The sequence below is a fragment of the Myotis yumanensis genome, unplaced genomic scaffold (assembly GCF_028538775.1).
Source record: "Myotis yumanensis isolate MYYU_CA2020_CCGP unplaced genomic scaffold, mMyoYum1.0.hap1 SCAF_5, whole genome shotgun sequence".
NCBI classification, from domain to species: domain Eukaryota; kingdom Metazoa; phylum Chordata; class Mammalia; order Chiroptera; family Vespertilionidae; genus Myotis; species Myotis yumanensis.
In genome coordinates this window covers 33,883,726-34,026,231 of record NW_027223756.1, presented here as the reverse complement: position 1 = coordinate 34,026,231, position 142,506 = coordinate 33,883,726, and the positions used below count along the sequence as shown (strand labels likewise).

Below are 142,506 nucleotides of genomic sequence, written 5' to 3'. Positions count from 1 at the left end.
ACATCAATATTTCTTTCTCTCTCTCCTGTTTCCCTTTCTCTCTCTCCCCTTCTCCTCCGCCCCCTTGCGCTCTCTCTCTTCTTCTCTAAAATCAATAACAAAATTAAAACTATGAGCCCTTTAAAAAAAACACACACACACAAGACAATACGACATGCTGGCAAGGATGCAACTCACATATTGCTGGTGGTAATGTAAAATAGGACAGCTATGCCAGAAAACAGTTTGGCAATTTCTTAAAAAATAAATGTGCAACTATCGTATAACCCAACAATTGCACTCCTGGGCATTTATCCCAGAGAAATCAAAACCTATGTTCACACAAAAATCTGAATGTTTATAACAGCTTTATTCATAATAGCCAAAAACTGGAAACACCACAGATGTCCCTCAACCGATGAATGGTTAAGCAAAGTGTAGTACACATCCATACCATAGAATATTATTCAGCAATAAAAAGGAACAAAATATTGACATGAGAAACAACTTGGATGGATCTTCAAAGAATTATACTAGGTGAAAAAGCCAATCCCAAAAAATTATATACCATCTGATTCCATTTGTATCACAGTCTCAAAATGACAAAATTATAAAACTAAAAAACAGATTGCCAGGATTTCAGGAGGGAGTGTGGATAGAAGGAAAGTGGGGGGACAGTAAAGGGCAACACAAGAGGTCCTTATGGGGATGAAAACACTCTGTATCTTGACGGTATCAATGTCAGTGTGCTGACTGTGATATTATCCTACAGTTTTGCAAGATATTACCAATGGGGAAAACTGGGTAAATGGTTACACAGGAAATCTGTATTATTTCTTGCAACTGCAAGTGAATCTACAATTATTTCAAAATTAAAAGTTTAATTTAAAAATGCGTTTTTATTTCCTACTCCAAAAAGAAAAAACAGAAACTTATTCTACCTACAGTTTCCCTCTTGCTTAATGGCAACTCCATTTTTATAGTTACTCAAGCCAAAAACCTTGGATTCATCTTCTTAATACCTACATCCAATCTGTTACTCTACCTTCAAAATATATGCAGAATTTGAAGACTTTTCACCCCTCCACTGCTACTGCCTAGTCCAAGCCACCATCATCTCATCTGGATTACTGGAGTGGCCTTCTAAATGATCTGCCTGCTTCTACCCTAACCCCTACTGTCCACTCCCGTGTACAAACTTAAGTAGGATGGTGTTACTCCTCTGCTTAAAGCCTTCTGGGAGCTCTCCTAGCACAGCATAGAGTATAGTCAATAATCCTATAAAATAAAAGCCTAATATGCTAAGTGTCCAATCGTCCGTTCAACCAACCAAAGTGTAATATGCTAATGAATGCTAAGGCTGCTCAACCACTCGCTATGATGTGCACTGACCACCAGGGGTCAGACACTCCGACCAGTAAGTTAGATTGGCTGGGGTCCGGCCAATCAGGACTGAGCGAGATGGGCCGGACACTCCCTGGAGCCCTCCCTCATCCCTTCCCGGCCCCAATCGTATACCAGTGGGGTCCCTCAGCCTAGTCTGCACCCTCTCACACTCTGGGACCCCTTGGGGGATGTCAGAGAGCCAATTTCAGCCCGATCCTACAGATCAGGCCAAGAGACCCTACTGGTGCACAAATTCATGCACTGGGCCTCCAGAAGTATAATAACTATGTATGGTGCCAGATGAGTCCTGGAAATAGCAGGGGCATCACTTTGTAAAGTATATGATTGTCTAACCACTATGCTGTACACCTGTAACTAATACAAAATAATACTGATTGTAAACTGTGTTTGGAAAAAAATTTTAAACCCTCTGGGAGCTCTTCATTTCCCTCAAAAATAAAATTCCAACTCTTTATAATAGCCCACAAGATCCTATATTATCTGGTTCCATTATTTCAATCTCATTATCTACTATCTCCCTAACTACTCTGTCCCCACTGCCTACTTAACAGATAGTAGGCATTGAATATTTAGTGGCCACCTTCTTGACCCAACTCTCATCACACCACTCCCCAAGGTGCATCTTTGTACTGATTGTACCCTCTGAAAAACCTTTCCCACAGTTCTCAGCCAGGCAAAAACTCACTCATTCTTCTAAGGATATCTCCATTGTCTCTCTATTTGTTGTTGCGACACCAAGTAGGAGGATAATTAATAGGTATTGTTCAAGGACTAAAAACTTGTAATACACAAAACGACAAACTAAGAACTCATCTAAAACATTTTATGCAAATTAGATCAACCTCCTAGACTTCCACTCCTTCAAAATAGAGTTAATCCAATCAAATAAGAGAATTCATAATAAAGTGATAATTCTGACTTTATGGGTTTAATTGTTGAGCTTCTACAAACATATATATTACTTTAGAGTTCTAAATGTTCCATTTCTACCCTTTCCTATTTGATATTACCTCTCTAGTTAAAATTTAACATTTTAAAAATAAAGCTTCCTAAATTTAATTCTCTTCTACTAATCCCTTTTAAAAACTGATTAAAATAAACTATATCATCCTGCCGGTAATTCAGTTGGTTAGAGTGTTGTCCCAATATGTCAAAGATATGGGCCCAATCCCTGGTCAGGGCATATGCAAGAAGCAACCAATGAATGAATAAATAAGTGGAACAATAAATCTCTCTCTCTCTCTTTCTCTCTCTCTTAAAATAAATAAGACTACCGCTAAAAATAATAATTTAAAAAAACAGAAAAATAAACTATATCAACATTTTTCAAATAAGAATGCAGAGGACCTTGAGAATTCATTCATACACTTTACCTTAAAAATTTAAATACATTACACATTAAAGTTAGGTGATCATTTGGGGGCAATGAGGGCAAATGTAAAAAGCAGACACTTTTGAAATGGCATGGCAAGACTTGGTCATAAAGTGATCATCCATCCAGTGATCCAAAACAATGCTTATATTAATATTTTAGACCTTATCAAAACATAAAACTTAAAAAATCTTACCAATTGCCAAGAATATATCCAAGCATTGAAATTTTAAGAAACTTAATATGGAATAAGTTCAAATAAATCTGATGTGGTAACTTTCTAACTTCCTATGCTTACTTGAAGTTTGGAACTCAATACATTCTATCTAGACTTTAATTCTCTTATTACAAGAGTAATACTTTGAAATAACTCTACCATTAGGCATGTTTATAAAAACACTAATATTTAGCTAAAGCTTTATAAATGCTACACTATACTGCAATCGAGCTGTTTCCCTATTAAAAGCATATGTTAGTTTCATTTATTTTCAGTAGGGAACAATTTAAATTTAAAGTGTGTGTGTGTGTGTGGAGAGAGAAAGAGAGAGAGAGAGAGAGAGAGAGAGAGAGAGAGAGAGAGAATGAATATGAATTAAAAAAAAGTAGAAAAAGAATCCCTGAGATGTCCCAATATAGTTGGAGCAATAGTGTTGGGGTTCTAATAAATAAAAACCTACACAAAGGACACCTTACTTCTCGATACTCCCCCTCACAAGATTTCCAACTATCTCTTGGGGGGAAAGTTGTTTCTGAAACTAGTTACTAGCCATATATCTTAAGCATTCCAGCAAGAAATGTACATGTTTAGATGTCAGTTTTTTCTTAGATGACTAACTGATCAAAACCATCACAGCACTTAAGTGATTTCGGAGCACAACTATCTGCATCTGCCAAGGAAATCCTCGTTATATTCTACTAACGATGAAAGGGCCTTGAGAAATGGGGCATCCTTCCCTACAGACTTACAAACACTTCAGGGGTTGCGGGTGTCCAATGGCCCTACCCTCAGTGCTGCTGGGAACCCTAGGTAACCACAGCACTTTAGTAGGAGAATGAATGACTAGACAGCCCTCCTTGGCAAATAATAGAACACTATCCCTTTCACAGTTTTTCACCTGAAAACTCAAAAAGATTTAGGGAGAAAAGCAGGATTGTTTCTTGGCCTGAAAGAAAAAGGGAACTACTACCAAAAAAACTGCTTAATCATTGTAAGTTCTTATTAGTGGATTTGTTCGCCCCAGGCCTCAGGCCCTGGTTTACAGGTTTCCTCATTTCTCAATGACGCCTTCAGTAGCTTGATTCACGATGTAACATTTCTAAGAAAATCAATACTTAATCATGCAGCATTACTTACAACAGCCAAAATATGGAAATGATGGAAGTACCCATCAATGGATGAATGAATAAGGATGCTAGATATATAAACATGGAATGATATTCAGCCATAAAAAAGAATGGAATCTTGCATTTGGGACAGCATGTATGGACCTTGAGGGCTCTATGCAGAGAACGACAAATAACATGTGATTTCACTTATATGTGGAATCTTAAAATACAAACAAACAAAAAATCAAAACAAGACAAAGAAAAAAGGCCAAACTCATAGATACAAGGAGCAGATGGATGGTTTGTGGCGGGGGCGGTGCGAAGGATCGGTAAAGGGAGTCAAAAGGTACAAATTTCCAGTCACAAAATAAGCCACAGGGATGTGATGTACAGCATGGTGACTCTAGCTAGTAATACTGGATTGCATACTTGAAAGTTGTTAAGAGTACATTTTAAAAGTTCCCATTACAAGATAAAAAAAATTTTTTAACTATGTATGAGACCATATGGTAACTAGACTTCTTGTGATCGGTCTGCAGTGTATACAAATATCGAATCACTATGCTGTACGCCTGGAACTAATACAATATTATGTGTCAATTTTCCCTCCATAAAAATAATAAACATTTTTAAATGAAGTCCTTAAATCCTATGGATCCATGAAAATAAAGCAGGACTGTCCTGTTAACCCAGGACACAGGGAAGGGGGCCATGCTTACAAAGACTCTCCTTGTCCCGGACTCCTCTCCTCTTCCCAGGCCCCTGTAAGCTGGTTCTTCACCAAACACGGAACCGGACCCCCCGGACCTCCCAGACCCCAGCGCCGACGGCCGCTCTTTCCCCTTCACCTTCGCTCTCGGAAACACCCCGCAGCTCAGTGCGGTCACGGCTCCCGCCCGCCTTGGTCCTCTAGACCCTGGGTGCCCCCACCACCCCCGGGGACCCTGGGTAGACACCACAGCTCCTAGCCGCGGCCGTCGCCTCGGCACCGGTCTCCTCCGCCTCCTTAATCTAGAGTCTAGATTCTATCTAGACCCTCCTGAGACCCTCGCCTCCACCTCCATTCCCGTGGCCACCCGTTCACGCCGACTCCGACCACACCACCGCTCCCCTCCCCGCCCCTCCGCACACCCCGCCCCCTGCTCCCGGGTCGGTGCCTCTCAGGCCTCGCAGGGACCCCACTTCCTAGACCCCTTAAGACAGCCACTCTCTCTCGGACCAGCAGAGCCCCTGCCCCGTCTAGACCTCGGCTTCTCGGAAGCGCCCTTTCCCTGGCTCCGCCGGTCTCCCTCCCGGCCCGCGCCCGGGTCCTCGGGTCGCCCGCAACCGCCCCGCCGCCGCGCCCCTTTACCACTGGACACTGTGGCGCACGCAAGCAGGAGCGTCAGGACCAGCGGCCGCTCCAAACCCGCGGGGGCCTGGGGGCCCGGTCTGGGCGGCAGCTTCGCGCGCACAGCCCCACTCATCTTCCTCAGGGCGACAGCGGCCATAACGGACTCTGCCCGGAACCTGCGCGGTAGCTAGGCTCTGCGTCATGACGTCAGACCCTGCGTCAGGCGTCAGGGCCGGAGCCCCTGCGTCCCAGCGTGGTGACGTTGCAGCCGGCAGCCGGGCCCAGGCTCTGGAAAGGGAAGTGAGGAGGAAGGGTGGTGGGAGCTGGGCAAAGGGGAGCCCCTTCCCCCGACTGGGCTGCGGGCCAAGGAGGTGATGGGTCCGGTGTGGGGAGGGTCAGGAGCGAGCCTCTGCCTGCCTCCCGATGATGGGAAACGCGCAGCTAATAAAAGTGTTTTAAAACGTCTGTGAATATATAATAACTTAATCAATCAATAAATAAATAAATAAAACTTAAAAAATAAAAATAAGTCTGTGAATGGAGGAGCCAACTGTGTCATAGGCTGATCCCCAAAGGAAGGAAACGGATGTTCACAGGGCAATGGCTGGGTGGAATTACAGGTAAATGCTTTTACCTCTTATCTGTACCCATAGTCACTCACCACTTCCACAAACATTTAGGCCTCTCCATACTTCAGTATACAGCGGGGAACAGAACAAAACCCGACTTTTGTGGTGGGTATTTTCTTGTGAGGGAGACCATGGCGTAAAATATACACTGAATGCGATGGGAAAGGTATTATGGAGGAAAGCCGGGAAGCGGGCTAAGAAAGAGGGGCAAAGAGCTTCCACATTTCCTGCAATAAGCTGCTGTTACTTTTTAAATCTTGAAACTTCAAATTCCCAGCATCTGAAAATGCAAACTTAGAAGCATCCACACAGGTCCCTTAAGGCAGCGGTTCTCAACCTGTGGGTCGCGACCCCTTTGGGTGTCGAACGACCCTTTCACAGGGGTCGCCTAAGACCATCAGAAAACACATATATAATTACATACTGTTTTTGTGATTAATCACTATGCTTTAATTATGTTCAATTTGTAACAATGAAAATATATCCTGCATATCAGATATTTACATTACGATTCATAACAGTAGCAAAATTACCGTTATGAAGTAGCAACGAAAATAATTTTGCGGTTGGGGGTCACCACAACATGAGGAACTGTATTAAAGGGTCACGGCATTAGGAAGGTTGAGAACCACTGCCTTAAGGCCTTAGGCACAACGGTTTGATCTGTATGTTCTGTGAATGTTTCCTTAGTAAACATCTATAGGCTTCAGATAAAAGTCCTATTGGGTCAGTTTGCAGGAAAATCAGCATGTCAGGAAGGAAGATGTTTATTGTACCCACCACTTCCCCACTCTGGGCTCCGAGATTCCCTCGGAAGATTGCTGCCACCGCCACCCCCCCATCCCCACCCCCCCACACACACACAGCTGAGTTGCCTCTGAGAGAGAAGGGCCTGTGTTCTCCTGAAACTGGTTTCCCTTAACATTTATCTGGCCCTGTTGACAGCTCTGAGGCACACACACTATGCGGTTAAGAAAACTGAGAAGTCATTCATCGGCTCATTTCCCTAAGCCCACCACAAGCCTACACAGACTGAATGGTGCCCTCATCGCAAAGCTTCCAGGGCAGCCAGGGCACAAGTCTTCCCAAGTTCCCCTGGAGCTCCCCTCTGAATGCAGAAACTGCCGCTCAGTTTCATGAATAAGCTTCATTCTAGCTTCTGCTTGCTGGGAGTGATTTAAACAGGCCTTTTTCTGTAATAAATACACTTCAACCCTCTCCTTTGTCTTTGTCCCGATTGTTTTTTTGTTTTTTTTTTAATCTTTATTGTTCAGATTATTACATTTGTTCCTCTTTTTTCCCCCCATAACTCCCCTCCTTCCAGCTCCCACCCCACCCTCCACCCTCACTCCCCACCCACTGTGTTCATCCATAGGTGCATGATTTTTGTCCAGTCACTTCCCGCATCTCCCACACCCCTTTTCCCCCCAAAAATAGTCAGTCCATTCCCTTTCTATGTCCCTGATTCTATTATAATCACCAGTTCATTCTGTACATCAGGTTATTTATTCACTTGATTCTTAGATTCATTTGTTGATAGATGCATATTTGTTGTTCATAATTTGTATCTTTACCTTTTTCTTCTTCTTCCTCTTCTTAAAGGATACCTTTCAGCATTTCATATAATACTGGTTTGGCGTTGGTGAACTCCTTTAGCTTTTCCTTGTCTGTGAAGCTCTTTATCTGACCTTCAATTCTGAATGATAGCTGTGCTGGATAAAGTAATCTTGGTTGTAGGTTCTTGGTATTCAGCACTTTGAATATTTCTTGCCATTCCCTTCTGGCCTGCAAAGTTTCTGTTGAGAAATCAGCTGACAGTCGTATGGGTATTCCCTTGTAGGTAATTGAGCCTCTTTCTCTTGCTGCTTTTAAGATTTTCTCTTTGTCTTTTGCTCTTGGCATTTTAATGATGATGTGTCTTGGTGTGGTCCTCTTTGGATTCCTTTTGTTTGGGGTTCTCTGCGCTTCTTGAACCTGTAAGTCCATTTCTTTCTCCAGGTGGGGGAAGTTTTCTGCCATTATTTCTTGAAATAGGTTTTCAATATCTTGCTGTCTCTCATCTTCTGGCACTCCAATAATTCTGATATTAGTCCGCTTAAAGCTGTCCCAGAGGCTCCTTACACTATCTTCACACTTTAGGATTCTTTTTTCATTTTGCTTTTCCAATTGGGTGTTTTTTGTCGAATCTTTGGTTTGATTCTTGAGCTCCTCTGGTCTGCTATTGGGTATAATATTCTTTATTTCAGTCCGTGTATGCTTACTTTCTAATTTCTTTATCGTAGCATCGAGGGTCTCATTAGTTTTCGTGAGGCTCTGCACAAATTTATGGCAAGCCCTCAAAATTGCGATTCTTAGCTCCATATCCTCCATTTCTGTCATGTTTTTTTGTCTCCGCATCTTTTATGCTTTCTTGGTGCACCCCCTTGTGGTCTCTGTGCGCAGTCTTGTTCTAGCCAAGCCTTAATTGTTGTAGTTAACACTAGAGGGATTTGACCACCAGGCCGACTGGCTGTAGGAATCAGCTGAGCGGAAAACGTCTGTCTTCTGGGGAGGCGCTAATCCAGCCTTTGCCTGAGGCAATTGGCAAATGGCTGTGCGCAGGGCCTGGGCGGGGCGGGCTCAACAGGGCGGGGTGGGGGGGGGAGCCGCTATGGCCGCTCTCAGTCTGTCCCCAGGGGCTCTGCCTCTCTGTCCCCACAACCGCTGCAAACCTCGGAGGGGCCGTAGCCAGACAGTCCCGCTTCTCCCGTTTGAGTCTGGGTCCCTAGAGACTCGCCCGGATCTGTAGCCCAGAGTCTGAGACTCACTCCTGATTGAAAACGACAACCACGCCCTCAGCCGCCAGCCCGCTTTGCTCGCGCACCACCTCACCACCGCACCACCGTACCTTTAAATTTTCCACACTACGCCTCCTCTGAGCGTCGGAATGCTGTTGTTTTTGCTTCTAGTTGAAGAGTCTCTCCTCAGCCAGCCTTCCTGTGGTTCTGGTTGATGTCCGTTCCGACTTTTAGTTGTATTTTTGAAGTGGTTGTTTACGGCGGCAATCTCCGGTGTTTACCTATGCCGCCATCTTCGATTCTCCTGTCTTTGTCCCGATTGTTTATTCTCTTACTGGTGGGCTGTTATGAACTCAAAGCACTTTACACAATCTTCTTTACACAATCTTACATGCTGCATACAATAGGCACGTATTTAATTTAAAATGGGGAGGAAAATAGTCCCTCATACTCCAAGGGCTCTTTGTACATTTCAAAATGCCAGTACTGTACCTGGCATCTGATTGGTTGTACCCAGTATCCATTCTATGCCAAAACCTCTAGACCAGTGGTCGGCAAACTCATTAGTCAACAGAGCCAAATATCAACAGTACTTCTTCAAAATAGACTCGCCGAGGCCGAAAACCGACTTCTGCGCATGGACCACAAAGTTTCAACCGCACTGTACGTGAGCCTGCACGTGGTATTTTGTGGAAGAGCCACACTCAAGGGGCCAAAGAGCTGCATGTGGCTCGAGAGCCACAGTTTGCCGACCACGGCCCTAGACAAATCCAACAAAGTTCACTTTGAAATGGCTGCACATAATTATAAACCTGATGAAGACAGTATGGCAAATACTGAGGCCAGGAGGTATGGGGTGATCAGTTACACAAAACGCTAGAAATAAACCTAATACTTTGGAATTGTCACTTCCAGATATCCATAAAAAGAAATTTTGCCTAAAAATGTTATCACTGAGTGGGAAAAAATGTTCATGTTTGTTGATAGTGGGTAATGTACATGTAGTTTGTTACTATTCTACTTTGAGAGTGTTGGAAGTTTTCATCATTATTTTTTTTTAAAAATTATAAACTTATGGCAGAATTCTAAACAGCCCCAATGACCCATGCCTTTTTATGATTCCCTGCCCTTGAGTGTGGGAGAAATCAGTGAATATATCACTTCTGTGATTAGACTGTTACATGGCACAACTGACTTTGAAAATGGGAGATTACCCTCAGTGGGCCTGGCCTAATCAGGTGAGCCCTTGAAAGGGGGGGAGCAGTTATAAATAAGTTATGGGGATGTAATATACAACATGGTGGCTACTATGCTGTATATTTGAAAGTCGCTGCCAGAATAGATCTTAAAAGTTCTTATCAGAAGAAAAAGTTGTAACTATGTGTGGTGATAGATGTTAACTACACTTATTGTGGAAATAATTTTGCAAATATTGAATCATTATGTTGTACACCTGAAACTATAAATATAATGTCAATTTTATCTCAAAAATAAAAATAATTTTAAAGCGAGGGTGGGGCTATTCCTGGAGATTTAAAGTGTGAGAAGGATTTGGCAGTGAATGTTCTGTCCCAGCTTTGAAGATGAAGGGGACCACGTGGCGATGCATGCAGGTGGCCTCCATTAGCTGAGAGTGGCCCCTCGCTGGTGGCCAGCAAGGAAATAGAGACAACTATCCTACAACCAAAAGGAACTGAATGCTGCCATGTGAGCCCGGAAAAGGACCCCAAACTCCAGCTGAGAACACAGTGTGGCTGACATCCTAACTTCAGCATTGTGAGAACTTTCAGGGAGACCCCAGCCACAGCATCCTTGGATTTCTGAACTATAGACATGTGAAATAAATAAATGAGTGTTGTTTTAGTCACCAAATTTGTGGTAATTTGTTATGCAGCAACAGAAAACTAAAAATATCACACACACACACACACACACACACACACACACACAGAACAGGGGCCAAAGAACAAGACCAAATGCCCTGTTTATTTACACTCTTTTATTAATAAAAACAACAGAAGGAAGACGAGGTTTCAATATTTTATTCAAGTTTTATTTTAAGTGATGTTAATTACAGCATTTGAAAGGGATGTTCTAATTCCACACAATGGAAGACTCTAAAATGTACCCATTAAACTGCTAAAAAACCGAGTGGCGAGAATACAACAGAAGTCTAATTTAGGTTCCGAGTGTTGTCACCTTGTGATTACAGTCACAGACTCTTCCCAGCTTGCAGCTGGAGCTCTTGGAAGCTATTTCATACTCTGGTGCAAGGGCAAAAAACCACAACATGAAAGGGAATTAAGTCCTGAATTTGTTGGCTTCGTCACATCCACCTTCTCCACCCCAAAATGGCACAAAAGAAACTACCACACCCTGCAGACTACTTTTGGTGCAAAAGAGGTGATGGACCGGGGTGGAAACAGGTCTAAAAAAGTCCCATCAGATGAGTTTGTACACACCATCAAATAGTGAGCCTCTCTCAGTGAGGGTAGGAAATCAAGATTCAATTCTCAGGAAGTCATAATTTCATACATTTAAGCAATACAAATTTACAAAGTGCTTACAAATCATCATCAGCTTCCACTTGCAGCCATTTCTCGATAAAAAAGAAACCTGACATCTTAAGAGGGGCTGCCAAGTTCCCCCAAGTCTACAGCTGTGAGGACCTGCTTTGGAATCGGGTTTCTTCTGTACCTCTGAAAGGGTAACACCTTAAAGCTGAATCATCTTTAACCTGGAGGTCTAACATGATATTTAGCAATACTTGCATCCCAGACATACAACATTAAAAGGTACACTAAATTCTGAAGGTAGCTATGCTGCAAAATAGTTTAAAATTAACAACTGAACAGTCTTCGTTTATGCTTGAAATTCCAGTCCTAGACCAAGCTTGTGGCCACCAGCATTGACATTCTTGCCATCCAGCAGAGCTGACAGCGTCAGTTTGATACCTGTGGGGAAAAATCCGGGAGATGAAAGGGGAGGGATGAAGAAAAGAAGAGAGAAGAAAAGTTAACACACGGAGGAATGTTGGAGTGCCCTGGCAAAACCACACCAAATTCAAAACCTGTTCCAGCTGCGTGATCAGGGGCAAAACCACATGGCCCTTCAGTTAGTCAATGCCATCTGCCTAATTAACAGATAGCCTAGAATGAGCTTATTCAACAATCACTATGATTCCACGGCCTACCTAATCCACTCTAGGGCCTCCACTTTCCTTTTTCCTTTCATCGTCTCCTGCTACCACTCATTCTCTACCATTGGCACCATGTAGTAAGCTTCTTCAGCAATAGCCCCTTGAAATGAAACCCCTTTCATGAACCGGACACCAAGGTCTTACACTCGTACACACACACACACACAATACTGATATTTTCCCTAGAACAGCTTGATTCTGACATCATGTTATCTTAGATTTCCAGGGTTCAAAGGCCCAATGTATTAAAAATAACCCCAAGGGGCTGGCCTAGCCAACTGTGCAGAGGAAACCTGTAAACCAGTTTTACCATGAGGATAACTTAGGGGCTAGTTTTAAGAACCTGCTGGAAATTAGTATCAAGCATGTACACTGAAAGAAAAAAGGATGGAAAAAAACAACCAAAATTGTAACATGTTAGCTTTGCTCTTCTCTCCTACTTACTACTTCTCCTATTCTCCAAATCTATATTAATAAAAGGGTAATATGCTAATTAGACCGGACATCTTCTGGACAAAGCCATGGTGGCGGGGGCCAAGGCAGAGGCGGTTAGGGGCAATCAGGTCAGCAGGGGAGAGCAGTTAAGGACAATCAAGCCAGCAGGGGAGGGCAGTTAGGGGTGATCAGGCCGGCAAGGGAGCAGTTAGGGGGCGATCAGGTTGGCAGGCAGAGATGGTTAGGGGCGATCAGGCCGGCAGGGGAGCAGTTAGGGGCATCAGGCTGGCAGGCAGAGGCAGTTAGGGGCAATCAGGCAGGCAGGCAGGGGAGTCGTTAGGAGCCAGCAGTCCCGGATTGGAGAGGGTGCAGGCTGGACTGAGGACCCGCTCCCCCCCCCATGCACAAATTTCGTGCACCAGGCCTCTAGTGTTTTATAATGACTGCACACCTCTATAAACATTTCATTATAAAACTTTATAGAAACTCATTTGCAATGTACTATGCAGGCATTTTGTAAGCAATAACATAAAGCAGCAAACAAGAACCACAATATTTTTTAAGACAAAGAACTAATTTCACATACAACACATACCTGGCTTTAGTGTCTGGGTGTATCCTAACCCTATCAGGCTGGAGTTGTTCACTTTAGCCTAGTCAAGGAAAACAGAAGACACAATAAGAGCTTTTTAATCAACCAACTCTAAACTTCAGAATCATATTCTCTTTTTTTGTGACTACTTTGTTTATGGGATTCATTAAATTCACTAGGAAATGTATCAAATTTAGGGAAACTGGGTCTCGGAAGGGAAACTCAAAGAGTCAACATGATTTTCAATGAAAAGGACGCTATTATTTACATTTAATTCCTGAAGGTATGAATGCCCAATTTCACTTATACAAGTAGGTCTGTAGCCAAGTTATAACAGGTGAGGACACTTTCATTTATGGGCCCTGAGATAACAGGCTCTCTTAAAATGGGAGACTCTTCAAGATTTATTTGTTGGAATGAGGAAAAACATCAAATGTGAGATGGGGTTTTTTGAGGCTTTTTTTTTTAGGCAGAAAACACCATTAGAATTTTTCTCAAAAAAGAGAAGCAAAAATCTACTGACAATGAAGAAAGTTCAGCACTGACAAGCCCGAGTGTAAAATGGATATTGGAGTAAAAGAATGACCTAGCCAATCACCTCAATGTCAGCAATTAGTGAATGTTCATTAATAATTAAGTTCGGGAAAGCAGTGAGTCCACAATAATTTTGCCCTCATTCCTCTGCCTGAGTTGTGGGGAAATCCGGGCCGCTCCCTGACCCCTTTCTCTAAAAGAAGGAGGGGTCAGGAGCAGAGCTCAAGCCATGAGAACACCGAGTCCTGGTAAAAGCGGGTGCATGTTTCCCTGTTCGAAGGCTATTTTCAGACCTGACATCTCCCGTCAGAAAGAGCAGAGCAGGGACAGGAAGGCCGCCTGGCAGTCCGTGCCCCGTCTAGCTGCTCCTTTTTGCTCATGTCATCCAAAGAACAGGCTCCTTCCTTTGTTTTTATCTTTTTTCTTCTTCTCCTCCCCGCCACCCCCCCCCTTGTTTTTACATGCCTAACACAAAAAGAGCCAAATTCAGTTCCTATTTCAAGAGACTTGAAATGGGCTGTCTGTAATTTATACAAACCAGCCCAGAAACCATCCTGCAACATCCTGAAACCACTCAAAACGGGGTGCCGCCAGCAGTGCCCTGTGACAACAGAGATGGAGCTCGACAGGATTTAATGTGAAAACTCTGCAGCAACCAAGAGCCCCTGAGCAATGCTACAGGGTCTGCAAGGTAAGAGGCCCACTGCCCAGCACCAGGGCCTGTCTGCATAATGTGCAATATGGGAGCTGGGCAAGAGAATGACAAACGCGGAGGGAAATGAGCACTTAGAGCCTTAGTGTTCAAGGGAACCCCTTTCTAGTCTGCAGCATGGAACCGGAACTGGTTAGAGGAGGAGGCACCTTAGCCAGCCAGCCTGGGTCAAACCCAGGCCCCCACTTACCCAACATCTGCCCTTGGGCAACTTACTCAACTTCTCACTTGATCTTGGCCAAAAGTCCCAGAAACCATTACTTACTCGACTTCTCTAAGCTCCCAGTTCCTCATTTGTGACAACAGGGATGGCATGATTTCTAAAAAAGGCACCTACTTCAAGTGGGTTGTGTAAGAATTAAACACAGTAATCCACCTATAAGGGGCTCCACACAGCGTCTGGCATCCACAATAAGTACTATTATGGTTAGCAGTTTCCTTATTTCGAACTCTTTTCACAGTGAGAAAATCTCTAGCCAGTGCATCGAACCCCAACAGTCGGGAATGATCCCAACCGAAGGTCAGGCGGGGCCTAGGTGACGCATGATTTCACAGGGACCCACCGAGAAGCAGGCTTCGGGGTCGATCTGATACTTGGCTGCTATTCCAAAGCGAGTGTTACTGTTTCCTGCTGTCCAGGCGAGGTTAACGGCGGTCTCCAACTTCTTATTCACCTTCTGATAAATGGAGCCACCAAACTCCGTCCCGTCGTTCCTGCAAACAAGCACAGCACGGATGCCGAGACGCCCGGGAAGGCAGGCTGGCGCGGGGCCGAGCTGCCCACGTCACACCGAGGGCAGGGAGGCTGTAAAAGGACTCGCCTGCTCACAAAACAAGTACCAAATTACAGGAAGCCCGATAGGAATGGAACGGACACCGGCGTCGGGAGGTTCGGAGCAAGGGCGGCTATTTCAACCATCACTGGGAACACCCAACGGCGGCTCAGTCAAGCACCCAGGCCCCACTGAACTTGAAGTTTGCTTCTAAAATACTCTTTTAGATGCAGCAACTAGGGCATTGGGATTCGGGATTCTGAGTGACTTCTCTTCTGCTGCTAAAGTTATTACTTTTTTAAAGGCTTCTATCATAAAAATGGTAAGGGAGGGGGAGCAAATGAGACGAGAGCACAGCCAGAGTGGCAAGCAAGGCTGGGCCAGGGTTCCTCAGAAGTCAGGTTACATAGCCTTTAGCACCACCAGCGACAGCCACTGCTCGGGGACACAGCCAGAACTGAGCCAGCCCCTTGGAAGAGAAGGGACTGCGAGAGCTCAACCTCTGGTTCAGGCTGGTCCACCTGTGCATAGTGCTGGTCCATGCAGCAACATCGATCCCGGTGGGATCTGAAAAAGAGCTATTTGCTACTGACAGAATGTTTCTGGTCTTTCAAGATGGAATGAAGCCCAGCTGGCTAGACTCCTTCCTCTCTTCCAAACACTCCATATTCACTCCGGCCTCTGGCAATATAGACCCCTCCCCTCCCTGACATTTTCAACATAAATAAACACTGTCAAATTTCTGCCTCATCATCTTGGATGTTTCCAGTGGAAATGACATTGGAAACTGTTAAGGCAGAGCCCGTGTGCTTTAGAAACCAGAGCTTAGAACTCACTAACCCAAGAATAAATTGTTACTCTTCCATTGCGAACTCTGCTTTTCACCAATACACTCTCCCTAAAGTAGGTGCTCATTAAATACATCCTAAATTCTTGCGTTTTCCCCTGAAATTCAGAATTGTTACTTCCAGAAACAACAGGAACCACCTGACTTGAAACCCTGACTTCTTCAGGAAGTCCGAGCATGCTGCAAAACAGCAGCTTGTCAAAGTAACAGATGTGAGTGGCTTTGGTATAACTCAAAAGGGGATATTTTCTTGGTCTTAAATGTTTTCCAAAAAGTGTCATGTTTTTCTATATATTCTAAAAACCAGTAACAGCCTTCCCTTACTGAGTTCTCAAAACCATAAAGAAAGGGAACTCATTCAAATGCATCTCTATGAAGCACAAACAGTGTCTGTTACACGTCTGGGGCTCTGTAAGCACAGGGTACCCAGACCGGCTGTGTCAGCTGATCCCATGCCAGGTCCCAAAATAAACCATGTCCACTTCTTAAAAATCGTGAAGTTCAGGTACATGGGGAAAACAGCAAACAACCATTGTCCTTCCTAACCTGGTGCCAATTCCCAATTCCAAACCAAAGGACCACTTTCCATTTCAGTCAAAACGGTAAATTAAAAAACACTTCTATGCTTGTGGTATTTTCCTATTTTTGTATGCTACCTTTTTAAATGTATGTAACCTTTTTGCCCCTTCGTTGGTGTACATTCTATGAGTTTTATCACATGTACAGACTCACGTGACCACCATCACAATCAGGATAAAAAACAGTCCCATCAACCCAAACTCCCTTGTGGCACCCCATCGTCGTCACAACCTTCCCCAGCCTCTGAACCCCCTGACTGAACATCTCTATAGTTTTCCTGTGACTTTTTAGTTTTAAAAGACTCAAAATTTATGAATAATATTCATTTATTATATTACATTAGTTAATTATAAGAAATTCCCTCAAAAAATGACACTAATACCATTTACTTGTGTTTAAGTTTCAGAAGTCTCTTCTTGAGTGACCTCTAGTGGAGAGAAAGAAATTTAGTAAAGTTGCACCCCACTGGTGCCGCAGGTTAGCTCCTCATGTCCCACCGGGATGTTATGGATGAAATATTTGTTTCCCTTCACCTAAATCAGCACTGCAACTCTCAAGTTTGATGACAAGGGGCTCTCTCTAACCCAACCCGTAATTTCCTCTTCCCTTCACTCTACTGTCCAGAAGTTAATAAACTTTCCAATGCTCCACCATGCAGAGGACACTCTGTACTTAACTGAGAAAACCATCTCCTCATTTGTCTCCCATCCTGATCCTCACAGGCAACATGCGGAGAAAGAGAGAGCTGCACCTTTTCCCCCCACTTTAACTAAAAACGAAAGGCCCTCCAATGCCCGTAAAGCTGCAGGGAAGGGACAGGCCTCTGGACTGACATCACACCCTGATCCGTCCTTCTGTGTGTACCAGCGACAGCATTTACTGTTCACTGAATACAAAGACCCTAAGTCCGGTCAGGAAATGGGTAGCCGGGAAACAGTCCATTCGGTTCATCTGATTACAACAAACTCACTGTACGGTGACTAAAAATTGAGCTTAGGAGTCATCATGAAGAGCAATCCCCCTGCTGCACACACTCGCACGCCCACTCACAGCACTTACACATTAGTGTGAAGCTGGAATTCATCGGTCTTGTAGCCAACCGCAAAGTTGCTCTGGGTCACTCGAGACTTCGCCGTCTCAAAATTCATCTGGTAGCCAGCCAGCCAGCCCTCATAGCCCAGCACCAGGGCACCCCGGATCGAAGGCCCGGCCATGTCGAAGTCCACGTCGCAGCCCAGGTTGATGTGCTCCCGCTTGTACCCTGTCTTGATTTTAGCATTTTTTTTCCTGAAGGAAAAGAGATTGTATTAAAATCAGGCGCTAACTCTCCTTGTGACAACCATGCCGAAAAATGCAAAATTAAAAAAAAAAAATCCCAGTTTAAATGGGGGGGGGAGGGGGGCCGCACAGAAATAGTCCCAAATCTCCCTTAAGCATAAGCAGCTGCTGTGCCACAATAGGCCGATGTCATCCATCAAATCCGGGCTGCAGAAATAATGAAGTGAGCACACAAGCTTGAAAATCGCACAAGTCATTTTCTTTTACTTCCTCTCCCTGTGTCTCCTGTGGTGGCCTACACAGGCATTTATTAGGTAGAGCGCCATCATGTAATTATGAAACAGGTGTGTCTGCTGTTTTCCAAGACTGGTAAAGAAGGCACTATCTAAACAGCAGATCTCTTTTGTTGTTGTTAATCCTCACCCGAGGATATTTTCCCATTGATTTTTAGAGGGAGTGGAAGAGAGAGGCAAAGACAGAAAGAAACATTGATGTGAGAGAAACACATCGATTGGTTGCCTCCTGCACGAGCCCTGACCAGGGCCCGGGCCTGGGAGGAGCCTGCAACCAAGGTACATGACCTGGACCAGAATCGAACCCCAGACCCTTCAATCCACAGGCCGACGCTCTATCCACTAAGCCAAACCGGCTACGCCTAAACAGCAGCTCTTTAAGGAGATGGTCTGGTCATCTTCTTACTTGGTGGCTCACTTAAGTAAAAAAGAACTAGATCTTGTCTAAGTAAATACAACAGCTTTTAATTAGTATTCATGAGACCACAAGCAGAACTCGGCACAGATACAGAACCTAGGGCCTGCAGTCACAGGGCCAGGAAGACCCCAGGTCTAGTCTGCTGATCCCAGGCTTGTGTAGGACCAGGTCAGTGCCGCCCCTGCCTATGATTCAAGACCCAGCACCCCTCAGGACGGGCAGGTGAGTCGTGTCACCTGCAAATATATTGTCACCAGGCCTTTTACCAAAAGTCAAAACTGGAGACAAGGTCACATCTATCAAACAATATTTATACTCTTTACACCTGATTGTTTCTGTCATTGAGCTACAAAACGGACATCTCTCACGGACAGCAAGCTGCATTCTCAGCAGAGATCAGGGGAGAAACCAGATCTGTCAGAGGCCCCAGGACTTCACAGCCCTGTCCACCCCAGAGTCTTTCACACGGAGATTGAAGCCTCTCCAGCACCTGGCCTATGGGTGCTAATTATCATTCCCTCCTAAAAGGAATCAGTGCTCCTCAGAGAAATAGTCGATTATAGGTCGCAGGAAATGTGCAAGGTGAGCTTGAGGCATCTATCAAAGCCTCAAGGACACTGAGGCTGGGGCAAAAGGACTTGAGAGACTCCCAAGGGCTTAAACATGGGGCAATGGGAGCATCGTAAAAAGTAATATCGGCAGCCCTGGCCAGCGTTGTTACGTGGTTAGAGATCTGGCCCGTGCACAGAAGGATCAGAGGTTCGATTTCCGGTCAAGGGCATACCTGGGTTGCAGGTTCTTGATCCCTGGCCCAGGCAACCAATTAATGTGTCTCTCTCACATCTCTCTCTCTCTTCCTTCCCCTTCCCTCGTTCCCTTCCACTCTCTCTTAAAAAAAAAAAAAGTAATCTCAGCAATAAATTGAAATATATCAAATATGTTTAAATCTATTAATTCATAACAACAAAACACACACATTAGTCAGCCTTAGAGGCTAGAGAACCAATTTGTAATTTTGAAAAGATTAAATAAAAAAAGGAATTAAACATTTATTCTACCTTTCATATAGTAACTATATCTCATATAGTAACTATCACTAAATAGTTGATGAGAAGTCTCTCTTCAATAAAATATTCTAGCTAACAAATGAAGAAGGAATTATCACCAATTTGCAACCCTTAGTGAGTGGGTTGGCAAAAAATGAAATTCATAATGCCACTGAATTGTACACTTAAAGATGGTTGAGATGAATGGCGCTAACATGCACGGAGAAAAACAGGCCTTCTTTGCGCATCCCAATGGAATCTCGTAGAGTACTGTGTATTTTAGTATCACCCCCCATGGAATGTAAACATGATGAAGCCTCTAGACCAGTGGTTCTCAACCTTCCTAATGCTGAGACCCTTTAATACAGTTCCTCATGTTGTGGTGACCCCCAACCATAACATTATTTTCGTTGCTACTTCATAACTGTAATTTTGCTACTGTTATGAATCGGAATGTAAATATCTGATATGCAGGATGTATTTTCATTGTTACAAATTGAACATAATTAAAGCATAGTGATTCATCACAAAAACAATATGCAATTATATATGTGTTTTCCGATGGTCTTAGGCAACCCCTGTGAAAGGGTCGTCCGACCCCCAAAGGGGTCACGACCCACAGGTTGAGAACCGCTGCTCTAGACTTACAGGAAATATGGGGGATATCTAGTTTCAACAAATAAATTGCAAGGGGAAAAAACAGAGAGGAGAATCCAAAATTAGGAGCCATATAAACCAATTTTTGCAATTTTGCACGGACAATTTTTGATTCTATAAAAATCATGCAATTTGAACAGACTGGAGATTTGCCCATATTAAGGAATTGTGATTTTTTCCCCCAATGTAATGATATTATAGTTATGCTTTTGTAAAAAGGAATCTTAATAAAAGTGTAATATGTTAATTAGACCGGATGTCCTCTCAGACAACCTTCTGGACAAAGCTGGGGCTGCGAGGGAAGCCCAGGTCTCGGGTGCCAAAGGGAAGCCAGTGCCAGCAGCCGGGGGAAGGAAGGCCTACTCTTGCATGAATTTCGTGCATCGGGCCTCTAGTATTAAAATATTTACAAATGAAATTGTGTGATATATTATTTGCTTCAAAATAATCTGCAGGTGGGAGGGATTAATTATGGATGCATAAAGAAAACATGGGTTGATGATTCTTAAAGCTGGATGATAGGAACATGATAAGGGTTTAATATATTTTTCTGCATTCTTTTGTGTGTTAAAATTTTTTCATAATAAAAAACTGTGAAGGTTAAACGTCCCAAGTCCTCAATGAGACAAGAATTCCAGAGGGACACTGACACCTGCAACTTTCGTTCAAGTGGCTTCTGCACATTTTCACAAGCTTTGAAGGAAAGGCATAACCACCAAACCAATTATCTCTTGATAAGAAAAGCTCAAACCTATTTTGGTGTGTCTGCTCTTTGGGGGAAGAAACCTGAATTTGGGCCAGGCATCTATCTGGCACCAGGCTAGGTAGGATGATGGATGAAAAGACAGCTGCTCAGGGGCTGACATTTAGATAGAGAGGGAGACCAAGAAATGTAAAAAGTGGGCATCTCGTAACAACTAGGTGAAAAGCTGCTGCTGACCACAAAGTGTGAGGCCTGGGGCAGGGCCTCTGCCCACTGGTGTGCTCCAGCTGCCCTGACCGTGTGCACAGCACCTCCAGTGTCTCCCTGGGCTCTGGCCAAGGACACAAGGTCCCCGGAGAATGGGCAGTGCTGGGGCAGTGACTCAGGTTTCTCTCCAGGCTTCTGATCTAATGAAGCATTCCACTGCTCGCTGTTTAAACAGTGGTGCTAATTTGACAAGCACCTGAGAGAGGCATGACTCTGATTTGTGGTTAACAAGCTGGCTGTACCTATGTTAGGTACTCAGTGTGGGTGCTGGTCCCTAGATGAAGGCTGTAGCTCATCCAGATGTGGTCTACACTCCGCTCCTCATGGAAGCCAGGACGCTTTCCCAGACTATAACCCTCAGGCACTTTGGAAAGCCAGCTTCCTTTCCAATCTCCATCCAGTCATCAAAACTTTCCTCAGATGCCTAGTAGAATGTGTACACCTTGCGCCCACAATCTTGGTTTCAAAACACCCTTCTTCAATTAAAGAAACCAAGGGTTTTTGGAGAAATGGTTGACAGCAAGACTAGGGAAGAGCAAGAAGCAGCTGAGTCTGGAATACCTTCTGAAGAAGTACTCAAAAAAAAAAAAATGATAGAGGTTTGTCCAAAATACATAGGATATCAACTTGAAGGTGCTCCCAATGGCCATATCTGGGGGCAATATGGGTAGTAAAATAATAGTAATGGATTATAACCCATAGAATAAAATTTCACGAACCCATACTGAAATAAATAAATAATTGGCAAAGTAAATAAATGGAAAAGAAAGAAAAGCTCTTCCTCACAGTAGAATCCCAATTAATCAATGCAGAAGGGATGATGGGAACAGGAAATCACCATTTGCCAACCATAATTGTTGCAGGCAAGCATCACCAATGGATACTAACATTTGTGAGTCAAAGTATAAGAAACAGAATGTCAGCATAGTCTCAAAGTATCTCCCCACAAGGTACTTCCTATTTACCAAGAGAAAAATAGTAGCTTTATAGAGAAACCAGGCAAACACCACTTTAACCAAGTGATGCAAGTCCGTGTCGTGTCACCAGGAGTGAGTCATACTGACATACGTATACCTCCCGATATCACACAACACAGCAGCACTTCCATGGTTGTCAAAACTGCAGAACCTGAGGTTAACTACGAGGAAACATCAGACAAATCCAAGTTGAAGAATTCTACAAAACAACTGGCCAGTCCTCTTTAAAAGTGTCAAGGTCACGAAAGACAAAGAAAGACTGTTCCAGATTAGAAGAGACAAGGGAGACTTGACAATTAGATGCAATGCAGTTCCCTAAACTGGATCATGGACCTCAAATAAGACACCAGGTAGTTAGCAGCAACATAATTTCCTGGTTCTGATCATTATGGTTCGGTAAGATGCTAACATTAGGAGAAGCTGGGTGAAGAGTATAAGAATATACATTTTTGTATATGTTAACTATAAAATATTTTGAAATAAAAAGTTAAATAAAAACTTTCCCCGTTATGTGTATTACTGTACGACCCAGAAACTTCTCTGCAAAACTCCCAAAGGTAGTAGGAAATCCCTTATAAATTCCAAAGTGTGCCACCTAGGGCAGGGGGCAAAGTCCTAGGCAGCAGAGTCAAGCCTGTGGGCAGGTCCAGCAGCCCCTTATTCTATCAGAGGCTTCCTCTGGGCACTTTCTCCCATCAGGGCAGGGTGCGGGGACAGGAACTGGACCGGCAGGAAGCCAATACTCCTGCAGGAGAAACTCCAGCAAAGATAAGAACAAGAGTCAACTCAGCTCCTAGCCGATGGTCTTCAGATCATCCATAACCAACTTATAAGAAGACTATGACCTCCAGAGGCAGGAGCCCTGTCCACCCGGCCCCTTGTAGTCATCCTACACCAGGTTTGCCAGGTTTCTCTAAAAAGCTACTATTTTTCTCTTGGTAAATAGTAAGTATCTTGTGGGGAGATACTTTGAGACTATGCTAACATTCTGTTTCTTACACTTTGACTCACAAATATTAGTATCCATTGGTGATGCTTCCCTGCAACAATTATGGTTGGCAAATGGTGATTCCTGTTCCCATCATCCCTTCTACATTTATCAATTGGGATTCTACTGTGAGGAAGAGCTTTTCTTTCTTTTCCATTTATTTATTTTACCAATTATTTATTTATATCAGTATGGGTTTGTGAAATTTTATTTTAAACTCAGCAGATTCTCCCTCTAATAAACACCTGTCAAGGGACTGTGGGTAGTAAAGGGTAAAGGGGGCCAAATATAAAGAGACAGAAAATGACTTGACTTGGGGTGTGGGCACACAATGCAATATATAGATCATGTATCATAGAAGTGTACACCTGAAACCTAAATAACCTTACTAACCAATGTCACCCCAATAAATTTAATATAAAAAAAAAAAACACCACTTGAAGAGAAGGGGAAAATAAGATGGAATGGCAAGCCCTGGCTAGTGCAGCTCAGTTGGTCGGGCATCATCCCATGTACTGAAAGGTTGCTAGTTCGATTCCTGGTCAGGACACAAGCCCAGGTTGCAGGCTTGATCCCCAGTAGGGGGCATGGAGGAGACAGCCAATTGATGTTTTGCTCTCACATGGATGTTTCTCTCTTTCCCTCTCCCTTCACCTCTCTCTAAAAATCAATTTTTTAAATAAATTATAAATTAAAATTTAAAAAAAAGATGGAATGACAAAAAAATGAAATTCATAATGCCACTGAATTGTACACGTAAAGATGGTTGAGATGGTAAATTTTGTAGGCATATTTTACCACAATTTTTTTAAATTTTTTTTTTAATTGAGTCAGAGAGGAAGGGAGAGGGAGAGAGAAATAGAAACACCAACGATGAGAATCATCGATCAGCTGCCTCTTGCACTCCCCACACTGGGGATCGAACCTGCAACCCAGGCATGTGCCCTTGACCGGAATTGAACCTGGGACCTTTCAGTCCACCGGCCGACACTCTATCCACTGACCCAAACCGGCTAGAGCAGTGGTCGGCAAACCGCGGCTCGCAAGCCACATGTGGCTCTTTGGCCCTGTGGCATGGGCCACAAAGTTTCAATCGCACAGCACGTGTGCGCCCGTATGTGGTATTTTGTGGAAGAGCTACACTCAAGGGGCCAGTTTGCCGACCACTAGGCTAGAGCATCCACAATTTTTTAAAACTAAAATATGAAATTCAGTACATGCCCTTGAGCCTGCTATCAGCATGCAAAATACCCTTCCCCAGGTTTGGGAGACCTGCTGCTCTGTGCAGAAACAAACAAGAGTGTGTTCTAGAAGAGAACGATTCCAGCCACTGTAAAAAGTGCCCAGCGGAGGAGGCCGACCAACACACCATCTTGCCTCCTGATGTGCCCAGTGACCTAATATGTTTGTGGCTGGAGAGCCTGGGGCAAAAAGTGTAGCCGCAGGAGCCACCTTGCGGTTAAGCCCACACACTGTGTGTCCCTAGGACGCGGGGAGAGGGCCCAGGCCTGAAAAACGGGGCTGGCACCAGAGATCAGTCAGCCCTGCTTCCAGACGTCACCCACTGCCCTGAGCCTCGGCCACTTGCATTACCAGCAGCCCCACTGGCATGAACCGGAGCAAAACTGGACCAGAAATCCTGCAGCCTCCGCGGCTGAGGCCAGAACAATTACAGCGCAGAATCTTACTATAAAACACAGCCAACTGTCCTTGCAGAGAAAACAGATGAGATTCTTACCCAGTGTTTGGGGAGAAGGATGAATCAAAGGTCAGCTTCAGTCCACGTGCAAGCTGAACGGAAAAGAAATTCGCCAGTAGGTTTAGTCACGAGGCAGGCTAGCAGATGCCAATTAACAACACTGTCTTTCCGCGGGTTACCTGGTCTTCCACAGTAATCTCCGTGCCTAGTGTGTTGTCCGTGTTCCACTTCTCCGTAAATGTCAGACCATACTCAGTCCACCTGTACTTGGTTTCCAGACTGCCTGCCACTTTGGTGGTCTCGGTGTTGGCTGAACCTGAGCTTGTAAATTCCTTTGAAGGAGAGAGTCACAACCTGCGTATCAGCACTTCACTTTACATCCTTCCAACCCTAAACAGACTGTGCTCCCTTTATGCAAGAGGGGACACCCTGCATGTGTGGGGCAAAAGGTAATGCTATAACTCGTTCAGATATGCAAGGAACAGAGGGGGCTAAAGAAACCTGCTAAGGAAGAGAACCTATGGGTGATTCCTTATCAGCAGACAGCATCCTTCCCCCCCAGTAACCAGCAAGCATGTCAAACTCAAAGGCTAACATGGGCCAAATACACGAGGCATGCGGCCTGCGTGCCGCGAGTCTGACACGCTTTCTGTACAGGAATGCACTGCTCCCTCCATTCTGCCTGCAGCCTCGTAAAGCAAGAAAGCACTGAGCTAACGCTGACAGTGCAGTAATTCAACCCCAAAACGTCTTCCTCCCAGCAACTACCCCAAGCACAATCTAAAACAGGCTACTAAGATTTTTTGAAATAATTATGTGGCATTAAATACAGATCAATTTTAAAATAAAACTGACACCTGCCCCATATACCTGGGAGTGTTAACAGCTGCCAAACTAAGGACCTATTAGTACGGTTCCCCTGGGCCACCCATTCCACAGAGGATGCAGTAAGTGTGACAACTACAAACTGCCACAGACGAAAAGGTCCCTTCACTGGACTCTGCACCCAGAACACAGCAGTTACTTATTGATCTACAATAAACACCCATGCTCCATGAGGGTCAGACAACTTACCAGTCCACTCTCAGATTTTGTTTTCAACTCAAGCTTTATTAAGCCAAATCCTAAAGAAAGAAGATGGTAACTGTTAATAGGTTAGCTCAGTAACCGAGAGCAGCAACTCTGCCTCCCTTATGCTATTTCAAAGTGGCATGAGTGCCAAGGACGCCTGTCTGCACGGCCGCCTGCCTGGGTGCAGAGCTCAGCTGCCATGGCGCAGCGGCAGGCAGACAGGCACACACCTGGCCCCCACCTGCGCTGCCAGCGGAGTCGGAGAAGAAGGTGCATGACCGCGTGGGCACATGCCTAAGGATGGGCTAAATTTAGAACTCGCTCTCCACTGCGGCAGCATCCACAGCTGCTGCACACCTGGGAAAGAGAACAAGAATGTCCACCTGTCTGCAGCAGCTCATGAGGCTGCCCCTACTGGGTGCACCACCAAGAATGCTTTCCTAGCCACAGGGAGCTGATCCTTTTTCCTGGAGCTGATCCTTGTTCCCTCCAAGGACAAGGGAGTTGGATGAGAGTTCTGAGAGCTGACTGACCCAGGTCTCTCTATGATGGGCAAAACCCAAACATGCCCATCCAGTCTGTGAGCTGGGAGGCCGCCCCACGCAATACTCACCATAGCCCTTGGTGAAGACGTCCCTGGCGGACTTGCCAAGATCAATATACGTGGGAGGCACAGCCATCTTCTGCTACAATAAAAGAACCACCAGAATAAATACATTGATAATTATGGAAATTAGTTTTCCATTAATAAAATTATTAGATATAATGAACCACCAATAAAAAGCACCAGCACCGAATTCCAGGTGCCTTGTTCTCTCAGGTGGACAGAAGCCTGTGCTGTCTCATGCTCCTTTTTGTGGCCAGAGTGTGAGACACCCAGTAAGCATTTGTTGACAGCAGACAGCCTGACTTCAGACCCCTTCTCCTCGCCAGCCCAGCCGAGCACAGGCCCAGCGTACAGTAGGAGTCAGTAAATATTTGCTGAATGAATTAATTGTCAAAGACACATTGCCATGAGCCAGCTACTTTACTGAATTGCAGAACTCTTGCCAATAAAAGATATCATCTTACAAAATTTCAACTGCTAGAGCATTAAATCCCCAGAATAGAAATCAGAGCTTTTCATGGCAATCTATTTTCCATATGGGTCTTGATTTCCTTAATTCAACAAATATTTTTTAAAATATATTTTCACTGATTTCAGAGAGAAAGGGAGAGGGAGAGATAGAAACATCAATGATGAGAGAGAATCACTGATCAGCTGCCTCCTGCACGCTCCCCACTGGGGATCGAGCCCACAACCCAGGCATGTGCCCTCAACCGGAATCAAACCGGGGACTCCTCAGTCTATTGGCCAACGCTCTATCCATTGAGCCAAACTGGCTAGGGTTCAACAAATATTTATAGTGCATCTAATATGTGCCAGAACGAACCCAACTTTTCACGAAACTTTTGCATTTTAGAGGAACCCACTTTTAGAGTATCATACTCCTCACAGGGAATAGAGTGAACCTGAGGCAACTCTTCACATGAAAGGCCATGCGAGCCCATCTCCCCCCAAAATTTTAATTCAAACATTTAGTGAGCACCAACATGACTTTATTTTTTAAAACCAACTATCGCCCTAACCGGTTTGGCTCAGTGGGTAGAGCGTCAGCCTGTGGACTCAGGGGTCCCAGGTTCGATTCCGCTCAGGGGCATGTACCTTGGTTGTGGGCACATGCCCAGTGGGGAGTGTGCAGGAGGCAGCTGATCGATGTTTCTCTCTCATCGATGTTTCTAACTCTCTATCCCTCTCCCTTCCTCTCTGTAAAAAATCAATAAAATATATTTTAAAAATAAATAAATAAATAAATAAAATAAAACCAACTATCAAAGTACTAGTTGGGATTGTTGCTTATCACTAAGTCAGTCAACAAGCATTTATTTATTCAGCACCATGGTATTTAAGGAAGGCAAGTCATTCAAACAGTCCTTGCCTCCCAGACCACACCACATCCCTAAAAGGACACATTGTGTACACAGAATTAAACGCCTAGCGGCAAACAGCATCATCTCCTGCATCTTCTCCCTCCCCGAAGTCTTTAGCCAGAAACTTAATTAACCAGAGGATGGTTCCATTAATTTGTGAAATGCAGAGTACCTAAATAACCAGCTGCTGCATGCGCCCCATCTGAACTCACATTCACTCACACAAATGAACACCGACATGGCACGTTCCTGGTAAGGGGGACCCCCTGAAAAGTGGCCCAAGGGACCCCCGGGGAACAATATCACAATCAAAGTCCCATTCCTGACCAAAGCCACTGCAAACACATTGCAGGGAGCCCACAAAACCACTGAGCACTTTGCAAAAGAAACAACTATATAAACTTACAATGTAAAATTGTGGTCCAGGTCCTATATTACTCTCTTCAGAGGTTCTGCTCATTCTGTCAGAACCCAGCTTCCTGTCAGAGCAGAGAGCAGCCCAGTGAGCTGCTTACACTATCCCATTCTTGTTGCTGTTATTTCTTACACATGATCAGTCCGGAACCATGGGCAGCTCAGTCCACATTAGGGTCAGGGCACAAAGAACCCAGAAGAAGAGCCATTCTAGGCTGTCCCCACAGGCTCTTTCAAGTCAGGAGACTCCCCTTCCACCCCAAACAAACCCCATAGGCACGCCCACACCAGGGACAGACCAGGAAACTATGCCCCAGGTCCTCCAAAATACCCCAGCCTAAGGCATATGGCCCAGCATGGCCCTCCCAGGAGCAATGAGACAACCCTGGACACATCTCAGCGAGCTCTCCACCAGAGCATTCTCCACCCCCACCAGCACTACCAAGTACCAGTGAACTGAGCACCCCTCTTCAGTGCTGCCTCCTCCCCAACTGGGCCCCAAACTCAGCTCCGGGATGAAGGGGAGAGCAGTCCAGTGGCATTAACTCTGGGTCAGCTAAGACCTCCCTGTGCCCCAGGGCCAGGGCCTTCCCGAGCACCGCCCCCGGTTCCAGGACCAGCCTCACAGACACCGCGTCTTTCACATCTGGACAGGCCCGCTCCCCTTGGAAAAGGCGAACACTCACCATTTAATGTTCCCCAAATGCCCTCTCATCACTCATCCCCAGAACCAAACAGGCAAAGCCACCTGTCAAAAAACACTCCACGCACAGCGAACATCACCCTAAGGACAGGGCCACGAAGGGGATAACCCTCCAAGGACAAGGGAGTTGGGTTAGCAGAGGAGGCTCTGATTGAGGCCAGGCTCTCCTGGCTCCAGTTCAGCACCAAACTCACCCCTGGACCAGAGGGCACACCCACCAAGGGGGCAGGAGGATGGCTTCCCCTCACTAAGGCCCCCCGGCTGCCTAGGCTGTAGCTTCCCCTTCTTTTTGTGCAGTCTTCCTTCACCCTGTCTCCCGCTGCATTTATCTGAGGAAAGGCCCAAGGCCACTCTACCTCTGAGAAACTCAGCCTTTTTACAACTGCAAACGGCCAGAAAAGGCCATTGAACACAGTTCTCAGCACCCACTTCAAGAAAAATTTTATGGTAGAAATAATGATTCCATTCATGTTTTCCAGGCCAGCGCTGGAGGAAAGGGAATCCAGCATTCTGCTTTCTCATTTAATTCCCTGCCTGCGCTAACTTGAGGCTGAACCCTGGCCCTGGGCCCTTCCTCCACCCGAATCAGCTCACCATCTGTCCCTACAGCATCCACCATGTGTTTTCAGAAGCCCGGCCTCCAGAGCCTGAGCCTGAAGCAGAGCACTCAACATGGGCAAAGCAGGCAGCCCTGGACAGGCGGAAGTCAGAAGGCTATCGGGGGAAGGCAGGACCCCAGGTCTGTGCCTGGGTGATGGCTTCAAGGCACGGCCTTAGGAGCACAGTTGCCCAGGAGAAGTGGGAAGTGAGGGATGGGCAGGGCCAGCTGAGCAGACCTGGCTGCAGTCACTGATGACTTTGAGAAGGACCAATAAATCATACCAAGAGACAGGAGTCCCTGGTTCCCCTCCACTGCCTGCCAGCCTACCTACCCAACCATTCCCTGGCTGACCTTGAACAATTACACAAGCTCCACTCCAGCTCAGGAATGAAAATCCCGCCCATACTAGAAGCTCAGAGGGGAAAGATAGTATATCACCCAGCATGGTCTGTGCAACACTTACATAACCTCCGGCTTGGGGGGCATTTCCTCCTTGACTTGGCAGCTGCATGACAGTGACAGCTGCTCTGCTCCCAGCCCCTCCAATACCCCTACAAATGCATGCCTACCCCCCAAATCGCACCCTTGAACTCAAAGCATCCCAGAGCTGTCGTGCATAAATTTATCCAAAACATGGAAAAAGCTGTGTGTACAAAGATGCCAAGGCCTGGCACATAGTAGGTGTTTAATGAGTAAAGACGCAATGAGCATCAAAGTGTTTTTATAGTAGGAAAAAAAAAGACACTAAATATCTGGCAACAGGGACTAATAAGTAGGTGACAATACAACTAGGAAGCAGGGGCTCCCACTGCAGCACCACCAGGGATAAGGGATGGGGGACCCACAACGAGCATCCCTACCCCCACCTTGGCCTGAGGAGAGCTGAACTCGGGCTGAGACCAAGAGCCTTCAGAAGTGAGTACCACCACTCTGACCTCAGAACCAAGCACGGACTTTATTCTAAAGGCCTCGGGGAGCCACGTTAGAGTGAATGACACACCTGTGTCTGGGAAGCTCACTCAACCAACACGTTAACAAAACTACTGGTATGGGAAACGGTCATTCCCATTCATGCCAAATGGGAACACTAGGTACAGTACAACCCTCCTGGAGCCAAGTGCCGGCAGTGCCACTCAATGGAGGCCTGCATTACCCCGAGGGGCAATTCCACCGCCAGGGACTCACCCACCATAGTCCCCAAAGCAAGCAAAGACAAGGGTGCTCACTGCAGTGCTATTTGTAACACAAAACCCAGAAGCAATCTAAATGTCCATCAATAGGCAAAGGAACGAATAAAAATTAAGGTACTCGCAAACTAAGGAGCACCATGTGGTAAGCAAAAAGAATGAGGTGAGCCGAACCGGTTTGGCTCAGTGGATAGAGCGTCGGCCTGCGGACTCAGGGGTCCCAGGTTCGATTCCGGTCGGGGGCATGTACCTTGGTTGCAGGCACATCCCCACTGGGGGGCGTGCAGGAGGCAGCTGATCGATCTCTCTCATCGATGTTTCTGGCTCTCTATCCCTCTCCCTTCTTCTCTGTAAAAAATCAATAAAATATATTAAAAAAAAAAAAAAAAAGAATGAGGTGAATGTATGCGTGGTGGCATAGAAAGCTATCCAGGATATAGTTAAATGAAAAAAGCAAGTCACAGAAAATTTGTAGTTCCATGGGATTAGAGCAGGGGTCCTCAAACTTTTTAAACAGGGGTCCAGTTCACTGTCCCACAGACCGTTGGTGGGCCGGACTATAGTTTAAAAAAAAACTATGAACAAATTCCTATGCACACTGCACATATCTTATTTTGAAGCAAAAAAACGAATGTTTTCAGCAGGCCGCATGTGGCCCGCAGGCCGTAGTTTGAGGACCCCTGGATTAGAGGAACGCCTTTTCACACACACACATCTGTACATGCTCACGCATTTGTGAGTGAACGGAAAAGCCTGGGGAAGGATCGAGCCCATCTGCAAATGGGGCTGCCTCAGAGCTGCTTCTGGAAAGGAAAGGGGGTTCAAGGACGGAATGCAGTTAAAATAAGATTTTCATTTTTTATTCTACTTCAATATTTAAGTTGTTCCCATATATTGATTTTTTTCAAGTTAAGGACAGAAAATTTTAAATTTCAACCAATGTGTCTGCAATGGAGGCACGTTGCCCTTGCAAAGTCGCATTCATTCTGAAAGGCTGTTGCAGCAGGAGCGCCAGGAGGAAAAGCCACCTACCAGATTCAAACCACACTGAGATGCAGGGTTAACAAGCAAGGCCCATAGGGGGCACATGCTACTCCCAGGTGGCCTGCACTTTGGCCACCCTGCCCGGAAGCAGCAGGGCAGAGCTCCCTGACTTCAGTGAGCACGAGGACTGCCGGATGCACTTGTTCAAACGCCTCCCTCTCAGTCTTTCGCTGCCTAACAGGCAGGCGGCCTGCAGGTGCCACTGAGAAGAGTGGGCTGCTTGCTCCCTGCACCGAGCACCCAGGACTCCCAAGGGAAGTACGCTCCTTTCTCTGCAGAGGCGCCCTCAGGTAGCAGAGCCTTCGTGCCCTCAAAGAGCCAACAACCACTGCCATGGCTGACACAGGGAGCAAGTGGCCAAGGCCCCAAAGCTCAGTCAGGAACAGCTGGGAGGAAAAGTCTTCTGAACACAGGTAACACGCAATGGGCTGAAAGACCGTATTATCTTCAAGAGCAAGGGTATCCCAGGACGAGGACTAACCACCAGCAGCCAGCCTGCCACAGCACTCCCCAGCCCATCGGGGTGCCCGGGCAGCAGGACACAGTGACGGCTGGAAGGGGTAGGAGCCTGCAGAGGTTTAGGCCGCGCTGGCCTTCCCTAGCTGTGTCACTTTGGACAAGCCACTGGTAACGTATATTCCCAGGGTCTCGTTTTGCTCGTCTATAACATGGAGCAAACAATAGTATCTCTAGGCCGGAGTTGCTGCAAGCAAAGGTAGAGCACGCAGAAATGTCCGGCACATGAGCACTCAATAAATGGTAGTGGTAACCGCAATCCATTATTCTGGTTGTTGTTTGCCCATCCAGATCCACTCCTCCTCCATCCTGCTCTGTGCCCCAAGACCCAGTCATTACGGACTGCTATCCATGGGCTATGGTTGGGTTTGGCCAACAGGAGGCATCAGCAGAAGGTGGGAGTGAGGCTGGGGCACTCATCCCCAGGCTCGGGCCTCGGGTGGGCAGTGACTACTTTCCACTACCCAAGCCCACAGTTCCTGCCAAGGGGCCCCTCCCCGTTCCAAAGGACCCCTGGGGCCACCGCCCTTGTCTGGTGTCCCACCTTCTACCCAAACCTGTGCAAATGGTCCCTCCGTTATGCTTTTTATTGCTCTGTGTGAGTGCGTATCGGATTCTTGCGAGGTCCACGACCTACAAGGCAATCATCACCATCACCATCACCACCACCACCACCACCACCACCGCCACCGCCATCGCCATCGCCATCGCCATCGCCATCGCCATCGCCATCACCATCACTAACCTATATTTCCCTTGGGAAGGGAGAGCTGCAGGAATGCCTTTGGCTCCGCTTTTTCTCTAACACTATTATTCCAGGTGGTTTGTCAGGGCAGAACTGCGCCAGCCTATCGGAGGAACATCAGACCAAGCAGGGATTAGTGCAAAAGCAGAAAAGCAACTTCCCAAGCCGGAGGCTAGCCCAGCTCTGAAAGCCAGTCTGTGGGGCCAACACCATCAGGAGCCTCCTTACATACTCTACCCCATACTTTCTCACCAGAAAGAGGCAGGCCGGAACAGCCCCTGGCTGGGACTCCAGGGTGCTGGCAAAGCCCAGGTCCCATGCTCTGGTAGCAGGTCTGTGTTTTCAGCGCAGCTGTCTTCCCCTCCCCCTTCCACATCAGGCTCAAGCGGGGGCAGCAAAGCTGTTGCTTCTATTTTAAAACACGCTGGGAGCTGGGCCATCACCAGCACAGCCTTCCACCAGCCTCAAGAGGATGTAGCTGACTTGGGGGCAGCCTGCCCACCCACCCATCAAGGAGGCCTGGGCGGGCACACAGCATGCCCAGGTCTGGGTCCCAGCCACACCCAGGGCTCCTGCCTGCCCCGGAGTTCCCTGGAGCCTCACACCTGGCTTGACCCGCCAGGGTTAAAACAGACGGTGGCTAGGCAGGTGGACTTTGGAGTCAAGCAGCCCTGAGTTCCGGTCCCACCCTACCTCTCTCTAGGTACGTGACCACCTCCCTGCAAGTCACAACCTAGCCGCACCTCCCTGCTGGCTGGCTGGAGGGCCGGAGGGCGCCGCAGGGGGTCCCTCAGACCTGCACCTCAATTTTTCTTCAGCGCTAACATGGGGAAAGAGCATCACTGTGAGGACTAAATTAGATGAATATAAAGCACTTAGTATAGTGGGTGGTACCTGACAGGTATGCAACAAACACAGGTATTTTATTACTTCCATTTCCTGTATTCCTTATGATAATTAGGGCTGCTGTGCAGGTTGCTGAAAGGTCACCCTGAACCACAGGGTCCAGAATCCTCCCCGGCCATAAAGAGGCATTGTTTAGCTGAACAGTCCAGCCAGGTCTGGAAGAAGGCCTCCCTCCCGCCTCATCCAGGAAGACCGACCCTTCTGAACGACTCTCCGTGCCACTGACCTTGCGACAGAGGGGTAACTGCACTGGCCGCTGCCCACCGACAGCTGGCCCGCACCCAGCTATGGACCTGCTCACTCCGATCAGTGTACAACAGCGGTTCTCAACCTGTGGGTCGCGACCCCTTTGGGGGTCGAACGACCCTTTCACAGGGGTCGCCTAAGACCATCGGAAAACACATATATAATCACATATTGTTTTTGTGATTCATCACTATGCTTTAATTATGTTCACTTTGTAACAATGAAAATACATCCTGCATATCAGATATTTACATGACGATTCATAACAGTAGCAAAATTACAGTTATGAAGTAGCCACAAAAATAATTTTATGGTTGGGGGTCACAACATGAGGAACTGTATTAAAGGGTCGCGGCATTAGGAAGGTTGAGAACCACTGGTGTAAAAGAATAACTTCCCCTCTGAACAGCAAATTCTACTTTTAAAAGGTGTTCACACTGATTAGGTCCTCACCATGGACCCTGGAATGACAACCGCGGTGGGAAAGCACCAGTACGGAGGGGGGGCGGGCTGGGGGGGGGAGGGGAGCCAGACAGGCCTGACCCCACCCCACTCCTGCTGAGCTATGTGACCCTGGGTGGTTACCTCACTTCTCAGAGCTCAAGCCTCCTGACCTGACATGATAACCATACCCTACACCCCCCACCCCACCCCCCGCCCCACTTGTAAGATGGTGGATTCGCGTCACACATCATAAGTCAAGGCCCCAGGGCTCTGCTTAGCAGGCCCTCAATAAACAGTGACTGATGATGGATCCCACTTTTACAGTGGAGACTGAGGAACAGGAACAGTGACCAGACCTGTACTAGACCCTCGGACCCCTGTCAGCTGTGTGGTGAGTTCTGGCTGCTCTGCAGAACTCTCCAGCAGTTCTGGTTAAAGGGCCTACATTCCCATTCACCCTCACCCCCAAGAGCAGGCAGGAAAAGGGAGCGCTGTGCTCAGGCCTGGGGGAAGAGCCACTGCTCACCTTTCTTCAGGGGCTACCAGAGCCGTCTAGGGGGAGCCCAAGGCCACAGACCCTCTGGGCACTGAGGGGCTGTCTTCAGGCCTGGCTGGCTCTCAGCCACTCACATGCCTCTCTGTCACTACCATTAAAGATGTCACACCGTGAGAAATGCCCTCAAGGGCAAAGGGGACTGCAGTGCCTCGGAGCATTTTACCGGTAAAGGCGGGGGTGAATGAAGCCCATTACTACCAGCTTGGAGGTCGCGGTCCACATCTGCCTAGTGTTCAGCAGGACCATAGGCCCACCAGCAACTCCTCACCATACAGTCCTCCTGAGCCCCTATGTTTGTGCCTATGGAATAGGAGAAATAAAACTGCATACAGTAATCAACTGAGAGCAGCCCACCTCCCCAGCCAACTCCAGCAGAAGCCATCAGAGAGGGAAAAGGCACCAGGCCCAAGGCCTTTGGGAGAATTCCCGTTCACCCATGTTACCCTCCCTGCAAGCCCAGAAACACCAGTCCAACAAGTTTTCACAGGACTCAGGGAGTCACAGCATGAAGATAACATGTTTAATGCAGTTATTTCAAATAAGAAACAGTTTTGCCTCTCACTGCTCCAGGGCTGTACATACGGTTGCAGCTCTTTAAATACTGTGTGTGGCTCTCTGCTAAGCAAGGCTATTTTCTGGAAGTGAGTGAGATGCACGTGTCCCTCACAAAGGATATGCAGGATCCAGGGCCTGTGGCCACTGCATATATCCACTCAATAATGCCACAAATACTCAATGAGCTACTATAAGTCACGTGCTGGAACAGCAAAAACCATCCTGTCAATGAGGGTGAGCTGACCCTTAAATAAAAAGCAAGTGTATGTACCTCACAGACCCTTCTCAAGTGCCCACTGTGAGCCAGGTGGCACCAACCCAGGCCCTGAAAACAAAGCTGCCTGGGGCTTAACCCGGCCGGTGCAGGAACTCCGTCCGGTCCTGGGATGGAGAGAAGGAAGACAGGCCCTGGGCTGCCTGCCCTGGCCTTGCCAACAGCATGAGGCAAAGGAGCCCATCCCCGTATCTTCTCTGGAGAGAACCGGCAAGGGGATGGGGGCCTCGGATGGCACTGGTCCGCACCCACATTCAACTTCCTGCTCCAGCCTGACCCTGCCTGTCTTAAAGGATTTTTCACGAATATCCTGAAAATTACTCAATACGTGGCACACAAATGCTTAATAATACCTAATGTTTAAAATAACAGGGGTTATGTGTGTCTTTTAAATGTGTTTTTTTTTTAGAGAGAGAGAAACATCAATGTGACAAACATCTATCGGTTGCCTATGGCATGAACCCCCACCCGGATTGAACCTGCAACCTGGGTATGTGCCCTGACCAAGAATCCAACCACCACCGACCTTGGCGTGCACTGGGCGACGCTCAACCAACCGAGCCACACCAGCCAGGGCCACAGGGGCTACGTCCATGGAACCCTGGATTTCCAGAACAACACGTGGAGCAAACCCGCCTACTGGGGAAGGGTCAGGTCCTCCGAAAAAAGCCTCCAGGGTAAGGGTCATGGCTTCTAAGGAGGCCCTCCCCGTGCCAGGCGCCGTTCTGGAGGCTTCATGTGCATCGATTCATTTTATTCCTCCCAAAAACCCAACGAAGGAGGCGTAATTACTCCCATTCCACGAATGGGAAAACTGAGGTGTGGCGCCCTCCCGGCTGTGTGACCTTGGACAAGTCACTGAGGCTTCGGGCCTCTAATCCAAAGGGCTCTGAACCGGCTTCCTAAGGGCATCGCCACATTTGGTTAATGAATGAGAGACCGAAACAGGGATCCTGCGGTATACGGAGAGGCCACATGGCTCCGGGGCCGCCTTTTCCCAGGCCTGACCTCCGGCCATGGCCCCAGCCCCAGCCCCGGCCCCGGAGGCCTAAGCCGACTCTCCAGTTCCGCCCCGATGGCGCTGGCACACGCGGACAGTGCAAGGCGCCAGCTTCTCCGGGCGTGGGTCGGACAGGGCGCGAGGGGCCGGGGGCGTGGGCCACGGTCGTCACAGGAGCTCACCCCCGCGGCGACAACGTGGCCCCCACCTGCCCGTGGGCTCGGCCCGGCGACCGTGGGTGGCGGGCGGGTGCCTGGCCGACTCGCTCTGGCTGGATCGAGGGCCAGAGGGCGCCTCCGGAGAAGGTCACCTAGACCTGCAGCCGACCGGGCCTCCACGCGCCGGCCCGGGCCCCTCCGCCAGCACGTCCCCGCGGGCCTGGCCGCAGCCGCCGGCGCCTCCGGACGTCCGGCCTCCCGCTCCCCGACCCCGGCCGCTCGCACACGCCCGCGCGGCCTGCTCTGCCCGCCGCTGACCCTCCCTGCAGGCCCGAGCGGGCCGCTCCGGCTCCCTCCGCGCCCTCGCCCAGACCTCCCCACCTCCTCCCCCTCGGCTCCCCAGGGGCCCGGTGCACAGCCCGGGGCGCAGGCAGAGCCCGGGCCCCTCTCCGCTGCGCCTACCTCAGGCGGTGGCGGCGGGCTCAGCGGCGGGTACGGCGGGGGCTGCGGCGCGAGGAACCCAGCGAGCGGCGGGACCGAGGGCGGGGCGGCGCGGACGGCGGCGACGCGGACCCGCCCCGACCCTGCCGGTCCCGCCCAGCGCGCTCCGCCCCAGGGCCCGCCCAGGGACACCGCCCCGGCCGGGTCCTGGGTCCTGGTTCCGCTCCCGAGCCGCGCGGCGTGTGCCGGCTCGCGGGAACGCCTGCGTGCGCCCGGGCACGGGTTGGCGGGGCTGATGCGCGCACGGTGAGTGCGTGCGCCCGGACAGGCGTGCGGGGCGCCAGCGCCATGCAGTCTCTGCAGGAAATTCCGCGGTGCTGAAGCCTCCGAGGCGGGGAGTGTCCGGGTTGGCTGAGCGGTAGCCGGGATGCCCTGCGCTAAGGCCGACTGCGGGATCCTGGTCCTCCTGCTCCGCCTCGCCACCCCAGCCCCTCTGCCCCGGGAGCTGATGTGGCGGTGACACTGGGCCGTGGAGGCCTAGGCTGGGTGGACGAGGTGACCCCGATGCCCCCTAGCAAAGCCCGCGCGGGGCATTAAATCGGGCTCCCGGACCCGGCTGAGGGGCAGGGCAACCTGGCGGCGCGGATACAGAGTAGCCGCCGCGACTGTGGCTCCTGCGCTCTAGACACTATGTTTCAGGCGTCGCAGACCCTTCCTCTTGCCGCGCCACAAAACTCCCGAAAAACCCTGTGCACCGAGTTTGCACTCCAGATTAGCAGTTTTCCCCAGCATCAAGCTGCTAGCAGCTATTTCTGGAGCATTTGAGAAGTGAAAAGATTGCATTCTGCAAGAGGGTCTAATCGGGTCGCACCGCGCGCCGAGGTACCGCTGGTTCCGGCTAGCGGTAGGCTGGGGGTGGGGACTGAAGGGGAGAGGGGCTTGGGGGGAACCGGACTCTGACTCCCCGCGGAGCTGGGTTGCAGAGTCTGGAGTCTATCATATGATCTCACTCATATGTGGAATCTAATGAACAACATAAATTGTGAATAAAAATAGATCCAGAGACATAGAAGCAATTGCACAGACTGTCAAACCTTGGAGGGAAGGCGGGGTAGGGAGGTAGGAGAGATCAATCATAACCCAGGGACACAGACAATAACGTGGTGAAGGCCTGGGGTGAGGGGCGGGCTGGGAGAGGTCTATGGGGAGACGGGAGGGGGACATACGTAATACTTTCAACAATAAAGATTTTAAAAAACAAAGAGTCTGGAGTCACCACGCTAGGCCTAGGCTGGTGATCTCGATCACCACGGAGTATCAGCGGCATCCCCCACAAGGCCCACTCCAAGCTGACTTTTCCAAGCCAACTTCCAGAAGTGAATTCATGGCTGAATGAAAATTCTGCATATCCTTCTCCTTCAGCCAACGTTTTCCGAGGCTTGAGGTGACTCAGACCCGGTAGAGGAGGCTCAGAACCACAGAAACAGAAAAAGACAAGAGCTCACAACCAGCTGTGGCACATATTAAAGGAGGAGGCAGCTGGGCGGGCGAAGGGGCCATCGGGGCTGGCTGCTGGAAAGCAGCGACTGGTGCTCGAGTGGTGGACAGGGTGTTGAGGAATGGGGCTTATTGGGGTGTGGGGGGTGGGGGTGCAGACAGGGTTCCCTGGGCCCTGTGGGAGGCTCAGGTCTGATTGAAAATGTGAGGAGTCCTTAAACCCCCTGACATCCTCAAGAGTGAAGGACCAATGCCGGAATTCTCCCCAGGCCCATGAGCTGCTCCATGGCTGACTGGGGACTCTGGGCTTCCCAACTGGCCTTCCCCACCCGGCACACAAAGGCCGGCTCCTGGAGAGGGTCAGGCAGAGAAAGTGCTGAGTCACCCAGCACCTCAAGGAGGCAGGGCAGGGCCTGGCGGCTCTGAGGGACAATGGAGCTCTGGCAACCTCACTCCAGCCGAGCTAGGAGCAGATGCCATGCCCTGGTTCCGTGAAGCCCGGGTGTGGCGCTTGAACCAAATGGTCAAGGCACTCCCTCCCCTCCAGCACCGCCTGCCAAACCCCCTTTCAGGACCCCAACTTGGGAGAGTTCCCCCTGCCCACCCGCTCTACTTCCTTCTGAGACGCCACTGGGAGTCGCTTCCAGATTAATCACCAGAGCACCCTTTGAGTCAGTCACTTACGGGCTATGTGACCCTGGGCAACAGGCCTCAGCTTAACCTCGGAGGGTTGTTGTGAGTTTAGAATGAGTCATATAACAAGTAACACTCAGAAAATGGTGAAGAAGGAAGCCCTCAGGCACCAGTGTTGACCTCCCCACACAACCCAGATGGAAGAGCTGAGCCCAGGCAACATTTCACACCAGACTTACCCACCCCCACCCCCGGCCCCACCTCCACTCCCTCTGCCACAGCTGATTGGGCTGGGGGTGGGCACCTGATCTCAAACCTGCCAATCAGATCCTCTCTTATAAATTTGAATTAAGAAACCCAGGTCAGGTCTAACATTGTTTCCTTTGGGGGAATGACCCTTCTCCTCTTCTTAGCCCACACACTTTGATGGAGCTGACTCCATCCTTGACTTTCTTAGATGGCCCCTGGCTCAGCCTGACCAATCAGAGCACTGCACTCTCCTGGGATGGACCGATGAGATGTGCCAGACTCCCTGGCTATTGAATGAAAAAGAGCCCAGCCCACAGAAGAGAGACACCAGGTCCTGGGGACTTCATCTTCTGAATCCAGCCATGCCTGTCTACGCTTCCCACTGAAGTTTTTCCTTTTTACTTAGTTCAGACTGGATTAGGTTTTGTTCCAGATCCTAACTCATTCAACTCCTCCCTTCAAGCAGAACAAGATACAACATCCAGAAAGATGAGGTGTGTTTTTTTAAAATTTTTTTCTTTATTGAATAAGGTATTACATATGTGTCCTTATCTCCCCATTTCCCCCCTTCCCCTCGTTCATGCCCTCACCCCCCACCCCCCGTGTCTGTGTCCACTTATATGCATGCATACAAGTCCTTTGGTTGATCTCTCCCCTTTACCCCCTCACCCGCTACCTTCCCTCTGAGGTTTGAGCATCCAATCAATGCTTCTCTGTTCCTGGATCTGTTCTTGTTCATCAGTTTATGTTTTTCTTTTATTTATTTTCTTTTATTGTTTTAAATATATTTTTTTATTGATTTCAGAGAAGAAGGGAGAGTGAGAGATATAAACATCAATGATGAGAGAGAATCATTGATCAGCTGCCTGTTGCACCCCAGGGATTGAGCCCACAACCTGGGCATGTGCCCACAACCCTAGAAACTGGACAGGATTCTCCCCTCGGAACCCCCAAAAGGAACCAGCACTGCCAACACCTCCCTTTTACCCATGAGACTGACTTTGGTTGGATTGCTGACCTCCAGGGTAAAATAATACATTTAAGTCGTCTTAAAGCCCAAACCTGCTGGTTTGTTGTAACAGCAACAGGAAGCTAATGCCTCTGGCAGGCAATGCTGTCAATGATTGGTGGGGTCCTAGCTCAGGCTGCTATGACAGGACGCCGCAGACATCGATGTCTCGTCGTCTGGAGGCTGGAAGTGTGAGGCCAGGACCAGGCTCTTGGTGGGAACCCCCTTCCCGGTCGGTCCCCACATGGTCCTCCTTGGTGTGTGCAGGCAGAGAGCACAGCTTGGCGCGGGCTGGGACTGCTCAACCTGCATGTGTGGTCCAACACTTACCCGCACCCAGGTGATGTGTGGTCTTTGCCCTTGGCTTCTGGAACATGATCGCCAAGCCCTTGCAATGTCATGTCAGATAGGAGTGTTTTCTTTAGGGAGAGGGCTGGCCACACAGGGTAAACTAACAATATGAGCCCGAGCAGGGTGGCTCAGTGGTTGAGTGTGACCCCTGCACCAAGAGGTGACCCGTTCCATTCCCGGTCAGGGCACATGCCCAGGTTGCGGGCTTGATCCCCAGAGGGGGTCGTGCAGGAGGCAGCCAATTGATGTTTCTCTCTCATCCAAGTTTCTATCTCTCTTCCTCTCCCTTCCTCTCTCTGGAATCAATAAAAACCTATTCTTTAAAAACTAACAATATGATTTAGGGTGGGGACTGACCATACTGGATAAACTACCCTGGGATTTAGGGTGGGGGTTCTGAGTCACGCAGTAACAGCTGGACCTCCAGCGGGACTGGAGGCTGATGGTGTCAGCTACGTGGAAAGTTGACTGCAGACCCCAACAGACCTCTGGACAGCAAGGCTCGGTGACGCCCCGGCTGACGGGGTGCCGGGCGGAGGGTCGTGCAGCACTGCTAGAGTTCACACTGTCTGACTCCACTGGGAAGGACAGCGGCAGCCTGCGTGTGGAACCCCCGTCCTCTGCCCGGCATTGCTGCTTCTGGCCGGCTATTCTGTGTTCTTCCCCTGGGATAAACCATAACTGTGAGTCTGAGGGCCCTCGGTGAATTATCAAATTAAGGGTGGTCATGGAGACCCCAAGCCTGTCAGCAGTGGGGGTGGTCTGTGGACTGCACGCCGTCTAATGTCCACTGCCCGAAGCCACACACACACACACACACACGCACACACACACACGCGCGCACACACACGTGCGCACACACACACACGCACACACACACGCACACACACGCGCGCGCACACACACGCACACGCACACACGCGCGCGCGCACACACGCGTGCACACACACACACACACACGCACACACGAGTCTTGTGCGAGGACTTCTCCTGATTTCTCCTGTCGACCAAGGTCTGCTGTCCCCTGGCTGAGACCACACTGCCCGCTGGACTTCTTCCCCAAGGCCCTTCCAGAGCTGGAGAGCGGCTGCTCCCTCACGGGCCCCACCGTCAGTGCCATCTCCTCTGTCCTGGGGCAGGAAGGGCTTCCCTTCTAAGTGTTTTTTAAGATTTTTTAAATTGATTTTTAGAGAGAGAGGAAGAGAGAGAGAGAGAGAGAGAGAGACATCATTGGCTGCCCCCTGCACGCCCCTTCTGGGGATGGAGCCCACAACCTTCCAGCCACTGAGCCACGCAGACCAGGGCTACGGGGGCCTCTGATGGAGGAGAGACTAGGGAGGAAGAGCTGACCCCAGGGTTTTCTCTGGAAATGGCATGGCTATCCTAAAACTCATGAGGTCCCTCCTCCCTCTAACGCCTGCCCTCCGTCTCCCCCAGCTGCCCAGGGGGGAGTGTGGAGCTGCAGACACAGCCCTCCCTGCCCTGTCAGCACAGCCCAAGGCCACAGCAGCCTCAGATGCCTCTCGAAGTCCAGGCGTTTCAGGTTAAAATCTAAACTTAGCAGCCCTGTTGCCCTGGGATTACAAAACAAGTTCTTCCATGACTCTTATGTAAGAGTGTTAGGCCCTGTATCCTCCCTCCCCCTCCCCAGGTCCTCCTCACCCCCGGGGAAATGCTGGCTTCCCCTTAACTGTGCTAAAGGCTCCCCCATATCAGGGACCCCGCCTCTTCTCTCCCCTAAGCCCCAAGCACAAACCTCATAATTCCACACACAACAAATCGGAAGAAGGAGAGAACCCAGTTTGCTTCTCCCTGCCTGGCTTTTAGGCGTGATCCTGCCCAGCCACTGGGCATTGGACCACCGACCTCTCCACGACCCCGAACATCAGACTTCCCCAAAGATAAGGAAACACCCTTATTTTCCAGAGATGATGGAACAGGCTGCTTGCTTACAAAGCCTTCTGGGGGAAATAAATAACCAAAGCTGCCAAGATCTTAAGAGACACAAGGTGGTCTAAAGCGAAACCATCCCGGCTGGCGTGGCTCAGTGGTTGAGCATTGACCTATGACCCAAGAGGTCACCATTTGATTCTGCTCAGGGCCACATGCCTGGGTTGCAGGCTTGATCCCCAGTGTGGGGCGTGCAGGAGGCAGCCGATCAATGACTCTCTCTCATCAGTGATGTTTCCCTCTCTCTCTCCCTCTCCCTCCTTCTCTGTGCTAGCCCTGGAGAGACCATGGGGGCAAAGGCAGACACAGTCCCCCCTTTCTTCACGGAGCTCATAGGCTACAGGGAGAGACCACATATTTGCAAATGTGACGAATGCTATGTGTGGACAAACCAGGCGCTATCATACCAAATCATACAAAGGGGACCAGCCTTAACCAAGCAGGTTGGGGAAACCGCTGCAGAACTAACGGTTGAGCTAAGGTCTGAGGAAAGAATGAGCCTCTTTTATTGAAAGGACAACATAACAACACCAGCACGCATTTCTTAAATTACTCACAGTCCTCTCCCTGCCCACCTACCATCATTGCAACTCTGTTTTGTGTTTTGTTTTCCTGTATAATAAATTCAGCTCCAGGCCTTGTCGCTATATTGCTACAACATTTCACCATCCCTCACGTATATGTATTGAATCTTCCGTTTTTCTCCCATGTTGCTGTGTTGTTTGGTGATGGCCATTTGTAACACTGTCCGATGTTTCGGGTGGGAGAGGATGGAATGTTTCAGGGTGGGAGGATTACCTAAATGGTTCCCCAATTGTTGTTCATTTCCACGTCAGGAGGGACATCTATGCAGCCTAACAGCGCTCCAGAATCAGCTCAGCTCACAGTTCCTCTGGCCTGGAGCTGCCCTGCCCTCTGCCCTCCTGTGAGTGTCCACCGAGGCAGGTGGGAGGGACTCTGAGGCCAGGCAACTCGGTGGTGGGCAAACCTGACTGCGGACGGATCAGGGGTCATCAGGGAACCTCCATAAAGTACGGATTCTGGAGCCCAGTCGGGATCTCAGGTGGAGGCGAGTGGAGGGTTTAAAACACGTCCACGAATTCTTCCCCAATCCTCCCTCCCAAAGCTGGATCCCAAACCCCTTTCCTGAGGAGGACCAGAGGATGTAAGGACCCGCTTCCAATGGAAACAGGAAGCAGGAGTGATGCCGGGCGGGCGGCCTGGGGCAGGTGGGAAAGCAGTGAGCTCCTGCCCTGCTCTCTCTCTCTCTCTCTCTCTCTCTCATCACTCACAGAGAGGGGCCTCCAGCAAGCCAACCCCCCAGCCCAGCCAACGAACAGATGACCGCACCTGGAGCAGCGTGTTACTGCGACCTCACAGGAGGCTGAGCCTGAAAACACAGCTGAGTCACTCCTTTTTTTTAACTGATTTGAGGGAGAGAGAGAGAGAGAGAGAGAGGGAGGGAGAGAAATATCGACCTGCTGCTCCATTTATTTATGCATCATTGGTTGCTTCTGGTACGTGCCCTGACCAGAGTTTGAAACCACAATCTTAGCGTAATAGGGCACTGCTCTAACCACCTGAGCACCCTGCCAGGGCCAGCGGAGTCAGTCTTGACCTCCTGACCTACAGAAAGCATGTGAGATGATAAAGACTGACTGTCCTCAGCCACTACGTTTGCAGCGATAGGTGAGTAACACTCTCAGACGCCTGGATTTCGTGGTGCCCCTGGGTGGTCAGTCTCTGAGTCAGCACCTGTGAGCCCTGGGTCAGAGCTCAGTCCTGAGAGCAGCACTTTCCACTGGAACGTAGGTCCGTGTAGGTCCGTGCCTCCCAATGTGGCTACTCAGCACTAGGGAGGTGGCTGGTATTACTGAGGAACAGAACTTGTTTAACTCAATGAATTAAACTTCAAATTTAAATAGCGCACATGTGTGATTTGATCTATGGAACATTCTCAAAATGACAAACCATGGAGATGGACAAGAGACGAGTGGTCCCGAGGGGTTGGGGTAGAGGGGAGAGGGTGGTGTGGGGGACGATGAAGGGGGAGCACGTGCGGGATCTTCGTGGTGACGAACAGCTCTGAGTCTTGATTATGGTGGTGGTCACACAAACCTACACGTAAGGAAATGACGTAGACTGTGCACATTGCACCAACGTCCGCTTCCTGGTTTTGATATTGTGCGGCAGGAATGTAAAAAAAAAAAAAAAAATGCCTGGAAAAGGCAAGGAAACAGAATCTGTCCCAGAGCCCTGCAGGAGCGTGCCCTGACAAGGCCTGCATTTGGGAAACCATTTCAGACTTCTGGCCTCCGGAGCCGTAAGACAAGAAATCTGTACCGTTTTAAGCCATCCATGTGTGGTCATTCGTTACCCCAGCTGTGGTAAATTAATACGTTACCTGGCAAAACTGTACCGTTTGACCTAGCAACCTACTTCCAGGGATTTACTCTGAGGATATACCTCCAACAAAACAAAATATACGCGCGCAGTTATTCATCGCAGAATTGTTTGTCGTTGCAGAACTCTGGAAAGCACCTAAATGCCTGCAGCTAGGAGAGTGCCTGTCTAGACCACGGCATGACCGTATGATGGAGCAGCGTGCAACTGTAATTAAACGGGGGGAAACTGAGACAAATTGATTCCCAAGAGATATTAAGTGAAAAAAAGAAAAATGCAAAAGGATATCTATTTTTCATGTAAAAAAGTAGGGGGTTAAGAAAATATACATGGGCCCTCGCTGGGTAGCTCAGTGGTTGGAGCCTCGTCCCCATGCACCTAGGTTACAGGTTTGGTCCCGGTCGGGGCGCATGCAGGACTCAACTAAGGAGTGCTGAATGGGTGGCACCACGGGTCTCTCTCTCTCTCTCTCTCAAATATAAATCAATAAATTTTAAAAATTTAAGAAAGAAAATGCATATGTATCTGCTCATTGTGCAAAAAGAAATTGAGGAAGGAGGACCTAGTAACTAATGAGGAAGGTTACCTCACAGGGAGGTTGGGACCAGGTGGTAGGAAGAGGGAAGGGGAATGGGTAGGAGGAATGACGGTGCCGCTTCTCTGAGTGTATCTGTTTGAATCGTTCTGAGTCTCAAAAACATGGTAATATTTTACATATTTAAAAATTTTTTTTTTATATATTTTATTGATTTCTCATAGAGAGGAAGGGAGAGGGATAGAGAGTTAGAAACATCGATGAGAGAGAAACATCGATCAGCCGCCTCCTGCACACCTCCTACTGGGGATGTGCCCGCAACCCAGGTACATGCCCTTGACCGGAATCGAACCTGGGACCCTTCAGTCCGCAGGCCGATGCTCTATTCACTGAGCCAAACCAGTTTCGGCTTACATATTTAAAAATTTTAATTAAACGCAACCAGGATGTGAGGAAGCCCCAAATGGAATAAAAATAGTAATAAGTGAATTTAACTATATTAAAAACAAATAACAGAGCCAGCTACGCCAAAGAGTGTGGAAGAAAAGACCTAATCCAAGTAGCTTTGGGGAACATTGTTTTGATACACGTGGTAAGACTAAAGACAAAGCAACAAACTGTACACACATCTCAATAATCTGCTCTCCAGGAGAGAATAGGTTAGCAATTTGAAGACTACTTTATGTGCATAATGGATTGAATAGTGTCCCCCAAAAAGATATACCCCAGTCCTACCCCCCCCAATACCCATGAATGTGACCTTATTTGGAAATAGTCTTTGCGGGTATAAGTAAGTTAAAGATCTTGCGATGAGAATGGGCCCTAAATCCATGGCTGGTGTCCTTATAAGAAGCAGGAGAGATCTGACAGCCAGAGACGCCCAGGGAGGAGGAGGCAGTGATTGGAGTCACGCAGGTCCAGGCGGAGGGGCACCAGGGGCTTGGCAGCCACCAGAAGTCAGGAGAGGCAGGAAACGGATTTTCCCTCAGAGCCTCCACAGGAACCAGCCCTGCTGACACCTGGATTTTGAACTACTGCTCTCTAGAACTGTGAAGAAATACAGTTCCATTGTGTTAAGCCACCCGGTTTGTGGTAATCTGTTGCAGTGACCTTAAGAAATAATACAATGTATATATGGGGGTTGAGCAAATAAGTAAATACATGTGGGTAATGAGGGCCAGGTTTCATACTTTTGAAGAAAGGAGTTAAAAATAAGAAAAAGGGGAGAGTTAAAATAAACATTGTGGTATTGAACTGGTACCAGAGGTATCAGTATAAATTCATGCTTTAAAAATATATATATATTGATTTCAGAGAGGAAGGGGGAGGGAGAGAGAGACAGAAACATCAATGATGAGAGAGGATCATTGATTGGCTGCCTCCTGCATGCCCTCTACTGGGCATCGAGTCCACAACCCTGGCTCCAGTCCACAGGCCAATGCTCTATCCACTGAGCCAACAAACCAGCTAGGGCTAATTCATGATTTTTTTAAGAGAGAGGAAGAAATAGGTTGTCGGCTGTATCTACATGTATTTCTGAGCTCTGTCCACTAGAGGGCACAGAAGCAGCGATGCTGCAGTAACAATGGGCCCATCTACTCCCCAGATCTTGGTTTCCAAGCACTGTGCTCCAGGAGAAGGAGCCAGGGCTCCTTGGAGAATTGGCCGGTTCCAGAGCGGACACAGGGAAAGTACAAGATAACCCTGGTTCCAGAAAGTACATATTTTCTGGGGGGAGGGTAGGGAGATAGATGCCCACAGGAGCCAATCTGAAGGAGCTCTCAGTTGCCAAACATGAGACAATTTGAGCAACAAAATCAACCATGATATTAATAGATTATAACAGAATAAAATGATGCCCATGAATCCATAGTGATATAAATAACCTATTAAATAACTAAATGGGGAAGACGGAACAACTCTTCTTTACATTAGAATTCCACTGAGTAAGTTAGAAATAGAGAAGCAGCACCCTAGCTGGTTTGGCTCAGTGGATAGAGCATGGGCCTGTGGACTGGGGGGTCCCAGGTTCGATTCTGGTCAAGAGCACATACCAGGTTGCAGGCTCGATCTCCAGTGGGGGTGGGGGTGGAGGAGGCAGCCGATCAATGATTCTCTCTCATCATTGATGTTTCTATCTCTCTCTCCCTCTCCCTTCCGCTCTGAAATCAATAAAAATATATTTTAAAAAAATAAATCAAAAAGCACCACTTGCCAAACACCACAGTAATCATCGCAGGGCAAGGATCATCAAGGAATGCTAAATTACTGAGCCAAAATATGATGAGAAATAGAATATCTGCAGAGTTTCAATGTATTTCCTTACAAGATTTTTTTAATTACAAAGAGAAAAAAAATCATAGCTCTACAGCAGAGAAACCTGGCAGACAGCACCTTAGCCAAGCGATCCAATCCAACACCCCCCGTGATGAGACTTACAGACTCTGTGCTTCCTGGCCTCCTGCGCTGAGAGCACAGCCTCCCTTCCGTGGTATTCCTACCCAGGTGCATCACCGCAGTCTAATCAGGAAAAATATCAAACCAACGTGAAGTGGGGGACATTCACAAAATAACTGGCCGGTACTCTTCTACAGTGTCACGGGCATGAAAGGCTGGGAGCTGTCCCAGGTCAGAAGAACCTAACGAGACATGACAACTAAAGGCAAAGGATGGAGCCCTTGGACCGAAACTTCCACCAGAAAAAAAGGACATTAATGGGTCAGTTGAAGTTCTGTTAAGATCAGTAGATTAGTCATTTGTATCCTATCAATGTTAATTCCTTTTTGGACCATTGTACTATGGTTATCAATGATACTGACATTAGAGTAAGCAGAGCGAAAGTATATCTAAAGTCTTGGTTGTGTTTTTTTATAATTAAAATTATTTCAAAATAAAAGAGGGTTTAAAAAAGTAATATTTATTAAGTCACATCTGTGTGCTGGGGACTGTGCCGGAGAAGGAGGGCACTGTAGTCACTGCGAGATACGGCCTCTGCCTTCACGGACTTACAGCGGATGGGCTTCCCCAACAACAAACAAGGAAACAAATACTAAGGGATGCCTTGCAAACAGTGAAAAGTGCCACAGAGGATACGAAAGCGGGGAAAGGACTAGGCAGAGGCCTGCTTCAGTTAGGCTGGTCAGGGAAGGCCTCTCTGAGTGAGAGCTGAGGTCTGAACGAACTCAGAGAGCAAACCATGCAAACATCTGGGGGAACAGAGCTCCAGGCAGAGCAAGCAGCGAGTGCAAAGCCCCTGAGGTGGGAACCAGCGCGCACGTTGGAGAACAGCGAAAGCGGAGTGTGGCTGGAGGAAAGCCAGTGGGGTGAGGTGGAGAGAGGAGGTTAGAAGGCAGGCAGGAGCAGGCCACAGGGTTTCGCCTGCCATGGTTAGGAATGGAGACGTTATTTCTTGCCCAAATGGCAACGACTCCTCCTTGCCCGCCCCTCCCCAAACATCGCTCACTGTGTGAATGTGTGTGGGACTGCATGGGGGCAGATGCCACGCGTTCAGAATAACTACCGTGTTGTTTTGCAAACATGAACAGATGACTCAGTTCTCCTAAGCCCTTTCTTAATTCGAGCTGCTATAAAACCTTCATTTGTGAAATGTCCTGGAATGTTCTCTGAGCTTTTGCCTGGTTCAAACACATCCTTCACCAGCTAAGCCCTTTCACCCTCTGCTAATTAGCCCATAACAATGGAAGTGGTTCTGCCGGCATCACTAAGGTGCAAAACGGCCTTGGACACCAAAACCTTGGGAGAGAGAGCCTGTCGACCGCCCTCCCGTAATTCGAGGGGCGTCTCTGCTGCCTTCTGAACATTATCACTGAGATGAGACACAAAGTCAGCAAATGCCCATAGGATACCTGTGGCCACAAGGAAATGTCCGCAGACACGCACAGAAAGGCCCAATCACAGACAACATTACTTAGACTCAGCGGTTCTCAACCTGTGGGTCGCGACCCCTTTGGCGGCCGACCGACCCTTTCACAGGGGTCGCCTAAGACCATCGGAAAACACATATATAATTAAATATTGTTTTGTGATTAATCACTATGCTTTAATTATGTTCAATTTGTAACAATGAAATTGGGGGGCACCACAACATGAGGAACTGTATTAAAGGGTCGCGGCATTAGGAAGGTTGGGAACCACTGACTTAGAGCATTCTGCATGGTCATGGCTATGACTCGCCGACCTACATGCCTCTGGGTGTTCAGAGCGCCTGAGCGGGTGCACACAAGGCAGCGAAGCGTCTCTGCAGAAAGCGTCTGGGCTTTCTCCTCCCCGCCCACCATTCTTTGCTGTTTGGCAAAGGACGAGGGTACCAGCTATCGGTGCTGCAGTGCTTCGCAACCTGGGTTCAGGTAGGTGTCACCTGGATTGCTCTAAAAACACTGCTTCTGCCCCCCCAACCCAACCCCCCCGCCCCCCCCCCCCCCCCACACACACACCAGAGGATGGTTTAATTGGTCAGAGGTGACTTCCAGGTATCAGTAATGTGAAATGCTACACGCGCAGCCGGAGCGGAGAACCCTCTGTGGCCAGATGAAGACCCCATTGCTACTAGAGAATTGCCCACCAGGTGGCGCTAGAAACTGACCAAAGGAGCACGACGGGCTGTCCCCCAGCTCTGGGAGGAAGCAGAGTCCTCAGAATTGGGGAGCAGTCCTGGCCGAAGGGGGGTTTAGGATGTGGATGTCGGACCAAAGACATTTCCCCCATTCCTCGGCTGCTCCTGGTTGGAACCTAGGCGACCCTTAGTAGGGTGCAGGGGGTCCCAGAAGCAGTACCACCCCACCCCCCACCCCACCACACACAGCACATCCCCATGCACCAATGACCCGGTCAACTAAGAAAACAAGAGGGGCGCCGGTCACCTCCTTCAGGTGCAGGAGCTCCTGCACCAAAAGAGGCTCCCGGGGCCCAGGGGTGGGGGCCTCCGTTCCCTGGGTCCACAGGAAAGCTACCTCCCTTCTGGCAGCCAAGAGACACGCCTCTAAGCAGGCCGCACTCGCAGCTTAAGGGAGTGACTGGCTCCGCATCTCCCAGGACGCCCTGGGAAGAAAAGCCCAGTTACCCAGTAGTGCCTACTCCCCGAAGAGAAAGAGGGATGCCCTCGGAAGTCACTTCTCCCCAGACTACCTCGACTCCCCAGGAGTTTAGCATGCAGGGCCATGGGCCCCTTTAATCTGCAGCATTCTGCGTGTGCATCCCTCCCCCCACGGAGAGAGTCTGTAGCTTTCACTGAAAGATTACACGTACAAATGACTAAGAACTGTCAAACAGATGGACTTTAATAAAGAAATTAAAAATGTTAAGATCCAGTTCCTGCTCATCCCACTGTCACAGTCCTGACGGGCACAGCCCTTCCCTTGGTGCTTCCAGGACTGGCCCACGGCTTCCCCCTGGACAGCTCTGGGCACCTGCAGGCTCGCGTGCGAAGGAGCTCGCCTTGCAGGCGGCTGCTTTCCCTGGAAGGTGTCAGACAGGAGGCCTCCCTGCCTGTGGGCTGAGAGTTCCTGGACTAACCTTTTCTGCTTCAGGTACACACATGACACAGGAGAGGGTCACAGGCCCGGAGGCGTGGGCGCGTCCTGGGTCACGGAGCCCAGGCACTGTGGGGCCTCTCCCTGACCAGAGGGCAGATGAAGGAGGGAAGGTGGGGCTTGGGGACACCAGGCCTGGGAGCCAAAGGCCCAGCAAGATGTGAAGTGCTTTCCCCACGGACCCAGGTCTAGCTGCTCAGGGCGGGCCCCGGAGTCAGTGGCGCCTCCCCAACCCGCTGCCAGCGGAGAGGCAGAGACAGGGTGGAACAGCCCAGGCCTCATTGCACCAGGGAGGAAACTGAAGCTCAGAGAGGGGTAGGCTCTGCCTGAGACCACACAGCGAGGAGCCTCAGAGCCATGCCTCCGACCCAGGCCTGCTGCCCCCCCCCCCCCCGCTCCCCGCCCCCCCCCCCCCATGCAGGGCCTTGCCCTGGCCCCCTGAGGACTCCCTGTTGAAGAAGAGTGAACTCCATGAGAGCAGGGCCCACCCAGCGTGGCTGGTGGCCTGTCCTCCGAGGGAGCGAGGGAGCGAGGGAGCGAGGCGCCACCCTCACCACCACCCGCCCCTCCCAGAGGCCCCCACGCTCCCTGACCAGCCTGGCCACCCTCGAAGCTTCTGAGGTGACCCGTTTCCCTCACTTTCCTGTCAACTTCAAAACAAACCAAAATGCAGACCAACATCCTTTGTTTGTTTTGGGGGATCAGAGAAAGGGGAAAGCAGCTCTGTGGGTTTGCACTTAAAAACAAAACTGCTCTGAGCTGCCCGAGCAGAAACCAAACCAAAGGTGAACTCAGAGGCCAGAAACCCTCGCGGCAACGCTGTCTCAGAATGAGTCAAGGGAGGGTGTGGTGCGCTCGGAAACAAGGCCGCCACTGCCCCGGCGCTGGTGGCCGAGGTCAGACAGTGCACAGTGGGCCCCGGCCATGGCACCCCACACTCACTGGGCAGCGTGGACTTGGCAGACGCCCTCCTCCCCCAGCATGGAGAGTGGGGAGATGGGCACAGCAATGGAAACCAAGCCCCGTAACTCGGGACCACAGTCCCTACGTATCCCCTCTCTCAGCATCCCTTTGGCCCCCAGGTCCCAGATGGGTGCCCAGGACAAGGTGAAACAGACCTGGGCCCTGCCCCATGGGAGCTCCCGGCCAGCAGGTGAGATGATGGGGACCCACTTAGCACTGGGTACTATCATGGGGGTTGTCCAGGCTCTGTCTCATCTGCCTGTTGGACTTACGCTTCCTGATGAAACTGGGCTCCCCACCTCCAGGAAGGAGCACACAGTAGGGCAGAAACCAGGATGCTCCAGGCATCTGGGGCTCCCCTCTCAACACCCAGGGTATGTGAGCCATAGGAGACATGACATGCTGGGTGGGGACCCTGCCTTGGCTTTTCCTGGGTTGGGATGAGGAAATGGGAGCATCTGACGACTGACCCCAGACGCCCAGCTGGTGCTGTTGGACCCGGGCAACAGCCTCAGTAACCATATGGGAGCCGAACGTGAGAGATGCAGGAGAAAGTGGTGAGAGGCTCAAGGATGAAGGGTGGATCCGCTGGCCTGCAGCACAATCATCCATATCAAACCAGGGATGCCAGAGCTGCTGCCGGCCAAGTGAGGGTTCCTCACCTCTAGTAGCTTTAGGTGCACAGTCTCATTGGAGCTTCACAACTCTCCAGGCTGGAGAGCATGAAGCAGCTGGGTTCAGACAGGCGGAGAAATGTACTCAGGTTCAAGCCAGCACCAGGTCAGCAGGGGCCTGCTGCTCCCTGGGCGTCACTGGGCCTCGCTGGGAACACAGAAGAGGATTCTAGACTGTGCGGCTGACTGGTGGGAGGTGGCCGGAGAGGACTTCCCACCTCCTCCTGGTTATTCTGGCCTAGGATGGGTTAAGCAGGCCAAGGGCTTCCGGTATCTTACGCTCCCAATTTTTGCTTATATTTGGGCAATGAGCTGAGCACTTCACTTTCATTCTCTCATCTGATCCTCCCTCCAGCCCTGATAAGTAGGTACCTTCACCAGCCCATTCCAGAGATGCAGCGACACTAATGAACCAGCCCAAGGTCACCAGCTGGTAAGTGGCAGAATAGTACCCTAGTAAGGGGATTATGCTCAATGGCGCCCTCTTGTGGCATTTCGAGGACAGCACCCTAGTAAGGTATTCGGCTCAGTAGAGCCCCCTTGTGGGCATTTAGGAAAAAGCACCCTTGTAAGGGATTAGACTCAATAGCGCCCTCAATGGCACACTCAAACCAAGCCTTTCCGAGAGCAGGGGTCCTTTCTTGCTCGGTACCCTCCATCCCACCCTTATCTTTTTACCAGCGGCATTTTTAGCTTACACGTCCTCATTTCTAGGATAACTGCCCCAGAGTTGGGCCTCCCCCAAGATCCAGGGTGACTTGTGATTGGGGCGCAAACGTCAGAGGCTCATGTCCCGTCGCGGGGGAGCGGACTCAGACACCTGCGCTGGCTCCTGGCACTGCAGGTGCGCGTGCCCACCAACGGCAGCCAGCACCTGGCTCCCACCGCCTATCAGCGGGAGATCTGCCCCGTCCTTCCTGTTGGGAAGCCCCTGCTGCCAGTAGATTCACAAAATCCTCCCAGATCTGCTGCCCTCGCTGGCATCTCGGCTCTCATGATGGGACAGAAGTGTCCTCCTTCCTCCAAAATAGGGGCTCGGCAGCACGTGCCTGTGCTCACTGTGTCCGTGCCCAGGCCTGTCTGCGCGTGTTTGTGCGTGTGAACTCGTAGGCAGGTAGGTGTCTCGGTACAGAGATGGCTGTGTGATGTGCTCAGCCGTGTGTCTGTGTGTCACTGAATCATTCATTCATTCAACACACATTTCTTGAGCAGCTGCTCCCTGGAAGTCTCTGGGCCAGTGCTGGGAACGCAGAAGAGGATGGGGCCGTGTGGAGTTCAGAGTCTGCATGGAGCCCTTCGCCCTGCGAGGCATCCTCAACCCTGGCCATTCTGGGGAGCGGAGGCCTGGGCAGAGGCTGTAATTCTAAGGGAGCCAGAGGCAGTTGTGGCCTTTTAAGGGATTGGTCCCAAGACAAGGCCCAGCCCAGGGGTCCACAAACCCTCAGCAAGGCCCACCCTGCAAAGCTGCCTTCTTTTCCTTCAACCTCATATCAGACTAAACCGCCCACGGCCATAGGAGACAAAGCTACGTACTAGATTCCCAAAGAAAGTCCATAAAATCAGTCAAAGCGACTCCAAGCCCTGCTGGCCTAGACCTGCAACACCTGTTGAGACAGCACAGCGGGTAGGGCCCACCTGGCCAGCTACCCACTTGTTTACAGAGGGGACAGCTGAAGCTCAGTATATTCGTTTCCTGTTGCTGCTATAACAATTTACCACAACTTCAGTGACAAAACAATACACATTTACTACCTTACGGTTCTGGAGGTCAGACGTCCTGAATGAAGTGTCAGCTGGGCTGCATTCCTTAAGTCTAGAATCTAGACCAGGGGTGGGCAAACTTTTTGAACCCACAATGGGTTCTTAAACTGGACCGGAGGGCCGGAACAAAAGCATGGATGGAGTGTTTGTGTGAACTAATATAAATTCAAAGTAAACATCATTACATAAAAGGGTACGGTCTTTTTTTTTTTTTTTTAGTTTTATTCATTTCAAACGGGCCGGATCCGGCCCGCGGGCCGTAGTTTGCCCACGGCTGATCTAGACTCTAGAGCAGTGGTTCTCAACCTTCCTAATGCCGCGATCCTTTAATACAGTTCCTCATGTTGTGGTGACCCCCAATTTCATTGTTACAAATTGAACATAATTAAAGCATAGTGATTAATCACAAAAACAATATGTAATTATATATGTGTTTTCCGATGGCGACCCCTGTGAAAGGGTCGTTCGATCCCCAAAGGGTCGCTACCCACAGGTTGAGAACCGCTGTTCTAGAGGCTCAAGGAGGAATCATTTCCTTGTCTTTTCCAGTTTCTAGAAGCTTCCAGGGTTCCTTGGCTCAAGACCTCATCCTCCCTCTTCCACACCAGCAGCGTGGTATCTCCCAATCGCCCTAGGACCTCCGCTTCGTTGCCATAGCTCTTCTGACTAACTCTCCTGCCTCCCTCTTGAGGGACCCTCAGGATGGCTTTGGCCCCACCTGGATAGGCCAGAGCCTTAACTAACCACATCTGGGAAGTCCCTCTGGCCTTGGAAGGGAACTTGCTCACAGGTTCCAGGGATCAGGATGAGGGGGAACATTATTCTGCCTGACACACTCAGAGGTGGAAGGACCAACCTGAGGTCTAAAGGGGCTGAGGGAAGGCCAGAACTCGGGCTTCAGACCCCGCTCCCCTCCAGCTCTGGGTCCCTTTGGGCAACACCCCAGGACAGAGGAAAAGGAGGCCTCTCCCAAACTGAAGCTGCTCTCCTAAAATACGCTGCATCCAGTGTGGTCAGCAGCACCTGGTTTGCGTTTCGGCCCAGCTGCTACCACCTGCTAGCGGGGTCACCTTGGCATGTGGCTTCATGTCCCTGGTGGCCTCGGTCTTCTCATCTGGGAAGTGGGGTGATGATGAAGGGCCACCATGTGCTTACCGTGCGGATGAAAAGGCTGTGTGGTGGCCGCACTGTTAGGGCTGCGGCAGGAGCTTAGCCACCCACACCTGCTCAGTCAGAAACACGGGAAGTGAGGGCCTGGAAAGGGGAGGGCCAAACACATGGACCAGCAAGGCTGGTCACCAAGGCTGAACTCCTGCCCTGGGAGCTCCCAGAGAGCGAAGCCTTTGTACCTAAGTGGGTCCTGGAGAGGGAGAAAGGGGTGCTTCCTGCCGGAAAGCCCCTGGTGGTGCCGGAGAGAAGCCGGTTCATAAAGGGTCAGGGCTGTGTGACTGCGGACACAGAGGCAGGGGCCCTGGTGCACCTGGGGGCGGGGCACCCACAGAGAAACCACAGAGATCCGGCAAGTGTCCCCACAGCTTGGAGGGAGGGTGGACCGCAGGGGTGCGGCCAAAGCCTCTCCAAGCAGGAGGTGGGGAGAAGGAGGGCATGAGACAGCTTCTGAGGACGGCTCCTGCGGGAGAGAGAAGGGATGCTCTCGCCCACCTACAGGCCATGGGCCTCCATCCATCCCCCACAGGAGGACACTCGTCTACCTCCAGGCCATGTCCACCCTCCAGGCCATGGGCCTCCATCCATCCCCCACAGGAGGACACTCGGGACCAGCAGGGCTGCCGGGCCCGCCCTCCACAGAGGCTGCCTCCTCGCTGTCACAGGGCCAAGAAGCAGCTCACTACCCATGGTGCAGACCCAGCATCAGCCATGACCTCAGGGTCTTTCCTTTTTGCCTTTCTGTTTCCTGTTTGATCTGTGTCCTGTGCCATGTGGACACAGGGAGGCACCTCCGCACAAGGTGGCGTTGCTCCCTGTGGGGTGGGGCTGGCTGGAAGGGGAGGGGGACCTGTGCGGGCATCTCAGAGACCCACTCAGCCACAGCGCCCCGCTTTTCACAGCTGCCACGTCACAGCATGATCTGGGATGATAAAAGGCTAATCAACACCCACCATCCTTTTTTTCTGACTTTTTGTTTTATTTTTTAATATATTTTTTATTGATTTCAGAGAGAAGGGGAGAGGGAGAGATAGAAACATCAATGATGAGAGAGAATCATGGATCAGCTGCCTCCTGTACTCCCCCTACTGGGGATGGAGCCCGACCCCGGCATGTGTCCTGACCGGGAATCCAACTGTGACCTCCTAGTTCATAGATTGATGCTCAGCCAGTGAGCCACACCAGCCGTGGGGTCAAACTTCACTGCTACTCATAAAACAAGTTCACACTCATTACAGAAAACGGGGGCTGGAGGGCAGACCGCCCAATGGCCTCGCCACCTACCCAAAGACAGTCACAGCTAACATCTTGGTCTAGTCCTTTTGGTCTTTTTTAATCCCAGGCAGCCTTTTATTTTTATTTTTACCACTTTTATTTTTAACATATCTGTGCTTGGGCTGCATACATACCTTCTGTTTTGTTTGTTTGTTTTTCATTGAGTATTAATTTATTTACTGCTAGAGCTCTGGTACTTGGCACAAATAAGACCCCAATAAATATTGCTGTATGAATGAATGAATGTGTAGGTAATTTTTCTATGGCATGCAAAAGTAATCATGATCAGAATATGTACGTGACAAGGGAGGGATTGGTGCTGTGTACTTTATATATATGAACTCATGCTCACAATGATCCTATGAGAAGGGGTATTATTATCACCCCCACTTTACAGATGTATAAGCTAAGGTTTAGAGAGACAATCCCAAGGTTATACAGGTGGCGCTGGGTGTCTACCAGGTCCGGCGCGCCACAAGCCTCCATGCTAACGCTACATCCCTGCCTCTCAGTGAACATTTTTAGAAACAGCATATAAAGTGACTTCATAATAGTCTTTTAAATGGATTTAGCCACTTCTCAATCACTACCAATTTAGGTTGTTTTCTGGGTTTTATTTCACTGTCATAAATAATTCTGCAAAAACAACTCTGTGCATAACCCAACTCCATGTTCAAAGACTGTTCACCAGCAGAAACGCCCCAGAAACTGAATTACTGGCTCCAACGGTGCGTGCATTTCTAAAGCTCTTGAGGCCTGTTTTTATTCAATTGTGTTGTGTTTTCCATATGGAAATTTTGATGTGTCACACCTGCCACCTTCTCTTTTATAACTGTTGTCCACTGTTTCCGGCTTTGAAACACCTTCCCTTCCCAGAGAAACTAATGGTTCTGCTTTCCAGTGACTGTACAGTTTGCTTTTAAATTATTCAGCCCTTTGGTTCTTCAGCGCATCCTTTGGGGGATGTGCTGAGACCCCCATTTACACTTCCAAGCCCCCCAAACTGTCCCTCCCTCTCTCCTGTGGGCAGGGAGAGATGAAAGAGAATGTGAATGAGAGTGTGAAAAAGGGGGCTAATTATAGGGCCAGTATTGCCCCTTGTGCTCCTGAATGACTCCCTCACACTCACGTTCTTCCACTTAGTCTTGGAAGCTTCTGAAATGCGACCGGTTGACTTGGCGTTAAGACAGTCTATCCCAGTAGCTTAAGAAACTCCTTGAAAGCCTCAAGGGATGCGAAAAACTCTTTAAGTGGAATATTAGGAACATGTCAAATTGGGAGTGAGGCTGTTGCCAAGCATGTTGGTTTTCGGTGACTTGCTTTGGACCAGTGGGTGGTGGAGTCAGGGGGGAGAGCGGGGAGCAAGCAGCCGGATGGGTGAAGACCTACCCACTCCCCAGCCAAACAGCCGCCAGCGCGTCTGGCCTCTGGGTGAGGAGGCCGCTGGTGGTTCTTAAAGGCGTGCGAGCCTGGCTGCAGCAAGGGTTGGCCGTGTGGCACGCATGCCACATGCAGTGTGTGGATGATGCCCCGCACGAGGGCATGTGGTCAAGGGAGCCCAGGAGGCTGAAACCCAGTCTCGCGGGGAGCAGCTTCCAGGCGGGCCAGTGACTGCCTGGGCTGTTGGATAGTGACGGAGCCGGACCAGCAGCTGGGAGGTGTGCCTGGTCCAACTCTGCCAGCCCAAACGACCCTCCCCGGCCTCGATTTCCCCATCTATGTGACAAGGGGTTGGCTAGCCAATTCTGATGGTCCCATCCAGCTCTGATGCAGCGTCTATTCTGAGAATCCATAAGCAGCTCTTATAGGGCCCCAAGTCGGCCTGCGAACATAAGGTCCCCGAGTTCGATTCCAGTCCAGGGCACCTACCTTGGTTGCAGGCTCCCCAGCCCTGGTCGGGGTGAGTGCAGAGGCAACAAATCGATGTGTCTCTCTGTCTCTCCCTTTCCCTTCCACTCTCTCTAAAAATCAATGGGAAAATATCCTTGGGTGAGGATTAACAACAACAACAAAAAAGTGAAGGCCCTTACTTAGTCGCAAATCCCCTCAATAACCCCAGCCCAAGCCTGGGAGATCCTGTATTTTGTCCATTTCTTGTGGACCGATGGCTCCATGGCCCATCCACCCGCCGTTCTCCAGGTTCCTCCCATGAGCCATGTGTTCTAGGGAGAAGGCCTACACCCCCTCTGTAGGAAGAAGTGCATCGTGGAGTCAGTCCCAGGAGCCGGGCTGGGAGGAAGCCTGGCAGCCGGTGTGGGGAAGGAGGGGCACAGAGCAGGCTGGAGGCACTCGGTCCTGCCTGCCTCGGCCACATTCTCAGGGCAGGAGCAGCGCCAGGCCATCCCACACCTGTGGCTGGGCCTTCTCTCCAGCCTCCACTGTGCTGGACAGTTTGGGCAGGTCACTGGGTGTCTCTGTGCTACCCACTGTGGCAGAGATCAACCAACCCAGCTGCGCCCTCACTCGGGAGAGACGGGTCATTTTCTAAACCACAAGTCAGCCAGTCAGAAACAGGGCTTCTCCCATTCTTGTCTTCATGGCGGATTCCTCCCGGAGCTGGCATTACCCGTAGGCATTAACAATGAAGTACAACCGAGAAGTTACGACTTCCTGTGGGCTCCGGAGACAGGAGGAGGGAACAATTAGGCCCTTTGTTGCAAGGGCTGCTGTGTTTGTCGCTGACAATGGCATTCTTGAGGGATTTTGATATTAAAGATTGAATCACCATTTGATATATACAGTAAAACATTTCATTTACGGCGTTTCTGGAAAGTGCTGTCTTCATCTATTACAGGAACTTACCGCGCGTCTTTTAATTAAGTCGGTCCTAAATGAGACGCCTCCTCCCCCGTGCGGTAATTTTCTGAATGAAGCTACCCTGAAGTACTAATTAGTTTGCTTTTAATGCTTAATTTACGCAGCCGACACGGTGGTTAGGGTGGGGCTGACCTGCTGAAACTGGATGAGGTCCTGCCGGCTGGGACCAGGGGCAGCAGCTTAGGGCTCTCCTGGCCGGAGAAATGGGGCCTTTCTTTCTCACCCGTCCAGCCTCTAAACTGCCCGCTGAGAACTGACCACGGACTTGAAATTGACCTGAATGCCCCAGTTTCTGAAAAACTTTATCTATGAACTTTTCAAAGATTGTTTTCAATAATTAAAAAATCTTATGATCAACAATTAAAAATCTATTGGATTTCTATATCAGGTGTCCCCTGACAGCAAAGTCTTAAATGTCCCTTCTGCCATATGAAAATATGCCTCCTTCCACTCTCCCTCCTCTGATTAGCCCATGGACGCCACCTCCTCCCCTCAGGAAGGGAACTGAGCCGCCTCAGATGGCAGTGGCTGCCCATCACTGAAGGTGTCCAGCAGGGGGCAGTGGGCACTGGGTAGGAAAGTGGGCCAGGTGATCTCAGAGGTCCCGTCCCACCCAGGGTCCCTCTGATGGTTCCTATGTTATTATTTTTATTTTTTTTTTTACATTTTTATTGATTTCAGAGAGGAAGGGAGAGGGAGAGAGATAGAAACATCAATGATGAGAGAAAATTATCAATAAGCTGCCTCCTGCACACTCCCTACTGGGGATCAAGCCCGAAACCCAGGCATGTGCCCCTGACGGGAATCAAACCCAGGACCCTTTAGTCCACAGGCCAATGCTCTATCCACTGAGCCAAACCAGCCAAGGCTCCTATATTATTCATTCTCATCTCACTCACCAAAAATTTAATGTGGCCCCTCTCTGTGCATGTAAAGGAAGAGCAGAGAGAGGCAGGATTCTGCCTTGTTGCTGCCCAAGGTGCAGATCTAGCTGCTAGGGGCGGGGGGTGGGGGTGGTCACTAGTGTGAAGAGCCACAGAGGAGACAGGCAGGGGGCTCTGGGAGCACAAATGGGGGCAGAGAGGTCCCCAAGGAAGTCACCGGGAGAAGGGAGGGTAGACCTGGGAGTCAGACCCAGCTGCGGCTCCCACTGGGAGGTTTGCCCTGAGGGAGGAAGGGGCCTGGGAAGTCTCCAGCCCAGAGGGAGGCAGGAGCGATCTCATACACATCTCCCATCTCACATGCATGCGTTCCGGTCCTCAGGATGGGGAGGGACAATGGCTTATTTTGTTTTTAATTGTTTTTTTTTCTTTCTTATTTAAAGTAAATGCACACATGTAAAAGCATCATACAATATAGGGATAAATACATTAAGAAGTCTCTCATTATCTCAATTATCAGCCCCTTCCCAGAGAAAATCGCCACTAACCTCCTTCCAGACCTTTCCCTATGGGTACACACACACACACACACACACACACACGGGCTTTGCTGGTTTAATAGGACCATATTAAACACAAGGTCCTGTGACTCGTTTTTACTCTACGATATATCACGCACCTCCTTCCATGCAGACCTGGATCATACGGAGCTACTCCATTTTTCCAACAGCTGGGAGCACTCGCTAGTAGAGTCGGGTTTATTTACCCGTTGCCCTGCAGATGGGCATTGAGGCTGTTGCCACTTTTCTGCAGTTGCAAACAACGCTGCATAAAACATTAAAGGACGTAACTGTCTCCGTTACATACGCTTCCAGAAACACGTGAAACTGCAAACTGGTTTTGTATCGTTGTGGACATTTTTTTGTTTGTTTGTTTTACATAAAATGCTCTCAGAAATGTACTGCTGGGTCAAACACGAGTATAGAAAGTACATCAGTCTTTTAAATGTTAACAACCACTGCCAGGTGGCCCTTCAGAGACAGGCTGGGCCGTGCTCGCTGCCGTTGTCATAGGACGTGCCTGCTTCCTTACCTTCTCTTCGCTGCTGGTGTTACTAGGCCTTCCGATTGTTTGCCTATCTGACGAGCAGAAAAAATTAAAAGGCGCTCCTCGCTGTTTCCCCTTCTGTCCTGATTTGCAAGAAAATAATGAAAGGAGGCTGAGGGAGCGGCTGGAGGGCCCAGGTCGGTTGGCAGCCTGGCTGGCCCTGGGTGACCTGGGACCCTAACCCTGAAGCCCTCCTGAGAGACCGTGGCAGACCATCCGTGGCCCCAGCCTTGGGGATGTGAGGCGGTGCCAGTCAGGGCCCTGGGGAGCAAGTCCCAGGGAACGAAGGGACCTGAGCACCACAGGCTGGGGCTCCAGGGCCTCTCAAAAAGCCCCCCTCCCACCTCACCCCACCCCCACACACCCGCTGGCCCTCTGGGGCTCACCACTGCCCTCTCCCGGAGCTGAAGCCAGCTCTGCCCAGCAGTCGGAAGTGGGGTCCACCACTGCCCAGGGCCCAGGAGGCGCTGGGCCCCTGGCACTCCTGGCAGAACGGGCAAGCCCAAGTGACTCAGCACGGCCCACAGTTGGTGAGGGGCCATGAGTCACAAATTACAGGCCTCCCGTTCAGCAGGCCGTGCCAGCCGGTGAGGCTGATGCTGGCAGGGAGCTACCGAGCGCTGGGCTTGGGGCGATGGGGAAAGAGAGGCCCGGACAGGAGCAGCAGCCTGGGCACCCTTACAGCTTCCCTCCCCGCCAGCCAGCGGGAGGTTCCCAGGCCACAGAGCCAAGGCCCAGTCTCAGGGCTTGGACCCCCAGGGGAAGGCCTGGACGTGCTCTGACCCAGGTCTCCCCGGCTCCAGACCGAGAGGAAACTGGCTGGCGGCAGAGCCTCCTGGAGCCTCCTTCAAAGCTTCTACTGGTATCTTCCAACCGAAACTACGGGCGAGTCCAGGGCCCGGGCGCCTGCTGCGTAGAGGGGGTGCTGAGCCCCGAGGGGTGCATCCCGTGAAAAGCTCCCCGCTAATGGGAGCTGACACCTCAGGCCTTTTGGGTATCGACATCCCCAAGCCATTTAGCCTGGGTAGCAAGGCAGCAAGCGCTCCCAGAGTTTTCATCCTTTTGTGCTATGACCATGAAGCTAGACACTCCTGCAGCCCCCACCCCACCAGCTCACGAACTCTCCTTAGTTCATTCAGTTTACCTGTAGATTTCCTTGCATTTTTTATGTAGACAATTATGTCATCTGCACCTCAAATTGCAATTTTTTTCTTCCATTGCAATCTTTATTCTTTTTATTTTCTTTTCTTCTCTTACTCTGCTAGCTAAAACATGTAGTTCAATGCTAAATGGTATCTCCAATAGCAGGCAGACCTCAGTCATGTCTGAGTTTATTTTATTTTTTTATAAATATATATGTATTTTATTGATTTTTAGAAAGAGAGGAAGGGAAAGAGAGATAGAAACATCTATCGGCTGCCTCCTGCACGCTTCCTCCTGGAGCCTCCAACCCAGGCATGTGTCCTGACAGGGAATTGAACTCTGTCTTCTTGATTCATGGGCCGACGCTCAGCCACTGAGCCACATTGGTTGGGCTTTTTTTTTTTTTTTATCAGGTTCAGGAAGTTTCCTTCCATTCTAAATTGGTCAAGAATTTTTATGAGTGATATTAAATTTTTATCAAATACTTTTTCTGTTTGCATCTATTGAGATAATTATATGGGTTTTCTTCTTTGCTCTGTTAATTTGGTAAATTACTTTGAGTGTTCAAATTTCACATTCTCATTTAACACTGTCCTTGTACTCCTGCTGAATCAATGATATATATTTTCAGTTTGCTAATTTTTCACTTAGGATTTTTGCCTCTTCATAAGTAATTGGCCTACAATTTTCTTTTGTCATATTGTCCTTCACCAACTTGCATATCAAGATTATATTAACCTCATCGGCGTGGCCCAGTGGTTAGAGTGTTGGCCTGCGCACCAAAGGTTCTCGGGTTTGATTCCTGGTCAAGGGCAGGTCCTGGGTTGCAGGTTCCATCCCCAGCCCTGGCTAGGGCTCGTTCGGGAGGCAACCAATCCATGTGTCTCTTTCACATCGATGTCTCTCTCCCTCCTCTTCCACTCTCTCTGAAAAGCAATGGAAAATATCCTAGGGTGAGGATTACTAATAATATTTTTTATAATTTTATTATCTTAATAATAAAATTTTAAAAGGTTATATTAACCTCATAAAGTTAATATAATCTTTAGAAGACATTCTTTCTTTTTCAATTTTCTGTAACAATTTAAATAAAAGAAGGATATCTATTCTTCGAAAAATTTGGCAAAAATTACTATCTAGGCCAGTTGCTTTTCAGTATGTTGGAGGGTTACTACTTTTTAAAAAAAAAAAATAAACTTTTAATTTTGGAATAATTTTGATTTAAAGAAAAGTTTTCCAAAGGTAGCAAAGAGGGTTCCCCTATTCCTCTCACCTAGCTCCCCCTAATATACGAGTTACATAGTAACTGTGGTACATTTGTCAAAATAAGAAGCTAAGATTGCACCTGTAATAGTGTACACAATAAAAATAAACTTAAAAAAACTGACAGGCTAAAACAAAAAGGAACCAAAATAGCAAAAGAAAGAAAGAAAGAAAGAAAGAAAGAAAGAAAGAAAGAAAGAAAGAAAGAAAGAAAGAAAGAAAGAAAAAGAAAAAGAAACTAAGATTGGTACATTACCAGACTTATATGGATACCACCAATTTTCCTCAACGTCCTTTTTCAGCACCTAACGTGGAATACCACATTACATTAGGGAGGGTTGATTTTCATGTTTACATACCAGTTTTGGTTGATTGTTATAGTAACGGGCCCCCTGTGAATGCCCCTCCCTGTATCCTTACCCTGTATAATTCCTCCCACATTGATTCAGTGACTTGCTTGGGCCAAGATTTGTTATTATTTGGCCAGTGAGACATTGGAAAACATGGCACAAGCAGGGGCTTGAAAATACTTGTGCCCTGGGGCCTACCCCATTCTGCTGCTTGCTTCTGCGAGCATGAGAAGCCCGGAATAAGCTGATGGAAACACGTGACTCAGCTGACGGCCAGCTTCAACTGCCAGGCACGTGAGGGAGGCCATCCTGGACCATCCTGACCCAGTAGAGCTGCTGATGGCTGCCACGGCCCCAGGGACCCAGGTGAGACCCACAGAAGACCTGTTCTTATAAAATGCCCTGCCGACCTGCTGACCAGCAGAATCCTGAGCAAATAAAATGGCTGTTGTTTAAGACACTGTGCTTTAGGGTGAATGTTACTTAGCAATACATAACTGATACAAGGGACAGAACATTTCTGTTTTTCTATACATTTTATACATTTACATGTTTCTAGAAAATTATCCATTTTTTTGAAATTTCAAATTTATTGGCACAAAGCTGCTTATAGTATCCAGTCATAATTGGTTGTTGTTGTTAATCCTCACCCAAGGATATTTTTTCCATTGATTTTTAGAGAGAGTGGAGGGAAGGAGTAGGTAGAGACAGAGAGAAACATTGATGTGAGAGAGGCACATTGGTTAGTTGCCTCCTGCAGGTGCTCCGACCCGGCCAGGATCAAGCCCGCAACCCAGATACATGCCCTTGACCGGAATCAAACCTGAGACCCTTCAGTCCGCAAGCCAACACCCAACCACTGAGCCAAACCAGCCAGGGCTCACTGATAATTTTTTTAAATTTTTATATGTTGTCATTGATTTGAGAGGGAGAGATAGAAACATCAATGATAAGAGAGACACATCGATTGGTTGTCTCCCACATGCACCTAGACTGGGGCCAGGGCTCGAACCTGCAACCGAAATACATGCCTCTGACCAGAATTGAACCCGGGACCCTTCAGTCTGTGGGCCGACGCTCTAACCACTGAGCAACTGGCCAGGGCTTGACCTTGTTCTTTTTTTTTTTTTCCAGAGAGAAAGGGAGAGGGAGAGAGAGATAGAAACATCAATGATGAGACAGAATCATCAATCGGCTGCCTCCTCCCCACGGGGGATCAAGCCCGAAACCAGGGCATATGCCCTTGACTGAAATCAAACCCAGGACCCTTCAGTCCACAGGCTCTACCCACTGAGCCAAACCGGCTAGTAGGGCTTGCCCTCATTCTTGAACAACGTGTAGTTTAGAGTAGAATTTGAGGATGACAATTCTTTTCTCTGCACTTTGAAGGTGTATTCTCACCTCCTTTGTTGCTGATGAGAAGGCTGTTTACTGATCATTTCTTTGGAGGTAATTTTTTTCTGTGGTTTCTTTTAGGATTTTCTCATTGTCTTTGGTGTCATGAAATTTCGCTACAGCGCAGCAAGTTAGAGACTGTTTTATGTTTTCTCTGCTCAGAAATCACTATGCCTGAAAATTCATATATTCATCAGTTCTGGAAAATTAGTAGCCATGGAGTATTGCTTCTTTCCCATTCTCTCCATTGTCTTCTTCTGAAATTCATGTTAGAGGTGTTTGGCCTGCTTATTCTAGCCTATGTGTCTTGTTCTCCTTTTCTCATTTATTTATTCTCTTCCTTTCTTTTTTTTAAAATGAGTTTATTTGAGCCAAACTGATGACAATTGCTGAGAAACAAAATACCAACAGACTGAGAAAGTGCTCCCTCCTTTATTTTCAAGATTTTAAAAATCTCTATGTCGATTCAGTATATTCATCCAAAGTGAATTTAGGGTGGGGGGGGGGGGCGGATAAAAGGTTCTGTGGGAGGTGGTTTTGTGTGTCTTAGTAGCAGTACAGCTCTGGGGGCCCCAGCAAAACTCCCACCCACACAGCCACCTCCCCACCCCCACGGTTTTACTGTGCTTTCAAAAGAAAACAAAGACGAATGTTAAAGAAATCAGAAGCATAGAATGACTTTGAGCAATAAACTGCCAAGTTAGGAGCAAGAACATCAAAAGATCACCAAAGCTAACTAGAGGAAAGGGAAATTTTTTTAGTGTTCTCTAAACCCTATGGTAAAAGGCAGAGAGGCCCATTTCAATGACGGTAGCATTTCAATTGAGCTCAAACTCCCTGAATACTTTTCAAGACAACAGACCTCTCCTCAAGGCTTCTCTCTCACCATCCATGCCCTCACAATTCAGGGCTGTTCTTAACTACCTAAGGGGCCAGCCATGAATGAATGGATTGATGGGGAGGGCAGTTGGGATGATGACCACCCAGAGGTGGAGCGACCGTCTCACAACTAGGTAATCACCACCTTCTAGCAAGAAAGCTGAATGTTTGACCAGTCCAAGTCCCGTAGAAGCTGCTGCCACCACCCAGGTCTCCTGAGTAGCCACAGAGGGAAGAGCAGGATGGAAAACCCAGACCAGGGGCCTCTGGGAGGCATATTCCTGCTTTGTAACATTTCTGTAGCAAGGAAGCCGAGAATATTAGGTCCTGGCCACACCTGCTGGGGACATGGGGCCTGCAGTGGGCAGAGCCCAGGGAGCCTGCTCCGGAGGGCTCTGCGCACCACCTCCTCCCGCCTTCCCGCCCCCTGACCCCAGGCATGCTCTGCAAACTGGAAGGAGCCCTGTTTGTGGGAAGACACAGAGTCGGGGTCCTCTGCCGCCCACCTGCAAGCCATCCAGCACCTCCCCAGGCACCAGTCTCCTCTTCGAGAAATGGGGGCACAATGATTGCCCCCCCACACACACACACAGACTGGAGGCTGTTTTGAAAACAAAAGAGAAAAATGTGCTAAAGTGTTCTGTAGGGCGCCGTTCAAATTCAGAAATTGAGAAATCTGGTAAAACTTTGCTTTGTATTCTCAGAAGTGAAATGTTATTTCAATAAAATTTACTTTGATATACGTGGTTATGGTAAAAAGCATTAAAAAATTGGCATCCTATACTTTCCGGTCTTTTTTCCATACAGGTCCATAGAGTAATTGCTTTACTTTAATACCGAGAGAACTAGGTCATCATCTCTAATGCTTTGGAGCAGCGGTTTTCAACCTGTGGGTCTCGACCCCTTTGGGGGTCGAAGGACCCTTTCACAGGGGTCGCCTAAGACCATTGGAAAACACATATATAATTACATATTGTTTCTGTGATTAATCACTATGCTTTAATTATGTTCAATTTGTAACAATGAAAATACATCCTGCATATCAGATATTTACATTACGATTCATAACAGTAGCAAAATTACAGTGATGAAGTAGCCACGAAAATAATTTTATGGTTAGGGGTCACCACAACATGAGGAACTGCACTAAAGGGTCGCGGCATCAGGAAGGTTGAGAACCACTGCTTAAAGTCTCGGGTTTTCGCAGCGGTACCGGCCCCTGGGGAACTAGCTGATCAGTGACTATAACACGTCTCTGCTGCTGGTGTGTCCACGGCCGCCGGTTCCACGCAGCTCCGAGGTGCTGTGTGTACAGACACCTGTGCACACCTGTGCACGATTATTTTCTTAGCGGCGGCGGACTTGCTTGACCGAAGGTCTGCACGGTTTTTCACTACTCGTACTAATACGTCGCCGAAACGGCCGGTTGAATGTTCCTCGAGGACCAGTCCCCGCGTCCCGAACCCACCTGGGCGCGTAGGTCCCGCCCAGCCGCGTCCTCCGGGGCCAGAGGAACCTGCGGGGCTCTGACGGTTGCGCCCTTAGGTTTGCCGGGCTAACCCTACATTCCGAGGCGCTGCGACCCGAGGCGAATTACCCGGAGCGACCCCTGGGCCGGGCCTTCGGGGGATGAATTTACAAAGAGCGCGCAGCGGGGGCCTCGGGGCCCATTCCCAGGCCAAGCGCCATCCACAGCCAAGGCGGGGGCGCAGCGGGGGCGGCGCCGGCCGGGGAGGGGGCTGCGATCGCGGCCACTTCAAAGCGCTCCGTGTGGGGCCTTGGGGGAGGGGCTGGGCTCGGAGGCTCACCCCGGAAGGGGCGCGCGTGCCTGGGGCGCGCTGGGCAGGTGGGGCATCCTCTTCCCTCGGCCTGGGGGCGCGGGAGGCAGCCCTTCCCCGCGACCCCTGGCTCAGCCCCACCCAGGGGCCGATCCGCAGACCTCGGGGCCCGCTGGCAGCCTTGGGCCCAGCCTCACCCAGAGCAAAAGTAACACCCTGAGCTTTTCCACCAAGCAGAATTCCCCCAGCCTCAACTTTCGATTTTGGGGTTGGGAGCGAGTGTCTTGAAAGAAATGAGAAAGTTAAGTTTTGAGTCTGAAAGGGTTAAAATGGTCCCTGTCCCTCCCCCCAGTTCCGCTATTACTGCAGATGCGCGAGTGCAGGTTGCTGGAGGCGTGGGTGATGGGTCCTAGGCAGAGAGCGTGGCCTGGCCCTGAGCTGGAGCCGCCAGGCCTTGGGCACAGCCCCTCCTCTCCACACTCCCCGCCCTCCCCTGGTAACCCCAGCACAGGGGGCAGAGTGCCCCCCCACTTCTCAGCGGAGGCTGTGCAGAGGGTGTTCCTGGTGGTGGGACCCAGCACCCCACGGCCAGGCGCGCAGAAAGGGCCTCAAAAGGCTGAATAGCTGGCGCTAGGGTCTAGCCTCCTTACCCAGGGCGTGAGCAGCCCCAGCCCATCTTGCAGGCACCTTCTAAGATATTTATTTGTTCATTTTTCATGTATTCAACAAGGGTCTGAGAGATTCTCACTGGGTGCTGGGTGCTGAGATTACAACCATGAAAAAAATCCAATAAGACCTTCAAGACTTTAGTGTAACCCAAAAGGAACAGGCACAGCAGCCTGCTTCAAACATTTCTGCACCAGATTAGAGCTGGGTCCAAACTTTGCCCTCGCTGAAGGAGGGGCCTGGAGCAGCTCTCCGGAGGCCAAAGACACTACCATCCCCCCCCCCCCCCCCACACACACACACACACAGACCACCACCGCCACCACCATGGCCTGACCCCTGAGGCTCCCTCCTCCTCCCTTTTGATACCTGCGACACAGAAGCCCGCAGTCCAGTTTCTGACATCAAGGTTGCTAAGGTTCACCTTGGGGATCAAAGGGCAAGGAACCTGGGGAGCTGCAAGGTGTCAAAATTCAGCTCCTCGGGGAGGAGGCACTGACCAACTGTCCATTGGGGTCTGACCCTCAGTCTGCAACCGGACCATCCTCAGGTACAGAGTGTCCCTCTCAGAGCCACCAGGGGGATGTGTGTTAGTACCGGGTGTCCAGGTTCCCCCACTCCCACCCCAGCAATGCTCTCCCCCAACCTCCGTGTGGCCTCCTGCAGCCCAGCTGGGAACAAAGAGTGCCTCAGGGCCCTGAAACCCCAAGACCCTTAGGAGCCCCTCTCTGGGGATGTGGTCTCCTGTCGTCTCTTTTATGAAAACCTCAGAGCCCTTCCCAACCACGCTGTGTAAACAGCTCACCACCAGCCTCAGAGCCCTTCCTTAGGCTCCACAGGGAAGACTGGGGTGAGGTGCAGGGGTGAGGGGCTGGTGGGCAGAAAAGGCTGGTCCTGCAGAAAAGGGTATGTCTAGAGTCAGCAGGTCCCTGGCTTCCAGGCCCAGCTGGGACATCTGCCGAACAGACTTCTGGACCCACTACCAGGGCCTGTAGAGCCCTACCTCCCAGCAGGTTACCCACCCCGCAGCAGAGGGAGGAGCCAGGGTGAACTCTCCTGCACATTGTCTCCCAAGGGTCAGGTGACCCTTCAAGTAAGTGGAGGCTGAGCACTGATTCTCACAGTGTGGTCCCTGATCCAGCAGCCTCACCTGGCAACTCGGCGGCCCACACCAGACCTGCTGAATCCGAAAGTCCAGGTATCTGGCCCAGCAACCTGTATCTTTAAAAGCTTTCCAGGTGATTCTCTCACACAGTAAAGTTTAAGCGTCAGTGTTCTGATGGAAGGAAGACATTCTTTGCCCTTTTACTTCAGTACCTCCTATCCTTGAGTTGAGCTAGGCTGAGGGTCACATAAAAGGATTTGCTTGTGATGGTGACAGTCTGGAAACGATGTGCTCCATGGGAGAATGAGTAAATAACCTATGGGAGTACTATGCAGTCATTAAAAGGAGTAACATGGGCTCCTACCCTGAGCTGGTGTGCAGACGGCGCCAGAGCCGAGCCCAGCTGGTCGGAGGATTACAGGCGTGCAGCTCGCCATCTTCGCCAACATGCTGGGCGTGTCGCTCTTCCTGCTTGTCACTGTTACTACGTGGCCGTCAGCAATCCCAAGAAGCAGGAATGAAAGTGGCGCCTTCTCCGCCCCAGGGTCCCAGGGCATAGTCGAGGCAAGATAGAGGGCGTGAGGAGCCTTCACACTTCACTTCATCCCTTCTATCCATCACAGCATATAAAGTAACTACACCTGGGTTTTTCCAAACAACTTTTATGTCTTCAAGTCTTCCTTAACCCTATGGAACACGAAGCTGCCACCACGTAGGGCCCAGTATAGTGCCTGCTTTCTTTTCTACTCCTCCCCCCAATATAAAAATATAGATTTTTTTTGTGGTCAAAAACAAAAAAAATAATGTGGGTTTTCATACACTGATGTGCAAAAATCTCCAAGATACACGTGTACCATTAAATAATAAAGGAAGTTGCTAAATGGTACTTAGAACTCAGATTTATGTAAAAAGAAACATAGCCCTAGCTGGTTTGGCTCAGTAGATAGAGCATCGGCCCTCGGACTGAAGGGTCTTGGGTTCGAATCCAGTCAAGGGCACGTACCTCGGTTGCAGGCTTGACCCCACACCCTGATCAGGACAAACGGACTTAGTGTTCACTCGGGGAGGGGAATGAGGGAGTAGAAAGGCTAGACAGGGCCTCCAGTGTGTCTGGCCCAGGGGAGCCAGGCGGAGGTGACATTTATGAGCCAGGAACCTAGGAGGAGCTGCATTTGTTTGGGAACATATTACATTTCAATTTAGAGCAGTTGAACGAACATGTAGGGAAGGCCTACTATGTGCCTGGCCATACGTTCCCTTTGTTTTCAGAGCCATAGATGAGTTAGCCGTTTTCCCAGCGACTGCACAAAGCAATCTCCTAGGCCCTCCCGGGCGAAGGGTTCCAGCCAAGCATCTGCTGGTAAGCCCCACAGGCCACTGTCACCCCAGTCTTCACCCCAAGAAACCCACTCAACAAGGGAGCCCAGAGGCCAGAATAGAAAGAGAAATAAAGGCTGTTGTTGACATAAGAGGAAAAACCAGGCTTCCTGTTTGAACTCAGGCAGGTACTGGAAGCTGTGAGTAATGTCTGAATCTTGGCCTGCCCTTAAGACAGCCTGCGGTAGGGGCTTCTCACACTCGCTGTGAATCACTCACTCGCAGGGGACATGGGGCCCAGCAAGGGCAGGCTGTGTAGAACCACGCACACAGGCGGCAGGGTGGGCGGTGACAACTCTCGGTGCTCGCGGCTCCCAATCATCCTCGATAGGGACCCAACATCAGATGATAAGGGATTCTCCAGTCCCAGTGCCCAGTGGCCTTGCTCCCAACAGCCAGCCCATTCCCAGGTCCTTGGAGGCTGGGACTGTCCCCCTTTTGTCCTGCTTGGGGTCAGGCCAGTGCAAGATGGCACAGTGCTGGGGACTCGCTCAAGACTGGAAATGCTGACCTGCCCTGCACTAACTCCCTGGGAGCCCCGGGCAGGGTCCTAAACCTGTCCCAGCCCCAGGCCCCTGTCTGTAATGGGGACCTCCTATTGGAATAAAATCTGCAAGCCATTTACAGAGGTAAAATACCAGACACCGAGCTAACGCCCTATCTCATTTAAGCCGCAAAAGAATATCCCTGGGTCACAATAAAAGAAATCATCCTATTCTAAAATGTACATAGTTTTCAACTTTATTGAGGAATAATTGAAATATGCTAAACTATCCAATATTTAAAGTGTACAAGTAATTCGTTTGATATGTTTGTAGCCATGCAATCACTGCCACAAGGATTCCTATCAGCCCCCAAAGCTTCCTCATGTCTCTTTGTAATCCATTCCCCCCTCCTCCCATCCCAGGCCCAGGCAACCTGCTTGCGGTCCATATACATTCCTTTACATTTTCTAGAGTTTTCTAGAAATCAAATCATACACTATGTCCTCTCTTTTGTGGAGACTTTCTCTTTCAACATAATGGTTGTGAGATTTATCCATGTTGTTGCAAATAGCAATAGTTCATCCCTTTGACTGGCTCAGTACTATTCCACTGGATGGAATACAATGGTACCATTTGTTTATCCATTCACTTGTTAAAAAATATATTTTATTGATTTTTTACAGAGAGGAAGGGAGAGGGATAGTGAGTTAGAAACATCCATGAGAGAAACATCCATCAGCTGCCTCCCGCACACCCACTCCTGGGGATGTGCCGGCAACCAAGGTACATGCCCTTGACCGGAATCGAACCTGGGACTCTAGCCACTGAGCCAAACTGGTCAGGGCTCCATTCACTTGTTGGTAAACATTTGGGTTGCTTTCTGTTTGGGGCTATTACAAAAGAAGTTGCTATAAACATTTGTGTGCAGGTCATTGTGTGCATATGTTTTCATTTCTCTCAGGTAAATGGCAAGGAGTAGAATGTCTGGGTCATATAATAGATATTTGTTTAACTTTTCAAGAAACTACCAAACGACTACAGTCCTATCAGCAGCTCAGTCACTTCACTTCCTTGTCAGCACCAGGTTTGGTCAGTTTTTTATTTAGCGGTTCTGATGGATACGGTGGTGGTATCTCATTGTGGTTTTCATTTGCATTTCCCTGATGACTGCTAATGTTGAGCACCTGTTCATGTGTTTTATCAGTCATTTGTATGTTATTTTTTGTGAAGTGCCTATGCAAATCTTAACACCTGTGAAATGGAGATAAGTCTTACAAGTGATGGCTTAGTATAGTTTAACTGGCAGGGAGTGCTTTTCTTTCTTGGTGGAACCTTACAAGGGATGGAGTCTCAGATTCACAAAATACATGAAGTCACTTGCCCTGGGTCACACAATGGATGGGGAACAAAGTGTCCAGCCCTGACCCTGTGCTTTTATTTATTTAAATTTTTATTTATTGATTTGAGAGAAAGATAAATCAATTTGCATTTTCACCTACTTACCCATTCATTGATTGCTCCTTGTATGTGCCCTGCAGCCTTGGTGTGTTGGGGTCAATGCTCTAATTAGTTGAGCTACCTGGCCAGGGCTCTGACCCAGTGCTTTCAAATAGTACGTTATTCTACGTGTTAGAAGACTTAGAAGTTTGTGGTTGTCCCACAGCACTGCTGTGCTCCAAGTGCCAGAGCGTCCTGGAATGGTCAGCAGCTGGCCCTGTCGGACCAGCTGGGAGCAGCGGCAGCCCCCCGGCTTGTGGCCCAGCTGGCCTTGGCACCCCTGTGCACCGCAGGTGTCTTCCCTCACCAAGCCTCCATCTAGCAAGGGCTTACCGAGACCAACTATGTGCCACGCAGGTGTGTGGAGTGGATGGTGCCAAACAGGATACAGTCTCTGACCTGCAGGACTCAGTGCCCAGAGAGGGAGACAAGAGAGACCCATAGAACACACTCCTCTGAGGCTGGGAGTGCTCAGAAAACGAAGGGCTGGACCCCAAGTGTTCTGTGCATGGGATAGAGAAATCAGTGTCATGTGGTGCATAGGGTCTGGGCCTTTTAGGTCAGATGGTTCAAATCCTGGCTCCAGCCCTGACCAGCTGTGTTCTCAGGCACATGGCTTAACCTTTGTCGCCTCAGTTTCCCCCTCTATAAACTGGGGGATAAATGATGTTACAGAGGGGATTGCTATTCCCATTTTACAGATGAGGAAACAAAGAGGATTAAATACAATGTATGGCCCTAGCCAGTTTGGCTCAGTGGATAGAGCGTCGGCCTGCGGACTGAAGAGTCCCAGGTTCAACTCCTGGTCAGGGCACATGCCCAGGTTACAGACTCAACTCCCAGCAGGGGCCGTGCAGGAGGCAGCCGATCAGTGATTCTCTCTCATCATTGATGTTTCTCTCTCTCTCTCTCTCTCTCTCTCTCTCTCTCCCTTCCTCTCTGAAATTAATACAAATATTTTTTAAAAATTTAAAATAAATAAATACAATGTATGCAGAGCACTTGGTTCAAAGGAGGGCTCTTTGATCCAGGCTTTAAGGATAGCTAGAAATTTGCTTGGCTGCAAGAATAAGGAGATCCCAAGAGGGGAGCCTATATGATCCAAGGTATGGGGTGTGGCCACATAGGGAAGGGCTGAGGGGGAAAGAGTCTGCTGGGACAGTGATTCCCTGCCGTCACCTCGGAAAGCCCATTTCCTGGAATGCTGCCAGGAGTCCCCTGTGGGTCCTGGGCCTGCAATTGGAGATGCACATGGTAAAGAGGCCCAGAGGACCAGGCACTCCAAACCAAATTCTGAGGCTCTGGTTGGCATCTCAGTCCCCTCGGGATGGCACAGTAGGGGTCCCTGGACCGAATGGGCTGCCTACAAGAAATCCCCACAGGTCTGCTCAGGTCCTGGCCAGCGCCAGCTTGCTAGGGTTTCTATGGCTAGCACTTCATCTTTTTGTACCTCAATTTCTCCATCTCTGAAATGGGGATATGAAAACATGACATGCCTGCCTGCCCACCCCACAGTGCTGTGGCCAAGATCAAATAACTTGCTGAAAGGTATGTGAAAGTACTGTGAAACCTATACGATGTTATGCTTATGCAAATCCAGGGTAATTCATAGAATCACCAAGACCGTGGATGGTCATGTACAGCAGGGATCCTAAAGAGCTTTTACTAGGACACCTGAATTTTCCTGATGAAGAAACTGAGGCCCAGAGAGGTAAAGTGACTCACTGAAAGTCACACAGCTGGTAAGCCAGGAGTCCCCTGTGGGTCCTGGGGCCTGACAATTGGAGATGCACATGGTAAGGAGGCCCAGAGGACCAGGCACTCCAAATTCAAGCCTCCGTGCTTCTGACCCAAGCCAGCTCCAATTTCTCTGCCCCACAGGCTGGGGATCTCATGGGTCCCAGAGCACAGGCAAATCTAAAAATGAAGTCAACAGCCAACATGCTGTCTGCTAAGGGACTTGGGAAGCCACCCATTTTGGTCCAACACTTACAGATCTTTGCAAATGCCTGGTCTCTGCAGACTCAGTGATGGGACCGCCACTGAAACCCCCTCCCTTGGCCTTGGGGTATTTTCTGCGGTTGCTGCTGTGGTCACTCTTCCCTTATCTGGAAAATGGACATTGTTCACTCCTGGGGTTTGTGCTGGCCGCCACGTGGATACCAACCTTCTCCGTAGAATGGGTGATGAGATGATGGACACGAAAGGGCTGTGAAGAGTCAACCAATGCTTACACAACGTGAGGGTCTGTTCCTATTGTGACGTAATGACTCCAGGTATGGGCAGCCCTTGGTAGATTCCAGACACGGATGAGCCAAAGGGACAGCTTCGACTCGACCACAGGAGATGCGGTGGCGCTGACTGCAGAACCGCCAGGCCTCCCCAGAGAGCCAGCATCCCCAGGTCCCTCCCTGGGCCACTTGACATCAGCCTCACAGAGTCTCTCCATTTTTGTTTTTTCTTGCACATTTGTTATTATTTGGAGAAAGGAGATGGTCCGGAAGTGTCACCGGGGGTGGTTCTACGCCATCAGGCTACTGTCCATTCTAACTCACAGAGTCTTTGCAGCTCAGGAAAACTGACGGGTGTGAATGCAGACTCTCAGCAGTTTTTGCCACCAGGAAAACTGCTCTTTCCAGGACTCTGCCCACCATTTTCTCCTCACAAAATCCCCGTCGGTATATGCTTGGCTCTTTTTCCTCTCCTCTCCTCTCCTCTCCTCTCCTTTCCTTTTCTTCCCTTTTCTATGCAAAATCTGTAATACAGGCAGCAGAGAGAATTTCACAGACTCAGCACATCCCTACCAACTTCTCATAAGTTCGGGCGCCTGATTTTCCCTTGTGATGCGCATCCGATGGTGGGCATGAGGTACAGTGAGTGGTTTTGAAGGCAGTTCCTTATCATGGAGCGTTATCTGAGCCATCAAAGTACACTTTAAGAAAAAAGCAGTTTCGACATTAAACTTGAAGGTTTGACTGTTAAAAGTAAGAGCCTAAGAGCCGGGACAAAGCAACCACAGCTTTTATCGCACATTTGTGAGGGCGGCGTGCGGTGGGAATACTATATATTTGGGGCTTGCTGCTGAGAATGCCTCCATGGCCTTTGAACAAAAAACAAACCATGCTATGGAAATTGCCGGTAATTGTCTTTACCTACAGTTTCAGCGGGCGCACACCGGGCCTTGTGGTTGTGGGCGCCGTTTCATGCTGGGGTTCGCGTCCCCTGCTCTGCTTGGCACAAAGAACGGAACAGATCAGAGCCTCAGATCTGCGCGCACCTGTGGTCGCTGCAGGAGCAAGGCGGATCGCCGCGAGATAAGGCGACAGTGGAAAATTTCTCACCTGAAAGGAGCCAGGAGGCCTGGGCAACGCATCTGCCCCCAGAAACAGGGAGTGAGGAGGAAACCAGCCCCTCCCACCTAGGGACCTCCCACCCCCACTCTGCATTCTCTCCCACGGTTTCTTCAACATCAACATGGAGGGATTCCTTCTACCCATTAGAGGGTGATACCCGCCTTCATCTGTCGATATTCTCATTGAAGAAATGAAAAGAGCAAACAGAACTTTGAAGATCAGAGATTTCTCATTTTCTTATTTGTTTGTTTTGTGTGATTTTTCAAAAAATCATGTTCTAAAGATAGGCCTTTCGGCCCTAGTCGGTTTGGCTCAGTGGCTAGAGCATCGGCCTGTGAACTGAAGGGTCCCAGGGTTGATTCTGGTCAAGAGCACATACATGCCTGGGTTGCAAGCTCGATCCTCAGTGTGGGGCGTGCAGGAGGCAGACAGTCAATCATGCTCTCTCATCATTGATGTTTCTCTCTCTCCCTCTCCCTCTCTTTTCCTCTCTGAAATCAATAAAAATGTATTGTTTAAAAAAATAAATAAATAAAGATAGGCTCTTCTTTCTCAGGAAAGGTGCTCCCGGGCACCCCTCGGAGAGATCTGGTATTGTCGGGCAGGCCTCTGCCAGAGGTCACGTGGCCATCCACAGAGGTCCTCGGCCCCTTCACTCAGCCTGTGGGCAGTTCCTGCAGGGAGCAGGAGAGTAAGTCCAAGCAGCTCTAGCCGTTCCTGCCCTGAGGAGGGACCATGTTGAATCTCTGAGCCAAGGAATTTGTCCAGGGGGCCCAGGGCTGGGCTCAGCCAGAGGGGCCAAGGGCCACTGAGAAGGGGGACCCACAGACTCCTGAGCTTCCAGGCTCTCTGAGGGTCAGAGCCCCCTAACTTGTGACTCCACCAGCACCAAGGAAGGCCTGGCTGAGCCAGGCTGGGTAGGTACTGGGACGGCTGACCGGGCATGAGGGAGGAGGAGGAGGAGAGAGCTTGCCACGGACCTGGGAGCAGCAGTGAGCTGGAGAGAAGAGGCAAACTGGGGGTAGGGGGGGGGGACGGAGAGCGAGTGTCACGCTCAGTCTTTCAGTGTCCCTCTGGTTTTGTTTTCTTAGCCTTTTCTATGGCGAGAAATAACACATTCGAAAAAGTACATAAAGCATACATGTGCAGCCTTATGCATGGCTAGGGTGAATGCTCCTGCAGTCACCTCGAGGGTCAAGAACTAGGACATGGCTTGCCCCCTAAAAACACCGACACCCCACCCAATCCCCTCCTCCCTTCTCACTAAAGTTACCACCAAGCCAACTTTTAGGGTGATCACTTCCTCTAAGCTCACCCCCCTAACACCACAGAATAGTGTTTGCCTAGTTTTGAACTTGATATGAATGGAATCAAGCAGACGTATTCTTTCAGCTTCTGTGACTCCACACGGTGTGTTTCAGGCCCAGCCGTGTTGCTGTGCGCAGCTTCGGTTCACCCGTCCTCACTGCCTCCTGGCTGAGGCCGATGCACTGCCCCCGGGTTTGCAAGAATCAGTGCCTGGGGGTGTCCAGAGCCCTGGGTCCCTGAACCAGCCTGGGGCACCAGGCCTCCCACAGGCCGTGCTCAGACTCAGTTGTTTCCAGATGGCTTTGCTCTGTGGGGACCGCAGAGACAGAGAGCGGTGTGCTCCCGGGGGCCTCCGCAGAGCTTCGCGTGGGGCACAAGGAGGCCGGAGGACTCACAACAGAGGCTCACCCCAGCCTCAGCACAGACGCCTGGCAAGGGTAGTGATCCGTGGCTGCCCTGCCATCTCCGAAAACCAACCGGGCACTGGAAACAAACAATAAACCCAGGCACATCCTAAATGAGAAGCAGGTGGCTTCCTGGGACCAGCTTTCCTAACATTCCGCCCTCTTGATTTACCCCCTCTCCAATGTGGTTCCCATTTGAAGGAGCTGGAGCCTTTGGAGCCTATAACCCATATGAAAAATGATATAAATTATAGCTCACCATCATAGCCTGGCTGTTTGACATCTTGGCATAAACATGAAGGAAGGGCCACCCTGATTATAAGGTAGAGGCTCTGGGGAGAGGTGGGGAGGGCTGGGCAACCCCCCAACGTGCCTCTCTCGACCCGTCTGGGTGCAGGGAGCAGCAGTTCACCTCTCCCAGGCTCCTTTGAAAATGATGGTCTATAGCAGTTAGCGAGGTAGACTCCAAAGCGCTGGGAGCAGAGGCAGGTCCCCTCCTGTCTCAGCAGCTCCCCTGGCTGCCACAGGTCTCCCATGACTCCCCACGTGCAGGCCCAGCTGGTTCCCAAGCCCTATGCTGCTGGGCATCCTCTCACCTACCCACGTTTCCAGACCCCAGGAGTGATTCTAACTCCCCACGGACGATTCCCGGGCAGCTGGTTCAGAGACCCACTGATGTCCTGCCCCCAAACGCCTGGCATTCCTCCTTCTCCTCCTCCTCCTCCTCCACCTCGCCACACCAATTAGCCCTGATTACAGAATGCATGCATTGTTCTCTAAGGGTTTCATGTGTGCAAGTCCCAAATCCCCAGATGGAGAATGGGGATGGGGTGGGGGTGGGGGTGGGGGTGGAGATTGGCCAAGCCTCTTCCCCTCTCTGGGCCTCAGTGTCCCCATCTCTGAAAGAAGGAGATGGAGCCAGAAGCCAGGCAGCCCGTCCCCCCAACCCTCCTCCTTCTTGGCCCTGAGCGATGGCCTGAGGACTCTGGTCTTCGGGGAAAGAGAAGTGAGCATGGACTCTCCTCCCACCCTCAGCCTCCTCCCTGGGCCCTCACTGCCCGGAAACCCACTCCCACAGATCCTCCGAGGGAGGTCGCAGCCTCCACCCCCAGCCCACTCCTGCCACTGAAAGGCAAGCATTGGGGCAAACATCCTAAACCACCGAGTGCTTCTAAAAATATGGTGTTTTTGTCAGAGAGCAACCTTCCACTTCCTTCAGACTTTGATCTCCATGCAGCCTACGGAGGAGAAGACACACTGACAACAACAGTTGAAAGCCTTCATCTTCCTTTGGGGGCTACCTCTCAAGGGCTTTGAATCCCAGCCCACAGTCCTTCTGAGCATGCTCAGATCCGTGGGGGCCGCTGGCTCAGGGGTGGGAGACGGACACAGCTGCCCCCGGTGGGTCTGTGGCAGGGAGAAAAGATCAGGACAGAGATGCTGCCAGGGCACACACCGGCCACGGAGCCCTCTGCAGGTTTACAAGGCCCCTTACTGTCTACAATCTAGAGAGAAATTAATGCTACAGGACAGGGTGGAACAAATAAGTAAGTGCCCGCGTACAGAAATGGGCTGGGAAGAAAGAATGGAGGCTAACGCCAGTGCGGTGCTCACACACAGTAGGCCCTCAATCAATATCTGTGAGCTTTCAATGAATGTTCCGGACTGTGCGCTGGGCCTTGGAATGCGGATGGGTGGGGATGGGATAGTAAGGGATCTCCTGGCAAAGGAACAACATGGACAAAGGCTCGGCCGCGTCCTGAACAAGAAACGCACACGTTCACACCATATTTGGCAGAAACAGGGCTGTGGAAACTCTCCCACCAGTTCTGCAGACACAGGAGCCGCTGCCACCCTGCCGGAAACACAGGTATGGGCAGAAAGAACAGGACGGCGATAAAATGATCGTCCCTGAGCACCGACTGCATGCCAGGCACCCTTCCAAGCTCTGGACACGCAGGTCCTCGCACTGTGGCTGTTGTCATCTGCACTTATTTTTCCTTCAGGAAAACAGCCTCAGAGAGGGGACGTCCTGCCGCCGCAGGTCAGGGGCGGAGCTGGATTTGAACCCAGGAAGCCCGGTTCCTGACCCATAAGGCTGAGCAGGCCCGGTCCGAAGCCTCCGTTCAGGGTTCAGGCTGGTTCTGTGCTTGCCGAGCAAGACCCTGGCCTTCCTGCTTGATCGGGTGCCCAGGGAGTGACCCCAGTGCCCACCTACTCAGGCCAACCACTCTGTTACCTCACTGAGTCCCCAGCAATCTTTGAACCAAGTGCTGGTGTGAGTTACCAAAACCAGGTGAGGCAACCAAGGCCCAAGGCAGCTAACTCGCATAGTGAGTGGCAGAGCGGGGATTTGAACTCAGATCCGTCTGACCCCGAATCCTATGCCCCGAGCTTCCTCAGCAGCCTCTCTGGGTCTCACCCCCGGCCTGGGAATTTCAGACTATGAGTAATTCAAACATGTCTGAAAAAATCAAAATTACTATAATTTCCTAAAGACTTTAATAGAGGCAGATCTTCAAAACAAAACAAAAAAATCTATCAGCAAAACTGCCAAGGGCCTCTGAGTCACTGTCTTGGGTTCTCTCTGTTTGGAAGAGGGACCTGCGTGTGAGAGGCTCCAGGCCAGGGACCAGGCTCAGAACGGAGGTCGGGGTCCTGGCTTCCCCATCACGTGCTGTTCAATCCTGGGGGGATGTCTTGACCGTTCTGGATCCGTTTCCTCATCCAGAGGATGTGCAGGTTTCTCTGGGTGAACTCCAACACGGACTTGAGATTCCCCCACTCACGACAGTTCCTCCCACTGACCCCCCACTCGCCCCACCGGAAGGGCTGGAGGTACTGTCCTTGTGCCATGGATACACAGCTCAGTAAATCCACTACCAGGGTTTAGGTTACCACAGATCTCCATTCAAGTCTACTTTCTTGGTTGCAGCCCTTGCCTCTTCTTGGGGACCAGTCCTGCTGGAATTTCCTTGTCTGATGGACGGTTCACAGCTTTGACCAGGGGTTGCCAAAGCCACCTGCAGCAAAGGCCTCTTTTGAGCAAATGCACAGTCACCTTTACAGGGGATAAAGGTGGTTTATGATTCCTGGCCCTGAGTCATAAATCTACTAGCGACCTGCCGGAGTTGGGAACGGCCTCCGCCCGGCCCTTGGCAAGCCTGAATGTGAGTCACTGGGCACAGGCAGGTGCACCTCACTTGATAGAGCTGGACATGGTCCTGAAAAGTTAGATGTAAATGAAACCTATTTCCAACACCCTAGGCCCGTGGTCGGCAAACCGCAGCTCGCGAGCCACATGCGGCTCTTTGGCCCCTTGAGTGTGGCTCTTCCACAAAATGCCACGTGCGGGCGCGCACGTACAGTGCGATTGAAACTTCGTGGCCCATGCGCAGAAGTCTGTATTTTGTGGAAGAGCCACACTCAAGGGGCCAAAGAGCCACATGTGACTCTCGAGCCGCAGTTTGCCGACCACTGCCCTAGGGAAGGCCATTAGCTTCTGCGGTGGGTAAGGACTTGTATGCATGCATATAAGCATAACCAATGGGCGCAAGAAGGGGGGGGGTACGGGCATGTGCAGGGGGGGTGAGAAGGGGAGGCTGGGGGAAGGTCAATGGGGAAAAAAAGGAGACATATGTACTACTGTTTGTAATACTTTAAACAATAAAATTTTTTTTAAAAAAAAGATCACTGTCTATTTTTTTAAATATATTTTTATTGATTTCAGAGAGGAAGGGAGATGGAGAGAGAGAGATAGAAACATCAATGATGAGAGAGCATCATCGATTGGCTGCCTCCTGCACACCCCCCACTGGGGATCGAGCCTGCAACCCAGGCATGTGCCCTTGACCGGAATCGAACCCGGAACCCTTCAGTCCGCAGGCCGACGTTCTACCCATTGAGCCAAACCACTTAGGCTCACTGCCTATTTTTAGTCAAGTTGGATGTTCCTGTGTTGGGAGCAGAGGCCTGGTGCGGAAGATGTGCGCGGTAACAAGACTGACACACTGTGTGTGTCCCCATTAGGGCCCCGTGTGCCCGCGTGAGGGGTGCGCCCGGACTTGTGCTGTGGTTGCCCTGCGTGTGTGCACTGTGTCCACAGGGACACAGGCCGGGCCTTGGGCTTCTGGGGGGGTGGGGGGCGCAGACTGTCCCTGCACGAGGCAGAGTGAGAATCCCATCTCAGCCCAAGCCCTCAGACCTGCGACTGCCCAGTTGGCTGGTGATGCTTCTTCACAGGCTGCCCAGACCTCCCCGACAGCACTTTAGACACCGCAGAATAGGCAGAATATAGACAGCAAATTTCCCGTCTGTATTCCGCATGCCAGGCTCAAAGCAGTGGGCTGGGGAGGAGAGCACGGTCTCATGCAGGGCAGAGATCTGCACCCCCAGAGTTCTGGGAGGAGTAGGGGTGAGGGCCCTCCTTCCTGTTACCCAGAGAGGACGAAGCCTTCCCCCGAGGGAGAGGCACTGCTGGCCACAACCCTCCAGAGAGGGGTAGGAAGTGCGGCTCCTCTTGTGTTGGCCATTTCCGACTCTGGGAAGCGCCCTGGGGCCCCTCAGAAAGCCCCCAGCTGCAATTCCCTGCCTCCCCTGAGAGTGACTGTTCCTTTCCTGCAATCCACAGCTCTAACCCCACTGGGAGCCCCACAGACCGGGGCTGTGTGACCCAGGCCTGCCTGGGCCAGCGGCAGGTGGGTGAGCGCAGCTGTCCCATCACCGGCTTAATGCAAAGGTGGACAGGCTGAGCTCCGCCTCCTCCCAGCAAACACGCTCTTGGATTCTCCCTGCAGGCCTGCAAGTCCCAGCGGGCTCCGGGCCTCAACCTCCAAACTGGCTACCTGGGCAGGTGGAAGGTGCACTTCACAGATCCCTGCCCTGTCCCTCTCCTCTCCTCATCAGGGTCCAGCTCGCACACTGGAGCAACAATAGAGCTCGGCCCCGTCCAGCCTCTGTCGTCAGCCAACACTGTAGAAGACTGAAAAGACATGAAAAGGGGCAGCTGCCTCCACACTCCCCACAAGTGGTCCATGTCCCCATGTCCTGAGCCAATGGGCAGAGCAGGGAGGAGCTGCCCCTGGCCCCGCAGCTGCCATGTCCAGGGCAGAGCACATAGCGATGGGGCTCCCAAAGGCCACCGCCGGTTCCGGGAAGGGCGGGGCAACGAAAGCCCCTGCGGGGAGCAGCGAGGCTCTGGGCCGGGTGGAAATGGGTCTGGGTGACTTTCTGTAAGCCGTGCACTAGTGTGAGTGTGAGCCAGTCCCCACAGCACAGCACCTGTGGGTGACTGACCCACTGATCCCTGGACCCTTAGAGCTGAAGATGAGACCCTGGAGAGCTTCACTCCTCTCCTCCAGCCCTCAGCCAGCCATTCCCGAAAAGGGGTGCTTCTAACTCTCAAGAAGGGGTACAGTGGAATCGATCTGGCCATGCGGGGCAATGTCCACTGAGCCAGTTATAAAACAGCATACCGTGCAGCCTCAGTTTTATGAAAAAGAAAAGATGCACGTATGCAGGCAAAAGAAGGCCTGAATGAAATGCACCAAAAGCTTAACAGGGGTTCCTCTGGGGCCTGGAATTAGAGATTATTTTTATCTTATTTTCTACAATGAATATGCATTATGTTTTAACGCAGTGGCTCTCACCTGTGGATAATTCTGTCCCCAAGATGGCATTCGGCAACATCTGGGGACACTTGGTGTTAGAACAGTGGGGGAGGGGTGCATGTGCCGCTGACATCCAGTGGGTAGAGGTCAGTGATGCTGCTAAACATTCCACAACGCGCAGGACAGTCTTCGAAACAAAGAATTATCCAGCTGAAAGGTCAATAGTGCCAAGATTGGGAGACCCTGAGAACAACATCGGAACTTATTCTAATGGAGAGACAGGGCTGGGGAGGCATGTGCCACTGCAAGCAGTGTTAGCCCATCGCCCCGACTAAGTGACAACCCCTCTCACCCACCTCACCATGTGTGGATAGACATTATGGGCTCACCCACAGGCACACTGAGGCCTGGCCAAGGGGCTTGCAGCTCCCCCACAAGGAAGCTGTGAGTTTCTGGGACCCAGCCCATAACAGGCTCATGGCCCCAGCACACACCCACCAGCATGTCCCATCTCACCTCTCCCAAAGCACATCCCTGTCTAATAAACAGATGAGTGCTGTCAGGCTAACATCACTGCCATCAGTGAGACCTCCACGTTCTCAAACATCCTGTTCCCAGCATTTTGACACGGCATCCTGTTTTCTTTTGGAAGGAAATACAGGTTGGATTGATTAACAGATACAGCCATTATTTAACCTCAGAACTGGGTTTCAAAATTAATTTACAATAAAAGAAAAAGTCCATGCTAAATAATCTAATTATATGTTCAGGGCTCAGAATGGAAAACATTCAGGAGCACAAAAGGCCCAACCAAGCTCATTAGCTCTGTTTCGCCTCTAAAGTATCTCTATGAGGTCCAGGGGGGAAAGGCTTTTAAAATCAGACCATCAAAAACTTCACCCAGAATAGCCACAACACAAACTCTTTTAAATAAACCTTCAGATGATGAAACGGTGAGCCTGTGTTCCCAGTCGCAGCTGGGCTCAGGCACAGGGAAGCCATCTCTTCCTGGAGCCCCAGGCCCGCGGTCATTCATTGGCTGCAGGGTGCTTGGTCCTTCCGCTGTGCACACCCACACCTACGGTGGAGGGGCTGCTGGTGATTGGGCCTCAGGGCGCTCCTCTAGGGGCTGGGAGTTGGGGATGGACAGGAGCAAAAGTCTGTGCTTGTGCAGAAAGAGGCTGATGCCCTAGGAGGTCGCTGTCTCATTTGCCTGGCAACTGTGGGTCCATTTCCTGGGGGCTTTCCCACTAGGACCCTCACAAGACAGGTCTTGCAAACTCGAGGATTTCTTTCTCTTGGACCAATCATCTGCCAGCCTCTGACACTGCTCCCTCTCACCCTCCAACCCTCCAAGCCTGGACAGGTGGCGGTGCCCTGTGTGGCCCTGACCACAAGCCCCATCTTCGTCAGGGAAGATCCTTGGTCCCAGGCCCCGGAGGTTTCCCGCATGGCCTGTCCTGCTTTCCCCTTACCGCTTTAGTCGGGTCTCCTGACACAGAGCAGATGGACCGGGGAAAATAAAATGTTGATACATGCGCACGGGGAATTCACATAAGCATGAAAATTCTAAATATAGTGAGGCATGTCTGGGAATAGATGTCATTTTGTACAAAGGAGAAAAGTAGGGAAGGGGATCTTAGCTCTTAAAAGTAGAAATGGGCAATTGCAGGCAGCTGAGAGAGCAGCAAACACACTCCTACTGGGCAGCTCAGCGACGATGGGACCCAGGGGACTGCAGCCAACAGGCCCTGCTCGGATCCTTCTGTCTAACGTTGGGGCGAAAATGCTTAAGGTGATTATACCAAGTACTCCTCCTGAAGCAGGGTTTCTACCTGAATCTTTAAAGAAGAAAAGGGGCTTTAATTCATTTCTATTAGAAATAATCTGCATGCCAGCAGCGGGGGGTGGGGGGGCACACTCTGGGCATCCTTGTTCCCAACACCCCCACCCAGGGGTCAAACGCTGCTGCAGGGGTGAAACAGAGCCTGGGGAGGAGGGGAGGAGGGAGGGAGGAGGGGGGGAGTAGACAGCCAGGCGGGAAAGACAGAACTCGTTGAAACCTGGTATGCTTCGGGTGAGCCCAGACTCTTAGAGTGAGGCTTCTCAGGAGATTGGACTTGGGTTCAGCAGAAAAAGCCAGCTTCTGACTGGGCCTGGCTTGGGACAGTCTCACCTGCTCTCTAGTCCCCACAGAATTGCCCCTCGATGGGCCCAGCCCTCTAACGTCTCAGAAGTTAAGTGCTCCCGCTTCTCAGGGATAAGGTGAGAAGCCTGGGCCCATGGGGTCCCTCTCATCCCCTTTCTTGGCTCATCTTCTCATCTGAACAGCCTGGCAGGCCTGGCATCATGTCTGGGGAGTCTCTAGGGAATCTGCCAGGTGTGAAACAGCCCCCACGCTGCCTCCACAGAGCACTCTCCTGGTCTCAGCGGAATCAGTGGTCCAGCCCCAGGCCCAGGGTTGAGACCGAGTGGAAAGGGAGATGCTCATGTTTCCCAGGCTTTGCTGGTACACACAACCTGGCCCCTTGGCTGACCCTGGGCCCAACCAGCAGGCATGTGCCCAGCCCCGTGCAGAGGCCACAAGTGGGGAAAACAGAAGTAGCCGAACGCTCTTTATTGGTTAATTTAGACTTTCCACCCCACCCACCCGTGAAGGAGTGTGAGGCCCCTCTGGGAGTAGAGGAGTATCAGTGCCCAGGGTACAGACCCCAGCAGTGGCCCAGCAGGTTTCCAGGACGAGGAGAAAACCGACCTGCCTGCGGCCAGGGCTCTCCCTGGGGGCGAGCAGGTTGAGCGTTTTCTGGAAGGCACAGAGTCAAGGCCCCTACACATCTCACCCATCGGCTGGGCTTTGAGGGCACCCCCTCATTTGCGTACTGTTTGCATTCTGTTTGGTATGATGCGAAGGACGGAAAATCACCCCCCACACTGGGCCGCAGATTATAGTCCCTCGCGCTTTGCTCGCGCAGCCGCAGCACGCATTGCAGACAGGAGGTCCTGCCGTGGTCTGGGACTCCTGCCTCGAACGGCAGCTGCTGTGAAGGTGGCAGCGGCAGAAACGGGCCTCACAAAACAAGAGACTTTCACATGTGACTCACACACCGAGAGCCAGAGCGAAAGTACAGTGTGAAAGCCAGAGCCGGCTGCGTCTTCTCTGGGGAACCCCCTGCAGCCCCCTCCCCGTCTCACCTCTATAAGGTCCTGGCATGGCCCAGCCCTCTGGAACCATCCAAAAAAGTGCCATGCTCCCCTGCGATGGTGGGCAGGGGCCATGCCACCCAGGCGGGGTCCCCTGATGCTGTCTCCCAGGGTTCGAGGTCTGGGAAAGTCTGTCTAAGCAGAGAAACAGGCAGAAGAGGGTTCGTCTCCGGGAAGCCCAGCTGGGACCTCTGAGCAGTTGCTGCCTTCCAGGCCCAGGTCTGCTTCACGCTCATCTTTTCCCAGCGTGACTCCCTCCTTCCAGTCCATTCTGTGAGCCAGTACATATCCTTTCAATACACGTTTATTCTGCCCAAGACCACCAATGCTGGTTTCTGCTGCTTGCAAGCCATCATTTCAACTGGCACATCCCTGGGATGACAGGATGGCCCCAAACCCTTAGCAGAGCCACATTCAGCTCCCGGCACACCCAGGGTTCTCTGCCACCCCCAAGGGAGCAGCCTGGTTCCACACCCCTCTCTTGTTGGCTAACAGTGGCCTGACCTTGGGGAGACACGTCCTCCCTTTGAACCCGTTTCCTCACCTGTGAAATGAAGCTGTTAATTGAGAAATATAGGATTGTGGTAAAGATGAAATGAGATAAAGGAGAGCTGACATGGGGACTCAGCAAATCTTAATTCCTTTGAATTGTCATATACCTTTGCAATTATGCTGAATTTCTATTAATTGTTCTGATTGCTTTATTTTACTATTATTTTAATTGTTATTGTTAGGAGCAAGAATAACATGGTACATGCATGCATTAGCAAAGCAATCATTACTATTCTCCACTTTACAGAGAGGGAACTGAGGCCCAGAGAGAGTGACTTAGAAGGTAAGCTCCTAAGTCAGACACCCTGGGTTCAAATACCATCCCCAGCCCTCACGAGCCGTGTGACCTTGGGCCAAGTTACGTGTCCTCTCAGAGCGCTTGCTTCCCCATCTGTGAAATGGAGGCAATTAGGGCAGCTGCCTCACAGGCTGGGTGTTAACACCAAGGAATTGTTAGTCACTCTTTTTGGACACCATGCTGGCTTCGCAATTATGTAAGAAATCGTCTGTATTTTTAGAAATACATACGAAAGCATGCCACGGTGAAATGACATGATGTCTGGGATTCTCTTTAAAATATTTAACTAAAATGAGAGATAATGTCAATTGAAAAATAAAAAAGAGAGAGGAAGACAGAAAGAGAAAGAGAGAGGGGGGAGGGAGGGACAAATAAAACAATCATGACAAAATCCTGGTAATTGTAAAATTGGGAGAATGAGATAGATGTGGGTTCATCATACTATTCCCTCTACCTTTGTTTGAGATCTTCCATTAATTTTTTTTTTTTTTCAGAGATCCCCGTCTCAGCACTGTTGTGAGGCTCTGCCCACAGGAGGCCCTCAGTCAACACGAGCCAGCATCCTCACTGGCATTACTGTGTGTTTTTTATTATCCTCCCAGCTGAGCACCTGTGCCAGGTCAGAGCCTGGATTCCTGACCCCAAGTCAGTCTCAGGGACACCTTGCCCTGCCCCGCACTGTGGGGCCTCACCAGCTGTATGTCACACTCCGTCACCGACACTGAAGGCTCAGACATGAAGCTCGGAACCACTGGAGGCTGCCAGGCTCTCATGAAACCTGTCACCCCGTTAGGGTCCCTGTGAGTGACTGTTCTAAAAGACCTCTTCTGAGTTTCAGCTGAACACACACATCTGGCCACCAGGCCTGCCTCAGAGCCCAGGTGAGAACCCTCTCACAACTCCCTGGTGACTGATGGAGAGTAATTCTGCCAGTGACATTCAGTGCCACCACCTAGTATGCAGTGTAGCAATTATAGGGGAGATAGGGGCCCAGTGCCTAAGCTTCACTCGCCTCCCATCCCTGCAATTCAGATAGAGCCTTTTCCAGAGCCAGCCACTAGGGGGTGGTCTCCCTCTGAATCAGATCCTCTCCAGGACTGAGTCAAAGGAGGCTTTGCAAGGAGCCACCCCAGTCACCCTGGGCCAGGACAGTGAGTGAGTGAGTGAACTCCTTGTAATGGAACAATCCCCCAAGCCCCACCTGGCCCCGAAGTTTTTTATTTCCACTTGCATTTTAAAAATAACATGAAAGAGTTTTAATTTTTTTTTTTATTATAAAAGCAACTTAATACACTATATAGGTGCTTTGGAATTTTGTCTGTTTTGTTTTGCTGCATGTTTCCAGATTTCCTGAGCTTAGGGCAGATGGTTTTTAAATTCTTTGGGCTATGGAGTAAAGGAAGGAGCTCAAATATCCTCTGAGACCCAGGCGGGTTTCTGCCTCTCTGGGCCTCAGTTTCCCCTGTCTGCATGTTTGGGGTCCTGGCGATCTCCTGACCTCCAAAGTCTGAGCTCTAGTGTCAGGCTTTCCAGGGCTGGCAGGGAAGGTGGGGCAGGGACCACCCCCACCATTCTCCACAAGACCCCTAACTCCCTGGCTCCCATCTCACTTGCTCTTCAGGTGCAACCCTGGCCTCTCCTGCAGGGACGCTTCCTGGCCACTCTGGTCCTCACTGCTCACCTCCGACAAGGAGAAAATTCCGAGGTGTCCTAACTCAAATCACTGCCGGCCAGAGGGTGCAGGAAGACACAAGAAGGGGTTAATCGGTTGACAGAACCAACAAAAGACTATTCCCGAGTGTATGTTGGAACTCTGAACTAACTTCCAGGAGACTAGTTCCATGATTACCTGAGAACAGCCCGGCAGCACCCAACCCCAGGCCACCGCATCCTGCATATGCATGAGCTTTTAGGACTGTAGCCCACTACCAATCCTAAAAAGCAAACACTTCTTCCATAGGAACAACTGTTAAACAAAAAAAACACCAACTCCCAGGCTGCAAGTCTTTTTTTTTAAAGAAAGGGTTTGTTAAGCATGGCTGGCAAAAAAAAAAAAAAGAAGAAGACCAGTCTTGGGGCATGCAGTCTAAACCCCAGCAGCATGTCTAGGTAGGAAAATAACATGTCCGTCACCCTGGAGTTTTGCAAGCCTGTTTATTCATCAAACAGGGGGAGAAAGATGTAAGCTGTTCTGAAAGGATTTACATTAGCTGTAGAAAGAAGGGACTGGAGAAGGTGAATTGGAACCGGGGCTAGTCTTGGGACAGGAGCAGAGAGTCCTCCAGGAAGAGGTGTCGGCCCTGTGGATTAGCTATAGGCAGCGGATCGGGAAGTTCATGTGCAAATAGGAAGCAGAGGATCCTGGGGTTCGAAGGCGCCTGGCTAGTCTCTCTTTTGGATAATCTTGGAAATAGCCACCTGGAAGTTAATCCTAAATTCCAACAGATATACAGGAATGTGAGCAATCTTTTGCCAGAGCTGGTCCACTGCGATTAACAGGCTAACTTTCCTCTTTCTCTCACTAACTGTCGTTTTAGTTTAGAGCACCTTGGAATTGTTTTCTTGTGAAAACTTACGTCTTTCTTCCCCCTACTTGGTGTGCCAAGGAGCCTGTCAGCACCATGTTGTCTTTTCCATCTGCTGGCGATTTAGACCTGGTCCTTTTTCTTGCTATCAATGTGATCCAATAAATCTTTTTTTTCCTTTCTTTTCTTTTTTTTTTTTTAGAAAGAGAGGGAGAGAGAGAGATGTGAGAAACAGTCAGTTGCCACCTGCACACACGCACCCGGACCCAGGACTGAATCTGCAACCTGGGCATGTGCCCAGACCTGGAATCGAACCCGTCACCTCTTAGGACAGGATGATGCTCCAACCAGCCAAGCCACACCGGCCAAGGCAAACGCTTTCTTTTAAAAAGACTTTCAACCACGAAAGTTAATTTTTCTGTTGAGCACCAACCTCTGAGGGCCTGGGCGTGTCATTGCACCAGGCTCTTGTCCATACAGTGCAGTCCTCTAACTTCCCCCAACGCTCACGCAGTCTCTGGGGCTCTGACACCAGCAGTGAACAAGACCAGCCCAGCCCTCCCTGCTTGAGCATCCCAGCTCAGCTCCCCGACCAGCCTGAGAACTGGCACCCGGGGCATCTTCGGGACTTTCTGTGGGTGCAGAGGAAAGGCCAAGACAGCATTTCCCACGCTGGGGGCAGTCGTGCTGTGGGTCTGTCTCATGTACACGTTCCAGCCATGAAAGGGGTTTTAAGTGCTTTCCCCCTGCAGATCGGAATCTCATCTTCTAACACAAACTGTGAGAGCTCAGCCCCACAAACATGAGCAGCTCCGGTACCAGCCAGATCCGACGCCTACTATTTTGTAGGGGGAGGAGCTTGGCTTTCTGTCCCTCCTCAGTTGGAGGTCCTGGTGCAGGGATGGCTCCCAGGCAGAGGCAGGAATTCAAGTTAACCTCTGAGGTCTGGTGGTTCTCAGCTCTGCCGACCTGCCCTCCCAGAAACCAGTCAAGCACTATCCCCACAGTCAAGATGGAAGAATAGCCTCCGCTCAACCGGCGGCCGGGAACCCATTACTAGTAGCCCGTTGTGTGGCCCAGCCTGTGGCAACCCAAGAAACCCCCACCCAAACCAGAGGGGCTGTGAATTTCAGAAAGAAAGTTTTTGGCCACAGACCTGGTCCCACAATGAATCAGGAGGAGCAGCGACCCCATCCCCCACCTTGTCAGTCTCTGCCATGTTTCCCAGGGCACTACAGGCCCCCCAAAGCAAGGTGATTTGCTTGGCACAAAAAGAGCTTGGGTGTGAAGGGCTAGAGGCACCAAGCTCCCCCTTAGAAAAGCTGCCTTCAGAGACAGGTCCACCCTGAGGTCCCTCAGCCTTCTGGGGGCAGGGGCAGGGAGATGAGGGGTGTAGGGCAAGTTGCTTTTAAGCCCACCCCGATCCATCTCCTGCTTTAGCATCTTCCAAAACCATGGGCTGAGAAGAGAAAGAAGAGAGGAGAGAAGTTCTAAAATGATTCAAAAAAAAAAAAAAAAAAAGCTTGCCCAGAAAGGGAAGCCCTTTAAAATGTCAGTAATAATAGAGCCGTGAGCAAAAAGTAAAAACAGCAAAGCTGACGAGGAAAACCGCAGTTCTCAGCAGAGGCCCACCAGTGGCCCAAAGGTGCCAAGAAGCACTTTCACCCCTGCAGGCTGGCCCTGCAGATCCCGGGACAGCAGAGCTGGGGACGCGAGAAGGAGGCATCCCCAACAGGACATGGTGTTCTGCCTTCAGGAACCAGAGCGCTGTTCCCCCCAGTGAGGCAGAGCTCCCAGGCCCCATCTGTGGGACAGGGACTTGGACCTCTGGCAGAGAGCTCCTGAGGGCATGGACCTATCTATGCTGGCTCCCAAGAGGTTAGAGGGAACTTGCTTCCTAAATCAATGACCCTCGCCGAACCGGTCTGGCTCAGTGGATAGGGCGTCAGCCTGCGGACGCAAGGGTCCCGGGTTCGATTCCGGCCAAGGGCATGTACCCTGGTTGCGGGCACATCCCCAGTGGGGGGCGTGCAGGAGGCAGCTGATCGATCTGATCTCTCTCATCGATGTTTCTAACTCTCTATCCCTCTCCCTTCTTCTCTGTAAAAAATCAATAAAATATATTTAAATAAATAAATAAATAAATAAATAAATAATGACCCTCAGCACCCAGAGCCCTCTCCCCCATCAGAAACCCTGGAGGGTGTGGCTCTGTCCCTCTAGTGGCCAAGAGCACTACCTCCCCGGGCCATTTCTGAGGAGCACTTCTGTGCTGAGGGAGGCTTTTTTTTTTTGAATCATTTTAGAACTTCTCTCCTCTCTTCTTTCTCTTCTCAGCCCATGGTTTTGGAAGATGCTAAAGCAGCCTTCCATCCCCTCACTGTCCTCACAGAAGGAAGGGGGAGACATCTCCACAGCCGGCAGAGCTAGAGTTAATTTGGAGCCCTGAGACCCGGGTTTGAGCTATGTGACCTTGGGCAAGTCACTTCCTCTCTCTCTGAGCCACAGTTTCCTCATCTGTAAGATGGGGCTAAAAGACCTGCCTCTCAGGGTTGTTGGGAGGATCAGACGAGATAACAGATGGGAAGGAGTTTTGTAAACAGTAAAGTGCAGTGTAAGTGTCTGGAGACATTCTTGAGCCCAATACATATTTATTAAACATCCGCTTTCTGCCAGGCTCTGGCTTGGTCCAGGGGACACAGCCATGGGCCAGACAGGGCTCCTGACGGGACAGAAGAGGAAATGGGAGTGAGGAGGACACCCTAGGCCCACAGCGCCCTCCCCCCTCCTGCCCCTGCACCCAGAGAGGCTATGCAGGGAACCCGGCTCCTGTCCCTGGTCCCTGGAAGCTGTCAGGAGTGGTCCAGCTCTCTCAGCAGTGTCACCGCCAAGGCAAACACAGCCAGCCCAGAACTCTGGCTGCTCCCAGGACCCCACGATGGAGGTGACACAACTGAAGGAAGCAGGATTGCAATTTGTAATCAGAGTCATCCAGCAACATTTCCACAAATTAGTCAGAGAAATCTCTCCCAGGCAGCCAGGGAGAGGGGATTCCAGCCTGAGTCAGTGGGGGTGGGGAGAGGGGGCAGGGCTTCTCTGACTCCCTTTTGCCTGGTGACCTGCTGTAGCCCTGCTCCTGTGGGCACTTGACCTCCCTAGAGCTGGGACAGTTGAGAGAGTGGTTGAGAGAGAGCCCAGTTCAGGAGACAGACCATCCTGAGTTTAAACCTTAGCTCTGCCTCTCACCAGCTAAGTGACCTTGGACAAGGAACTTGACCTTCGCAGATTCATTTCCCTAATGATAGTATTTTCAATCTCATTAGGCTTTTGTGCAGACTAAACCAGGTGACTGATGTAAAGCCCCTTGCATATTACTAGGCTAGCATAGATGAATTGCTTAATTAATTTTTTGGCCACAAACTGTTTCAAGATTTTACAAACACTAACTCGCTTAATCCTTACAAGAACCCAGTGAGATCGCTATTATTGTCATTCCTTCTTACAGAGAAAGCTGAAGCACAGAGAGGGTAAGTGAATTGCCCAAAGCCACAGAGCTACCTAGAGGCAGAGCCAAAATAGAAACCCAGGCACTTTCCGCTCCTGCTTCTTCCCATCTTTCTCCTTCCAGCCTCTAGTTTTAGAAGTGGAAGCAAGTGAGGGGAGACGGATTTAAGAACAAGCCCCCTCCCACTACCAATTTCTGGCCTCCCCAACTCCAGCAGGCCTGAGCAGCTGCCCGGGCACAGAATGGGCTCAGGCTCCAAGCTGCTAGCCTTTGCTCCTTCCCCAAAAGGCAGTGTTGCTGTTATTAATGCCCTTGAGATCAGCCTCTTACAGCAAACCTCCCCTCGAGCCCCCAGCTCCAATTAGGAGCCAGAGATGCCCAAGCCTTTACCCTCACACTTACCTCAGAGCCTGTCATTGCTCAGATACCTGCAGCGGCTCAAGTGAGGGGCAGAGCCGAACAGGAAGTACAAGGGACTGTCCACAGCCTTGGAGAAGCCTTGAGGTTGGAAACCCCCTGAGTGGCTTCCCTCCCTTGGGAGCCCCCAGCCTCTGCTCTCACACGTCTGGTGACAGAGACCTCACTGCCTCGGCGGCCGGGGCAGGCCACGGTTGGCCAGCTTGGACTGGTAGACGTGCTTCCTCAAGCCGAGATGAAATCTCTCCGTGTAATTTCCTCCTATTAGTCCTGTCTCTGCCCTCAGGCCCCACAGGCCAGCTGGCTCCCTCCGGCTTGTCGACATCTGGAGATGGCCATCTCTTGGCAGGAGTTTCCACTTGGGCTGAATGCTTGGTGGCCTCAGCCTGGTCTCAGATGGCAGGGTTCCTGGTGCCTTCCCCACCCAGGTCCCGACTCTCCACCTCAAGACTAGCAGGACTGCAGGATTGTAGGGACAGCCTCTGCTAACCACTTCTAAGGGCCTGGTCCCAAGCACAGCCTGCTGGCTGGGAACAATAATAATTGACACTGGTCACCACTTAGCAAATATCTACTCTGCACTGGACACCACGCTAAGTCCTTTACCAGTGGGAACTCACCCCATCTTCCCAGCTCTTTGAGACAAGTATTATTTTTTGCCCTCACATAGCAGATAAGGAACCAAAGGTCCCAAGAGGGAGGGGACTCGCCCAAGGTCCCACCCCCAGTAAGTACGAGGAGAAGGCCCACTTCACATACTGGCTGTGAGTTTCAAGCCCAGCTCTTGACCATCAGTTGACAACGATAGCAGTAGAAAGACAGGAGACTTAGCACAGCAAACAGAGACCAAAGGGCTCATGAAGTTGAGTGGCTCCAATTCTAAAGGCAATGAGAGTCTGGCAGGGAGAGAGACCCCGTGGAGCTGAGCAGGTGGAAAGGCTTCCTGGGCGAGGGAGAGACCAGAGGTGAGCTTGACAAAACAAGGCATCTCCGACACTGCGGAATTCCCAACCAACAGACCAATGGGAAACGCCCTGCCCCCTGGAAGTTAAGGAGCTGAGTTGGGTTGGACCCTTACATAAGAGCTCCATCTCATGGGCAGCAGGCATTTGTTTATATTTGTTGTTGTTGTTTTTAATATGTTTTTTATTGATTTGAGAGAGAGAGGAGGGAGAGGGAAAGAGAAACGTCGATGAGAAACACTGATCAGCTGCCTCCTGCATGCCCCCTACCAGGGATCAAGCCCAAAACCTGGGCATGTGCCCTGACCGGGAACTGAACTGCATGAAAGGACCCTCAACCAACCGAGCTACACCAGCCAGGCCAGCAGACATTTATTAAGCACCACAGTATGCTGTTCATGCTAGCACTCAGCAAGGGCACAGATAAGCTTTCCGTCATCCCAAGAAGCTGAGAATCCAGCAGGGCAGGAGCGAAGCCTTATTAGAGCTGTGATGACCAGTTTGGGAAGCAACTATTGCTAATTTTCTCCATATCAGGGACACAAATTGGAATATGCTTGGGGGTAAGGAGTGCGTCTCCTTGCCTCTTGAAACCAGGGATATTAGCATTCCTCAGAGACATTCAGAGGAGCCACATTCTTTGGAAAATCATATATAGGAAAATAGTTTTATGGTCCAATAAGTTTGGGAGACACTTGGCTGAAGGAGGCTAGACAGGATTTCTCTGGGATAGGACTTCCCAGAGTCTTTAATGACTGTATACGTTGGGACTGACAGTAACTACAGTATCTGGCATAGGTTCTCTTGGGAACCAGAACACAGGCCTCCCACTACCAAGCTCTTGGGAGACCAGTGTGCCCTGGTGGCACAGGGCTTGTCATATGCCAGCCATCCCAGGCTTGCCTTTGTTCTGGTACCTTGGTGCCTTTGACTCCAGACCCTTTCCTATGGAAACCCTGGGCTATTTATTTCTCCTGGTAAGTAAATCCTAGCCCCATTCATTGGGAACAGTGGCCGGCACAGTGGGAAATTAGCCCAGGGGCAATTGTCATAACCAGCCCGCTGAAGCTGTGGGCAGCTCTCTTTGTATTCTTACTACCAATTTGGCCAAACTTCCTTGGGGTTTCATCAGGAATAGCTAACATCTAGTTTTATTATTAAATGTTTATTTTAAGAGCAATTCTTGGCTATTGTACAGTTGGGGATGGAGAGTTGGTAGAGGAGAAAACCCACTGAAGATTACAAAGAAAGATGACTCCAAACCGTTTTCGCTTCATTCTAAGGCAGCTGCCTGGTCCCTGACCCAGAGCAGTGGCATCATAGCAATTGTGTGTCTTTGCCATTCTCAGGTCTAAACCACCCACATGCACACACACACGGACACACATGCACAAACATGCAGTGAAACTACACAGAGTCTCCAGGGAGCACGCTGTGTTTCTAGTAACAAACCACAGTCTGCCTCTAGGACGTGTGACCAGGCTTTGCTCTGAGAGAGAAGGTTCCACGGGAGGGGAAGTGTTCCTGCCCAAGCGGCAGCCCAGCCTCCAGGCAGCGGTTGGCAAGCCCCAACAGGATGCCAGGTTGGCTGGTGGGCAGGACAAGACGCCACTCTGAACCTCTCCCCATTGTAATTTACCAAATCTCTCTGGGGCTTCTTTGAGCCGTTTTCTGGAAATGCCACATTTCAAGGGTCTCCCTGTTAGAAAAGGTCAGAGTTCATGTGGGCCTTTCATGTTAAAGCAACTTGAAAGAAAGGAAAGGAAATGTATATTTTCGGCCTTAGCTGTGATTAAGTGGGCTCAGGCCATGAGAACACTTAGATGGTTTACATGACGTTACACGAAGAGCCAATTAGCCTAACAACTTCCGAAAAATTTCTAGCTCAAGAGCACCCGTTTATTAGAGCACTTGGAATGTGCCAGGCATTGTGCTAAGTTCTTTCTTAGGATATATGATTCATGCATCTCAGTCTCGCTCCCACAGTGCAAGGCAGGTTCAGGTGTGATACCCACTTTGCCCACAAAAAAGCAGAGCCTCAGAGCGGGTCAGTGGTTTGCCTGGGGTCCCCCGGCTAGTAGATGGTAGGGCAGGGATGAAATCTCAGGGCTGCCTAAATCCAAAGCCAGAGCTTCTTGCTCTAACCCCCAACCCTTGAGAGCTCTTTGTCCTGCATCCAACATCTGAGAACAGCACAGGTCCACCTGGTTTATTTGCATGAAGATGAAGCCTTGTTAAATCTCCAGCTCTGACCTGGGCTTCATAAGCCCAGAAGACTCTGTCTCCCCTCCCCTATCCCCCCCCCCCCCCCCCCCCCGCCTCTGCAGATTGCCTGGTCCCCAAACGCCCCTGGTCACATCCAGGGGCAGCCACAGCAGATCTTACCTCCCCATGGACGAACACCAGGGCCTATCGCTATGGCATCTGAGTCCGTGTCCAAGCAGGTAGTCTAGAGCGGGCCCAGGGGTGAGATGGTACTGACTGAGGTTGCTCAGACTCCGGGAGACGCTCTAAACCGTCTTACCTAGCAAACAGTTGAGCCACCCTACACAGACCAGCCACAGGATTCCCCCCGTCCTCCTGGCAGCCCCTCCAGGCAGTATGAGTCAGCCAGGAAGTAGGAACTCGATTATTGGGCAGCTCACTGACACTTGTCTGCAAAGACCACAAAGCAGAAAAGGACCCCGCCGAATTGTAAAGGTCATAATGGAACACTAGTGAGGGTATAAAAGGGTGGGGGCTCAGGAGTTAGATTGCCTGGGTTTGGAATGCTGATAACCTCCCTTCCAAGCTGTGAGACCTTGGGTGACTTATTCAACCTCTCTGGGCTTTAGTTTCCTCATTCAGACTGGTAAATGAGTACAATCGTCCCTGTATCATAGGATTGGTATGATGTTTAAGTGTGATAATGTGTGTGAAGCTCTTGACAGGATGCCTGGTACATAGCAATCGCTCAGTAAAATGAAGTCACTGTGTGGATGATGACAGAATCAGTGCTAACCAGACAAGGAAGGGGCTGCGACAGGGCCTGCACTTGTTTTTAGGGACAAGCCTGAGCTCCTTTTCCTCGCTGTCTCTCCAGGCCCAGATGAAATCTTCCTACTCCTGGAAGCCAACCTGATCACTCTAGCCCCATTGATCTCACCACATCTGAGCTCCTTCTACTCATGGTTCATATAGACTAATCCAGCAACGAACTTGGCTCTAATCATTTCTCAGCTTCTTAAGCTGCTAAAGTGGTCTCCTGAGCCCCTCCCCTCTCCACAGCCTGAGCTGAGGGCTAGGTACTCAGGTCTTCAGGCTGATTTCAGGGTGGCTGTGGATATCTGAAACTCAGCCTGTCTCTCCCTCCCTTACCCCTCCTCACACACCTATTTCCCTACTCACCTGCCTGCTCCCTGTTCCACCCAGCAGGGCAAGAGGTTGGAGCCATGACTCCACAGGGCGATGGTTCCCGGACTTCAGGATTTCAGAGCCCTATAAAATGCCCAGAGAAATTTGGGGGTGGGAGAGTGAACAGAATTGCCAAGCTTTTCTTTTGCCAAATAAGAACATTAAAAAAAAAAATCAATCAATTCTCACCATCATTTCAGTAAAGAAAGGCTGTTTTCACACCAATAAAACAAAGTTCATAATCTCTGATTAAAGGCTAATACTTTAAGCTGAAAAAATGTAGCCCTCTTGAAAAAAAACAAACTCACTCGCTGTTGCCCTGACTTCTCTCCTTTCTCTATGGACTGGAGAAAACTTCAGCCTGTCTTCATCGCTCTGGGGAACTTTGTCCTGGAAGAGGCTCCTGCTAAGTTGGAGTCACCTGAAAAGGCAGGAAGACCCTCGGAGCCTTTGGGTTAGGCAGATCCGTATTCCCACTCAGCTGGAACAGGGGAGGCTCATCCCAAAGCCAGACCGGACATCTTCAGGGGTTGAGGTGGGGGAGGCCATGGGCCCCTCCTCCTGGGCCCCCGTCTGGCTGGAGCCCCTCCCCCTACTCTAGAGGGGATGAGGTGAGACAGCAGCAAGCTCACCCCAGAAAAGCTGACTGGGGGACCTAACGGGGGTCCACACCCTCCCATGGCCTTACTGAGCACTCGTGCCCACCCCCCAGCCCCATGCCTCCTCCGGCCCCCCGGAAGGGAGGAAAAGAGGGCACTCCAGCCCAGAGGTGGAGCGGCCGAGGCGCCCCGCTGGGCGGGCGCAGATAGGATCTAAGCGGAGAAGGACGGCCGAGGCTCTTTGATCCGCAGCCAGCCAGGCTGGGCCTGGACCCCGAGGGGCGGCGCGGCTCTCTTCCGGCCCGACTTTGCACCACAGCCAGGGGTCCTACGAGGCTCTGAGCCGGAGAAGCGTCCAAGGCACCCTCCCTTTCCAAATACCCTCTGGCCCAGTTGTTCTTGGGAGAGATGGGAACGTAGACTCTACACTGAGTCCAGCACAGAAACCTGCTGGGAGCTGCGGTTCACTGCACCGCGACTCAAAGGGGCCCAGATCCAGGGGCTGAGCGGAGGCCAAGCGTGCTGCAGAGGCCCGAGTGGACTTGCCCCCTGGTGCCTGGTAGATGCGATGTAAGCGGACGCGCTGCCCGCGCTCCTGGCTTATAGACCCTGCAGCCTGGATCTTGCGAGGTCCCGTTTGCGCCGGGCTCGGAGTCAATAGGCTCCGCGAGAATGCGACTTCTTCCCGTGTTAAGTTGCCTGGCACCCCGGGCCGCAAGTTCTAGGCCTGGAACTGAGTTGGGACAGTCCTGGTAGGGAGAGGGTGTGGCTGGAGGATCCCCATGGAGGGGGGGGGGGGGAGCGGGGTCCTTCCTCCTTGTCCTGATGCTGTATTCGCGCCTTGGAGCCGCCACATGGCCGAGAGGCCCTCACAAATGTGATGTATGGCCCCACATGTAACAGGCACTCAATAAATGTGTGAAGGGCACATGCTGGTGTTCGCGCTGTGAGGGGACGACCTCATTGGCTTAGGTTTGGAAAATGGGCTTGGAGGAGGCCAATCCTGTCGGTGCGGGGTTGGAGCACAGCCTCCGAGCAGCCCCAAGCTCTAGGAAGGGCCCAGATCCAAGCCCAGGACGTACTAGGCTCAGGGCACAGACGCAGTTCACACTTTGGCTCCTGCTTTAAAATCCCCGCCGTTTTTCTGGGTATCCGACGCCTCGCTCGGGTTCCGCCGGGAGAGCGAGCCCTTTAAGAAAATACCCCTGGGCGTGTCCCGGCCTCTCCCGGGAGAGGAGGGGCGGGGCCGGGCGACTTGGCTCCACCCACCTCCCGCCCCGCCCCCGGCGCCCCGCCCCGCCCCCCGCACTCCGCCGGCGGCGCCTTTGATGTTCCGACCCGCCAGCTCCCGAAGCGGCTGAGCCCGGCGCCCGCGCCCAGTGCCCAGCGCCCAGCGCCCCCAGCCCGCCCAGGCGGAGTCCGCCCGCGCTCCTCCCGCCACGTTCCGGGCTCGGAGGTCCGGACTCCGGGTTCGCCGCTCCGGGGCCGGCTTCGCGCCCCGCACCTCGGCGCCCCACGCCCCCGCGGGCGGAGCGCACCATGCCGCAGCTGGACTCCGGCGGGGGCGGCGCGGGCGGCGGCGACGACCTCGGCGCGCCCGACGAGCTGCTGGCCTTCCAAGACGAAGGCGAGGAGCAGGACAAGAGCCGCGACAGCGCCGCGGGCCCCGAGCGCGACCTGGCCGAGCTCAAGTCGTCGCTGGTCAATGAGTCCGAGGGCGCGGCGGGCGGCGCGGGGGTCCCGGGGGCCGGCGCCGGCGGCGAGGCCGAGATTGGGGCTGAGGTGAGCGCCGGCCCCCGCCCCGCTCCTCCCCGCGCGGCCGCGGCCCGACTTGGGCTATGACCCGCCCCTGCCTTCCGCGGCCCAGGGGGTCCCCATCCCTCAGAGCCCCTCCAGCCCCTGGCTCGGAGTCCCCAGCTTTCCCCGCGCCCCTCACGGCCCCTCCGATTCCCCCGCAGGCTCTCGGGCGGGAACACACTTCGCAGAGACTTTTCCCCGACAAACTTCCAGAAGTTCTGGAGGACGGTGAGTTTCTGCACGGCCCGGCTGCCCGCCACCCGCTCAGGCCCAGGCCTCCGTGGGAGGGAGGGAGCGAACCGAGGGGGCGCCTCCCCCCAACTGCAGCTCCAGGAGGCGGTAAAACCGAGGGGGTGGGGAGAGTGGGGGGCGGGTTTCCCGGGCGCCTCCGGGCTCGAGTCACTTCCGGTGCCCTGACCTTTATAGGAGTAAACAGACCCCCTTCATCTCCGCCTCCCCTCTGCCCAGGTGACTGCCTAATCCCCTTGTCCCGAGGAGAAAGCGCTGGCCAGGGTTCCTGGGCTGCCTGGGAGGGTGGGGGTCAGGTGGGGGTCGCCTGGGGAAGGCCTGGACCTGGATCTTCACAGAACTTGGCACTGGGCACCTCCATCCCGTTTCTTCTCACGAACTTGAAGGGGACCCCTTGGCAATTCTTGCTTTTCTCTCGAGAGCAGACAGCCTTCAGCCCTCACTGCCCGGGCTGGTGTGTCTGACCCAGCTGTGGTTTTTCCAGGCCTGAAGGCCCCGGAGTGCGCTAGCAGCATGTACAAAGACACCGTCTACTCCGCCTTCAATCTGCTCATGCACTACCCGCCCCCCTCGGGAGCAGGGCAGCACCCCCAGCCGCAGCCCCCACTGGTAAGTGGCCCTAGCCCAGCCGGGTGCCTGCGACCTCCTTGACCAGGTATGTGAGGCACGGGCAAGAAGTGACTTTCGCTTACAACAAAATAGATACGGGAGAATTCCGTTCTGGTCTCTTCCCATTCATGCCGAGCGGGACCTGAACCAGAGGAGAACTGTGCTGAAGGAAGGAGGGGTGGCCCTGGGCACGCCACTTCCCCGCTGGCTGTTGGCTTTTGTCTTCCCAGCTTGCTCTCAAGCGGGTGTAGGCCTTATCCTGGTGCTTGGTGATGCTGGGGTGTAATCTTCTCACAGTACATTTGTGCTGAGATCCATCCCCCTGACTCTGAGGGTGGTGTGCATAGTGTGGTCTGAGCTGTGAGCTCTGTAGTTGGCCTCCCCCCTAAAGCCCGAAGCCCCAAGCCTTGGTGCTGGGAGGAACCCGCAGAAAAGCTGGTGGGCTTCAGATTTCCTGGGTGTGGATCGCTACTTGCTCTGTCCTTATTGGCATGAGTGCACCATGCAACAGAAAGCCTAAACACCATGTGTGGAAAGTGAAGCTGGCTTGGTCTCAAATGCACCACGAAAGGTTTGTTGAGGTGTTTCAAATCAGTAATGTTGGTAAAGGGCCTGTTTGATGAATTTGCAAATTAAGTATGTTTACATACCCAGTGGTTTGAAAAGATTTCATGATCATTACAAACCATGCTTTTCTGACCATTGGAGCAGATGATCTCAAGTGTGAAGAGCCTACTCTGAGTGCTTTGGAGCAGTTAAGCTGCACTTAAAAAAAAAAATTCAGATTAGTGTTTCAGATTGTCCTCAGGTAGCCCAAGTTGGGGTGAGGTTAGAGCTCCTAGAGTACATGAAAGGTCTGGGGGACTCTCTTTGGCGGATGTTGGGTGCATATGCGGGCACAGTGTAGGTGGGTCCCACAGGTGCAGGCCCTATCCTGGCTCACATGGCTCATGGTGGGGGTCACCCAGAGGGAGGAGGGTGACTGCCTGGCTTTCTGATCTGGAGATGAGGGTTTCATGCTGAAGGCAGTGGGAGGTGAGATGACAGATTGAGGCTTCCCTCTAGAAACCCAGGATGGAAAGCCTTGTAGACAGCTGACTCAGGAAGTGAGCTCCTTGCCTCTGCACCCCTATTTTCTCATCTCTAGAAGGAGCATGTTGGATGAGTGTTCTATCTCTTTCTGCTCGGGGGTGGCTCTATCTAGATGTTTGCTTCTTTTCAAGTCTAGCGGGGAGGGGGCTGACCACTGACCTTGCCACCTGATGCCGCAGCTCTCCTGAGAGACCTCTGCCCCACAGGAGCAGATGCTTAACAAAGATGCTTTTGGGGCCTCTTAGAAGGAGCAAGCCCTTCGATTTGGGGCCAGGTTGACATAACTCACTACTGCCAAACTACTGGCAGGTGAGTTGCTTGCTTACATGGTCAGGGGGCTTGAGTCACTGTGATAACCCAGACTAGACAAAAGGCCTAGGCCCGAGAACAAGCCTTTCAGGGCAGGCTCCCCTCCTGCTTCTTGTGAGTCCACAGTGGTGCAAGGAGAAGCAGTGTTTCCGAGTTCCTCTCATGGCATGGGCAAGTGGTGGGAGAGTGCCCAGAGAGGGAGGGCCTCATTCTCTGTAGGGGTGTGATGCTGAGACCATTTGGTGTCCTTTAGTTCACATTGGTCAAAGAGTAGGTGGACCCACAGCCAACTCCAGCCTAAGGATGGGGGCGGGTACAACACCCCTCTCCTGGTCTGGGTTGTGTGTTTTTTTCAACTTAGGAGCTTTCTCAAGATACAGCAGATGTATTTGTATGTGTCACACCCTCCCTGTAAGGGAAGATCCCTTGGTTCTCCTCCCCACTCAGCTGCTCCCTCCCCACTGCCTCGCTTCTGGGAGCACAGGAGGAGGACAGGCTCTGGCACTGACTTTCAGTGCCCTGGTGCCAGCTGCTTCAGGGGGTGGGCAAGGGCCTAAGTAGGGGTGGCACTGCGTGCGGAAGATGTATGTGAATGTAGTGGAGCCTCTTTTAAGAAAACTTGAAAGCCCTAGTCAGTTTGGCCCAGAGGATAGAGTGTCAGCCCACGGACTAAAGGGTCCTGGGTTCAATTCCAGTCAAGAGCATGTACCTCCCTTAAAGGCTTGATCCTGGCTCTGGCCCCAGGCACATGCGGGAGGCAACCGATCGTTGTGTCTTTCTCACATCGATGTTTCTCTCTCTCTCCCGCTCCCTTCCACTCTCTGAAAACTTGATAGTTACAAGCAAATAGCAAGTAAGAGTAGTTGTTTGCAATACTTGAAGAGTTGTATAGACAATTAAAAATTTGGTTGTGTTTTAAAAAGCAAAATTAATTAACCCTATGTTTTGGGAACACATTTATCATATGACTCAAGGTTCATGTCTAGAATCAGAAAATATTCTCTTCAAGTGGGTCAGGAGCCCCTTGCAGGGGCCCTGAGGGAAAACTGCCTTTGGAGGTTTTCTTCAAAGCGGTGCTTTCCTGAGCCCATCTTCACGGCACAAATGACAGGCGGCCCAGCCCCTGCCCGTGGGCTTTAGAACTAGGCTCCCCGGCCCTTTGCCCAGCCCTCTCTGAGAGAATGCAAGTGGTCAGCAGTTGTGCTGAGGAGCTCAAGACCAATCCCTTGACTTCTCTGCCCATGTGTCGATGGAATGTCCATGTGGCTACCACATTCGGTACCTCAAAACAGGCAGACCCGAGCCTAGCCTGGAGTAACCGGCTGGGTAACCACCTCAAGCTCAATTGCCACAGGGCAGAGGGAGATTTTTTCCCCCAAAAAAAGTTTGTTTCTTTTTGGTACTTGGTGTCTTGTAGACTCTGTAAGGGGAATTAGGTCAAAGTTTATTTCATGGCTGATGTTTGTCAGGCATCTAATGCGGGTTTGCACAGTTACTGGCCTAGAGCAGTCACCACTCCTTATTTTGGTTTTATTTCCTCTTCTCTGAGACCTGGAGATGGGGGTGGAGAGCAGTGAGTGGGTCCTGGGCCAGACTTTGAGGGGCTTCTGGGATGAGTAAGGCATCATTCCTTAGGGAAACACAGGCTTTTGAATATGCAGGACTGATGATCTGGTACAAATCCTCATCTCAAAAGGAATACGAGGCCACATTGCTCTTGTGACCCCTTCTGGGCTACACTGAGAACCTGTGGCCTAGAAAGCTGATGAGCCTTTTGCTATTTAGATGAACTGTCCAGAATGGGCAAATCTATAGGGACAGACAGTAAATTAGTAGTTGTCAGGGCCTGGGAGAAGAGGGGTGTGAGGAAGGACTCTAATGGGGTTGCTTTTTGGGGTGATGAATATGTTCTGGAATTAGTGGACACAGTTTTTCTACCATATGAATATACTAAAAGCCACTAAATCATACTTTTTAATGGTGAATGTTATAGTACATGAATTACATCTCAGTACAGGGGGAAAAAAACACACCTGAGGCTCTTGGCTCTTATAGGGACTCGGGACTATTTCCCTGTGTCTGAGCACTATAGCCTTCCTGATACCTGGGTGTGCTTCAAGCCAGGGAGTCAGGCATCAGCTCTTGGGTGGAGGAGCCCAGCGAGGCAGTGGACTCATGCTGGGGCTCCTGGCCATTTGGCTCACATTCCCTGACTCCAAGGTCTGAGGTCCAGGTGAGGGCTGTGCAAACAAGTCCCCGGGGAGCAGGAGGTGAGGGTGTGAGCAAGACGAGCATAGGAAGGAAGTGCTGCTGACACATGGCCAGCCTATCCAGGGGAGCTCTGCAGAGATGCACCCACTCAGCCCGCCACACCCCGCAGAGAGAGCATCAGGGCCTTGTTAGGGAGGCTTACTGATGGTCCATCACCAGCTCTGGTTGGAGTGAAGCCTGTTAGAAGGGAGGCTGGCACCAGGCTGAGCACCTAGGTGCTCTGCCTCTGGGAGCACCTGGCCGAGTGGAGAAGACTCCCTCCTGGCTGGACAGTGCTATCACAAAAGACCCAGCTGGGAGCATGCTGGGCAGAGCTGATGCAGGAGGGTCTGCTGAGCAAATTCCTAAGGCACAGTTGTCCGACAGGTGAAGACAGAGGGACTGGCAGGCACCTGGGCTCCTCTCCAGATATCCCCGATTTCCCACTTCTCCACTTCAGTCACCACCCCCCAAGCCCAAGCATCTCCATCTCTCACCCAGATGGCAGTAGCAGCCCCCTCCAGGGTCCCTCTGCACCTGCCCCCACCCTAACCCTTACCCTAACTGCCACTCCAGGCTCCACATAGCAGCCAAAGGAGTCCTTTAAAAACATAAATCAGCCCTAGCCAATTTGGCTCAGTGGATAGAGCATCTTCGGCCTGCGGACATGAAGGGTTCTGGGTTCGATCCAGTCAAGGGCACATGCCCGGGTTGTGGGCTCGATCCCTAGTAGGGGGCATGCAAGAGGCAGCCGAGTGATTCTCATCATTGATGTTTCTATCTCTCTCTACCTCTCTGAAATCAATCAATAAAAATATATTTAAAAAACAACAACATAAATCAGATCCCATCTCCCACCTGATTAAACCCTACAGTGGCTTCCCATTGCTCATGTAATAAAGTCCAAACCACTCGCCACAGCCTGAGTGCCTGGGTGGCCAGCACCTGATCTCCCCTCTCATCAGCACCATACTCTTCTCTCCCTAAATAGCAGCCACTTCAGTGTCATGATAAGTTTTACAACCAACGAGAATCTTTTGCACCTCAGGACCTTTGCACTTGCCCCTCAGCTTGGAATTCTTTCGAAGCTCTTAACATAGCTACACCTTTTTCATTCCTCATTCGTGGCTTAATTCAAAGGTCGCCTCCTCAGAGAAGCCTCCTTTGGTACCCTCTGTCATGGCCATGGGCCTTGGCTGCCTACCCTCACAGCCTCTCTGGCCAAAGATGGCCCTGCTTTATGATGCACTTGCCATGCTCAGACCAAAGATAGCTCATCCATCAAAAGTATCTCAGCCTGCTCTGGCCAGGTGGCTAAGTTGGTTGGAGCATCATCCCATACACCAAAAGGCTGGGTGTTCTTTCCCAGTTAGGGCACATACCTGGGTTGCAGGTTCGATCCCCCGTTGGAGCGCATATAATCGATGTTTCAATCTTTCTCTCTCACATCCATGTTTCTACCCCCCCCCCTCCTCTCTCTCTAAAATCAATAAACATATCCTCAGTTGAGGATAAAAGAAAAGGGCAGGAAAAGTATCTCAGCCTTAGTGTCCTCATCTGCACAATGGGAGTGGTAAGCCCTCCTCCCAACATTGGAGTGAGGTCAGGAGGCAGAAGTGCCAGGGAGGTGCCCAGGGAAGTGCTGGTGTGGCCTGGGCTTGCGACAGTGGGGGTTGGCCCATGACTGATGCTTTCTCCCTTGCTGTCCTGGCTCCTCTGGGGCCGTTGTGGCTCAGTTGTAGCCCCATGTGGACTACCATCTAGAGGGCTGTATCTCTACTTTGGGCCACAGGGGCCTGGGGATCTGAATCCTGGGGCCAGCCCTAGGGTGGGGACACAGGTGCACAGACCCCCTCCTCACTGCTGCTCTACGTCACCCAGGGGTTCTTGGAAGGGGAAGTGCTATTCCTGGGCCAGGACAGGAGCTGTGGCCACTCAGTTATCCTGAGAATCCTCTCCCACCATCCTAAATATTTATCTGAAAGAGGTCCCCTTTCCTCAACCATATAGAACCCCTTACACAGGATGATAGGGGCTTAAGCTATTTTGTAAGAAAAAAAGGGAAAGAGACCCACGTGGTCATTAGCCTCCGAACCATCCTCAGACCTTTTCTCACAGTCACCCCTGCATGCAGCCCTGTGTCTTGTCACGATTCTCCCCTTGTGTCCCCACACAAGGGGGTGCATATTTGCAGGCCCCTGACAGTGCCATGTACAGCATCTTTACTTGTTTATCTCGAATACTGACTCTCTCCCTCAAGTGGCCTCGTTTGCTCACAGGTTGGGAAATGTTACTCTGTAGAAATCACTCCTTAGTGGCTATTTTGTTTATTTTCCTGGAGCACAGTATCCAAGGAGAATTATGGGACCAAGAGGGAGGAAGAATCTGGCATTTGCTTCCCTGTAGCCCCAGTTCACTTTGGGATCCTTGCAGGGCCTGAGTATACATGGCTAATGTGGACTTTCTCTTTCATCATTCATGTAATAGGTTTGTCGTGTGCATTGGGACTTAGAAGTTATTTTGACTTGCATTCTTTCCTGACTTGGAAGGCCATGTGGTGTTGGCTGTGGTATTTGGAAAATCTGCAGCACCCCCTCAGCTGCTCCCAAAATTGGGCTTTTCAGGACCAGGAAGGTCCATCCTGCAGATCCCTGCACCACCCTGTTCCCAGGGACAGCAGTTTTAGGGCTGCCCTCTAGCTCAGCGGGATGGAAAGGCTAACAGAGAGCCTTGGGTTGGTTGCCAGGACCCAGGTATTCTTCCTGCATTCTTACCACAGTTTCACCAAGTCAGTTTCCACAGCCAGGAAATAGGGACATTCATACCAGCTCTGTCCACCTCCCCAGGTGCCCAGAGGCTCGGGTGTGAGTGGGGTTGAAGGGAGGTCTTGGTGATCCCCTCCCAGAGGCTGCCAGCAGCCCATGCCTCCTGGGTCTCCTGAGACTCCCATGCTCTGTCCCTGCGGGAAAGGAGGTTTAGTTGAGCTGTAAAAATGGGCTCCATGGGCACTGGCTTCAAGTCATTTAACTGCTGAGGTCTAGCTGGATCAGGATGGACATAGAGCCACATGGTGAGGATAGGGGGGCCTTCTTAGGCAGCTGCGGTCCTGAAGACATACAGTCACACTCCCTCATACCTTGTGACTGGCTGCTTCCTGCCACTGTGTACAAACAAAACTCTGTTGGAGGAAGCAGGTGTTTTATCAGGTCACAGGGCCTCCCTCCCCCAACGGTAAAGTGCCCAGATCCTCGGGTAACAACCCTTCTTCTGCAGGTGGGGACAGTAAGACCAGGTCAGTACTGGTGTGGCCTGGGCTTGAGACGGTGGGGGGACTTGTCCAAGGCCCCTTAGGAGAGTGGAAGGGGAAGGCATTGAGTCTAGAAGACCCACCCTCAAATATATCTGCCACTTCTTGGCTGAGTGGCCTTGGGTAAGTTACTTAACTCCTCTGGATCATAGGTTCCTCATCTAAAATTGAGGATAATGAGAGCTCCTTCCTCCATGGGTTACTGTGGAATGGATTGCGATAGTGTATGTGAGATCCCTAGCACATAGTAGATGCTTCATGAATGGAAGCCACTGTGGGAGGGATTGAACAGTGATAATGGCCCTTGTGAAGGGCGCTGTGCCAAGTAGGTGGGGCACTCCTGAAGCTGAGACTGGGCTGGAGCCGGGGCGCTCTCCCTCAGCTCAGCAGCCAGCTCGCCTGGGGCAGTGCAGAGGACAGCTATTCTGCCCATCTGGCCCTAGAATCCTGGGCCGAGACCCCTACTGGCAGTTACTGAGTCACCTGCTCCTACCCCCACCCCCATCCCCGCTGTATACTTGGCCTTGTCTCAGCACTGAGAGGACAGCTGCCTCTGCCCGCCCAGAGCTCAGTCCTGGCAAGGCCAAGAGACTCTCCTGTGGGCTCAGAGTCAGCTTTGAGGTTCTGCCTGCCTGAGTTGGTAAAGGGCACCGAGGAGGGAGAGAGGCCAGTGGGGGCAGCCCGGGTGGGTTCCAGCTGGCCAGGAACCTGCACAGTTGAGAGTGAGAGAACACTCAAGGTGTGGGGACACAGCTTGTGCATAGGGTGTGAGACAGGAATTTGTATTTTCTTGACCACTGGAAGGGTGAACCAAAGCCCAGGTCTGTGGGGGCCACGAGGTGAGGCTAGAGAAACAGGGCTGATACTGATGGCCCAGCATGTGACCTTGATGCCCAGGCAATGCTGGTTCCAGAGCCTGGGAGTGCCTGGTGGGCACGTGGTGTGTTGGCAGCACAAAGGTCAGGGTAGTGCCCACCAGGGCGAGGCAGGCAGAGCCTGCACCTGGCACAGGATGGATGTTGGTAGGTGCAGGGTAATGGAGGTGCGAGCAGGGCCTGGGGAGGGGTGGGCTTTGGGGAGGTTCAAGGGTGCTGGCACGTGCAAGGCAAGAAGAGTACCTCAGAAGTGGAAGTTTCCATTTTAGTGTTATTGTATTTGACTCTCAGTCTCTCCAGGGTCATGAGTGGAGGGTTTTGGCCCCCTGTTTACTCAGGGGAACTGAACCTCAGAGGTCAGGTCCCACCCATTGGTGATTCAGCCAGGGTGTGGAGAGTACCTCTCATCAGCATTGTCTCTAGCAGGACTCTGAGGTTCCAGGAGTCTGAGAAGGGGGTTCTCTGAGAACCAGGACATTGTTAGCTTCTTCCTTCAGGCAGTTTGCTGCCTTAGCTCACAGACCTATGATGCTTGGGGTTTGGACATGGGTGCCTCCTCCCTCCCTAAAAGGTGTAGTCCATATCATCCTTAGCATGCATGAAGTCTCTGAGCTGCAGCGGGGTGGGTTTTTCCTGGTCAGAGGATCTGGCCCCTTCTTGGCTCAGTCCCCCTGGTGGGTGAAGAGACTGTCCCTTACTGGGTAGGGGGTAGGGACCCTGGCCTGGGGTGGGGCTGAGATGCACGTGATCTGATCCTCTGGGGAGGCTGCCTATGTAGCTTGTCTCACCCATTGAGACTGCCTGCCTGGGCTGTGTCAACAGACAGAGCCTTAACGCCCAGAGGGAGACTGGAGATACAAAGCCTTCACACTGCCAGACTTCTACAGCCATAGCTCCCCAGAGGTCAGAGGAAGTGGATGTTCTGCCAAATAAGCTTCTCCCTGCCCCCTTACTCCTCCCATTAAAACAACCAACTCTTTCTCCCTCCAAGGACAGGAGAGCTGTCTGGGCCCCACTATCTGCTTCCAAATGATGGGTATACAGCTGTGGCTGTAGGCATGGGTGGGCAGGCTGAGGCCCCAGGGAACAGTGGGCTGGCCCCCTCCTAGAAAGCCCCATTTGCCCATGAAGCCAGGGGGCTGTGATGCGTAAGGAAGCCAGGGGACCAGGGCATCTCCTCTCATGGCTATATGAGTTCAAGCAAATCTGTTAACCTCTCTAGGTCTCAGTTTCTCCCTCTAAAATGGGGGCAGGGGAGCCGAAACCGGTTTGGCTCAGTGGATAGAGCGTCGGCTTGCGGACTGAAAGGTCCCAGGTTCGATTCCGGTTAAGGGCATGTACCTGGGTTGCGGGCACATCCCCAGTAGGAGATGTGCAGGAGGCAGCTGATCGATGTTTCTCTCTCATCGATGTTTCTGACTCTCTATCTCTCTCCCTTCCTCTCTGTAAAAAATCAATAAAATATATTAAAAAAAAAAATAAATAAAATAAAATGGGGGCAGGGGATCCCTAGCCTTGGCGGATTTCTGAGCATCAGATAAGTATTGGCTGGAGAGGCCTGCTGTATGGGGGTGGCTATTATAAGGATTGCTCCAGGGCCAGCCTCCCCATCAGGCAAGAAGGGATTGTGGGGAGGGAGGTACAGGTGACAGGAGTCCAGGCTTAGGGTATTCTGACTAACTCTGACCTGGCTCTGGTGGCAACAGGCCCAGCCTCCCAGTCTGCTGGGCCGCCATCTGAAACGCATTACCGATGCTTTGTAAACTCTACATCATTCTGCCACATGAAAGCCTGGAATCTAAAAATAGGCACTCCCAGAAGACGCCCCGCATTGGTGAGGCTCAGCTGACCTCTGCAAGAACACCCACCACTAGGCCACCTCCCTTGCCAGGGAGCCCTAACTGACAGGACCACACCCACCCATCCTCCCAGCGTGGGCAGCCACTGCCTGGGGCCACTTTATCTGGGCGCAGATTTCATCCAGCTGGTCAAAGCTTTAGGCCCCAAGGCCTCACCCAGGGCAGAATGTCTGAAAGAACCAGGAGGAAGCAGAGTGTGTTGGTGGCCCTAAGACCCCTTCCTCAGTGCCATACACACCTGGAATGTCCATGGGAAAGTTAATGGTGAAACCATTGGAGCCATCTTACAGATGAGGATACGGGGTCCTGTGGAGGGAGAATACAGAAAGGGAGCCTTGGCCACTGTCAGATTGGTGGACAGGGCAGCCACTGGCTGATGTGCTGGTGTGAGAAGGGCAGGGGCCTGCCCAGGATCCTGTGGTGGCGGTGGAGAGTCTGCTGCAACAGGAACGGGGAGCGGCTGTGGGTCTCCAGCTGCTAGGCTTGACTCTTTGCCTTGCTTTCTGTGGGTTCCCTTTCCCTATGGTCTCCATGACCAACTGCAAACCACTCTTTTCCCTAAAAATAAACATGCTTATGGGATTGGGGGAAGCTTTGTAACTATCAAAGGAAATAATAGGGTGTTTAAGAAAATTACATTGCGTTTTAAATAACCAGCATGAAAGTCATTAAGTTTGAAGTTTCATTCAAATCATATGGCTCTGTGGCTGGCCTGGTGGCCAGGCAGGCAGAGGGTGGGTGAGGCAGGCAGAGGGTGGGTGGGCCTGGGCCCTGAGAGATGCTGAGAGACAGCCTGTGGAGAGTTCTGCAGCAGCAGCAGCAGCAGTGAGGTCTCTGGTGGGATAAGCTACCCAAGGGTCCAGGCGGCGTGGCCACTGTGTGTGCCAGGCTGTGGCCACCACCCCAGAGCTTGCTGGCTGGCTTTGAATCAGGGTGCAGCCTGGGAGCCACCCAGCTGTGGTAGGCAACCCCATGGGTGGGGCTGAGGGTGACCGCAGTCCACAGGGTGTGGGGACAGATGAAGCTGGGATTGCTTAGGCTACAGGGATTGATGGCCATGACGAGTTGGGGGTTTCAGGGAAGATGGTTTGGATTAAAAAAGGCTAGAGGAGATCTACAGGGCCAGGGCCACATCTGTCCTCTTCATTGATGGAATTTCAGTGCCTTGCATAGTAGGTGCTCAGCAAACAGTTGCTAAAAGAATAATAGCAGCAATAGTGCCAGATCTGTACCAGGGTTTTTAATCCCAATATCAAGATCCTTGCAAGAAAGTAGATACTATTATTGCTCTCATTTTGCAGATGGGGAAACTGAGCTCAGAGTGGTTAAGATCGTGCTAATACCTAGCAGATCAGGACTTGGACTGAGGTCTGTTTTATCTCAAAGCCCATGCTCCTCGCTGCCCTGCCCCTTAGCTGTTGAATGTGTGGAGATGGGGGCATTGTAGGCCAAGAAGCTGAAGGTCTCTGGTGGGATAAGCTAGGCGAGGGTCCAGGCAAAGTTTTCCCTACTCTTTTGGGTTCATGCGTTGGATCCAGCTGGATTCCTCTGGCCCCAAGGAAAGATTTGGTCTTCATTGCCCCGCTGCATGTGACCTCATAGCTCTGGGCTTGGGTCAGGGCTGGACCCTTTCCTTCTTGGATGCCTGGCAAGGTCAGGGCTCCCAGGGCCAAAGAGGTTGTATTTCTTGGTTAGAGGCAGGAGCACAGGGCTTCCAAAATAAATGCTACCTGGAAAAGTGTTTATAAATGACATTTAAAATTGAATCAGGTTTGATGCATGACATAGGACAGGTTCTGGTCCCAGCTTAGCTCAGAGCTCACTGTTGGGCTTCTCTGGGCCCAGGAGCCCTCCTCTGTGTGGTCTGGGGTTAGGCTGGAGGGTTTCTTAGACCCTGAGTCACTGCTAATGGCTGGACTGAGGAAGTTGAGGGCATCCTTGAATGTGCCCCCCACGCTCAGTGGGAAAGCTTTTGTGAACCAGAGCCAACTGCCAGCCCTGCAGGGGCATTTTGAGAGCAGTTTTTTCTATTGCTACTATCCTCTGCTTCCCGCCCCCGACTTTAGTCACTGAAAGCCAGTCAGGAGCTCAGCAGTCTGAGCCGATAGCAATCAGGCAATAGTCCAAAGGAAATAGAGGGCCAGCGGCCCCAGCCTGGCACAAAGGCTGGCTTTCCTGAAAAGCCTTGGTCCAGGAACGCACTTGCCTTTGTCATTATTAACTCCCTTAATCCTGACATCAATCCAGTGAGGTATAGCCATGGTACAGTTGGGGAACCTGAGGCATGGAGAGACTGGCACCCTGTAAATGCTGGAAGAGGGATTTGAACCCAGGCATCTACTTGTTTTTACTGCCCTTAAACTGCCATGCTTCCTTGCCTCTTAGACAATTTATCTCTCCACCCAGTTTTTTTTTTTTTAAATATATTTTATTGATTTTTCACAGAGAGGAAGGGAGAGAGATAGAGAGTTAGAAACATCGATGAGAGAGAAACATCGACCAGCTGCCTCCTGCACATCTTCCACTGGGGATGCGCCCGAAACCCAGGTACATGCCCTTGACCGGAATCGAACCCGGGACCCTTCAGTCCGAAGGCCGACGCTCTATCCACTGAGCCAAACCGGTTTCGGCTCCACCCAGTTTTTTAAAAATGAATTTATAGTTACAGCTGGGTCTCCCTGTTCCATCCCTCCCCACACTTCACCCCCAGCAATTTGGCATTTCACCCTCTCCCCTGTATTTTTATACGGTTACACTCAGGTGTGTATCTATAAGAGCTGCTTGGTGTGGTTTGGGAACCCCTAACTCAACCTCATTAGGAAGCTCCATCACAGAGGGGCCCTGTGGCAGTTGGCAGCCCTGCCCTCCTCCTCCATTCACAGTGGGCAGGAGGGGCTTGGGTAGAAGCACTGGGGCCTGAAGCCTCCAGCAGCTCCTTTCCTCTCCTTGCTTGCATTCCCTTCGGATAAACCGCTGAGTCCAGGCAGAGCCCCAAGGGCCTTAACTGGCAATAGCTACAAGGGGTTAGACCTGAGTGAGCTTCCTGACTGTGGCCCAAGGCAGAACTGTTCTGGGACTACTACAGGCCAGGCAACTGACACCCTTGCTCCTCTGAAGCTGGCTGGAATGAATCTGGCTGGGAACATAGTGCCGAAGCAGGGGGTGAGATCTCCAAGTCTGTCCCTTCCACCCTCGAGTCATTTCTGACCATCAGCCTCCGAGTTTCTGGGCCTGGCCAAGGCTCTCCTGGCTCTCACTCCTAGGCAGCACACTTACCCTTCTAGGTAAGCCCTATGGAGAGCCACCCCAGGGGCTATCCCACCCCTCCTGGCATGTGGAGGGGAGAGCACAGCCAGACCCTGTGGGAGGATAACCTCTCGTTTTCCCTTTAGTCCAGTGGTCCTCAACCTTCCTAATGCCGTGACCCTTTAATACAGTTCCTCATGTTGTGGTGACCCCCAACTATAAAATTATTTTCGTTGCTACTTCATAACTGTAATTTTGCTACTGTTATGAATCGTAATGTAAATATCTGATATGCAGGATGTATTTTCATTGTTACAAATTGAACACAATTAAAGCATAGTGATTAATCACAAAACCAATATGTAATTATATATGTGTTTTCCGATGGTCTTAGGCGACCCCTGTGAAAGGGTCGTTCGACCCACAGGTTGAGAACCACTGCTTTAGTCCTTTATGATAGAACCTAAATCATTCAAGGACAGGGTCATGGCACCCTTCACATAAGGCTAGGTGGAGGTCAGAGCCAAGCTTCCAGTCAGTTTGTTCCAAGAAAGGTTCTTGGCAAGGAGTTGCTGGCAGAATTGGTGGTCCCAGCTCCCCAGTGGGCTAGAGACCCAGTGTGGGGAAGAGTAGAATTTGAGAACCGCTGGCTCCTTGGTCTCCATGCTGGCACACTACCAGATAGTCTGTGAGGTCTGTTGCCGGGTGGTAAAGATCTTTGGCCAGGAACCCCAAAGGGCTGGATTCAAATCCAGATCTGTCACTACTTGCTGAGAGACCTCAGGCAAGTTGTTGAACCTCTCTGGGCTTCCCTTTCCCCACCTGCAAAATCTGCACAGTCACACAGTGGTTGGGAAGACTGGTGGGACTTTGGTGGGGAACAGAACCCTGCAAGGTGCTAAGGCACACAGTCAGCTTTTAGTAGTGGGGGCTGCTATCTCTAAACCTGTACCTCTGCTGGTTTCTTCCTGCCTTTTCTACAAAGCCTTATGGTTTTGCTCCCAGGGGACCAAAATCTCTGAGCTCCTCAAATGCCTCCTTCCCCAGAGCCTTGCTTTCCCTACTGCTAAAGACAGGCTGAGCTCTTAGGTTGAGTCCTGGCCTGCCTCTGCCACAGTGGGCTCTTGGATGGCTGGGCAACTACCCAGTGAGTGACTACCTGGGGATGGGAGGTGCCCAGCCTCGGGGCTGCTGCAGAGTCCCCAGACAATGTGTCAGTAGCATCAGCTAGCAGCTCGCTGCAGCAGCTCCCGGAAGCTTGTATTTTCCTCTAAAAACATCCTGTCCTGAGGGGCGTTCACCTCAATGAGGAGGAAGGAAAACACAAACGAATGCATAGAAACCACTGGAGGCTGTGGGCCAGGCCACTCAGCTCACGAGGCTCAGCTAGCTCCGAGGGTGCCTCGGCTGGGCTGGGTCTAGAGCAGGCCTGTGGTTTGCCAAGGCTGCATGCAGAAACCCAGTCCTCACCTCTGCTGTGGCAGGGCCCCGTTATCTGATGTCGAGGCCAGGCAGCTGGTGGACTGGTCACACGCACCTGGCAGGGCTCTGTGCAACCATGGCAACAGTCCTGTGCTGGTAGGCAGGACCAAAGCCTCCTGGTCCACGAGGGTGTGGCCCAGCCAACCTCCAGCCCTGTAGCTCCACAGACGATTCGGCCACGGCTCCGTGGTCTGGGGTGGGCGTCTGGCACAAGACGTCCAGTATGATGTGGGTGGGGAGCTTTCGGGCTGTCCTCTGGAGAGCACCATGTCCTGGGCAGCAGGGCTCAGAGCGGGGGCTGAGGATAAAAGGGCATGAGCCCAGCTGGGGGTATATCTGCAGAGGTGGGGTCTGGAGGAGTCCACAAATTGAGGCCCACTTAATATGCAGGGAGTCCCCTTTGGAAGATTTTGGGGTATCTGTCTCCCTCTGGGGAGTTCATTCTCATGGTCCCAGGACTTGGGGGAGCTTCCCACTCAGCAACTGGCCAAAATCCTTAGCCCTTAATTTAAGCACCAGTGGCACTGGACAGTGGACCCCAGCTCCAGACACGAAGTCTGAGGGAGCTGTGGGGTTGCCTGGAGCTGGGAGAGGAGCCCAGAAGAACTGATTGAGGCCAGAGTAAATAGATGCTCAGGGCCAGGCTATGGATGAAGCCTGGCTCAGAGCTGGCAAGCCTGGCTCTTTGCAATGTGGGGGAGAGAAGTGAACTGGAGGGGGCCTTTTGAGCAGGGCTACTATGATAGAACCAAAATCATTAGGTATTTGGGCCAAGGAAATGAAACCCAGGCTGCAGTATGCTCCCCCAAATCATGTGTCCTGGCATGGGCCTGGGTGTCTCAGAGGAAAGGGTACTTTTTCTAATTAGCACAAAGGTACCATTTGAACTAGTGGCGGCCCTGGCTCTGTCTGGTCATTCTGACTCCCAGAGGTATTGCAGGCAGGCAAAAGTCAGGGTAGGAGGAAGTTCAGGGTCTCAGGTACCAGGCAGGATGTCCCTGACTCTAAGCATTGGCCTCAACTCCTCCCATCTTCCTGTGAGCTACTGACCCTGTGCCCAGCTCCACCAAGGTGCTCTGTCCAGTGCTGGCACATTCTCTCTAAACACTGGCTTACACTGGGTGGGGCACCCATCCACAGTGCTAGAGACCCAACTTTGAGGGCCTAGCTTTAATTTACATAATAGGGATAGTGCAGGGTATGATCTCAGACCTCAGGGAAGGCATGAAGACAGACACTTATAGCAAAGCCAAGTCAGTGCTATAGTCGGTGGGCCTTAGCAGGGGACTCCTGCTCAAATGGGGAGGGTAGGAAAGGCTTCCAGAAAGAAGTCTCCTTTATGATGAGTCCTGAAAGATGGATGGGAATTGGATAAGCCAAGAGGAGGGGAGAGTTCTCCCGGCAGAGGAAACGGCATGGCCCTCAGGGCCAGCAGCCCTCAGTAGCTGGAGCAGTGAAAGGAGGGGAGAGATGAGAGTGGCTGTCTGGCATCACATGTGACATTTATACTACTAGAGGCCCGATGCATGAAATTCGTGCAGGGGGCTCAGCCCCCACCACCACGGCAGCTGCCTCTGCCTTGGCCCCCCGCCGCCGCAGCTTCGTCCCAAAGGACGTCTGGTCTAATTAGCATATTACACTTTTATTATTGTTGATTTCTTTTATGTGCCTTGGTGGAGAGAACAGTAACTATCAATAGCCCACCTTTCTGTCTGGTCAGGCCCTGCCATTAAGGAACAGAGGCTCAAGGTGTGGATCTGAGACTCCTTCTCAGGGCTTGTCCCCAAGGACCTCTCCCTAGCTCCACAGCAGGCATTGGGAACCCCCACGAGCCAGGAGCTGAGAGACTGAAGTCAGCTCCTGGCAGATGAGTGAGTGAGGCATGCAAAGATTCTCAGGAGCATGGGGATTCAAGCGGCCTTCATTCAACAAGTCTTAGCGACTATGCTCAGAACCTGACAGGAAAAGATGATTTACCAGCCAATTCTGTCTTCCAGGCTCCCCAGGCTGACCTCTGACCAAGGGGCATCTCTGCATGCTGGGCTTTTGGAACCCCACACAAGTCATGGTCCTTTCCAAGGAAGTAACCCTTAGCCTGAGGTCAGCATGAGGAGCCAGCCTGGCAAAGAGCAGAAGGAAGTACAGGAAGTTGTGAGAGGAGGGAGAAAGGGATAGGTAAAGGTGCTAAGAGGAAGAGCTGGGCACCTGGTAGGAGAAGTGTAGGCCTGAGCAGCAAGCAGGGCATGGCTGGGATGTCGCTGTGCCATAGTGATGTGGGCTAGGACTCTGGGGGCCATGTCCATTGATCACCTGCAGGCAGGCAGGGGTGTGGCCAGAACCCCAATAACAGGAACCTGCTGGAACATTTTTAGGATCAGGGAATCACTGGCTCTGGTAACTCTGACCAACCAGGCTGGAGAAGGGGGACATTGGCTTTAGGACTGGGACTCCCTTCTCTATTCCCCCTTGTTCTGTCCATGATAGCCATAGAACCTTTGCAGTAGAGTGGGTAGAATCCCAGCTCTGCCACTTACTGTGTGACCTTGAGCAAGCTATATAACCTCTCTGTGCCCAACTTTCCTCATCATGGGAATAGTAATTATACCGATATAGGTTTGTTTTAGGAGTATGAGTTGAACTCTGTAAGGTGCTCAGAGCTATACCTAGCACATGGTAAACACTCACCTGTCATTAACAGATGTTGTTCTCTCAGCCTGGAACATTCTTTTGCATGGCACATAGTAGGAGCTTAGTAAATATATCTTGATCAACTGTGTCTGCCAATAGCAACCAACTAAGAATTCTGGTGTATGTGGGGGGTGGTGGTAAGGGGTGGATGTTTTTCCTGACACAGCCTCTGCCACAGGGAGGCCTTCTTGGGAGAACCTGGTCAGCCCCACATGCTCCTCAACCTGTCTTGAGGGCAGAGGAAGCAGCAACTTTCTTCACTGGGAAAGTGTTGTGGGGCTCAAGCGTTTGGGGGTTTTCAGAGTCAACCGTCAGAGGCGAGGGAGTTTCTCTGCTAGCGGTGGCAAGGGCTCTCAGGGTGCGCACAGCCTGTGAGCAGACCGCTGCGGTCTGCAGGGAAAATGCCGACTGTGTTTATTTTTCACCTGAGCCTGCAGGAAGTTAAGGGGGGTTAGGAAGGGAGGAGGGGAAGCCAGCCAGCCAGGCCCAAGCTCAACTTCAGAGCAGAGGAGATCTACCTCAGGAGTCCCTCATTTCCACCTGTGCCTGCCCAGCCCTGCCCTTGGGCCCCTTCCTGGCTCCAGCCTGCTCAAGAAGAGGAGGGCATGCTGGGGCACCGCAGTAAGGAATTTCCAGCCATGAGCTAATGAAAATATCCCAGAAGGATGAGGACCACCTCTGGGACATGATTTTGAGTTCGGCATGGGAAGAGCAGTAAGAGCAATGCAGCAGCAGGAAGGACCACCTCTGCTGAGACTGTAGCAGACATAGCCTCCCAGCCCCAGGGTTTGAGTGCTGGATCTGTCTTGGAGTCTGGAGGGAGGGGTTCTCGGGGAAGGGGGCACTGCAGGCAAAGGCAAAGAACAAGAGTAGGGGTCCTGAAGTGTTCTGATCAAGGATTATGGACTGCTATTGAGTCTTTCATTCATTTATACCAGGGGTCCTCAAACTACGGCCCGCGGGCCACATGCAAATACAAATATTGTATTTGTTCCCGTTTTTGTTTTTTTTTACTTCAAAATAAGATATGTGCAGTGTGCATAGGAATTTGTTCATAGTTTTTTTTTAAACTATAGTGCGGCCCTCCAACAGTCTGAGGGACAGTGAACTGGCCCCCCCCTGTTTAAAAAGTTTGAGGACCCCTGATTTATACAGTCTACCCTGCTGTGAGCACTTAATGAGTGTCCAGTTCTGTGCTCAACACACTGCCCTCAGAGGTAAGAAAGATGAGTTTGCACCACCACGATGCTCAGGACCTGGTGGGGACAATTGACCCAGGCCTCCTTTCCTTGGAGGCTGGGCACAGTCAACACCAGGTAAAGGAGAGGAGAGGAGCTCATGTCACTAGGCTTCCATACACAACACCAAGCCTCAGGCAACCCCACCCTGTTGTCTGGGCAGCCTGGCCCTGGGACAACCTTGTGCTGAGGCCGTGGAGCGGGACGTTCCACTGGCTGAAAAGGGTATGAGACACTGGGCCCTGTGCCAGACAGCTCCCCCTGGCTACCACCACTAGGCATGGAGGGGGTTGGAGAGTGAGGCCGAAGGGCAGCCTGCATGAACGTGGGAAGGACTGGCCAGGCCCTTAATGCCCTACCCTGGAGCCCTGGCCACCTCAGGGCCTCCAGCTGCTGGCAGGCTCTGCCCTACCCCTGCCCACCTGGCACTTCTCCTGTGCTTTGGCTGCAGGCTCCTGTTTAATGAGGCTTTTCCCTAGTTCCCAGGGAAGGCTGGTAGACAGGATGAACCCTTTGTCCACCAGGCAACGCCCCACGCCCCACCCCACTGCTCCTGTCACACACATACATACTAGGCCAGAGGCTGTAGGCTGAGCTGAATTCTGTGGTTTCCTAGGCCTAGCCTGAGCTGTGCTGCAACCTAGGGCTTAACCAGCCTGGCCAAGGAGGGTCAGCTCTAGCCCTCCTCAGGGAGGGTGGTTTGCCCAGAAGCTTGCTGTGGAGCCAACACCCCTCCGCCCCAACCGGGCAGAGTGGGACTCTGGAACTCTCTTCCTAGAGCTGGCACCTTGGAAGTCTTAGGCTCTGCTCCTAAGACTTCCCAGTGTCAGAGCTGCTCACCCAGAAGCCAGGCTTACAGCCCTGAGTGCCAAAGCGCCAGAGCCAGGGCTGGATGTCAGGGTCTTCTCGGAAGCAAGATCTTAGACTCAAAAGTCCCCTGTGGTGTAGAGGGTGTCCATTCCACCCTTTGGGCCAGGGCACCAGGCATTTGTGCTCTCAGGCAGTGAATGGTGGAATGACTGCCACCAGGGTCCCAGGTTCTTGAGGGAGTAGACCCTGAGGCTCAGTCTCCTGACTTTCATGAAGCCTAGTCGGGGTTAATGCTGTCTGGCTACCACTACCCTAGGAACCTATCAGGATCAAAAGGCCCCAGAGGTTTCCAGGTAGCTTCCTACCTTCATAAGCCCTCGGTTCCAGCTCCTAAAAATTTTATAAAGCCGGGTTTTTGCATCTGTGACCAGTGAGATAGGCAGGGCTGATATTCTCATCCTTCTTTTACAAGGGGCAAACTGGCCCAGGATCCCATAGTGAAAATATCAGTAAAAGGTCAGTAAACCTTGAGATGAGCTTCCCAACTCACTCACTTCACATCATGGTACACTTAAAAATTATCACTGGAGCCCTAACCGGTTTGGCTCAGTGGATAGAGCGTCGGCCTGCAGACTGAAAGGTCCCAGGTTCGATTCTGGTCAAGGGCATGTACCTTGGTTGCAGGCACATCCCCAGTGGGAGGTGTGCAGGAGGCAGCTGATCGATGTTTCTTTCTCATCGATGTTTCTAACTCTCTATCCCTCTCCCTTCCTCTCTGTAAAAAATCAATAAGCCCTGACCGGTTTGGCTCAGTGGATAGAGCGTTGGCCTGCGGACTAGGGGGTCCCATGTTCAATTCCAATCAAGGGCATGTACCTTGGTTGCGGGCACATCCCCAGTTGGGGGTGTGCAGAAGGCGGTTGATCGATGTTTCTCTCTCATCGATGTTTCTAGCTCTCTGTCCCTCTCCCTTCCTCTCTGTGGAAAATCAATAAAATATATATTTTTTTAAAAATCAGTAAAATATATTTAAAACAACAACAAAAAATTATCACTGGAGTAACTAGAGAAGGAGGTTGGAGGCCGAAGTACCTATGGGAAGTCCTTGGCATAGAGTGTGAGGAAGAGAGGGCAAGGTAATAGGGTTAGAGATGGAGAGGGGGCCTAATCGTGTAGAGCTTTGTAGGCCCAGGTAAGGCAATTAGAGGCTTGAGGCAGAGGAGGATGTGATCTGATTTATGTGGCTGCCAGACGGAGGCCTGGCTGAGGGGGCAGGAGGCTACTGCAGTCATTCAGGTGAGAAGTGGCTGTAGCATGGACTTGGTGGGGGATCAGGAGGAAATGGTTGTTTTCTAGGTATATTTTGAAAGTAGAGCCATTAGGATTTGCTGACAAACTGGATATGGGTGTGAGAGAAAATGAAGAGTCAAGGATAACTCCAAGGTATTTGGTCTGATCATCTGGAAGAATGGAGTAGCCATTAATTGAGGAAGATGGAAAGGAGCATTTGGGGCAGAAAGTCAAAGGTTTTGCTTTGGACATATTGAGTCTGGGTAGCATTTTAGACCTCTGAGTAGAGTTTATGAGTAAGCATTTGGAGAGGGGAGTTCCTAGGAGAAGTTAGCACTGGAGATATAAATGTGGAGTCATCAGATGAAGATGCTTAAAGCCATGGATGAGAGCACCCTGGGAGTGAGCTGAAGGCCAATTGTGGGTCAGGTCAAGAAGAGAATGAGATGGAACCAAAGCTGAGGAATAGCCTGTGAAGTTGGAGAAAAATCAGGTAAGTGTGGAATTCCATTGTGGAAGACTAATGAAGAAACTGTTTCGAGGAGGAGGAAGAGATCAGTGTGTCCAATGCTGCTGAGATGACATGAAGATAACATGAAGACTGAGAAGTGACCACTAAGATCAGCAACATGGAAGTCATGGAGATATTGGCAACAGTCATCTGGCGAAGTGATAGGGCAAGAGACTAGCTAGGTTGAAGAGAGGATGAGAGCTGAGAACTAGACAAGTGAATGTGGACAGATCTGTTGAGGTTTTCAATAAAAGGGGGATTGAAACATGAGGTAGTAGCTGGGGGAGAATTTACAGATGTGAGAAATGAGAGCCAGTGGGTACCCTGATAGGAATGAGACTGGGCTTGCAAAGTGTTTGGCATAGTGCCTGGCACTCAGTATATGAAGGATTTCACATGCATCCACATACCCCACAGCTGTCCCAGCCCACTCCTCTTTCCAGCCACCTGCAGACCCAGTGATCCTACATCCCACCTTCCATTCCCACACATACTCCCAGACTGTCACAGTTATGTCTGAGCTCAGTGCTGGAAACAAAAGAAAGCCTGAGATTGGCACAAGACTCCCCCAGGAAACCTGGCCTCAGAACAGCAACAGGAAAGTCACAGCACTCAAGGCCTGGGGACTGAATGGTGCTACCATTACCCTCCCCAGGTGATGCTGCCAGTGGGCTGCCAGGCATGCCTGCCATCTCCAGGCAACACTCGCCTCCCCTCAACCCTCCACCCGCACTTGGCATATCAGGCCTAAGTGTCTGGCCTGTGTGGGGACCAGCACCTGAGGGCTAGGGAAACACTATGAGTAGCATTTCCTCTGCACCTGTGAAGGCTCTGTAGGATGAAAAAGGGGCTTCCTACATGTCCCTTCCTCATTGCCTGACACCTAAGTAATTGAGCTCTTGGGTACTGTCTGGTTTTATCCTCACAACAACCCTCTGATCATCTCCATTTTACAAGGAAATGTATGGTCAGATATTGTAATAAGTTCTTGAAGGCCACAAATGTTAGAAAAAGGATCTGAACATGGTTGGCCCACTCTTCCTCAAGTTCACAGCAGAGAGCCCTCCCTGGGAGTGACAGAAGGAGGCTCACCTGCCCTGCCCAAGGAGGCCAGGAAGGCTCCAGTCAGAGTTAAGGCATCGAACTCAGGAAGGTGCTATGATGCCATATATACCATTTGCAAAGGAGGAGCCAATGCTATTGGGACATCTACCCGTCTGCCTGAGGACAAAAGGAAGGCTAATTAGCTCTGGGATGTAAGGTTGCTCCTGGTGGGCAGATGAGCAGGAGACTGATAGGTGGCAGTGACAGTACCTTCCCTAAGCCCTGAGGGGAAGTTTGCAGTTTATAGCCCAGCCTCAAGCTTCCATGGAGGCAGGAATGTAGGAAAGATGGAGGCCAGGACTGTTGCTGGGAGGTATGGGAGCCTGTGCCCACCTGGTAAACTCACACTTTGACTCTATGCAGTTCATACCCCATCTTCCCTGTAGCCTCACCCTGGACCCCAACAGCCAGTGCTGAGAGACCTGTGCCGAGATGTTAAGGAGTCTGGCTAAATTCCACTAGTGGGAGATTTCACCCACAGGGCCACAACCTCTCATTATTGTCTTGCCCCAGAGATGTCCCATTCCTTCTGTGCCATGGATCAGAAGTCACTCATCAGTGCTCCCAGCATCCCCACAGATGGACTTTCCTGAGTGGAAGTTGGGCCTCAGTTGTAGATGATGTCTCCAGAGCCTTGGCCCGTACAGATGTGTGCTCAGGATATGCAGAGCTGGGCCTTGGCCCTGAGCAACCACTCCCTATGCCTGGGTCGCATGGGGAGCCCCCATCTCAGCCTGACTGAGTCATCTCATGACAGATCCATGTGACTAGTATGAAAAGTAAGAGTCCTGTGGTGTGAGCAAACAGGAAGTGTGGGGTTGGGTGGGTTGGCCCTGGGGGAAGCCTGGCCCCACTTAGCCCCTCCCCTGAGTTAGAGGGCTGAGCGGGGGCTCTTGCCTGTGTCAACAAATCCTATTAAGCCTGAGGTGGTACAGAAGGTCAAAGTCAGGACCCCTAGTCTGGGTGCTGGAGGAGGAAAGAAAGCTGCTAGGGTAGGTCAGCTCCTCAGACCATATCCTGATGTATGGCCCTAGAGGCTGTGAGCAAGTCATAGGGCCTCAGAAACCGGAGGATCTCTGAAACTGGGAGGCAGCAAGAATTTCGTGGACAGGGGAGATATGCCTCCTGGAATTGAGTGCACACTCTCTCCGAGGTGGGATAGCTTGGGCAAAGTCTGGGGAGGGGGAGGTGGGCAGGAGGGCTGGATCACTGGACACTGCCTGGTTTGAGTGGTACCCCCTCCTATGAGGACTGTGGTTTTGACCACCCCCATTTTCCTTTGACAATTGGGCTGCCCCCACACACAGCTATAGCCCCAAGCCCTGTGCCTTCCTGCCTCAGGTCTCCCCACAATCACCCATCCTCCTCATTTTTTCAGCACAACAAGGCCAGTCAGCCTGCCCATGGCGTCCCCCAACTCTCTCCTCTCTATGAACATTTCAGCAGTCCACACCCCACACCTGCACCGGCCGACATCAACCAGAAGCAAGGTACAAATCTGGGATGGGGAGGGGCCCAATGAGACAGGTGGCTGGATCCTTTTTTACAACTAGAGAACCTAGTGCTGTGCAAAATCGGGGCCCTCCTAGATGCCAGAAAAGTGGATCAGGGGACCTTGGAGGTACCAGAGGGCTGGGGGAGGTGGTGCCAGGTCAGAATTTGAAGGCTTCAAGTTGAGGTAGAAACTTAAATCCTGAGTGACCTCCCAATGCCAGTATGAGAGCAGGCATTTGTGTAAAGCTGATTAACTATAACACTTATAGCTGTTCCCTCCCCCAGTGAGAAAATGGAAAGTGGTGGTTGTGATGGCTGATTCACCTCAGCCTCAGGCAAAGTCATTCTGAAATCAGCCACTGTCGACTGTGGGAAACCTGCTGACTCAAAGGGGGTGCTCGAAACCCTGGCTCCACAGGCCAGGTTCCCCCAGACTCGGGGGGAGGGGGCAGTAGAGGCCCCAGTTGCAGACTATCAGTGGCAAGGCCTGGCTTCCCATTCCTGAATGACTCCAACTCTGCCACTGACCAGCCAGTGTCCTCAGTCAAGTCACCCAGCCCTTCTGCCTTTGGTTCCCTAGCTTGTAAATGCAGCACTGTTATCACACTGGGGTAGTCCTGAACAAAGCCATATGTATGGTACCCTAACATGGAAGGTGGGATCTTAGAAGCCCCCCACAGGAAGCTCTAGAATGCAGTAACTAGCTAAAGTGACCTCCAAGTCAGGCTAGCTCACTTACTCGGCCCTCTCCACTGCAGTTCACAGGCCTCTGCAGACCTCTGACCTCTCTGGCTTCTACTCTCTGACCTCAGGCAGCATGGGACAGCTCCCCCACACTGTGAGCTGGTGAGTGTGGGCCCAATGGGAAAGGGGCACCTCCTGATTTAGACTCTTACCTGCCCTTTTTTTTCCATCCTGTGCTGAGCACCCTGCTGCCAGTTCTATATACATACCAGAGCTGGCCAGCAGCTCTATCATTCCTCAGGTAGCCTGACATATTTCCTTTGGCAAGACTGGAGACTAGGCTATGGTCCCAGCCCTGTCGCCCTTGAACTCTGCTTCACTGTCTGAGACTTGAATGAGAGAACCTTGGACTGTTCAGGGCCATCTATGTGAGGAAGAAAAGGTAGGCCTGAACAGGGAGATAACAGCATGAATGGCCATAAGCGAGGCTGTTGCTTCTCAGCTACCTGGTGGGTAGGAGGATACTTCCCACTCACCTCAATGCCTACTGCTGGCTGGACCCTTCCTTGGCTGAGTTGCTTGAGGGCCAGGGTCACTCCTTGCCTTAATTGTGCCTGCTTGAGCCTAAGCCCTGGGCCAGTCTGCTTGGAGAGCCTATTTAGGCTGGGCCAGGAAAAGCCAGCCTGGACTCCAAGTCAGTAGGCCCAACTGTGGGCCAAAAGGCCTGTCTTCAGCTTGAGTTGGGTCTGGCAGGCTAATTGGCCCTTTGCTCAGCAACCACAGTGTGACTTGGGCAGGTCTTTAGCCTCTCTGGCCTGGGGCAATCACTTAACATCAGGAAAGCTTGGCTTCCCAGGAAGGCAGGGTAGGTCCTGAGGCCCAATCTAGAGGCCCACTTGTCCCTTTCTACTTGCCCTTCATCCAAGTTAAGCTGATTCCTCTATTTCTAGATTCTCCTTGGACAGAGTTCCATTCTGAATACAAACCATGACTACCTCCATGAGTACCCCCAGGTTTGAACTTGCCAGGCAAGGATCTGGGCACCAGAAAAGCACTGCTAAAGCTTGCTGATCCTCAGGTCCCCCTCCTCACAGTATTCACTCTTAACTAGTGCACAACCCAGACAGTGGCCAGCCAATTACAAGGCACTGTTAGCAGTGCTTTGACAGGACTGTAGGAACCCAGAGAGGCACCTCATCTAGTTTGGGATATCAAGGGCTTTCATTTAGGATGACCAGGTGCTGAAGCAGGCAAAGTGAGCAGAACAATCCTGACAGTGTCGACAGTAAGTGCAAAGGCCCTAGGACAGATATCAACCCTGTACTGACAGGGACATTTCATTTCAGGAGGTTAGGCTGGAGGGGACCTGGGGGCCTGCTGAGCTGGCTCCCCAAAGAATGCTGTCATTTCTACCCCTTAAGCACCAGTACTAGCCTGTAGAGCAGCGGTTCTCAACCTGTGGGTCGCGACCCCTTTGGGGGTTGAACGATCCTTGCACAGGGGTCGCCTAAAACCATCGGGAAACACATATATAATTACATATTGTTTTTGTGATTAATCACTATGCTTTAATTATGTTCAATTTGTAACAATGAAATTGGGGGATCACCACAACATGAGGAACTGTATTAAAGGGTTGCGGCATTAGGAAGGTTGAGAACCACTGCTGTAGAGGAAAATAGGTGCAGCACAGGTTGCCCTCTGGTGGCAGATGCTTAAAGCACACATTGGAGTGGTCCAAGCAGAAGCCAATTTGTCTCTCATCTATGGGTCAGGCCTGAGCATGGAGGGAAGTCCTTCCCCATATAGAGCCAGTAGCCAGACTGCTAACAGCTGTCTTTCCCAACCACAGGCCCAGCCCTCCTCTCTATCCCCTGTCCCCTTCCTGCGGATATAGACAGCACTTCCCTGCCCCCACTGCAGCCCCTGGCGCCCCCTATCCCAGGTGAGTCCCCTACCCTGCAGCCAGGCTCCTGCTTTCTGTTGCCCAGGCTTCAATGCCCACACAAGGCCATGTTCAGGCCACTGCTTGCCCTGTGCTAGTCGTCTGTTCATCCGTCTGTCTGTCATTCTGCAGCACCTTGCTGCCCTGTGTCTGAGAATGAAGCCAATGGGACTGCAAGAGTTCTAAACCCAGGCCAAACTGTGCAGCACAGCATCACAAAGCAGCCAGGGACAGTACATGCACATGTGTGCTTGAGCTCCTGCCTCTGTGCATGTGCAAGTCAGTCCATGTGCAGGTCTGTATGCATTCATCTCTGCTGCATCCCTGGGCAGAACAGAGTTCCACCCAAGCTGAGGCAGCATTTCACATGTGTCTTCAACATCTGGCCTGCTCAGAGACCCTACACCAGGGGTCCTCAAACTACGGCCCGCGGGCCACATGCAAATACAAATACTGTATTTGTTCCCGTTTTTTTACTTCAAAATAAGATATGTGCAGTGTGCATAGGAATTTGTTCATAGCTTTTTTTTTTAACTATAGTCCAGCCCTCTAACGGTCTGAGGGACAGTGAACTGGCCCCCTGTTTAAAAAGTTTGAGGACCCCCTGCCCTACACCAGTGTAAGCAGCAAGAGGCAGAGTGGTAGCCATACAACAGCAAGAAAGTAAAGTGGGAGGCGTGTGTATATGTAAGCCCTTTATTTAGCTCACTCCCTTAGAGACAGATGTATGCTAAGTATGGAACAAGGAATTCAGACATTTTCAGCCCATGGAGCTCACCGCCTAGGGTAGGAGGTATAGACAGCACACCAGCAATTGAATTGGGCTATGCCTGTGGGTGATGGGGAAGCCCCAAGGAGACCTCAGCCAGATTTGATGGGTCACAGTGAGCTTCATAAAAAGGGTTAACATCTCCTGAGTAGTAGGGGATGGCTGGAAGTGGGAAGTGATGGGAAATGGGGGAAAAGATGGGGCTAGAAATGTCAGCAGGGCTGTAGGCAAAGGGAGAATTTCAGCAAGAACAGTCAGGAGCACACAGGTGTTTTTAAAAGGTCATTCTGGCTGTTGTGTGGAGAGAGTCCTAGAAGAGTCAGGAGAATGAGAAAGCACACAGGGTAGTCACAGGCTCATGAGGCTGAGCTGGTGAGGGCAGGTGGTGACAAGGGGAGAGATTCAAAAGCTATGTAGGGCTTAATTTAGTAACCACCTAAACGATGAATATATAGATTTTTGCAATGATGTCTTTGTGATGTGTTGGGAGCAGGTATTTGTATGTATCAGTGTACATGTATGCAAGCAATGAGGGTGGGGTATCTGTTCACCTGTCGTTTAATGTGCAGGGCCTCTGTGTTTGCCAGGGTCTGTCCTGCACACATCTGACTCAGTGTCAACTTCCTCCTGCCTCTAGGTTCACCCACCCATCCCTGATGCTAGGTTCCAGCGTACCTGGTCACCCAGCAGCCATTCCCCACCCGGCCATTGTGCCCCCCTCAGGGAAGCAGGAACTGCAGCCCTATGATCGAAGCCTGTGAGTGAAAAGGCACAGAGTGGGGAGGAGGGGGGGGGGGCGGGGGGGGGCAGACTTCAGGGTCCCATCTATTCGTCAGCCAGGATACACATTTCTTCCACCAAGCCCAAGTCCTGCTGCCAGAGGAAGCCTTTGGTCAAACTGTTTTGTAGCTATTGCCACGGGCCACTGTTTTTTGAGGCTCTGAAGCAGGAGGGATTGGGTGGAGTGAGAAACAAGGCTTTAGTCTGAGCCAAGATGGGAGGGGCTGAGAAGTCCTTACACATATTTTTCTTACTTAGCTGCAATATTCCTATAAGGAACAAATACTTAACTCTGGTCACCCATTTTGGAGCAGCTAAGAAACACACACACACACACACACACACACACACACACACACACAACAGAATTTCACTAAAAAACCCCTAGTATCCATGCACTTACACATGCAATGGACACACTACAGGGTGGTAGCATTAGGTGGGCATGTGGGGACTCCCAAGTGATCTGGACATGTGTCCCTCAGGAAGACGCAGGCAGAATCCAAAGCAGAGAAGGAGGCCAAGAAACCAACCATCAAGAAGCCACTCAATGCCTTCATGCTGTACATGAAGGAGATGAGAGCCAAGGTTATTGCAGAATGCACACTCAAGGAGAGTGCTGCCATCAATCAGATCCTGGGCCGCAGGGTGAGGCCACAGGCAAGGTGGGCTGGCAGGGGTGGTACAAGCCTGATGATTGCCTTACACATCCCATCTGCCCCTCCTTCCCCTTTGCAGTGGCACGCACTGTCACGGGAAGAGCAGGCCAAGTATTATGAGCTGGCCCGCAAGGAGAGGCAGCTGCACATGCAGCTATACCCAGGCTGGTCAGCGCGGGACAATTACGTGAGTAGCCAACAACACACAGGGATGGGTAGGGGAACCTTCAAGATTCCATGCCCTGGGCCACAGTCCCAGCAAGAAAGGAATATTGTCCTGAAGGCACAGATGAGGGAGGTGGTGGACTGGTGGAGGGTCCATGGCCTCCCGTGGCTAGCTCAGGAGAGGATCAAGCAAGGGACACAGGAGGCAGACCCGTGTCCTGTTTTCTACCCAGGATCTATTCCCATTCAGGGCTGTTTCCCAGTATTTGATTAGGGCTCATGAGCAGAAGGGGAGAAAAGGGCCTGGAAGTTACTCTTCCATTCAAAATGGAGACAAGTGTGAGAAAGGGAGGAGGAATCCCTAATTGCCCCATGTTACCTAGCAAGAACTACAATCAAGAAACTGTGCCTGGAATCCTAGCGACAGCCAGGCTAGGCAGCAGGCTGCAGGTATCCCAGCCATTTGCTCACTGGGATTAGTGTCCACCTCCCACATCTGAGGATCCTTCCCTTTATTCCCTGCAGGGGAAGAAGAAGAGGCGATCCAGAGAAAAGCACCAAGAATCCAACACAGGTGAGGCCTTCCCTCAACAGTAGTGGAGGCTCCTCTCCAGGTCCCTATGTGACAAACATCACTGCTCTAGCCCAGAAGGAGGGGCAGAGTACTTGGCCATGAACCTTCAATGCCTGGGCCCTCGACTCTGTATACACGGCCTGGCATCTCACAAGTCAAATCCCTACTTTAGGAACAGCTATACTAAGTCCTAGGGGTGACCAGTAGAAGCCAACACACTCCCACTACCTTGGCTAACCCTACCCTACTCACAGCTTTGCCTGTCAGGGAAAGTTAGTGAGGAACTGACAGTCTGATCCATGTTAAACACAAACACTGCATCCTGGTTAGTTCTGAGGTGGATAGCAGATTGTCTGGAGACTGAGCCAGGCCCCGTACCTAGGCCCAGTAATCACCCAGCCTGCTGGCTGGTGCCCAGCAATTTCTCTATCACACTGTACCCAACTCCCAAGCCCTGTTTTTCATTGCAGGTTCTAAGTGCTCTATATAGAGGACCCAGGGAGCCCACACACTGTTGCAAGTCTCCTTCCTGTGAATAGATTCCTGCCCCAACTCTGATCCACATTTATGAATGACTCTCTCAACAGTGCTGTCCCCACATGCTACAACCAGGGCAGGGCAGACCTCAGCCATTTTTCTGAAGTTACAAAATGGGCTTTACTTTCACATAGAAAGTGTGTGGAATATGTTTTAAGTTACAGCACAAGGAGATATGGGTCAGGCAGATAGAACATTCGCAAAAATGAAAAATAAAATGGCAGGGAGTTTTGGGGTGGAGGCAGCCCTAAGGAAGAAGAGGCTGGATATGGATCCCCATGGGCATCCCTGGATTCTTCTGCCACAGCTCCCATACTGCAAGTGGCCCCTTAAGCCAGAGAAAGGAGCTAGCCTGATATGGTCCCTTCTCTTCCCCACCATTCTTCCCACTGCCTCTTCTGCCCAATTGGGTGCCGTGCCCGCCTTTCCAAATATCTTGACTCTGGGCGCTAGGGCTCCCACTGGGGCTGGCTGTGCCATGGAGAGGCCCTCTGCCTGTGGGGGCTGTGGGGTATCTGTGACTAGCTAACACTGATGTTACCTCTTCTTTCTGGGCCCTGCTCTGCCCTGCTGCCTGCCTGCTCGCCCTCTGCCCTGCTCTGCCCCTCTGGCATGGCTGTGAGCAGACCCTGGCTCGCCTAAGAAATGCCGTGCTCGCTTTGGCCTCAACCAGCAGACGGATTGGTGTGGTCCGTGCAGGTGGGTTTGTCCCCACCACCATCTTCCCTTTGCTTCAAGCTGCTTCCTTGACTCTGCACATGTTCTGCTGGGCTTATATAAGCCTTCCTGTGGCTCCCCAGCCCCATAGGATACCTGCAGATTAAAGAGCCCATGCCTCGTAAGAATGGGAATGAATACTGAACACATCTTGTAGGGAAGATCTTTTGGATCTAAGTGGAAGGAGGGGGAGAGACAGAATGTTCTAGAAGGGAAGGAAAGGCAGACTCAAGAATGTAGTTCTGGTGCCTAGGATCCTCAGGTAATGATGGTTTGGTGCTAACTAGGCCCAACTGGTCCTCAGTAGCCAAACCTCACACCATTCATCAGGTAGCCTCTGCCCCTACTCTCAGGCCTGAAAGTCATAATGGCCAACCAACTCCATCACTTCAAGTTGAGATCCGTCTGAGCCCGTAAATCTAAGAAAAATAAGGTAACTATAATAGAGAATATCATGAGTAACCTGGATGCCAAGTGACTCACCATTTTGTACCTACTGAGACCAGAGGGCTAGAGAGGAAGGGAGAGAAGAGGAGGGCTGTCCTAGCCAAAGAACCATACAAAGGTTTCATCTCATAACAGAAAATATCCCTGTGTATATGAAAATAAGGCGTGCCTATCAAGTGGCTAAAAATTGCCTAGTTTTAGGTTTATGCCAGGCCTGATATGGCCAAGGCTGAGGCTACTCTAGGCAGTTAGTTCACTGACTAAGGAATATTTGTGCAGCCCCTCAGAGTGCCCTCATGCTTCTTTATCAAAGGATAAAGAGAGATCTTGGATAATATGTGTGTGCGTGTGTATATAAACATGATGGGAGGCAACCCTGTCCCTCAGGGAAGGTCCTACTTTTACCCATTCCACAATCAGAGACAAATTGTGGTCCAGAGAACTCAAGATAGTAAGAATGTAGGAGAAGACTCAAAGAATCACTGTTCATTTCTGTTTCCCCTTCTCCACGCCTAACCTAGCTTTGAGCCCTGAGATTACTCAGCCCAAGAAGCCACAAGCATTGCAGCCCCTTGCCTTAATGCTGATCTGAGCCCCACAAACATGCAGAGGCTCAAAGGCTCTCCTGGAAAACAAAGCAGCCGACAGGTCCAACTACAAACGGTCCTTGTGCCACCATGTGGTGGTGCTGGCAAACTGCACCTGTCCCAGGTCTGGGCCAGGCCCAGCAGAGTTGCAGTGCTGATTCAGGTCTGAAGGATAAGCACATTCAAGTACTGGGGAGAGGGGATGAGAGGTCAGCTAGGCCTGTGCAAGGACAGCATTTTTTGGTTGTGGTTTGTGACTATGAATTCACCCTCTATTTACAGATAACTCTCTTCACTATTCCTAGGAGGAAAAAGAAATGCATTCGGTACTTACCCGGAGAAGGCCGCTGCCCCAGCCCCTTTCCTTCCGATGACAGTACTCTAGGCTGCTCCGGGTCCCCAGCCCCTCAGGACTCACCCTCATACCTCCTGCTGCCTCACTTCCCTACTGCACTACTCGCTAGCCCTGCGGAACCGGCGCCTACATCACCAGGTCTCTCTGCGGCACACAGCCTCCCAGCTCCCTGGGCCCCCACGGGCCCCCAGCGGTGCCCTGCAGAGTACACAGGTACAACAACAGGAATTTCGGAGGCAGGCAGCCTAGCATGCACAGGACACCTGGCCTCCTCCAGGGACCCACTCTTTGAGAAGCAGCAACAGAGCCCCAAAGCACGTGGAAACCGATCAGGGGCCCTGTTAACTTCTTCTTAGGGTCCAGGTGCTGGAGATTTCAGAGGCTGCACAACTTCTGCCTGAACCTGGGGCCATCAATTCAAACTGCTCCGAGTGGTGCATCAGATCTGTGTTGTCATTTGATTTAAGGGCATCTCCTGTGCCGGTGGCAGCCTCCATCTTTTTACCATCTGTCTGGTTAGCCAGATGCCCCCGCCTCCCTTCCTTTCCTGCTATAGATCATAGATGGACTACCCTGAGTTCTGCTGCTTTCTCTACCCTGCCTCCTCACTCCCCCTGCACTGCCACACCTTCCCCATACCAGACACTTCATGGACCAAGAATGAGTTGGTTTATCACACATGTAAGCCTGGTCACAACCACAAAGCTCAAAATGACAGTGCTTTTCTCTTGAAGGCCTGGAAAAGCCATGTTTTACAAAAAACTAGCTACCATTTTTAAGCTGGGCCAGAGGAATCCTGCCGAATTCTCAGGAGCTTATAAGTGGATGGGATGAACAAGTTAGTTTAAATCTATACCCTAGGCAACAGAAAAACCTGACACTACCTTAATCTGGCTCTCTACTTCAAATTACTTGGAAATGATTCCTGAGAAACTCAATCGCCTAAGAAGCCCTGATATCAAAGCCCCAAGGCCTGTTACTAGTGGCTGTAGTCAATAGTTCAAAGAAGTTATGGCCCCAAATCCAGTGTGCATCCCTCCCCATTCTGAGGGCCTTTGTTACGGATCCATTTCCAGTTTATCCACCCCTTGGGCAGTGGTGAGGGCAAACACAACCTTTTGTGACAGCCAGTATCTTTCAGCATGAAACCAGGCCAGCTTCAGATTTCCTATGGTTCTGTGGGAATGAGGACTATTACAACCAAAACAATAAGCCCAGAAAACCTTTAGGGATAGACACTGGGTTTTCACCACAGCCTAATTTAACCCATTTATGAGCCAAGCTTCAACCCTGAGCCTTTAAAAAAATCTTTTAAATTTAACTTGTTTTTTTGCCTCCTCACCGTACATAGCCTGAATCCAAAGAAAAAGGGCTGTCCCTGTACCCACATACACCCTTCAACAAATGCCTTTAATACCTACTTTAGCCACTGGCTTCTCAGATTCCAAAGATCATGTATTCTAGTGTAGTGTTGCAGGAAGTTTTGAGAAAAAAGGACCATTGTAGTATTCAAAATATTTTTGTATTGTTAATGCATCATCATAGAAAAACTTTAAATGTGAGAATAAAGATACTTTTTCCTGTTGTTTTTTTCCCTCCTCCCCAAAGCTTGACCCTGAGGAATAAGCTGTTTCAGAAACAGGATGATAATTCTTTTCTTCACAGCCATGAAACTTGGGGTTTATTCTCTACTATGGTACACATGTTAAAGACTCAACCTACAGAAGCCGGGGATTACTCTCATCTCCCCTTAAGGGGCTTGGGCCTGCCCAGCTCATGCTGTGGATAAGCTCCCATTCCAAGCCTTGCTCTGAACCCACCAACCCTCTGACCTAAAAATTGATGCAGGCACAGGCCAGCCTGCCTCCCACCCCCATAAGACTATGTTGGAAACTGCTATCCATAAACCCTAAGACAATCCAACTAGAAATAGATGTACAGACCACTAGACTCCATTTTCTCTGAGAGTTGAGATTAGACTAACCACTCCATAAGTACATATCCTATTACAAGGAAAATAAGTCTTTTTATGTACTGGTATAAACTCCAAAAAAAAATTAATAGAACGCTTTCCTCCCAAAAACTGTATTAAGGTGCTTGAGGTATCTCCATATTTTTATATAAAACCTCTGAAATTTGATAATTCTACAACCTTTTTACACAGCAGCTTCCATTAAAGTACAATGTTAACTTTAAAACCCATCACGAATGTAAAAGGTATCATAAAGCCACCTCAATAGGTCAACCACTGGGCCACCATCATGCATTGTAATTTTCACTGAGTTATATTTTTTGGATTTTGTGTGTCAGAGTAGTGTCTATTTAAAGTAGGCCACTGGAAATTGTAATCTTGGAGTTGCTTTTCTCTGGAAGGGTACTAGAGGAGACCAGCCATTCTCTTGACATCTGTCCCATTTAAAGAATTCCGCTCTGGCTACTGGCCTAGATGTTTCAAAAAACTACATTCTAACCAAGGCTTATGCAAGACTGGGTTACTGCATCTGATTAGATGTCTTATTTAGAGTACACTGGGTACATGAACAATGCACTCTTTGTGTATGTGAGGGTAGAGAGGGGGGCTTTGGCAACATTGTTAAAATCAAACCAGCCTTTTTAAAAAACTGACATCAAAGAGGAAATTCAAACCCTCCTGGATCACACACATTCCTATGAGGTCTCACGGTGACTTGAGAGTGTCCAATTCAACTTCAAATACCATACCAGTTCCACCTTACTGCCAGCCAAGAACCAGCCTCGTTTTCTGAGACCTGAGACAAAATAACCTAACACGTCCTGTACATGTTCCCATACAACTGGCATATTTGCTTGAAATACAGATCTGGAGCCCTCTCCCGTTGCAGCTGCTCCCACTGTGCTCAGGATATTGTGATGGCTTAGCATGGCAAAACTAGCAGGGATTTCCCAATTTGAAGGTGTTTCTCCCTTTTATAGGAAGCCCCAGGGCTAGGATCTTCTGAGCTGTTAACTATCTTGAATGGCCCAGAAGCATAGCTATTCACTGTACAATAATCCTGGAGCAGAAGGCCACACCTGGAGGGAAGAGAAATAGTTCTTTACGTTGTTCCAAAAAAGGAATTGATTACTGTGTGCATCACTAGGAAAACAGCACAGAAGGAATTTGTCAGGCCTATATATCAAAGTAGAAGATTTGAGACCAAAAAATAATTCATATCATAAAAACACTGAATTGGCTTTTGAGGTTGGAAAGGCTGTTTTAGCATGAGTTTTTCTCAGGTCTTTTCAGAACTTTAATATTTCACCATGGGTCCTTGAGACCAAACTGGCTATGCAAGCAGATCCTGGTTCTTGAGTTAACTCACCCGATCCCAATTATTCCAATCACTTTCTTTCTGAGATCTCCAATCACTACAGGACTCTTTAACTCAGGCTTCTGGGCTCTCCAATGTCTGGAGCAGCTAATAGATTTTTAACTGGTCTTCTATTTAAAGTAGGCCACTGGAAAGTGTAATCCCAGACTTGCCCACAATGGACATGGTTGTCTGAGAGGAGCCCTAATTTCATGTATCCAAAACAGCAGAGAGTTTTAAAAAAGAACAGATGGGGATATTTCCCATAATCGGTTCTGTAGAATGAAAGCCTAGCTCAGGTTAGGAGAAATTTTGAAGTAGTTAGAGATAGTATGGGATTGGGCATAGAGTTAACTGGAAAGGGCAAATTCTATCCTAGGGTTAGGAATTACCCTATCCCTGGCTATACTCATGAGTTAGATCACTAGCAATAAAAGTAAGGGATATTTCAATAGCCATGAATTATATGGGAGATAGTTAATTAGAAGTTCAGGCTAACACTTATTTCAAGTTCACGAGAGGCTCTGGACCATCAACCAGGGTTTACGTTTTCATTCAAGGGTTCTCTCATTCCTTAATCGGAAGTCTTCAGACATGTTGTACAGTCAATGTTAAGGGTGGGGGAAAGAAATAAGGAGATGGAGGAGTTACGGTCTACTCACCACCACCCCCAATGCCACTCTGGAAACCCCTTGAATATAAATTTCTGAGAGTGTAGTGCTCTGTATTCCTACCCCTCCCGTAAACCTGCTGATCCAGAAATACCTGTAAACCATTTGAAGCAAAAAAAAAATAGTAAGTTGAGGTTGTGAAATGGCATGGTCAGCACAGAAAGGGCACATGAATTTGCACCATACAGGTGGGAAGTATTGAAAGTGAAAAAACTTTTATGAAATAGGCTGATCCTCAGAGTGAAAGAAGAGGCTGGTATATAGCAGGTTAGGTGCTCATTAAATACTTCCTGAAAATATCAAGTTCAGTGGTATCAGAAGGTCATGAGAACAAGAGAAATGGAAGCATATATTGTGAGCAACTCACTATACTTCATCCACGAAATGCGTCTCACTCAGAACAGCTTTATCCAAAAGTGCAAAATTTTGCAAGCTAGCAGTTAGCCATGAATTAAACTATCACTCACACGAAGTCCCACATTGGAAATCTGTCAAATAAAGAACACTTTTATACCACCAACAATGCTCATAACTACTGACAACTCAACAGGAAGGACCAAGTGTTCAAATCCTGCGTAGGTGTCCAAATGACTCAATCTTGGACCAAGGATGTTCTAAACTACTACTTACATCATTCTTTGTCTTGATATATACATTGAGTTCTTACTCATTCTTCCTTCTTTTTAAAGATACAGTGATTTTAAAAATATATATATTTTTTATTTCAGAGAGGAAGGGAGAAGAGAAAGAGAGAAACATCAATGATGAATCACTGATCAGCTATCTCCTGCACACCCCACACTGGGGATCGAGCCCACAATCTGTGCCCTACCGGGAAATCAAATGTGACCTCCTGGTTCATAAGTCGATGCTCAACCACCGAGCCATGCCGGCTGGGCTAAAATATAGTGATTTTTGAAAACAGTAAAATAAGGAGTCTAGTTGTAAAAACCCTATATATTCAGAACACTTTAGTCCAGCAATTAAAAAAGAAGTTTTAGTTCTAACATTCAAAAATAGCAATGTCTAACATGAGTCTGATAAACACTCTTCCTAGTGTCACAAAAATCCTGTCACCAATCTGGCTTTAATGTTTCTTTCCAGCCAATAATCGCCAGCAGACCTACTAACACCCAACCTCTACTGCCAGTTCAACTGAGCACTGCTTTCCCTCCCTCACCTTGGCATCCCTCCACCCCAACCAAAACCAGCTTCACTTTTGAAACTAAATAAATTTTCCTCATGAAACATCTCCTAGACCCTTCCAGTCCCCTAGCCCCCACTTTTACTAATTAATCTTCTTCTGTCCAGGAACGTTTTTATTAAAGTTACCCATTCTCTCCCAGCAGTATTTATGCTTTACCACCTTACCTATATTCCAAAAGCTCCCAAGAAGGCAACCATGTCTCACCCTTCCTACAAAGGATAAGCCAGGAGCTACACTTTAGGTATTCAACCATTTCATATGCTTTGCTTTTACTTGCATTATTCTCCCTTATTCTCCCCCTTCCTAGCTGGAAAATAGTTTTCACACAAATCTAAATAATCGGAAGATTATCAACTTTCTAAAGCTCAAGCAACTTAGTAGGGAAAACATTTGAGTCCTCCCCACTTGAATGTATACTGAGCTTCAGAAAAATAAAAATAAGAAAGACCTTCAAATGAAAGTGGTGGCAAACAAAAGTTAAGTGCCGAAAGATGAGTGAGATTCTGATGTTCATGGATTCGGTAAAGGGTGCTCAGAGCATGAAGTCTGTTGTTCTCTCAGTTCTCTTTCCTGGTGAAAGCCCCTGTTCAAACTGCCCTATTAAGAGCCTAGACAACCTACCAATAATTTTTTTAATTTACTCTTGGACCAGAAAACAAATTACAGGACTGGCCAATTTTTAAGTAAATTAAGAGATCGTGAGTTTTGGAATATCTGCCCACCCTAAGTCACATGCCTATAGTGACTCACTGTTACCTTCTCCAGCTAGTTCCAAGCTAAGCTCAGCAGTCCACCAAATTATAATATAGGTCTTGCTTAGTTCCAGCAGCTGCTGTGTTCAAACAGTTGTAGAATAAACAAATCACAACTATAATGTCACTCAAGCATCTATAACTTAAAGGGATGTCTTTGTGAATCTTTGGAAAAATATAAAAATTGTAAAGCAATACCTACCTTTGTGTGTTGCTAAAGGTAGATTTATGAAGGCAAGCTAAATAAACTATGGGCATAATTCAGGATATTTCAAGTTCGGTTTCAGAGCACCACAATAAGTGAGTATTGCAATAAAGCAAACCGTAATCCTTTTGTTAGTAGAGTCTCTTGTCTTCAATTTGTAAAACACCTGTTAAGTGCCATGAAGTGAAATGCAAGAAAACAAGATCTGCCCGTATAACCACTTCTCAAAAGAAGTAACTTGCTTTTACAATTTAAAATTAGAATCTATTGGAGGAGCTACATCCTTAGTCCATGACAATGTTAGGGCTCAATTCCTGGTCAAAAACACATACCTAGGTGGCAGGTTTAGTTCTTGGTCGAGGTGCATATAGGAGGCAACCAATCAATGTTTCTCTCTCACATCAATGTGTCTGTTTCCCCTCCACCTTCCTCTCTCTCTAACATCAATGAAAAAAACATATCCTTGTGTGAGAATAAAAAAAAAAATTTTTTTTAAAAGAAAAGAGTAAAAATAATTTTTAACTCACAGACTGCAAAAACGCTGTGAGCTGGATTTCACCCACACAGAGGCTGTGGTATACTATCTCCAGTACAGTCAACAAATGGGGATTCATGTGATACAGCATATGGGACTTTATGTAATAAGGCAGATTTGGAGCAAATAAGAGGTGAAGTTGAGTTAAGCTGCTGTCAATAATCTGGCCAGAACAGCTCATGAGAGAATACAATAAGGCTACATGTGAATACGGATGATGCTAAATGGGAAAGGAAGAAAAAAGGAAACACAGAAGAAAAAACACATTTGTGAATCATCTCATGCCACCAAAAAAACTTCATTCTACTGTAGGGGAGAGGCTGGAAACAATGACAGTGCTGTTTTGTGTGCCTGAGTACACCATTTAAGAATTAAAACACTGGCCCAGCCAGTGTGGTTCAGTGGTTGAACGTCCACCTCTGAACCAGGAGGTCAAGGTTCAATTCCTGGTCAGAAACATGCCCAGGTTGTGGACTCGATCCCCACTGGGGGGCGTGCAGGAGGCAGCCGATCAATGATTCTCTATCATCATTGGTGTTTCTATCTCTCACTCCCTCTCCCTTCCCCTCTGAAATCAGTAAATATATATATATATATATATTTTTTTAATATATTTTATTGATTTTTTTACAGTGAGAGGAAGGGAGAGATAGAGAGTTAGAAACATCGATGAGAGAGAAACATCGATCAGCTGCCTCCTGCACATCTCCTACTGGGGATGTGCCCGCAACGCAGGTACATGCCCTTGACCGGAATCGAACCTGGGACCTTTCAGTCCGCAGGCCGACGCTCTATCCACTGAGCCAAACCGGTTTCGGCTATATATATATATTTTAAAAAG

The 142,506-nt window shown here is 50.5% G+C and overlaps 3 protein-coding genes across 5 annotated transcripts in view; 1 reads left to right on the top strand and 2 right to left on the bottom strand.

Moving 5' to 3' along the window:
* The window catches only part of CUNH5orf15 (chromosome unknown C5orf15 homolog), a 14,912-nt gene extending 9,320 nt beyond the window's left edge, over positions 1–5,592 (bottom strand). Inside the window, exon 1 of the mRNA XM_070415003.1 lies at positions 5,436–5,592. Coding sequence (XP_070271104.1) covers positions 5,436–5,574 — 139 coding nt within the window. The 5' untranslated portion in view covers positions 5,575–5,592. The remainder of the gene's footprint in view (positions 1–5,435) is intronic.
* Positions 5,593–10,849: 5,257 nt separating this feature from the next.
* Positions 10,850–37,775, bottom strand: VDAC1 (voltage dependent anion channel 1). Its single transcript, XM_070415002.1, has 9 exons — positions 37,674–37,775; positions 26,505–26,577; positions 25,895–25,944; positions 25,000–25,152; positions 24,860–24,912; positions 17,554–17,781; positions 14,859–15,009; positions 13,053–13,110; positions 10,850–11,777 (listed from the first exon to the last, which is right to left on the bottom strand). The coding sequence occupies exons 2-9, from the start codon at positions 26,569–26,571 to the stop codon at positions 11,686–11,688; spliced, it is 852 nt and encodes a 283-aa protein (XP_070271103.1). The 5' UTR covers positions 26,572–26,577; positions 37,674–37,775; the 3' UTR covers positions 10,850–11,685.
* Positions 37,776–101,916: 64,141 nt separating this feature from the next.
* Positions 101,917–136,549, top strand: TCF7 (transcription factor 7). Of its 3 annotated transcripts, none has more exons than XM_070414998.1 (11): positions 101,917–102,319; positions 102,496–102,562; positions 103,068–103,192; positions 126,632–126,743; positions 127,506–127,593; positions 129,284–129,376; positions 130,783–130,902; positions 131,411–131,573; positions 131,664–131,771; positions 132,275–132,323; positions 134,894–135,001. In XM_070414998.1, the coding sequence occupies exons 1-11, from the start codon at positions 102,077–102,079 to the stop codon at positions 134,914–134,916; spliced, it is 1,191 nt and encodes a 396-aa protein (XP_070271099.1). In that variant the 5' UTR covers positions 101,917–102,076; the 3' UTR covers positions 134,917–135,001. The 3 variants fall into 3 exon arrangements, with proteins under 3 accessions (XP_070271099.1, XP_070271097.1, XP_070271100.1); XM_070414996.1 differs by having other exon boundaries at positions 101,918–102,319; positions 134,917–136,549; XM_070414999.1 differs by lacking the exon at positions 129,284–129,376 and having other exon boundaries at positions 101,918–102,319; positions 134,917–136,549.
* The last annotated feature ends 5,957 nt before the right edge of the window (positions 136,550–142,506 follow it).

Bases quoted from the DNA above. Each gene is read 5' to 3' on its own strand.
- VDAC1 (XM_070415002.1), bottom strand. From the start codon at position 26,571: ATGGCTGTGCCTCCCACGTATATTGATCTTGGCAAGTCCGCCAGGGAC. The intron at 25,945-26,504 runs GTGAGTATTGCG...TTCTTTCTTTAG, and splicing joins CGTCTTCACCAAGGGCTATG to GATTTGGCTTAATAAAGCTT. The intron at 24,913-24,999 runs GTAACCCGCGGA...TTTTCCGTTCAG, and splicing joins AGATTACTGTGGAAGACCAG to CTTGCACGTGGACTGAAGCT.
- TCF7 (XM_070414996.1), top strand. From the start codon at position 102,077: ATGCCGCAGCTGGACTCCGGCGGGGGCGGCGCGGGCGGCGGCGACGAC. The intron at 103,193-126,631 runs GTAAGTGGCCCT...TCATTTTTTCAG, and splicing joins CCCAGCCGCAGCCCCCACTG to CACAACAAGGCCAGTCAGCC. The intron at 127,594-129,283 runs GTGAGTGTGGGC...TCCCAACCACAG, and splicing joins CTCCCCCACACTGTGAGCTG to GCCCAGCCCTCCTCTCTATC.